The sequence below is a fragment of the Necator americanus genome, chromosome I (assembly GCF_031761385.1).
Source record: "Necator americanus strain Aroian chromosome I, whole genome shotgun sequence".
Classification (NCBI taxonomy): Eukaryota; Metazoa; Nematoda; class Chromadorea; order Rhabditida; family Ancylostomatidae; genus Necator; species Necator americanus.
Genome location: NC_087371.1, coordinates 13,441,163 through 13,548,517, shown reverse-complemented (window position 1 = coordinate 13,548,517; position 107,355 = coordinate 13,441,163). Strand labels below are relative to the sequence as shown.

Below are 107,355 nucleotides of genomic sequence, written 5' to 3'. Positions count from 1 at the left end.
GTGCTATGTCTGCGGTGTGTATGGTGTACGTGTGTGGTATGCGCGTCGTCTGAGTGGTGTTTGTTCTGTGTGCGGTGTACAAACAAATCTGTCAATGAGAACCTGTGAAACACAAGTAGATCCGTGAGATATGGTTTTTTCCATTGGAATATGATCTAGTTCGAAAAAAGAAGAAAAACCTAATGGTTTTTACAGCAAGGTTCTAGACAGATGTATAAAGTATATCACTGAGACCATGCAGGTGTCCAACCACCGAAGGCTTGTGAAAGCTGCTGAGCGGCAGCGATGAGTAGGCGGTCGGAGTTGCGCGCACCAACTATCTGAAGTGGATGGAATTAGGGAGAAGCTTCCAAACATATAACTTCAGACTGCGAACTAAAATGAGAAAGTTCAGGAATGCGTGCTTAGTGTAGTACAATGGTGGGAGCGCTAAGGACGAATAAAAGCTGGTTAAGTTTGTTATTTGTTCGATAAGCAATTATCCTGTTCTCATTTACAGTTGGCTTCTAATTTGAGCTTCATGTAATTTACACCTACAGAATCTATTCTACATCCAAACAAAACCACGCACGAGAATCAGTTGGAAATTACTGTTGATGTGGCTTGAGTTTAAATGAGAAAATCACGTTAAATCCGCCCGCCCCTCTCAAGCACAAGGAGGAGCACTTTTACAGAGATTTAAGATTTCTCCATGCTAACAATAAGTAGAATCGGAAACCTATGTTCTTTTTTTCAACAGATAATTTGATCAAACTTTTGTGCAGCTAAAGTGAAATCTACCTGAAGGCCCAGTGGTAGTCCGTTCCTATCCAATCCCATTGGGCACGTGATTACGGGCAGGGTTAGCGCATTGAAAAGGCCAGTGTATGCAGTATTAAACGGAGTGAAAAAAGTCTGATGGTGATAGGGGGCGGTCGTAGGCCACCTTAAACTAGATTATTAAATTGTAAATTAAAACTAGATTAAACTCAAACTAGATCTGTGAAAAGCGTCGCAGAGAGAAACCAATATTGAAACATTTGAAGAAGAAAAAAACCAACGATGGGAAAAGGAGTATACCATCATCACCAAGGGTCTCAGTAACTTGGCGAGCTAGTCGATCGCGTAATCTTCGGAACTGCAAAAATTCGCTTGAGTTGTAAGCGAAATTGGGTAGCTGCGCATAATCAGGGTAGGTATTTATGCTGATTTTGCTAGTTTTAAGAACTTTTTGAGGTTGAATCATTTCATAGAAGAAATAGCATTCTTAGCAGTAAACCTCAAAAATGAAATGAGCGGGACGACGAAAAAAAAGAGTTCCAATTCTTAATGGTCGTAGGTAATTAATGCAACTAAGCTTCCACACACCCCTTACAATCCATTTTAATGATGAAGGATAAGCGAAATACCATATAAATTTATGGTTTATGCTTCGCAACCACGTCCTCAAACATTATAAAAGAGGGACAGAAACCCCGTCATCCCAACCAACTTCAGCTGAAACTCGCGCAGAATCAAAATCAGACTAAATGGGTGCACGAAAACAGAAGGATGAGATAGGGATTGAGACTGAAGAAATGAACCAATCATGGAAACCGCATTATTGTTCCGTCGCTCGGCTAGCGCTTATCTCAAGTGATAAAATGCTATACTTTCTAATTCTAAAATGTAGCCTATTGTTGGGTCACTGAGTATACTTAACTCATTTGATTTAAACGGCTGGCGGATGTTGTGCCCTTACGTGGCTCATTCACATTTTCGCCGAGGTGAGTTATCCTTGAACATATTTGAGCCCATCCTGTTTGATCTTCCACTAGAGCTCGCACAGAATCTATTTATCTGTCGCTGTTCCACATTCTGCTACTTTACATCTCGCTTGAAGTGCCTGTCGATCCCAAGTTTCTTAAGGTATTCCTTCAACTCCTTCCCAGAAAAATTTCTTTCATGTGGGGGCCTTCTCTTGTTTGGGTTTGCGAGCATCCTCAAGGCAACTTGGATAAGGCGATCCGATCGTCTCCTTATAAAGTGCCCAAGAAAGCGAAGGCGGTTTTCTGCTCTAGAGGGCGGGGCAAGATCTTGAAGTTTTCCTCGCGTCATCCGTCGGTATCCACTTCTAAGCAAAGTTTTTCGTTATGGCACATAATTGGCCAAAATTAGTGAAGCATCTGTCTAAGCAACTTCCTTTATACGCTGTAAATCTTCTCCATTACCGTTGATGGTGCTGCCCAAATCCCGATCCGTACATCGTGATAGCGAGAATTATGGAGTGGTGAACTCGCAGCTTGACTTCGTTGGCAGTGAGAGTCGACCTCAGGTCATTCGTTAGGGGTTGAATGCAGAACTGGCCTTAGCCGTCTTTGCTGAATATCTCTCTCGTACACGCTGTCGTTTTTCAGCAACTCAATTAACAGATCTCGCCTATAAGTTAAATTGGTTGTCCGTTCACTCTGATTCCTGCTGAGGATCTTGCAGCGACCCACATTTGCTTAAATTTGTTAGGGCAAAGTCGCAAACAGTAGGCTGTAGCTAATTTCAATGCAGTGTCAACGACATGTTGCAACTTCGCGCTTCTTGAAGCTACATCGTCGGTACTCGAGGTTGATCAAGAGATTTCCCTATGGTGCTAAAACGACATCGGGGGGAAATTGCTCAACTGTTCTCCGCTCAATAAAAATTGAACGAGAAGGATCCCGCGACAGTCCCTTACAGTGAAAAGACTGGAAAGCGGCTTCGAATTCTAGGAAGGCTACCTACATAAGGTTCCAGTGTCGCATTTTCAACAACATTTCAATCACTCTCCTAACAATGAACATCTGGTCAATCGTACATCGACCAGGGAAGCCTGCTTGTTCATCGCTGGTGGCTTCTTCGCAGTGCTTGATCAGCGAGATCCAGGATGATCAAACTTTGTACATGACACGCAGCAAATATATTCCTCGATAGTTCTTGGGCTCCGTGACGGATAACGTTCTGTAGAGGGAAATTATGACAGTGTTTATTTAAGAATCCGGTATCATTTCGTCAAACCATGTTGAACAGATGATATTCGTCATCCCATCCCATTGAAACAGACCAAAACGTCCGTCTCGGTCGTTGGACATGCTCGAATTCAGGAACTGATGGCGCTTTTGGTCCACAAAATGTTGAGATGTTTCCTTCAGAAAGGTGGGTTCCCCGAGAACGACTCCATTGACAGTGTTGAGAAGAGGTGAACGTCTCTCCATTTTGCCGCTATACTGTCTTAGCAGAGCAGAGGACTTCTTCGGGTTCATGTCTTCAAACGCCCTTTCAAACTTCTTCGCTCTTGACGTCCATTCCTTTTGGCGATCACGCTTCGGCTGAGGACACCACTTTCTCCTCAGACGCTTTTTCTGGTTCAGATCGCTAGTAATGCGGGCAACACATACAGAATTGTATGTGGATCTAGGACAATCTAGTCTCTGCAGATGCAAAGAACTTCTTCCTTGGGATCAAAACTGGGAGCGTCTTCTTCGCAGCATCCTGAATACAACGGGTGAGAGAATCGGCGACCTTAAGCTTCTTCTCGCTTCGAACTCCAATATTTATTGACTCGACTTCTCTCCTCGACTTCTTTTCTGGAACTCTAACTTCAATCCGAGAAGAACTGGGCGGTGATCAGAATAGGATCCGACGTCCCAAACAGCTTTAGATTTTTCAATATCGGACAAAGGTATGTTTTTTCGTCAGAGTCAAAGTAGTCGACTGTCGTTTAAGAGTTATCATTTTACGCTAGCGCTGTTTTTCTGAGGTTAAGGTGGTTGTCCCCTGTTATGTAAGGTGATGGTGTCGATGATTCTCTCTGATACGTGGATGTAAAGGTGAGATTCGTCTACTCACAAAGATCTGCCGGACGACCTTGAAATGTTGTTTGAGACCCATGTTTAGGCTAGCATCAATTCTGACGATAATCGCCTGCTGGCTAGGTATCTTGAATGTCAGTTTGTTGAGTTCATCATAAAAAGCATTCTTGCGATAGCAGTCGGCGGTCTACTTAGGTGCGTGAGCACTCATGATTTTGAGTTTGTGTTCTCTGTGATCCCGCAGTCGTAGAAAGGCGCTTCAAGACGACGCTGAGCCAAAATCCTCCACCAGGGTATTGTAGTCGTTCCTCACAGCTACCGCGCAGCCTTCTAATTTCTTCTTATCAGCATCGCCGCAGTATATGGTGTAGTTTTCGATGGTGATAATGGGACGTCCTCTGATGCGCGTTTCCCGCAATGCAGAAAACGGCGCATTCAGATATCGTAGCAGTCTGGACAGAGCGGCTTGTTGGAGTTCCCTCTACAGCTATCGGTAGTTCAGCGCTACAAAACGAATCTTTGTAGCAAAAGTTTCCATGTTCCCTCCTTCCATTTGACCTACGAGGGTATGGGTTCTGAGTTAATTAGTTAGTTAGTGTGTTGGACGACAGCACTTTTCGCTATGTTTGAGAAACTTGCGTCATATAACAGAGCAAGTTATAGAGCTCGTGCGCTCTCAAGGGGTATACTCAGATGTCTGATTGCGGCTAATGAAAGCGAGGCCACCACGTGCAGGCAACAAACAGACTTGTACATGCGGTCCTATACACGCACATTGAATATAAGAACAATTTAAATGTTTTCTGTAGTATGTTGAGGCGTTTGGAAAGATGAATCGTTTGGGAAGACTTATGGTTTTGACTTCCCAGACTTTGACGAAGTCAAGAACGCTGAAGCGTTTGCTGTTAATAAAAATCGATGCCAATCTTGGCTACAGCTCAAGGAAAATCAGTGAAAGCTGCGAAGTGAAGCATTCTAGAAAATAAAACATAGAGTAACTATTAGAGCAATAGTACAAACCTTGGCTTTCTCCTTTTCGCTGGTTCTGTCCATACTTTCAAAGAACGACAAGAATAACGCGGCAGCGGTATGCACCGATTTTCCAGCAAGTAATTTCGGTAGTTCGGTCATCCAGTTCAAACTTCCTCTGTCGCCCTTGAATTTGCAATTTTGAAAACGTAATTCTATCAACACACTTGAAAATTTTCAAATATTTATCCATGTTTGGGTTACAAACTTTCAAACTTTTGAACGACTCAGAAATTGTCGGAGTGTTCTTAGCTTGAATGCAAGAGAAGAGCATTTCGATTGCGTTTGAGGCTAGAGGCAGGTCTAGACGAATTCCCTCCACATCGAATTTCTGTTCGAAATACGAGACAGCCTGGAAATATTCAATCTTAAAGCGGCATTCGCAGAAAAAAAGCTTTTTTTAATCTCTTGTCTTTTTTGCAGTACCAAAGACCCACATCACCCAGAGCGTATGTCGAATTACACGTTGGGTTACGAGTAACCTGGTTGCAAAATCTTTTTCATTTTCTTTACCGTGTGCAGCAACGCTCACAGCTCTCTGTTCGCTCGCGCAAGTGCGGCGTGACCATTGCCGTGCATATCAGCTGATAACGAGTCGATATAGATTTGCCAACCGAGCTGATCTGCATTTCGTTAGTCTCCAATCGTATTTATCTCGGACGAAGAGCCATATGTGAAGAAAAGGAAATGGATTTTATGTAATAAATTTGGGGTTCTCGATCTGTTTTTTTTTTTGTAGTCGATAACTAATGGATGATGATTGGGAGAAAGATGATAAGAGAAAACAGATTATGGATTTTATCGCGTGGTGATTACAAGTGAAATTAGAAATTAAGGAGAAAAAACAAAGAATTTAGAATGTGAATAAGAAATTGCTGTGAAGTACAATCCTGAGAAGAATATATCCTATTCTAACGTTTCGATTGAACTGAACTACCGTTTCGCATATCAGTACGCATATTTTTGAAAAAAAAAGTATAAATGACAATACAAGAATATAATAACAAAAATAGAAAAATATGTTGGGGAAATCCAAAAAATTCAAAACAATATTTTATTAATAACATGTTTAGGATACACATTGTTGACGAAATTTATCCCATTTGAAAAGTACAATACCCTCACTTTCAACAACGCGCATCTCATCTCAGAGCTGAGCGATTGTGGCTTTGGTGTATGTTGAATGCCTTCCATATAGAAAAAGCGGACCTTCTTGAAATCCACCATTCCCTTTAGATGTAGATCAACTGCTAGTTCGCCTCCCATTACCTAAAAGAAGCAAAGTAGCAAACTGAGTTTTGAAATCGCCATCAAAACAACTAAATTCTTTTTATAGAAAAAGCGTGTGATGGAAAAATTCTTATTATACGGTACTTAGTTATACGTGAAAGATTAAGATTTGTTCTCATTCTAACGTGGCCAGCTACGGATTTTTGCTTATTTGCTAATTTCATTTGTATGTATTAATTTTAACTTATTCGTCGATTTTTGTACATTTTTGTAACCACAGTAATTTTTGTAATCATACCTCCATCAGTAAAGGAACATCTTCCACGTAACGACACATCGGCCCAATTCGAAGCATTTGAATCTGGAACTCTTTTGGCATCGGCACGTGCCCGTCAAGAGGAATGACACCTAAACTTCCTAGCGTATCTGCGGACTTCGAGATTTCAAGCACGTAGCCGTGGCATGTAGGCGCAGCTATTTATGTTGAGAAGTACGACTGTGATTCGCAGAGGAGAGAGGAGAAAGGGTTGCGTGAAATGCACCAGGCGCGTTGCCGCTCCAACAAACGTTAGTCGACTAGTGGAATTTCGTCTTTGTATAAAAAAAAAACATTCACCATGTTATACAAAAACGCGCTTATTCTGTCACGTGTGTGTCAGTCACGAAGATCCAGCAGAATGCAGCGAGACGGGACGTCTTGCTGCTTACCCTGGATCGTGGATTGACGCTTCAGCACCCTGGGGCTACAGAAGGGGGTGAGACGCTTTTTGCGACGTCGATTTGGTGCGCTGGCGCTATGAAATGGGCTAAAACGGGTGTCGCGGTGTCGGGTTGGGGCGGGACGGGTGCCACGACCTCGGATTGTGCGTCGGCACTATATAGCTACAAAATGGTGTGGAATGAGTCTCACGGACTGGGATTGGTGCGCCGGCGCCGGAAAGCGGTACATTGGGTTGGGATGGGTCCGGTTACGTGTAAGTGGTGTGCCGTGGTGCAGTAGTATCGTGCAATTACTTCGTGTAGATTTGGCAAAAAGTAAATGAGACGTTGTGAACCATTTCATAGCCATGGTCACCGCGCGTGCTGCGTTTCACCTCTATGACTCCTCCGCGTATCTATTTCCTTGCATGTTCGCTTCAGTTTGGTAACATCTTTTCTTCACATACTGGAAGTAGGCAAACGACTGCTTAAATAGTACCAAACAGTTTACATGATCTGATGTAGGACGTTATCTTCATTCCATCTTAAAACTTCATTGTGTCACCACTGTTGGAGGTGTCACCGCTTTCAAATTATGATGATTATCGAAGGAGTGTAGGTGAAAAATCAACTTTGAATATTCTCGAAATTTAGATGTTCGTATTCGCTTAGGAAGAAAACAATGAAATCATTTGTCTACGCCTAACTTTCTTTTTAAAAAATTGAGAGAGGGACTTTAGAAAGAACATAGTTCGAATTTTACAAAAAATGCACTATTAATAACTTTTGTTGATTAGTGAAGGCGAGCGGAGGGAACACCACAGGAAGTCTGAAGTCCACCTCTAGCCAAACGTTCAGACTGGTGCAATAATAAACGAGTAAGAAATTGGAAAATCAACCAATCGCACCTGGTGTAGGTTTCATCCCGAATATACCGTTCATAAATGATGGAATGCGGATACTGCCGCCAATGTCGCTGCCAATACCAATCTAAGGAAGAACAGTAATCATCATTATTAAGTTCTTTCTTTGCATTTATTCTAATTTTTCTAACGTTGTAACACAGAGAGCACATTTAGTGTATGTTAGGCAGAGAAAGTGCGTGAATGTTATGTATGCGCCGTGGCCGTCCGGGCGAATATAAGTGCAAAAGGTTATAATAATGAGTGTAGCGAAAAAAGAGGTCACTCCAAACTTCCCTAACAAGATGGAACCTAGAGAAATTCTGGAAATCGAAATAGAGTTGTTATTTAATCTTTATTTAAAAAAAAAACGAGAAGTCACTCTTGTTCCCAGGAGATTTCTTTTCTGGCACATTTCTTGAGGCTTTCGTGTCCTCTGGAAATTTCTTATTTTTCTCTAGTTCCGAACAGAAAATCAGACAAACGTCCGAAGTTAACTTACCAAACTACCTGCCGCACTGATTAACGCTCCTTCACCGCCACTGCTTCCACCCACAGATAACCTGGTGTCATATGGATTCTTCGACAGGCCATAAATCCCATTCGTAGACTCAACCCAGCTGCACGCTTCCGGTACATTGGTAATAGCTATGAGAATCGCACCAGCTGCTTCCATTCTGGATGAATTTTTCTTTGCGATTCTTGAATATTATATAGAATAAAAATAAACTTTTTCAATCAACAACTTCCTACTACTGAAAGTGGTCTGCATTTTTCTTTCGATCTGTAAACCTATCAGCTGAAACTAGTGGTAGTATTTATACAGATAGCGGGGAAGCTTGGTGCAAAAATATTGCGCGATTTCAAACATTCACTACGAAACGCTTCGTGGACTCCAGAAGCTCGGACTTTTGGAGTCCACCAACATCCGAAAGTCGTTTTTGGCATCACCTTGGTTTTGGAACGTCTTACCTCTAAGGCAGTTGTCCAGATGTTTGAACAAGTCATAAAAAAATTTGAAATGTGTGGTCGGGAATTGTCGTGTGGGACCGTTAACTAACGTTGGTCGAGGAAGTAGGAGTTATTGGTGCACTTCGTCCAGTTCTTTGCACTACTTCTCCGCGATGATGGTTTTGCCAGGTTTCATAAAACCGTAGTGGATTACACCTGTAGCACACCACTCATTGTGATTGGTACAATCACATTGGTCTTCTTTGGGTGCATTTTCGGCTTTGGGAATTGTTTGGGAGCTTCATAATTGTCCATTCATTGAGCACGACTGTTGTCAGAAAGGATCCAGTTCTCACGGCACGTAACAATACGGTCGAGAAATGAATCCTTCTTGTTGCGTAACAGAAATGTTGAGCAGATCTCAATCTTCCACTCCGTTTCTTACGACGACAAGGGAGATTGAAGATGAGCGGAACCACCCCTGATCCTGCAATCTACAAACTCTAGATCTTCCCGCGGACACTCAGCGATAGTACAACAAATTCCTGTCCTTTGCCTCTTACGGAGACAGTCATCTATCCAGCTGCACAAGTATTGTGGATCTCACATAGATCTCGGAACAGCGCAACAGAGATTTTGAAACTGATGCGTTTTTTTAGAAACGCTGAAAAATGTAGTATACTGATGTTGCAAACACTCGGAACTTGTTGCCTGCAGTGGGATTAGAGTGCGGCGGTTTGTACATCATACGCGAAAGAGGTTTGAAAGACAAGTATACTTGCCCAGCGATCTCGTTCTTTTTCCTTCGCTCTTCTTCTTTTGCTCTCAGTCGCAACCTATCATGAACCTACTAGAGGCCACTCAGGATCTTACGTGATACCTCGGACTCATTGGTTGAGAGGAGCGAAGCTCGGGCAGAGAACTGATATTTAAAGCGCATTAGCTTAGACGAGTACATTGATAATCACAGAAACACGATAGTTCCAGTTGCACCACGACTTTGCACAACTCCAAACTGCGTGGTTGCCCATATGGAAGAGGATGACTACATGATACCAGAAGTAACATATCGTATCACGTTCAGGTCTAACGATTGACGATTATATAGGGGAAGCGAGACGCCCACAGTGTGCTCGAGTGAAGGAGCTTCTAGATAATCTTGCAATATCTAAACTCTCGGAGCACACCGTAGAATACGTCATCAAAACTCCGAAAAAGGTAAAAATGTATACTATCCCTCGAGAACGAGATCACAGCGCGTAGAAAACTTGAGGTTTTTTATACAACCGCTAAAAATCCAAAAATGAACAGATAGGATGAGTGCATTGCGATCACAAACGAACTAGCCCTATGTCAATTTATTTCTTTCTTTTCTCTTCTCTCATTCTCTCTTCTCTTTTTTCTCTGTGGGATTTGATTTTTGGGCGCCTATAAAAATCCTTGTGATTCATAGTTGTGGTACGTGATGATCTGCTACGTCACCAGATTCAGCAGCTGAGGTAAGCACTAGTCTATGTGTTGTTCCTTGAGTTTGCCTATCGTTTGAGTGCTTTCTACAGCGTGATGAGGCGCCTGAGGGGTCCCTAACGGCTTTGATCTTCCAGGCTCTCGGCGACAACACCGGAACGCTAGCTTTTAATAGAGGAAGTTTGATACCAGTCTTGGCTACAGCGAATCAATAAAAATAAACAACGTATTCATGGGTGCGGGACAAGATACGGATGTTTTCAATCGCTACCGCCCCCCGCGTAATTACAGACATTCTCCACGACCGCCTTAGATCATCTACACCCCGCCTCCCTATTGCTCTCTAATCAACGCCGCGCGCGACGTTCGCGCCGCGACGAAGCGGTGGATAGTGCTGATTTTGAAGGGGGGAGTGAAGAACGAATTGCCGAGGCGAATTCTGGTGTACAAAAAAAAAAAAAAATATTATAAAAAAAATAAAAATTATTTCAAAAATCTCCAGGAAAAAGAATAACACGCATATATTTTCAAACATCTCATAATTTAACACATTTATCCCTAAGTTTTCTATATAAACTAGCAGTGCATAAGTATGTATTTGTCACGATGTCATTCAACGAATTCGTGTTCAACTTTCAACTGCGGCAGTTATAATAACAGCAACTTTATGCGCTTATTACTTTGTATACATTCTTTAAACTTCTTTCTACATTTTATCTTTTCAAAATTTTACATAGATATAATGTTTAGGTAGAACAAGTATTGAAATATGCCAATATTTGACATATTTCAATACTCGCTTGTACGTCTTATACAGTTTTATATAATGGAACTTTGTATGGCTATTCAAACTTCTTTCGTTTTGTCGCTCCATTTCTACCTATTCTCTGCATAAAATCAATATGACAGGTTAGCTGTATTAATGGCGAACAGAGACCTTTGTATCTTCGAGATATACCTTTAGGTACAGTGTATGTCTGCGAGGCATTATTCGCGCCCTGTTAATCGTTGGATGCCAGTTTTACCCAGCTAGATAAACAAAAAGAAATCATTGGAGAAAAAAAAAGTAAGAAAAAAAATAGCAAAACACCGATCAGTTTGAAACATATCTCGCATTCCCAGAAATGGATGAGTGTTTTCCACCTAACAAGTCGAGACAGGATAATTTCATTTTCACTCGCATTTCTAAATGGCATATCACTTATACGAACCAATTTCATTCTTCCTCTCTTTTATATTAATTCACAAGCACACTTTATGTAGAACTTCAAACAACATCTAATACCAGGTACTTTCCTTTCCGTTCGACTTTAAAAGGCATCATAAGAGCTGTAAGCGCGGCGGAAAAAAATCGTCGTAAGATTGGCAGACGCGGCGAAATGGGTGGGGAGGGTGGCGTGGGCGGGGCGTCTTGAAGACGTAGCACAAGAGGAGCAACCAGGCTACTGTAGCGATCATGACGGTATCAGGAGACGCGCGGTGCAATTAACGACGCTCATTAGCCTCCTGGATACGCGGCGGCACATCATACGGGTACCTCTTGACCGTTCCCCACGTATTCATACATCGGATGTTTTCAATCGCTACCGAAGGTCTGTAGATCTAGAATCATTTGGTGAACCTTCACCAAATGCAGTAAAAACGGCTTTAGGATAACTATGACTTAAGGAAACTTTCATCAATGCCTACACCTCTCAAAAAATAAAAAAAGCGTTGTTAGAGGAAATATAAATTTAATTTTACATAAAGTGTCACTATTTCTAACTTTTATTCAGTAAAGCCAGCATCACGTTTGTAGTTGGGTCAAAACAATATGAAGCACGGACAGTCGCGTAAGCGACTGCGCTCGCGACGCGGTGGAGCGTAGCGGTTGGGCCCGTGTACGGATCCTCGCTACCGCCAGCTATCTCTGCAGTTCGCCATGGTCTCACCTCAATTCCAACCGCTGTCCTAAACGTACCGCTTCGAGCGCGGCCGCAAAGATGCGATAAGAACGGATAAAGCACTTATCCGGACATTTGTTGGGCAACAACAAACGAATGCTAGAAAAATAAGTAGTAATTATTCACCTTTTAATCACTTCAGCACTCTGCGTGCATTTATTGTCTCTGTGATTATAAATGCCGCAAGTGATGATTTGTCCATCAACTTCCAAAGCATCTTTTACAGTGAACGGTACACCAAGCAACGGTTTGGATCGTACGCGCTGAAAAATATGAGAAATACACGTGTCGGGGCTTGCCTGCGTGTCGGCCGTGGGACCGCTATGCGACTACTGTTTCGACTTGGACAGAGTTTCAGAAAGCGCATGCCGGCCATGTGGTGCAGCTTAATTCTAAGCATATGTAAGAATCAGTTCAGAGGTGTCATCGGGAACTTCAGAGATTGTTTCTTCTTAGTTGTTAGAAAATTTTAAAAAATTAAGTGATAAGAAGATATGGAAAAGTGCTTCTTATGATGTAATCATAGGGTGTGTTTAAACAAATAAAGGGTAAAGTAAACTTGGTGGGGGACTCGACCGTGCTCTTAATGAACTGTACTCGACGTGTACTTATTTAGCGCAGAAAAAAGTCCATGGAGAGGAAAGACCGTTCTTATCAGTCAGATGCGGACTGCCGGGAAGCCATATCAAATTTTCAGTTTCGTTGAAAGTACTACATCATGTATCCAAACCACCCCCTAGAGCTGTTTCGAGAGTTGGGTGAAGTTAAGGCATTAGAAATTCGAGCTCTTTCTTTTTTTCCCCTAAATAGCTTTATTCTACATGTCATGGATCCTCTAAGACTGATGCTTAGGTTTTAGGACCCTAAGCAGCGATGAGCTGTCTATTGATGAACTATCGCTTCCTCAAATTCCGAAATGGTCAATTGAGAAAGACATTTGGCAGTGGGGAATGGTCTTTGCGCTCCATGGAATTTTTTTGCGCTCCAAGTGCAGCTCGAGTACAGGTCAATAGGCTGAGGGCCCTTCAATGACGGTTTGAACATAAATAAACAAATAGTAAATAAGATATTGATGGAAGTCTAGCCCACCTGTTCCAATCGTTCATTGCCCATCTCTGCGATCTCTCTATCGATCTCGGCTGCTTTTTTGGTCGCTTCGTCGAATAACCGGACCACAACAGTGTTTATCACATCGTTTACCTTGAGCACATAATTACTGCCCCTACTTTTGAGATGCTTTCGAGCACCTGAAGAACTCCGTCACTACGATAAATATGCGACATATGATGTATAATAGGTTCTTCCCGAATTTCTAGCAATTGCAAATCTATGGTGAACAGAATAATGGAAGGAATGGAGAATCTATTAAAACAGCAGAAAAATAAAAAACCTTGAAAGTGGGAAATAAGCAGGAAAAGAACTCGCAAAAGAAAACATGAAATGCTTCGCGGGTTTTCAAGGGAGAGATAGTAGAATTCTAACAAGTGAACAGTAATGAAATACGGAACGTACCTGCTCAATACGATGAATGTAAGCTCGTATAAGTGCTTCTGAGGTAATCTAAACGGATTTACTTGGTGTCTTTTTCAAAAGATTTTTGTTGTCAGTCGAATTGTATCTCTAAGTTTTCCATTAGTAGGTGATAACATTGAGTGTTGGTCGACATGCACTAGTAGTCATAGTTGATTTTCTTGGAAGTGTTGCAAACAGGAGAAAGAGTGTAGAGTCCGAAAAGTCAGCATACAGTTAACTATTGGACAAACTAATAAGAAGACTCCAGCGAAAATAATGATGAAATTGGTGAGTTGAAAAAAAACTTCTGGCCCATTCTAAAGCCAGTATGCAGAAAATATCGCAATTTGACCTACCTTTCTCTTGACGATTCTTTTCACCGCCTCGGTAGCGCTAATCAACAGAAGATCATCGGAAATAGGTGGGACGACTTGTTTCGTTTTGAAAATGTTCACAACATAGAAAACGACCGTGACAACGAAAAAGTAGAGTCTTGATATGAGGTAAATTATAGAGGAGCACGTATCCATTACTTGACAACCATCCATCTCGTTTGCGAAGAGATTTAAGATCTGCAAGAGGTCAAAATCAGGTTCGAATTAGATTTTGCAATCTAGGCGAAATGTAGGACATAAAAGATCTATAATTAATGAGAGAGCTGTCAGGGAGGTGTGGCGCAATCGGTAAAAGGTTCCATCCTCGGATCGGAGGTTCGAATCCGCCCCAGTGCTAACCAAACCTTCCATCCCTCCGGGGTCGATAAATTGGTACCAGACTTGTCTGGAAAGATAAAACCACTGGCTTCACACATCGGCTAGCCCCTGCATGTCACTATATAGGCCAGTTACACGTTCGTAAACCTCAAACGATTCTGAATCGAACTGAACGTGAGACCGCATCCCAAGTAGATTGATTAACACCAGACACTTCATCCTTATTTTTATGAGAGTTGTTAGTGTTAGTGAAGTGAGCGAAACAAAGGCGCACTTATCGTAGAGGTGTTTTTCATGTAATGGGTCCGAAATTAAAAGTAGTTAAGAACATCTATGGTGATGATTTATTTGAAACAAAGGTAAGCGAATGTTATAGCCTAACTCAAGTTATCCGCATCTTTGCCGAGATGTCGTCCTTGAACATACTTGAGAAGTCCTGTCCGATCTCCCGGCAGAGCTCGCACAGAAACAGTCTATCTACCGCCTGTTCTATGTTCTGCTAAACGTTGCGTCTCTCCTATACTGCCTGTCGATGCCAAGTTTCTTTAGATTTTTTTTTAAAAGAAGCAATAACGGTTTTCCGTGACTACCTCAGAAGGCCGGGCAAGTTGTTTATGTTTCTACATGTCAGGTACGCCAAGTTTTTCATTATGGCACGCTACTGACCAAAATAAACCAGTTATCCGTCTAAGTAGCTTCCTTTCTATGCAGTTAAGCTTCCCCAACACCGTTTACGGCTCCGCCCACGTCCCCAATCTGCACGTCATGATGGGAAAATTGCAGATAGATTGTCGTCTCGGGTATCGCGTAGCCTCCTACTTTCTTCTCATCAGCATCGTCGCAGTGTATGGTGTAGTTTTCAATGCTGACGACGCAGTGCAGTAAACGACGCATCCTGATACTGTAACAGGGTGGACAGAGCGGCCTGTTGGAGTTCACTCGAGAGCGATCGACAGTTCAGCGTTACGAAACGGTTGTTTGTAGCCAAACATTCAATGTTCTCTCAAGGGATTTGACCCAGAGTGAGAGTTTTGGCTCTGCTAGACAACAACACCTTTTTGCAATGTATGGGACGTGTTTATCATATAACAGTACGGGTTATATAGTTGGGTCAAAACCACATGAAACACATACGCAATAGCGTACGCGGCTTCTCTCGAAGGGTTTCGGTGGAGCGTAGCGGCTAGGAGCTTGAAACCCTTGTGGCACTATACAGTTTGCGACGGTTCCGCCTCGGTTCCAACTGCTGCTTCCACCGCGCCGTTTCGCAAATACACCGCAACCACGCTCGTCAATCATGCCGTTTTGACCCGACTATATAGCTGGCTCCCAAAGTTTATATTAAGATGCCTGATTGCGATTAGTTGGAGGCAGAGCCACCATATATATATATATATATATATATATATATATATATATATATATATATATATATATATATATATATATTCGGAAATGTCGGATAGTTCCAAGAATTCGGAATGTCGGATGTGTCGATATATATATATATATATATATATATATATATATATATATATATATATATATATATATATATATCGACACATCCGACATTCCGAATTCTCGGAACTGGAAGCCTAGGTTAGAGTAAACCAGTGCTAAGATTCGCCACCGTCTAGCAAAATGTCGCAAGGTGGCTCGCTGATCCATATAGGTTGATGACCTGTGGTGAAAGTTAAGTTCGCCGTGGCCGGACTGCTTAGTTTCGGTAAAAGTCTTTTTGTTGCTCCAGCATATCCACGGACTCAGTACCTTGCACACTGGGCCTTGCCGTCTCAGACGTCGGTATTGGAGGTGTTCAAATCCCAGGTTGCTCAGGAAGTCTTTGATTCTGGACCAAGGCCACACACGCACGACTGGCCATGAAGACTGTTTCAGACTGTGTACTTACAACGCCAGAACAGTGTCCATAGACGCTGACTTGCATGCCCTTCTCGGAGCTGCAGAGCGTATCAAATTTCAAGTGATTGCTTTGAAAGAAACCAAGTGCAGAACTGCGACTTGCGACAGATTAATGAAGGTACACTCGTCCGTGGAGAGAAGGTTCCGTCGCGAAATGCAGGCGGTGTTGGTGCACTGTCGTCCATCTTGTCAATTCTCACGAGATCCTGTCACCTCGTCTGGCCGTTCCTCGCCTCCGCCCTCTGCGCCAAAAACCCACCAGCGTCATCAACTGCTACTCACCAACATCAGCAGCTGATGTGTCCGAATTGGACGCGTTTTGCGAGAAACAGGAGGAAGTGATCCCCAACGAGAAGTCCTTCTGCAAATTCGTCGTCGGGGACTTCAACGCAAAATTAGGGAACGTTTTCACATTTCTCTTTTGTTCACTACCTCTCCTATATTCATTGCGTTTTTCAGCATATTGCGTGGCCACTCCTCTCCTCCTCTCAACCTGCAAAGCCTATGTCTCAGAAGCTCATTCACCAACAGGAATACTAATATCTTTCGGTTTTATCTTTTTATTTTGTAGATTTGCTCCGTCGTTTTACCTCCTCTCTCACTATTTCTGATTAACCTCCTCTTATTGACTTCCGTCATCTTCTAGCTGGTTTAGCCTTGTCTAGACAGTGGTGGTTACTAGTTTGAGGATCACGATAGTTAGTGAATCCTCTAGTTTGAGGTCCCCCGTCAGATTCGCCCAGTGCCCCTTCCGTATTGGGCTAATTGGTCGTCTATACCCTGATATGTAGGTAAATAGGTCGATGTTAAGCATTCTGGATTGGAAGTAGAAATCATAAGAGTATTCTTCATCTTCTGGAGTAGAGCAACGACAAGTTTGACGTTATTGTCAGATTGCGTTATCCGCAGCGTAAAAGACCGCCCCGTATTCCACTGACAATAAACTTACTGATTTTCTCTTTTTTCAAATATTCTGACTCGGACAAATGTGTTTTGCTTTTTCTTTCTTGGTGGATCACTGGTGTATGTGAACCAATGAATAGCCGGATAGCTCTTTGCAGTGATAACATGATCAAGTAACTAATTGTTCTACATCGTACACTTTAGCACAATCTAATCAAGATGGATAGTAGTCCTATGTTGTATGTTGCTTGTATGTTCATTCCATTGTTGTATTCAACATCTTTCCAATTCTGGGCGAAGTTATCAGCATCTTCTTACCTATACACTGTTACAAATCTTGTTCACTTTGAGCTCAGATGTGAATTTTAATTAATGCAGCATACCACGATTCTGACGTAGAGGGGATGACCGCTGGATAAGGTGGAAATGGGGTTATAGATTGCGAGATCAGGGGTGGTTTCGCTCATCTCTCCATAATCGTTGTAAAAAACGGCATCGAAGAGTCCGTTTTCCACCATAGTTTCAGCTGCAACGCGCCACCCTTATGTATGCGCCGCATCGAGGTGCGCAGCGGTCGAAAACCAGTGAGTTCTCCTCGATTTCCAATTCAAGTGAAAACAATGAATAAGTTGCTGAGGGGATCAGAACGTACACAAGGAAGAGCGTCCTAATGTTCTTCGTTTGAAATAAAGCGGTTCCCACGCTGTTTTTTAGGACAATGAGGGAGGAATGGGGGGAACCTTCCCTGATACCGCGATCTATAATCCCATCTCTAGCTTCCCCCACGGATTCCCTCACCACGTCAAATTCGTGGTATGCTGCCTCGAGGCGAATAGCCCTTTGTGAACTTCACAATTTAGTTCATAATGTAATAATACAGTACATAATACTGATCTACTCATTCGAAGCATTGAATCCTGGATACCGAGAAAGAGCTTTCAATTATTAGTAGCAATTATCCCAAAAAGGGAAGTATAAAAGATGAAGGGTCCGGTGTTAATCATTCCGCTTGGGACGCGCCCCCACGTTCGCTTCAATTCAGGATCGTTTAAAGGCATCACACCACGAATCTGAGGTTGTGCAGATTTCAGGTGGAGATTCGTATACGGGATGGGAGACTATGGAGAGGGGGGTGATTCCGTCCATTTCTTCCTAATTACCGTAAAAAACGGCCCGGAAGATGCGGCGCCGCACAAGGCTGGCGCGCTCCAGTCGAACTCCCTGTGCAAAATAGAGCACCAAAACGCCTGAAAGTGTATCTTCCGGGCGGTTTTTACGGCAATTAGGAAGAAATGGATGGAATCACCACTCTCTCCGTAGTCTTCCATCCCGTATACGAATACTCCACCTGAAACCATACTCCGTACCACCTCCGACTCGTGGGGTGATGCCTTTAAGGCAAATCCAAACAGCTGTGTCGGCAGCGATCATGGGTACCGATTTACCTGCCCGTAAGAATCATTCAAAGAGAGAGAAAAACATGAGAAAATTTCTGCCGGAAGAAATCTAATGATAAAAAAGAAATGAAAATTGAAAATAAAGAATGAAAAGTGGACTCTCTGATAAGTGCATGATTATGTAGAAATGCGAGAATAAATAACCAGGAAGAAAAGAAAGGTCCAAAATCTAGCTAACATATCATGACGAGAAAGTAACCGGCAACATGGGGACTGGAAGCAAATGACTTGATCACATAGCTCTAGGTTGGTCCCTGTGAATGTATACGGGTGACGGCTGGTGCAAAATCGGAGAATAGTGATTCGACGTGACAGTTTAGGTTGAAGCTGATGCCGAGGTTTGAGGCTGGAAACTGGTTTCGAATGGGATTTCGTGAACTTTGCCTTACTGTGAGATTAGTGCTCTCTGCGGCAATGTAATTATGGTAAACAGAACTACGTTGAACTTTGTATTTTGTGGACCCGCTAGACTTACACTTTTTTTCGCTCCACTCATATCGTCAGAAATCTAAGTTGGAGAAAACAGTGTTTTCTAGTGAAGTTGCAAAAAGTTATCTCTGGAATATGAGGAGATAAAAATGTGAATAACAGTTTCGATTCCCTCAGCAGACGATTCATTGGTTCTACCCGAGTAGCCTGCTGAGGGAATGTCATTGATTTTCGACCGCTCGTTCGTCGACGTGGCGCGCGCACGGAGGTTGCGTGTTCCAACGTACCTCGTAACACTTAGGGCTATTTCGTATGCCGTATTTGGGATGACTAGGAAGAATTCAGCTTGGCCACACCTATACTGTAATCTACAAGCCGAATAGGCCGATGTTGTATTTCCCAGTTTGTCCCACGGACACTCCAACACCCAACATCGTAAATTTTTTCTGAAATTTTGCCTTTAACGATGAATAAGAATCCTTTTTTCCTTTCCAGAAACAACTGAATCACGAGAAACATAGTTTTGCCGTATTGCCCCAATAAGAATCTCTTAGCAAGACTCCTATGTCGTCAATGGGTTCATAGCATTAGCAAGTACCAATAACGAGCATCTACTTAGTTGTGCCCAGTTTCTGGCCTTCTTCCTGGACCAACCATTCCTTCTCTCTATAATCTACGATCCCGAATACGAATACATACATGTACGAATACTCCACCTGAAATCCGTACCACCTCAGATTCGTGGGGTGATGCCTTTACCCATTGTTTCTGTTCCATCTGTAGCCGCACTGCGACCATCGCGCCCTGACTACTCTCATGTCTAGAAAACGCAGGCGGTCCGGTTAAGTATTTGCGATCTCTGTACTACGCTCCATTGTGCTCCAGGTGCATAGTTGGTTCAAAACGATGTGAAGCTTGATGCAGTTGCGTAAGCGTGTGCGCTCGAAGCGGCGCAGTGGAGCATGGCAATTACGGTCGAGGAGGGACCCCTGCCAGCACCATTCACCGCTGCAGTTCGCGATGGTCCCACCTCGATCCCAGCCGCTAGCCTCAAAGTGCCGCTTCAGCAGCAGCCACTTACGCGACTGCACCGAACTTCATGTCGCTTACTCATCTTCCAGCATAAACCGAGCTGCTTTAACCGGACCACCTACAGTAATTCCTACTGCGGATCCTTATTTGCCTGAAGAACAACTTTAAGCGCTTCCCTTATGCAGAAGTGGCCACAAAAGAGTCCTTTGAGCGAGGAAAGCCCATGGTGTCCCCGGTCCTCGCATCCGCCACATCCAAGCGTTTTTGATCTACGCCTGCGTTCATATTCAGGTCAATCAATTCTTCCCATCCCTGTCCCGCGTCAGCGCGCGTGCACCAAAGTCTGGCAGGAATCACTTTCTCGGCTGGTAGGTTTTCGCTTGTTTTGTACTAAACGGTTTTATGTGTGCAGTAGTTTCCATTGAGGATTTATGTAACTATCTGAAATCATCTTTACAGATTCAGTAAATGCTGCAAAGATTTTAATTGTCCTTCCCATTGATCACTTTTCATAAGATATAGAATCCTCAAATGAATAATTATCGTATGAATTGTACTTTTTTTTATAGAAGAGGAACAATAAAGTATTTAATTATTTCGTGTTTTTGTTTCATTCGCGGGAACACTTGGTTTCCTTTTCCACATTGCTCAAATGCAACCTGCAACCAAATACAGCAATGTTTACATCTAGAATCAGGATTTTCCAAGCGAAATGAAATTTCGTGGTTTCAAAGTGTGTCTTTCTCTGTTGTTGTGGTACTTTACGGTCGTACTTTATATGTACTTTATGGTTTGAGCACTTTTTCGTCGCAATAAGTAAAACTGCCTCATGTAAAAATCTTTGAGTAGCTGCTCGAATACCTTTGTGCTGTATCACGTATTTTCCGAATAAGTCACCATTTGTTGGTTCTTCTATTATTTTTTTTTGTCTTAGTTATGTATCAATTACTGCTTCAGATCGAGAGTTCCTCTTCTATTGTTTTTCCTTCTTTTTTTTTGCAGTGCTGTTCACAATGACAGGGAAACGACATAGATCTTCGGCAGGGAAGGATAAAGAGAGTGTGAACATGTGGTCTGGAAAGAAAAAGAAAATTACCGCTCTCAGAGCGCAGTCAAAGTAATTAATAGTACTCACAGTTCTGTGTGTATATAACATAGTCCTCAATATCTTCTGTTTCAGATCTCCATTCTCATCGCAAAATGGAAACCTTCGTCAAAATGTCAGACGACACAAGTAATCCGTCTTTTGTTCCTTAGTTCTAAGTCCATTACTGTGTATTGTCATTTTGAATGTACTGCTGTAGCTATTAAACAGTAACAGTGTTCAAGAAATAACAACAAAGCATACTATTTCTAGGTGTGTAACATTTTTTCGTGCTTTTTCAGACTTTTTGAAATTCAGATCATTCTCTCCAACTCCAGAATTGTGTACGATGCTGCATGCAGTTGGAATAAGGTCGACAGCGAAGAGAAATTTGTTAGTTGAACCTTTCTTTTTTGGACTTTCTTCTTACTATAATAAGTTGATCGACACTTGCTACGGCATGTTTAGTGTACTCTTTAAAACTGCCGCTCAAAATTTTAGAACAAGCGAACTGTCGCCATCTAAAACTACCTCTTCTCGGAACTGCAAGAAGTCATTAAAAAATGCTGAAAAATCTAGCAAAGTAAAAGTAGAACTTCCTATGATTCCTTGGAGGTAAATTTTTATTATTCCTCTTTTTGTGATTCATTACATAAGTTTCGTGGACCTATGTTTCATTTAAACTAATATACTTTCTTCTACATTGACTGATCTAACCAAAGAATATAAAAATTGCTACAAAAATTGCTTAGGCCATTTTAAAGTTGTGGACTTGTTGTTCTAAATCACTATCAGTTCCCGATACATCTATAGGAGAGTCAAAACGACATGAAGCACGGCGCACTTGCGTAAGCAGTTGCGCTCGAAGCAGTGCGGTGGAGCGCAGCGGTTACGATCGAGTGGGGACCCTACCACCGTTTACTGCTGAAGTTCGCGATGATCCCACCTCGATTTTAATTGGTATACCTACCTCTTCTCGGAGCTAACAGTATCACTACTACATTAGTACATCATGGAACTGATCAACACCTACAAGACCAGCCAATTATGACAGTATGGAATTAGGTGCTGTCAGTACATCCCACTCTGCTATTCTTTGCCTTATTTTACCTCTATTTCTATGCGCTTTTGATTAGTTTTTCTTTCGGCTGTTGTCGCACTCTATGGACATAGTAGAAAACCGATTGCAACCTCAGTACTTTTCTTTTGAGCTCTGCTTAACTTTCTTCCTCTGTTTTTATCAGGGTAGTCTTAGGAGGGATTTTATTACTATAGTGCATAGAAACATTTTTTATGTTGCTGTTAGAACTTCCGAATATTTGGATTTAGTGAGGAGCAGCCAACTGGTGCACCGAAGGTGAAAGACAACGATGATGAGATTGTATATAACAGCCAAGAGATGGTTACTTCGGGTCGTGACAAGGTTTGGAGCTGCTTTATCAAGTGGATAGCAATTGTTTATGAATTAACACATTTTTTAGAATTTGAACTCCTCACTTCGGTTGAGTGGTTATCTTTCTGATGATCTTTATTTAAGGAAGAAAAGAACGAAGAGCTAGTAATGAAAGCTAAAGATATTTTCCTCCTTTACGAGAGTTTGAGCGGCGAAAGATATAAGCACCCGGAGAAGACAGAGGATGCACTGAGAAATGGTACTTCTTACTCTTCTAATATATTGTAGTAGAGGGCGGCTGTACCGCAATCGGTAAAAGGCTCCAGTCTGCACGATTGAGCGGAGGTTCGAATCCGCCCTAGTGCTCACTAAGTCTTTCATCCATCCGCGGTCGATAAATTGGTACCAGACTTGTCTGAGAGGATAAAAATACTGACTTGATACATCGGTTAACCCCAGCAAGTCGTTGCATAGGCCAGTTACACGTTCGTGAGCCTCAAACGATTCTGAACTGAAGTGAACGTGGTGGTGCATTCCAAGCGGATTGATTAACGCCAGACACTTTATTCTTTATCTTATTATAGTGTGCCAGTGAGTTATAACAAACTTACGATCCGGTCAAAAATGATCTGAGTTGCGCAGCGTCATTTCGAGAACAGGTGCTTACGCAATTGTACCACAAGTACGCCTGAAAGAATAACGAGGGCCAATAGATCACTGCAACTGGGCTTATCTGGTGCAGAAACTGTGACATAAGCTACGTTTCCACTAGCTGCCGCTTAGGACGTTGTTCAACCATACACCGAAAATGACACTAATCACCAATACTTCCCATATAATTTTTCATTACCATCCATATTGTATTCAATAAAAGGATAAAGTCACTGGCGCATCATGAGGGATGCGCCAACGCGTTTCGCTGCAATTCTTAATAGTTGAGGTTTTGGAACGCGTGTTGGCCTATACAGTGGGCCCACACTTGCTGGTCCGCAACCGATATAACGAGGCAGTGTTTTCGTCATTCCGATCACGTTGGGCACCAATTTATCGACCCTGGAGGGATGAAAAGGTTGGTTGGGACTAGATAGGTATCAAACCAACGAACGTGTGGCTTCAACGAACCCCCCAAGCGACTGTGGAGTAGCCTGTTGGCTGTTTATTGGTGTTCTGGCCAAATTTCTTGTGCAGCGAGTGATCCCAAAAAATTGCTGCGACATCCAGTATGTAACAGTAGATCGCAAAATCTGATGAAGGCTTCATGATTCGGTTTCTCATTTATAGGTGCTGGTGCATAACCAACCGGCAATCATGCTTAGCCTAGAAGGTATATTCTGTTCCCAAGGATGATGGGAACAGAATATACCTAAGCATGATTGCCGGCTGGTTTAGAAAATTTAGAAGTAGATAATTGTTTAACGGTTCTTCGGTGGTTGCGAACGCAGCGAAGAATTTTTCTTTTACTTAAGCTGATTATTTTCTTGCTTCTTAGCTGTTTCTATTCTCTAGAGTATCGAGAACTGTTCTGCATTGCAACAATGTGCGAGAAGTTGAGTGAACTAATGTCTTCAAGGTTAGAAGCAGGTTCGTCCCCTGTTGTTGTTCTTGTTATTTCCACGAGGATCTGCATACCTTTTAAGCACGACAACTTCGGGACCAGCGTATAGAGTCCATGAGCCAACTAAAAGCGTTGTCTTTGCGTCTTGAAGATTTCATAATGGCAAATCTACCTACTGAAAAGTAGTAGGTCTTATTCATTTATTTATTTGTCCAGCCTTGCAGTGGTGATGCATGAAAAGCCTGTTTTTTGTATTTGTTAAAAAATATATCTATGTTAGTTTCTTTAGTATATGATAACACACGACAGTTGCAACAGATGTGTATTTAGAAGACTTATGAGATCTCTTGCCAGAGGACGCATCTTTTGGGCGAACATCACCTTTTTGAAGCCACACTTTGCAAATTCAAATAACACGTTCCTGATCCCTACTCATTTCTAGTTAAATGAGTTTGTAACAAAATTGCCCCTCTCCAAGAAAAACTCACGATGAAAGACAGGGAGGATAAAATTGTCCTCCCTGTCTTCCTCTTGACTCTTTCTTGGAGTAGATGTAATATGAATATCCTTAGTTAGTACTAATTATTGTTTTGTGCCAACATACCTTTAAAAACAACAAAAGTGCAACCGTGTTGCTATTTTGTAAATTACCTCTAGTTCCGTGAAATCTTTGTCGACCTCTAAGACAAATATTCTTGGGTTTTGGATCAGCGTCGGAACTGAAAAAAAAAAATAGGAGAAAGCACCTGGTTCATATGGAAAATTTTGAAGGGGTTTACCTGCCATATCGGATGCAAATGCAACATTTTTGCATTTAATTACTTGGTAAACAGATGTAGAAAAGAGCAAGTGTGTGAACAGTTTTGCTTTTTCTCCTCTGTTTACTAAGTAAATAGATGTTGGAAATTGGTGCTGAAAACTACTCTAGGTAAAAAGAAAGCTGGTGTTATGTTATACTGTTTAAAGACTGCGCAAAATAGAATTTTGGTTTTGTTAAACTATGAGGCTCTTGAGTTACCCTGGCATGTAGCTAAAATTTAGAAGCTAGCTACGAAGATATAGTTGTAGAAAATGACTTCAGATGAAGACGCTGGCTGGAAACGTTACTTCACAAGACTAATAAAATGCTGTAATATATTGAGTAGTATGTAAATATAGATAATATATCAACATTTTGCTAAAATGGTTGCGATAAAAATGAGAATGACTGATGTAACATCGCGCGAATCGCATGTACGTTGTGTGTGTTGTCTACTGGTAGATCTTTAACTGAATTAGGATTAAGCATGTTTAATAACCTCCCATTTGATAAAGCATCATTATTGAGAATTTCACGCAATGTATCGCACATCCCGTTCTAGTCCACTTTCTTCGCGCACTTTTAATAGCATGTTCTCTTATGGTGTACAGTACACCAAATTTTGATTTCACTTACGGGAGAAGAATACTTCTTGAACTACTTTTGATGTGATGTTTTTGTTTAAAATTCACAGCACACAGCTAAACTGTTTGCATTGACTTCTCTTCTGAGTGATTTTTTTTTAGTCTCTCTTTCGACGATACAGCGCAACGCGACGCCCTGGAAATCATGAATATACGTTATGAGGAGCTTTCTGACGATATTTTTACTGTAAGTTTCTGAGGTCTCCACCAATGTTGTAGAATTCGTGAGTCTATCATGGTAACTAAACAGTTTGTGACCATAAAAGAATCAATGATCACGAATTGTTCCCTTAAGAATTTATAAAACACCATATGTTCTTATCATTTTATGAAAATTGTCATTTTTGCTACTATTGCTTGAAAGTGATAGTTTTTAATGGCCTAGCTTCTTTGATGAAGAGTTTCACAACGAAGCAGTTTTAGGCAGATGACGAGTTTTCGTCAATATTTGGGAATGACGATGACGGCACGAAAGAGAAAGAACAAACGCTCAGCTTGCCTGAAAATTCTTCACTTAATTATGACTCTGTGGCTAATTATGCTGATCTTTGCTTACAGAGCAAACTAACGGTGAACAATTCAAGCAGTTTTCTAAAGCATCGTAGTTAGAATGGTTTTGAACACTAACGAATTCAGGAAGTGGGCTTAATTTATGTAAATGCAATTTATTTAATGATCAAGCATTCAAATGCGGAAATTGCGAAGTGCCGTGGTTCAAGTGAGTTTTCTTTTGTTTCGATCTCGAAATATCGGTGAAGTCGGCGCCAGATGTGTTCAAGCAAATTGACTCAACGCGTTTCCTAACACATTGTTTTCTTCGGCTTAACACTCCAATCTTATTCCCAATCACGATCGAAGGTGCATCAGCTGCTTGAACACATTCAGTGTCTACTGTTTCTTCAAGTTGCGATGTAACCGTTGATTGGTTTCTGAGCAAGCACAATCACCGAAATTATTACTATTTCCCATTAAAATCAAGAGCGTGCTTATTTTGACGCGCCTCCATAAAAATAAGTGTGAAAGTATCTCCAAGTTCGAGCTATGGGAAATTTTCTCTTCAGTGTTATGATTTTGTGCTACTTTATTCATTCGATATATAACTTGTAATTCAACAAACCACAGTGGTTACATCATTTCACAATATGGAAGAGTTCGCTGATCGCTCGCTAGTTCGCTAGCAAGAGTGGAAAAGATATAGAGTGGCGTTTTCTTCTGTCAATGTAGTACATTTTAGTTGGTGAGCTTAACAGGCAGATAGCTGTTTATAGTTCGGAGGTCAACAGTGTCCGGGAAGAACTCGGCGATTTAGCCTCTATTATTGACAGAGTTATAGGTGTGACCCATGTAGAATGTTCAAAAACTTCTATGTTCAAATCCAGATCCACTTGATTTAAGCTCATGTGGAAGTAAAAGATTTTTTCTTGTAAATGTGAGATTTGTTGATGTTGTTGAGTGTTATTAATTTCATGTTGTTGATTGTTAAATACAAATTCTATTTTGTTCAACTTTGCAAATTCTCCAAATTTCTATTTGTTTGGATCGTATAGCGTAAGTGTCTCTTCGGACCCGTTGTGATGCACGTCTACTGCATATTAAATTTTTCTTTGTAAAATAACTTGAGTTTCGTCATTTTTTTTGCCAACTGCTACAAAGTAATATTCAGAACTCCATATTTTTTCCCTGCAGTTTGTCGAATTCAGCGATATCGACAAGTCCTGTTTTATTTATGCCTAATAATTCTTAGATTTTGTTCCTTGTACTATTTCAATTTGTTTCCAGACATGTATGTTGATGAACATAAATATTCATTGGTACGTAATACTACTGAAGAATAATACGTCCAGTGCACTTTTTGTTTTATATCTGTTTCTGTGGAGCCCCGTATACGAGTCTGATCGCTACCTGCACGTCGTGGCCCTGCTTTAACTAAACACAATCAGGCGTTCGAGTGTACGCATTGGGAACATACGAGCTATATAACCTGGACTGTTATATTGCGAAGATTCCTATACATTGCAAAAAGGTGCTGTCGTCCAGCACACCGCCAAAGCTCATAACCTGAAGTATCAACTGCCTGGAGGGAGCATGGAATCTTTGGCAACAACCATTCGTTTCATCACACTGTACTGCCGAACACTATCGAGTGAACTCCAACAAGCCGCTCTATCCAGACTTCTGCGATATCTCTGTGTGCCTTTTGCTGCACTGCAGGAAACACGCATCAGAGATCGGCCCGTCATCAGCATCGAAAATTACACCAAATACTGCGGCGATGCTGATGAGAACAAAGTAGGTGGCTGCGCGATAGCTGTGAGGAACGATTACAAGAACCTGGTGGAGGAATTTGGCTCAACGTCGTCTAGATGCGCCTTTCTACGACTGCGGGATCGCAGAGGACGTAAACTCTGGATCGTAAGTGCTCACGCACCTACGGAAACCGCTGAGGAGAACAGTAAGGACGCCTTCTATGATGAACTCATTGCGTTGATGTCTAAAATACCAAGCCAGCAGGTGGTCATTGTCGGAATCGACGCAAATGCGAAGATGGGACTCGAACAGCAATCTGATGTGCTAGGAAAATGGTGCTATGCGGCGGAGCGCACGTCGGACAACGGTGACCATCTGGTCGACTTGTGCGAACAGACGGACCTCATCATCGCTTCCACGTTTAAGAGGAATCATCGACGCCATCAGCTCACGTGGCAGGGGTCAACCCTTTCAACGCCTGAAGAGCAGCGCAAGCGGAAGATGAGGACTCTTAAACTTCAGCTCGACTACGTTCTGGCGAGGAACATTCCTCAGTCAGATATCCGAAAATCTAGAGCTCTTTGGGACGTCGCGTTTGACTCTGACCACCGTCCAGTTCTTCTCAGCTTCAAGATACGGTTCCACAAGAGAAACCGAGGAGTTCCTCTTCAACCGAAAATTGACATGGCAGGTTTGAAAGACGATGAATGCAGAAGAAAATTCCGCCAACGTGTGTCTATTCATGTTGGAGTACGGACCAGGAAGAAGCTTAGTGGTGCGGATTCCTACACAAAGTGCATCCAGGACGCTGCAAGGGAAACGCTCCCGGTTCTATTGCCGCGGAAGAAGTTTGCCTTTGCATCTGCGGAAACAAAATCCACATACAATTCTGTATGTGTCGCGCGCAGCGCTGGTGACTTCAACCAGGAAAAGCGTCTTAGAAGGAAGCTGCGTCGTCAACTGCAACAAGACCGCGATAACGAGTGGACGTCAAGAGCGATGGAGTTCGAGAAGGCGTGGGAGGACAGGAACCCGCGGAAAGCCTATGCTCTACTAAAACAGTATAGCGGCAAAATGAGAAGATGTTCCCTGTCCTGAACACTGCTAATGGGGTAGCTGTCGGTGGAGCAACCCTTCCAATTTGGAAGGAACACTTCAAGACCTTGCTGAACCGGCTAGCACCGTCAGCTTCTGAACTCGAACACGTTCATAGACCGACATATGCGGTTAACGAGGAGCCACCGACCGAGTCGGAGGTTCTAGTCCTGTATTCAAAAAATGAAGAATGGAAAATCTGGTGGAAACGATGGGATTAGCGCAGAAATGCTAAAATATCTTCCTCTGTCTGGGATTCGTGAGATGACAAAGATCATCCGTTCAATATGGATAAACGAAGGGATACCTGATTCGTGGAGACACGCTATCATAATTCCCCTCCACAAGAAGTTATCCGTCACGGACCCAAGGAATTATCGGGGAATCTCTTTGCTGCGTGTTATGTACAAGGTATTGGAGCGCATTATCCTGGACCGACTCATTAAACATCGCGAAGAAACAACGCGCGACGAGCAAGCTGGCTTTCGTCCTGGCGTCTACGATTGACCAAACATTCATCGTCAGGAGAGTGATCGAAATCTGGCAGCGGTATTCGAAGCGTTTCTTTGCAACTAGCGTTTCTGGATTTTGAAGCCGCGTTCAACTTTCCTCACCGAGGCCGTCTTCTCAATGCGCTCCGCTCCGATGAAGTACCGGGAAAGTTCGTTCGCTTGCTTGATTACATGAATCAACGAACAACTGCTGCAGTTCGAACACCAGCCGGATGTACAACACCGTTCGAAGTTTTAACTGGAGTAAGACAAGGGGCAGTGGCAGGACCCTTCCTGTTCAATTCCGCCATCGATGATGAGTACGCCGCCGATGTTGTTATATTCGTGGAAAGCAGTACGAAACTTCAACATGTTGTAAACCTTGTATCGAATCTTGCAGCCTATGGACTACGTCTACGCCCTGTTAAATGCGAGCAGATGTGGATCTCTCCGAGACCTCGAAGGGGAATCAGGGTGGACGGACAACCGATAGAACTCGTCGATGAGTTCTGTTACCTGGGCTTTACGCTGAAGAACAACGGCAGCTACGAGAGAGATGTTCAGCAAAGATGCGCTATGGCCACTTCTGCATTTAACTCGAAATGCCTGTGGTCGACCCCCCTCACCCACGAAATCAAGCTGTGAGTCTACCTATCCGCAATTCGCCCCATCATGATGTACTGATCGGAGACTTGTGCAGCACCATCAACGGTTATGGAGGGGCTTGACAGCACGAAAGAAAGCTGCTTAGACAGCTACTTGGCTACTTTTGGCCTAGTGTATGCCACAATGAAGATCTTTACGCAGAAATTGATGTGGTATACCGGCGGATGACAAGTGGAGGATACCAGCATCTTGCACCGCCATCGAAAGTGGCTAAAGTAAATCGTCTTCGCTTCTTTGGTCGTATATTAAGGAGACCGGCAGATCGCCTTGTTAAACGAGTTCTGAGGAGTTTGTCGGGTTCGAGCTGGAAGAAGCCACCTGGACGAAAACGAAAGTTTTGGACTGAGATGGTGAAAAAGGAGCTGAGGACACTTGCCGTGGCTAGGCAGTTCAGGCGAGACGTAAGGTTTCGCAGTATATAGTATAGCAACGAATGGATTGATTCTGTGCAAGGTCGAGAAGGTTGGGCAGGGCTGTGTTCAAGGACGGCAAACCTCAGCGAAAATGCGGGTAATTGCGCCAGGCGATGACATCAGCCCGCCGATTAAGTCAAGTAAGTCACCTGTTTCTGTAATTCCTTTGCATTATGTATGGATTTTTTTCAAATGATTGTTTTCGTCATGTCCAGAGATAGACTTGCAGGAAGTGATGTGGCGGCAATTGAGAGGACGCCGATCGTCTGATATCCAACGTGTCAGCCAAAGGGAATACGTACATATTGTCATTCGCAGGCACATGGCATGTTGGATGACGCTTTTTGTCTTAAAATAAGCTGTCGGAATTCAAAATTCTTTACAAATATGATCGAGTTCTGTTTTTTCTTCTCGAAGAGCCGTATTTTTAAATTCTTCATTGAAGAGGTGTTACGAGAGTATGATGACACTCTTCTAACAAACTTTCTGACATAAAATATGACTACAGGTGAGGTAATTGTGTATGAATACATCACATTTATTTATGAAAGTAAATTTGAATGCACTATATGCGGGGTATCATGGCTGACGACTCACAAAATTCTCGAGTTACGAAATCTTTAGGAAACGAACTCGTTCGTAAATATATGAGTGTCTGCATAGGAGATCTTAGAAACGTAGACGATAGAAGCGTTGCACTTCATGTAATTAGTCTGCAGGATCGTTGTAAGTACGACGGGCTGAAAACTTCGACGATGGGTGACTCTGACTCAGATGCTAAACTTAGTTGGGTTTTGTCGTGAAAATATCCATAATGGTATAAGATTGTACACTTTGCGTGTATTTAGCGTAAGTACAATTTGACCACCACTTATTACATCTTGTTCAGATTTCGCACTTCTTGAACAGTCTGTTGAACGGCGATGAGCAGCCTATCAAGCAGTTTCTAGTTCCCAATCCAACCTAACGCTAGGTGTGATACTGCTTCGCTCGAGTTCCAATCCTTCGCAGGAAAACACAAGTGCATATGCACACCAACGTCGTATTCTTTGAAAAATGAAGTCAGCTTTGTAAAGGCATCACTCCACGAATCTGACGTATAGACTTCCGGCGGACGAACCCTATGGAGGTCGTAGATTGCGAGATCGAGTGTTCCCCCCATCCCACCGTAGTAAAAAAAACGGCATGAAAGACGGATTCAATTTTCTTTTCGCCGCTCCACACCTGTACACGCGACGCACCCGCTGCACAGCAGTCAAAATTTAGTGAGTTCTCCTCGACTGTCTATTCAAGTGAAACAAATGAATAGGTTTCTGAGGACCAGAACGTATATATAGAGGAGTGTTCCGCGTAGGAACTAAAGCAGTTCCGACCTTGTTTTTAGGTCAACTAGGGAGAGGTGAGGGGAACCTCTCCTGATCCCGCAATCTACAGCTCTATCTCTAGCTATTGCCGTGCATTCCCTCACCACGTAAGAACTCGCAGAGACCAATCACAAAGTCCTAATCCTGCGAAGGTTCGCGAATTTTACCTTGGCGTGAACACAAGTGTTATTTTGATCCAATAGAGTTGTCTTTAGAAATTCGAAGCCATTGTACTGAATTTGCTTCTGCACATTAGGATCACCGAGATCAGGTTCTTGTTTCGGTCGCGGTGCGAAAGTACATTTCTCCAAATTTTATGCATTCCACAACGTAGAATCGCTTTATAAAACATGGACTACAAAGCAAACTAGTGGATACGCCGGATTACTAATGGTTAACATTAGAAAATGGCCGCTGCTTCGGTTTCAAAACTGATTTGCTGATGGTCAGATGAAATACATGCGGCTTTTGAATTTGTCGGTTACGGAGACACACTCCTGTAGTGCAGCGTCCGAGTTCGATTGATTCGCGTTGATATCACCTGAAGGCTAGTATGTTCTGTAAGGTGTATTGCGTTTTAGTTCTACTCTTACCGGCTTCAAATTCACGACGCCTCCGTGGACGACCAACGGACATTAAGGACGATAACGACGAGATCACAGAGCCGGTTTCGGACAGTCCATCGGATTCGTGAACACCACTAAAAAGGAAATGAGGAAGTTTGCACAACGTAGAATTTCGGTAATTCAGCGACCTCATATTGTGGGCAGGAGATTCAGTGAAATAGGAATGAAGTGATAGAACGTGGTTAACCGAGAACGAGCTAAGTGGGGGTTTAAATGTACGTTGTGTTCGAGAGGACCGCCGAATGAACGAGTATCGAGTAAAGTAAGCATTACCTATTATGTCGTTATAATCATCTCCAAATCAGTCCGGTTATCACAATCATATGTCGATGGAGTGAACCGCTAATCATGCACTTCTCTTTATTGTATTTTAGCGGTTGGTTCACAAGGCAAAACTAACTATTAGACTTTTGCTAGACTTTACTATCATGATATATAATAACGAGTTTAGTCCGTATGTGTGTGTGTGTGTGTGTGTGTTTTTCTGTGGTTCACGAAATTCGAAAAAGGGGGTGCGACGGGTCCACCCGGCGTCGGATTAGTGCGCTATGGTCATATAGCTATAAAATGGGTTGCGACGGGTCCTGCGGTGTCGGATTGATGCGCCAGATACCCATAGAAGGGGTGCGACGGGTCCAGTCCACAGGGGCTACACTGGCGCGCCGGCGCCAGATAGCCATAATATGGGATGCGACGGGTCCACCGGTGCCAGATAGCCATAATATGGGGTGCGACGGGTCCACCGGCGCCAGATAGCCATAATATGGGGTGCGACGGGTCCACCGGCGGCAGATACCCATAGAAGGGGTGCGACGGGTCCACCGGCGCCAGATAATCATAATATGGGGTGCGACGGGTCCACCGGCGCCAGATACCTGTAGAAGGCGTGCGACGGGTCCACCGGCGCCAGATTCCTGTAGAAGGGGTGCGACGGGTCCAGTCCACAGGGGTTACACTGGCGCGCCGGCGCCAGATACCTGTAGAAGGCGTGCGACGTGTCCACCGGCGCCAGATACCTGTAGAAGGAGTGCGACGGGTCCAGTCCACAGGGGTTACACTGGCGCACTGGCGCCAGATACCTGTGGAAGGAGGTGCGACAGGTCTACCGGCGTCGAAATAGTGCGCAATAACTTCGTGTGCATGACGCAAAAGATAGATGGTTGCAGCTGTTTCAAAGCCGTGGCCACGAGTGCTTTGCTTTACACCCTATATGACTCCTCCGTGTGTTCATTTCCTTCTTCGTTCGCCTCAAGTTGGTAGCATGCCGCTCTCAGAAAGTGGAAACACGCATGCAAACGAGTGCTTAAATAGTAGCAAGATGTTTATGTGGTCTGACGTGGAACGTTATCTTTATCAGTAAGATGATGTCCTTCACGTTATTTTATGCCGAAACATCATTCTTTGATAACTGTTTATAGAAAACAGGAGAAAAACCCATATTTCGCGTGATACTTTTAAATTTTGTCTATAATATATTGATGAGGAGTGTTTGAAGCTGAAGTTCGAATGTACTCCAAATGTAGAACTGACGCGTTTAGAAAGAAGACTATGAAATATTTCGCTTATAGTTATAATATAAAAAGGAAGAAAGATTGTTCGAGTCCAATTTCATAGAACTAATAACACTAATATTAATTTTCGTTGATTAGTGAAGGCGAGCGAAGCAAACAACACAGAAAGTCTGAAGTCCGGCTTTAGCCGGACGCTCAGACTGGTTAGATCATAAATCTGATTGGATTTGAACAGATTGCTGAAAACCTCTTCCAGAGCAATTAGATATGACAACCTACAGAACAGCTGTTTAGGAATAAGCTGCAATGAAAAGAATCCTCGAATATTAGGAGAATTGTACACTTTTCTAATGAATTCTCGGGAAAAGTTATAGTCTTCTCTCTATTTCTCTTTTTATCTCTCATGGCTTTATGGTTCTCTTTCTATGTGATGTACGAGGTTAACTTCATGTCTGAAAGTATGGTTTGCTAGAAGGAGATCGTGAAAGACAAAAGGAAATTGAAGCCAAAAGTTGTCGAAGTGCATTCTCATTAAGGGTTTTTTTTAGATAGTAGTAAGGATAGTAGATGGTGAAGATGAGAGAATTTTTGTCACTATCTGGACCCATTCGTATTCTTACATCTTGTGATCGAAAACTTACAGTTTCCTTTTAATGTGACATCGAGCTCTGGTTGCTACCAGATCCGCGTAATATACAGGAGCCGGAATTGAAACTGAGCGTGCACAACGCCCGTAAGTGTGGCACATCCTGAAACGTTCTGTGTAGAATCTTGAATTAGATTAATTACTACTATAACGGACCCATAAGTGATCGCTTGCATCTCATCAGCACTGAAATTGTTGTCGTCCCATAACACGTGGTATCGAGCTGGGCGGGAAGTCCCTTGTACACCGTAGTGAGAGCATAGATAGAAGTCGAATCCTTCTGGTGAGACGATCCCTGTATCTACTGTAGTTCCCGGTGGTATATTTCGAGCTTTGCCGACCATATCGGTGCTGTATTTGCAGAACATTCGTGCGTGATGACGTTTTTGGACAACAACATAGGTAATTGGTGGACGATAGTCGGGCGATAGGATCATACATGCGGAGCGAATTCCCTGGAATTATAAGTTGCATATATTTCTGTATGTGAGTTACTGTAAAAGCTACCTGTATTTCTTCTCTCAGAACCTCTGCAAATTGTCCTTCGGACACTCCATCTCGATAGACAATGATACGAGTGGGTTTTTGATTTGTATTCCTGAAAAGGTTAGGCAGCGCTCAACAAAAAGCAGTGTGTGTAGGCGGACTGAGGTTAAAGGCAGCATACCACGAATCTGACGAGGCGAAGGAATCAGCGAGAACAGCTAGAGATGGATGGGGTTGTAGATTGCGGAATCCGGGGTGGTTCCGCTCACCTGATCGCGGTAAGAAACGGCGTAGGAACCACTTCGGTTCCTACAAAGTACGTTCGAACGCACCTCTGTGTATGCGTTCCGATCCCCTCAGCGTTGGTTTCACCTAAATATGCTGCTGAGAGTGGCCATCAATCTTTGACCGCTATCACGTGATTGCGACTCATGCACAAGGGTGGCACGTTGCAACTGGAATCATCGTTAAAAGTACTTTTTTTACGACGATTAGGAAGAGATGAGCAGAACTACTCCGGATCTTAATCTGGTCTTAATAACAATCTAAAACCCCATTTCTAGGTTTTCCCGTGGACTACCCTATCAGATTCGTGGTATCCTGGCTTTAACGTGATATATCGATTGTAAAGGAGTTCGAGAAATGTGCAGGTGGAAGCACCGTTTCTGACCCGCTCTCTTCGAGAAAAGGAACCTATGTATGGTACCTATGTGGAGAGGGGTATATTAGTGGGACCCTGTAACTGGTCGAGAAGTTCATTTGAACCAAACCCGCTGTACTGACCTGTAAAAGGATACCAGTCGTTCTCTGATTGCATCGAGCAGATACACTACAGATTCTCGACATTTTCTTTGCACCTTGACGTTGGCACCATATGACTGTGGAAGCAGATCGATATTGGCAACAATCTTAAATTAAGTCTGTGTTAATGAAGTTGCATCGAAAATTAAAGCGATTAGTTACCGTACCGCTGCCACCGATGGAATATTCATGCGTTCTTCTGCCTGAGTTGGATGTGTGACGTCAATTCCAACTACTAATGTTGGTTGGTCGATGATATACTTGTGTGTGATATTGTCAGCAACAATACGGCTATTGATACCGCCAAGTTTCATGTTGACCTGCAAAGATCGTGTCTGAGAGCAAAATATATGAAAGGAAGGACAAATCCCCGCACTTTAAGGATAATATTCGAGCAAGTTGCCGGTGATGGACGCTGAACGTTTTTCATCAGCACACATTGCGACATAATCCCGTGAATCATGTCTGAGCTCTCCTTGACCGTCACTGAAATGAATGAATTCTCACAGATTGTTAATATCTGCGAATGATTAATAAGTTTTCCTATTTTCTTCATCTCTCATTATTTGTTTAACCAACATTAATTACACAACTAACTGTAGATATCCGAGTTCTTTCCAGGCAGAACTACGATCACTAGATCACAGCTTGTGCTGGTTTGCTTGTACTCGTTAGCGATCTCGTTGAACAACATCACTACATCATCACGACCACGCCCATATTTGACGAGATCAGGCCATTTCGGGAAGTCCATGCCCATCTGGGTGGCCTAAAACGAAGGCGTTCTGGCATCTGCGGAGAGGGCATCGCATCGCAACAGTAATACTTTACTTTGGCGTAGAGCGCTTGACAAAAACCTTGGAGGAGATTCTGATCTCTTGGATTCACTAAGGCGATCATAGAGTAACTGCCACATGTGGCTGGAAGGTAGAGGGTTTGGTTATCCATAGACCACGCACCATCTTTAGGATGTACTATAGGATCCTGTAAGGAATACATGATTTAGTTACTATTTGGTACATTGAATTTGGTAGCTCCCACTGATCTACTAACCACCATCTTTGAATTATCTCCAAACATAATCTGCGGTGGTTGAATGACCCTAGCCATTGTTTCGAACATCCTGGGGGAGACAGAAAGTCCGAACTCTTTCAGGAATGGGTCACGGTCGAAACCAGCTTGCTGGCAGAGTTGAGCGATGCGCTCTTCCCGTTGTGAGGCGTCAACTGCAGCTGCCTAAAACGGTTACATACTACGTAAGGGGTTACATACTACGTACGTCAACTTTTGCAATTGTAAGGATTCCACTTACTCTTATGATGGAACTTGTTTGCTTTTCACTGAGTTTCTTGTTGTATTTTTGTGGGGTATCCATTTCGCATACTTCAAGTGGGAAAAAGATGTTCCGAGTGGGCGGACCAACATGTAGACACGGTAGTTTGGGAAAGCGCAGTTCCTGGAAATTTTGTTTTGTGGCCTTTCTCATGTCATAAGTCATAGCAGTTTTCTGTTTCCAGCTTCGAGCATATCGAATTTCTCGAGCAAATGCGCTTGAAACGATAATCTAACGAAAACGGTGATACGTTACAAGTGGAATAATGAGTTTCATCGTACTGCCCGTTATAGTCGGGTCAAAACGGCATGAAGCACGGACATTTGCGCAAGCGGTTGCGCTCAAAGCGGAGCGGTGGAGCGTAGCGGTTGGGATCGTGTAAGGATCCACGCTACCGCCACACACCTCTGCAGTTCGCCATGGTCCCACCTCGATTCCAACCGCTGTCTCCACCGCGCCGCTTCCGAGCGCGGCCGCTTGCGCAACGGTCCGTGCTTCATGTCGTTTTGACCCAACTATACTTCTTGGTACACCAACCATGCCTACGCGGTTGCGTCGAGTGCGACGAGGGCAGGGTTGGATTAAAATCATCTGTTCGGGGACACGTAAGAAGTGGGAACGTTTTCGCTACACTTCGTCGCCGCTGACGAAAGATTGTGACAGCCAACAACTTTTACTTAACCCCCATTTAGACTTATATACTCTGAACTTTTATACTTTATTGAATCATAGTAATGACCTAATTTTAAAAGCAGGCGGGGTGGGACAGAATGTGCTTTGTTTTCGTTCTGTCTCCACAATTTGGACATCAGTGCAGAAACACTCATGGGACCTTCCATCATCAACAAACCGCTTGCAACAACCGCTTAAGGACGAGTCCTAATTACAGGAATGCAAAGATGATAGCATATCTGTTTTCGAGAAGCACTACGATTTCCTGTAAGCATTTTCGTTTGACTATATCCAAAGTGAAATATTGAAAGCGGAAGATCCGGTTAAGCTCCAAAATTGTAGAGGTAAGGACAGTTTTGTATTTTTGACAGCGTATTTTTCACTTACAGCGTACTTTTCTGCAAAATATTGAGCTACTGATTTTATCGTTTCACGTCCATCTTCCGTCACGCCTTTGAATCTAGAACTTTCTTTTCGTGTGAAATGCTTTCTTTTTGTCTGAGGGTGACCTACGTCAGCTGATCAGCTGGCATTTGAAGACTATTGACACGATACACTCGTACAGCCCCTTTTCTGTGTGAAATCCGTATTTTGATTCCTTTTACAGCTTCTGCTAATATCTTCATCTCATGATTTGACAGCGAGAACTCCTTGTAAAGTGTGCTTGGCTAAAATTGATAAAGTTTACTGCGTGGATAGAATTAACGTGAGAGAATCACCTACCGACAACATCCCGGACGATTCTTCATGTCGTTGTGGCGCGGAGTGTGTGGTTCTTGTCGGATAAGTATGATATCCTCCTCGACCAGTGCTCGCTGCGGCGCCACCCCTTGTGGCCCCGTAAGTTCTACCGGGCTGGCTTGTGTTACCGTAACTGTTGCGCGTTGTAGATGACTGGTTACGGTATGCACCAGCGCGTTCGTTTAAAACGTCGCACATAAATTGAACCATAGAAATTTTTGCTTTGTAGAAGGCAGTGTGTGCAACTGAAATTCCATTTCATTTGAGATTAGTAAAAATGCATTTGAGATATTGAATTCACCGTCAATATTGAGTAACGGCTTCCATCCACTCGCAACATGTGCGGAGGAGAAAAAGCCAGTCCACATTTCCTTACCACCTTCTAAATCGAGGGCCAGTGCTCCATTAATAGGGATACGATAGCAAGACGACTTCCACGAATAGAAGTTTGCGGAATTGCTAAGCATAGGAAGATTAGGATCTCCTATTCAGATGAGACTATTGCCAAGGTTTCACAAACTCGATAAATGGACAAGTGAGACTTTGACGACAGACGATGTCCAGAATTTGAATAGGGGTCAGTACCCTTTCGTCTAAATTATTTGTGCGCGTTCGACGCATTTCGATGAGAACTGGTCCAACACACTGAAAATTAAAACAATATCTAATTAAACCAACAGAAAATTGGACACATTCAAACCTGAAATGATACTGCGCATGGAGTGCGCTCTCGAGAATCTTTTGCTAGCGGTACATCTGCTTCTAACCTCATCTGAAAACGATAGCGGAAAAATAGTTGTCTCGCTAACAGAGACTTGAGGAACTACATGAAAACTCACAGAATTTCGTTTCTCAGGAAACTCTAGGCGATATGGAGTGTAGAGTTGATGCGCGCCGTCAAAAGCAACGGCAAATTTGTTGGAGAAGATCACTGGGTGATCAGCGACGACTTTCCAGAATATGGCTCGATTTTCGTCACTGAAAGCTCACATCACTCTAGCGCTTTCCAGATGATTTGCTCTTTTCGCAGGACTAAGACAAAAAGAATTGGATTGTAGTTTGCCTTCGTACGAAAGAGGATGATAAAGACACCAGCGATTAAACAATTCTTCCAGAAAAGGTTTTCACAGCTCCTTTTTTGCGCAATAAAGTCACTGTGAGAGCCAACACTTTGTCAGACTGACAAATTTGCGTGTCAGAAGTATAGAGACTGTAATGATTTCCCCAGCCGGGATCCACTCATGAACCAAATCTGTGCTAATCCAGAAACCCAACTGCACTACCACTGCTTCGATCTACCTCCTAACTTCTCTCCAATCAGCCTACACCTTTGGTCAACGAACACTATCGATGGCTTCATTTTCGATAGGTATCGATTGTGTGTTGGTCGCAATACCTTCAACCGGCCCATCCATGATCCGTGTCTATCGAAAATGAATTCATCAACGTCTATGGATATCGTTATCTCCAGCGATGTTAAAGGACAGCGCCGGCGTTCCCAAGCTGACACAATGCAGGATTTTCTATCTTGGATTAGTACAATCAGATCAAAATGACTTGAAGCATGGAGCAGTTACGTAACCGGCTGCGCTCGAAGTGGCGCGGTGGAGTGCGGTTGTGAAAGGGTCCCACCACTGTCGCAGGTGTTAGCTCCAGCTCGTCACGACTGCACCAAGCACCAGGTTGTTTTGACTCGGGTGTAGCACCGCCTGTGTGCAAGCTCTGTTGTTATTGTCAATGATGATCGACTTATCTGCACCCCTACGACCATCGAAAATTAAGTCGCCAGGGCAAGTTTCCGATTTCGAGCTCAGACAAATCTACTGATCAGTTAGGGCGGCAACGACAAACCCGATCAGTTTATGCTACTGAGATGAAGTTCTGCTTGCTTTTGCAACAACAACTTTTCGTCGTCCTCGACGACTATTTCAATTCCTGATTGAATGCGACATCTCCATCGCCAGTAACGGTGAAGTTCAACAAAAACGTTTGAGGACAAATTTAGCTACCGATAGCTGGCTGAAACTATCTTGCAATGGATTCTGAGGTGACAGATATTTATTTGATGATTGTTTTTATACATTCTAAGTACATACACTAACGTAAGCGGTCGATCGAAATCCTGCGCTTACCGGTCAAGTTTGCGACTGCCAGGATGATGCACCTCTACGTGATATTGCACAACCATCATATTTGAACTAGACAGATCGATTTCGAAGAAATTTGAGCGTATCGCGATAGGTCGCCCAATTTGACCGATTCCCGGTCGGGCAGCCACTTCTCTTACGTTCATGCATGCTAGCTCCTGGAATTGACATGAATAAAAGGTAGAGTGGCCGAGAGCGAGTAGGAGCGAGTGACGGACTTGTAACAGAAGAGGCGACAAATCTCTTGGCGATCCAGTAATCCGTGACGAATTTGACGGAGAGCTCTTTCTTGGCGACGACGAAAGGTTATCCGGAGAATGGATGCCTGGAACTATAAACTTTAGAAGTATATATACCGCAGCCTGCGGACTGTTCCCCGTACGCTCGACTACGTCGCATACACTGACCAGAATCTCCGGAGTCCTTGTCGCTGTGGACCATCTCCGTGTAGGCAGATGCTTGGATTTGAGGCTTATGCCTTGATGGATTCGGAGTACACGGAATGATTAGCGTTCGGCAGCTGCGGCTTCTTGAGAACCGCTTTCAGGCAGAGCGAACTAAGCAACTGAATTGGAGACCATACTCGTTTACGGGATGGTGTAAAGCAGTGCTTGATAAGTGACGTATCGAGTGATTAGTTGTTATTCGATGTGGAAGCAAATTTTTCAATTATTTGAAAATTGTAATATTTCATGTTTCGGTATATATTTCGTACTCTGTCGTCGGCGGTAATAGCACTCCGCTAAACAGTAGTAAGCTCTTGTCAGCATTCTTCTACGGATCTGATACTTAATCTGTGGTTACGGTCAAGAATAAAGGAGGTATTAATGAAGACAAGGGCAAAGCAATGCAAACCGCACCAGCTCATGTGGAAATCGCCTCCGCAGGGATTGAGTGACACGGTCAGAGAGCAAAAAGCTATTCTTTTCACATCTCGACACGCATGATATCCACAGAAATGGAGGTAACCATCGCCTTCTATAAGAAAAAAAGGTAAAATGGGTTCCCTAGAAATATGAGCAGCATTGAAATTACATCTATAGATGTGTGCCCAAATCTGGGTAAAATAATATACGAAACGATACGACCTGGATATGAGTGATGAACTGTAAATGGTCATTTCTATAGAAGGGTAGGGTTGGGAATTGCCTGGGAACAGGCTCCATCTGGTTCACTTCTTAGTCGGAATACCCTCTTATTTACAGTAAAAGGATGCTAAGATCTGTATTTGGAAGATTAATGTATGCTACGACAGTTCCTGTCTCAAACATTTACGGCGTTGGTACTCATCAGATGTAACGCTATAAGCACATTCCTGGAAGAACCATCAAATCTTTTTAACTTTGCAGACAGAAGCTATACCTAACTTTAAGTGACGTTTTTGATAGTTCAAGTCGCTAAATATCGTCAGCATTGAGTGTTTATTATAATAAAAATAAAATGAAGCGGTGAAAAAAATGAAATGATAAAATATTAGTGATCCTTCACCAAAAGCGAAAATTTAGTTCAGAAATCCTTAATCAGTCAAAGTCTCAATGAAAATTGACCAATTGAAAATTGTTGTTTGGGGATTTTCTTGGTTCTAGGCACATAGTATGGGACCTGTGTCAATTAAGATTCGCATGTTTCTGGAATGATTAATGCGGGCACTACATGCGGACCTTCGTGGTAATTTTCAAAATGCGAAGTGCACTATCAGTCCTTGACAAAGAGGGAAATCTTTTGTCTGCACCTATCCATGCAAATTTTCATTTCTCAAGATACTTATTCAGATATTCAAAATCTGTGACACCACAGCAGGAGTGTGGAATAAAATCCACAAGAAGAAAACAGATTTCTTCATAATATACTAGACATTGTAAGTTGCTATTTTTCAAGAATGAAGTATCGCTGCTCGTTCTGCTTTTTTTTTATTAAAAGCGGGTGCTTAAAGCTTAAAGGTGCTTTTATTCTTACTAAAGGAAAGGGAACTGAGCTCTTGCGTGCTCGTTATTCCACATGTAACTTTCAGTAATTGATGATTGATGATGATTTAATTTACACAAATGATGTTCTTACTACTCAACTACTTTTTTCTCTTCCACTTTTACTTTGGAAAAAAGATGTTGTACCGCAATTTCAAAAGAAACACGTAAATCAATCAAATCTGCAGTTTTTCTCTTTCTTTATCTCCTGTACTAATACTTGGAAATTTGAAAGTGTCGTTTGAAAATATGCTAGATACGTAAATAGTTCTATCTTTTTCCTGCTTCCGAACCATGCTTATTTTTCTAGCCTGCTCTCGCTCCTAGCTTTAACGTTTTCTCGTTAACCCGGACTATTTCGTATCCTAGTCGTCTGTGGATTTTCTCGAACGCCTCAGTTTTTTGCAAGTTGAGCACACAGATAGAACCATACAGAAGCAGACTTTCATGTTCTTCATCAATCCATTTGTTAACCTATCTATTTAATCTATAACTGAAGTATTATCTTTAAATTTGTTGTTTTCTAACAGTGAATGATATGAATCTCTTCAATCTCTAATTTATACATTATACATATAAGTAATTAGAAATATTATATTTTCCAGTTTTTCGTAGGTAGTTATAATACCAAGTTATTATACAGGACAAGAGCGAGTTCATAAATCCCAACAATTCCGAAATTTTCCAAATTTTTGTCTGCAGTTCTGAACCGCCTCTGGCTCATAAAAAAGTCAAAAAAATAAAATGAAAATAAATGAAATGTAAATAAAAATCTATGGAGCATCCCAAGCAGATTGACACGTCAGAGACTTCTATCATGACCACATTAATTTATCCCAGCGCTACTGCTGTCCTTCTGGCAAAAAAAAATTCTGGCAAACCTAACTTCGCCCGGGTGCATCTTTTTTCGTGGCATCTTCGCGTTGCACTTGCGCTGCACTTGACACGAAAAAGAGTTTCCAGTCTGTTCTAAAAGTATGCTCGAGCGATGCGTGGTGCCCATGGTAAATGCTAACGATGGGACAACCGTAGATAGATTGGAACGAACCAACAACGTCCTCTACTCCGCTACCATACATTCTCTTCTAGTGGAAACTGAAACTACTGTTGCTATTGTACATTTTGATTTGTTTGAACTTCTTTTACTGATTGCTATATTTTTCCTAACTTTGTCTAAAGTCCATGCAAATGAGCAGCTGTAGGAAGCTTGAATATGTAGATCAGAGAAGATAAAATACTCAAAGTTATTTCAATGAACCAGAAAACATATCAAAATAATCAGTTACCGCGACCAAAGTTTCAAAAGTTGTCTTCTAAAATTTTCTTCCTTCCTGCTGTAAGAAATTGTAAGAGCAACCACGTGGAACTGCGTCGACTTTTTTGAATATTATTTATGCAGTTAAATCTTCCATGTTTGCTATCTTCTATATTCTACTGGGATATATTTAATATGATAATATAAAGCCCAGGGTAGCAATGTATGATATAATATGTACATCGATTTCTCTGAATTATTGGCAGTCCTCACTGTCCACCCTCCTACTCGGAACGGAGAATAAGGAAAATGTTTTGTTGGTCCTAGAGAGACCAATGAAACGGGTCACTACTATTATTTATGCTATTGCTCATGGCTGAGAAGAATTATCACTGTCGATGCAACCGACGTTTGCAAAGAATTGTTTGAGAAAAGCGGGAAGCCTTGATGTCTGGGAAGAAGTTCGAGAAGAAAACGAGGAGGGATGTTAAGGTGGACTTCCCCGCAACATCCGCTCGTCGATTTCGCAACGCATACCTGGCAGCTGTGTTTGTTGTGTACGAAACGTCTTTGTTGAGAAAACGCGACTTCGCGCTAGGCGTCAAACCAGCCTTCGACCCCGTCGAGCTCAAGTGCTTGACTGGCGAAGCAACGCTACCGGAACAGCTAGTGTTCTCGTAAAGGAACTAACACTTTCATTGGAATTTCTCCCTCGAGTTCGATGTGCAGTGGATTCCGAGGATTTCAACGCGTATAGAACAACCAACAATGTCTTCGTTTTCATACGTTTCTTACGTGAAAATACAAAATAGAGAAGGGGGAGGGTGTTTCCTCGTCGCTCCTCGTTCCTCTATTGCTGTATTTGGAAACAAACAGATCATAGATCAATAGTGTGCGATGTCTGGCTTTGTGATCTAGCTAGTATTTGCACACGTGTGCATGCAAACTATACAACATTGCTCCTTATGAGTTCACCGAAAACCCATCTCACAAAATATATTCCTGTATACCATGAATTTAAACGTTTATTCACAACCAAAGCGGTGTCATTGGAAAAAAAGGAATTGTGAAGAACCTGAGCTGCTACCCCAGTGCGGCCTTACTTTTGCTCAAAATAAACTATATCCAGAAATACGTCTTGTACATTCAACTAATACATCGAAACAGCTTCTCTGAGGAACCTCTCTTATCATCACAAATTTCCATCGCGGAAGATAGGGAACTGGTGTCCTTTTTGAGAATTTTTCCATCATTTCTTGAGTTTTGTGCGCGATTCTGTCCTGCACAGAGTCATATGTGGACGAGATTTTTGTAAACGACGGGGAGTCGTGGAGTCGCGTAGGCGATTTCGCACTTTCTCGAGCGGGAACGTAGGCGGTGGAAAAACGCTCGGACTCGTACCGCACCTCAGCTGAAGGGGAGGTGGAAGGGTCTAACCTTGTGAGAAAAAGATTATTTCAAATGCAAAAAACTCTAGAAATAAAAAGAGGAGGCCCTCATGACAAGGATCTTTTTCTTCTTTTTTTTTCCTCGTAACGGTAATCGACGGTTAGGAAAACACATGAGATCAGTATTGCGGGTTCTAGAAAACTCTAACAAACATCTTTTGATATAACTCTTGCTTTCTTTCATCTAGCTTGTTTCACTTATAGATTGGTAACATTCTAAGATGATGCGATATTTTTGTCTTAATGCCTTGTTTGTTTGGTTTTTTTTTTTTCGAAATTTTGGCGCAGAGACTGATCACATCAACGATCATCACAGCTTTAAAGGGACTCTTATACTTGAAAGCGCAAAGTCGCTGGCATTGTCGATGTTCACTATCTATGAGTTGAACTAAATTGCAGCAACTCTACTGTACACGAGCGATGGAAACTTATTGGTGCGCATGGAAACCTTTATTGGTATCAGTTGTGCTGGTATCAATCAGCACAGCTATGCGATGTGCTGATTGATACCAGCACAACTGATAATAATTTGAAATTTTCTCCTCGTCAGCTAACCTTTTCCACATTACGTTCAGCGAAGAGTGAGGGCCTATTTTTTTACATGAAATCGTGCAATTATGCAAAAACAATAACTGTTTGATCAACTCATTTTTGTTAGCGGCGAGTGCGAGTAAGCAGTTTGAGGTACGAGCGATTGCGGAGGTGGATGAGGAGATCTCGAGATATTGCGCGAGCGCCCCATCACACACTTTGTATTGACGGGAAACCGATTAGTGAACGGCTGCGACAACGAATCACATGGCATCGAAAATTTGCAGCCGAAACATTTTCTACGCTTATGAACTATCCTGAAAAAAATGAAAAGAAAAACCCAGAAATGTTGCATCCGAGATGGTAAGACAGCGCTTTGGCAACAATTTATGAGATGAAATCGGACCTACTGAGAAGATCGTTCTTTACTTCAGTCTGTCGGCTCAAATTGAAGTAGGGATTTTCGTGGACATTGCCATTGTGGACGAGCAAACAGTCGTATCAAAATCGCTTTCCTTTTTTTCGTTATTATTTTTATTTTTCCAAATGATTTTTGGAAGTATACCGACGAAAAAGAAAAAGAGTTCTTTTAGTTCTCTCTTTCATGCGTAGAGTTTTTAGTAGCACTTTATAGTTTTTTGAGATCCGCTTCTTTTGAAGCATCGTGGAGAAATGAATCAGCAGAAATTTGTTCGAGGAAATTCCTGGAGCGCAGTAAATTTTTTGTTTAATGCCATTAACATTAACACTTGCCATTTTCTTAAGAAAAAAGAAAAACAAAACATGCCAAATGCTGTCTAGTGTTGCTTAGAGCTTCTAATAACAAATCATTTCGTATTGCGGTTTCAGATAGGCATATTTTAAACAAATAGATAAGGAGACGCCGCTTTCCAATCTCATTTCAGAATGCTAAGATCTTCTTCTGGAGAAAAAATTACGTGTAAATGACTTCTTTTCTATTCTTTCGGTCATTTTTTTAAAATCTGTTCATGATTAATCTAGTTTACACTTTCATTTCATTTCATTCTTAATTTGCTCATTGGTTTTTCGGAGGGTACTTCAATTTCCCGCAAATCACGTCGTTTTACAGATCCTCCCGCTTCCTCTCCGAAGAACATTTCTGCGATCGATGTTACATAGATAGGTGGGGTAGATCCGGCGAAAATTATAGAGAATGATATAAGATAGAGAGATGAAGACGAATGTGATTGGAAATAAAGTCAACGAAGAAAGAAGAAAGCTTTGATCTGGAAAATAGTTTAGAAACAACTTTCTTTTGCTTTTCGGGGAGCACTTTTGCAAACTTGTAATTTTTTTCGTGAGAATGAGAGCCCGAGACGCAGAATTGAAGAGAATCTTAGCGTATTTTTGGCCCTTCCTTCACCTAAATCCATGGCAAAAACGCTTCGTCCGAATTTGAGTAGAAATGGGTGGGTAAGATGAGCAAATAACGAGCGATCTGATACGTGTATAATGTATATGTGTGTAATATATGCATGTATGTGTAATATATATGTAATATATATGTATGTAATATTTAATATACAATTACAAACAATAGAAATTGTGGAAGTTTGTAGTATTGGCTTTTCTAACAGGTTGCCTACTGCATCATTTTGGAACAAAATAATTGGCTAGTAACAGTCTGTTTGTCTTAGCTATGGGTCCATCAGGTTCTGTGTCACAAAACTCCAGTAAGCGTGAAAATTAGTTGTGATCCCGAAATTTTCTTCGATATTCTGTTATTGTGAAGATCTCTACTTGCTGCGGAAAGGCTCAAAAATCACTTTAAGACTATGTTTCTCTCAGCTGATGGTAGCTCAGAAACTACAGCAGCTGTTTTTTTGTAAACTACCCGGATGAAAACAACGAGAAACGCGAAGGAAATACCCTTCATACGTCATTCTGGAAGAAGCGCCAGATGTTAGAACGTGATTCATCGCTCTCAAGTGGTGTAGGGGCGAGAACGAGGAAGTACAGCACGAGCAGAGACATCGGACAAGAAAAGGCGGAGAACTCACTTCATAATGAAGCTCAGCGAAGAGATCCAAGCGCTCGGATTAGGCTGAGAACTATGATCAACAGCGGAGATCACAGACTAGCGAATGGTGTTTGTGATAGGCGAGGTGGAGAGGTCAGGAGGGAAGAAAAGCGCTGTGCTGTGGTAGGCAAACCTCAGTTCGAATCATGGCTGCTCCACAGACTGCCGTCGCTCACGGTAAGCTTTCTACTATTTACGTTTTCTCAGTCTTAATTTCTTACCAGAATTACTGCAATAGTATTTAATTAGCTAGCTTTGTGCTTTCAATAACCATTAATGTTTTTGTAAAATTTTCAAAACCTGCTTTTTCTCCCTAAAAAACCAGAATATTGAATATTTTCCGTCCAATTTGCGACAACTTTTGATCATTTGCTCCAGAAAATTCCCTCAATAACCCTTTATAAAGTTTTTTTTCTTCTAGAAGCTGGACTAAAAGTCGCTGCTGTCGAAGTGCCGAGCACGGATCAGAATGAGAGAAGAACTAGAGATGGTAAGCGGTCCGAACGTCTCTCAATTCCCCAATTTCATATGGTGTTTTTTCTGTTGAACTCGATAAACTTTTTCATTTTATTCCAAGTTTATATTTCGCACTCTTATCCTTTTAGGAAAATGGACACTTCGTCAACTGAGACAAACCGATGCTATTGTACCACTTCAGAGCGGTACCAATCAATTCGATTCGCAGAGGGTTCGTCTTTTTTTCTCTGTTTAATTCTATTGTTAAGTCGAAATATGTTCTGAACACTCTCCAATCTCAACTATTCTTTCCATTTTTCGTTGCGAGACCTCGTACAGAACCAGTTCAAATGCGCGCAACGCTTGCACTCAGTTCAAATATAAACTCAGTAGATTTGTTTGTGTGCTACGCTTTGATGAGTGAACAATATTAAATCTTTGTTTGAAGAGCTTCTGAAGAATTTGCAATTTTGCGGCGTACTTCAGATTAGTTTTCGTAGATCTCGTTCTTTCATTCATTCTTCCTTCATCTAGTAGAACTTCTTTCTCAACCTAATGAGCTGGCTAATCCGTTTATGTTAGTGATGAGAGATTTTTTTCCTTCGACGAAACTTCTGAAGTGCGAAAAGTGCGATTTATGTTTGCGAGTGCACCGACTCCACCTCATTGACATCTGTGCAGTCCTGTCAAAAATTCGCGATCGACACGCTACGTCCCATTGTTACGCTCCCGAACACCTTACCGTAAGCCTTTGCATGGCCTACCTTAGCCCTCGAGGTGAAACCTAGCCGCTAGCACGTCGACATGAAAAAATGTCGCATTCGTCTGCGTGTAGTCATCAACCGCGTCGATTTGAACGTAATCGCTCACGCGATATTGCACCATAAAAGAAAAAAAAAAGAATTTGACCGGACTGTTTCTGTCCTAGTCAGTGTTAGATGTACACTGTTGCTTTGTGTTTGTCCTTTGTCCAATATGTCCATTTGCCGTCTCTGTACAGGGTAAAACTGGCTTTGGAATGCCGAGAAACACTCAAACCGCGGTCGAATTCGCTGATGACGGCAAGCGTTGGACCATCGAGCAGATGCGATCTAGTGATGTTACTGTTCGCCTTCAATCCGGCACCAATCAGTTCGAAAGTCAAAAGGTTGTTCGACTAACCTTGTTCGAACGTTTTCTTCACCTCACTGCCAAAGAATAACGCTGTGTCCGTCTTCCTAACAAATTAACTGTAAGCCTGGTGAACACTAAATCCCAAAACATTCGCTCCTTCACTTCTAATGAAATGCGTTCGACGCCAGTATTTCAGTCGGGTGGCCACGGCGCAGCTGTCGCGACGCACGCTCCGCCCCGTCGTCGCGCCGCGGTCACTCGGTTGTACACATTCGACTCCTTCCGTAATAATTATCACTGCAAACGCGCACATGAAGGACACGCCAAAATCAGATCGTTGACATAGATCCTGAACTGTTTTCTCTGTTAAAAAAAACAATTGTAAAGCAGAAATTTCAGTTCCCTTTATGAAATGATTATCCACTAATTTGGCCTTTTTGAAAGAAAAAAGATTAGTTTTAGTGGTTCGCAAGCAGTACTCATCACCTCATTTTTCAAAACAGTAAATGAAAGTTTCTCTTCTTTTCTGTTTTCCGCGCACACGACATACACCATTTCCTATTAAATGTTTCTATTTGAGAAAAGAATCATCATATGAATTTTCACTTAAAAATTTATCACTCATTTGTCAGATTGATTTGACAGACATGTAGTTATCTATGTTGCCAGATAAAGGTAAAACCGTAACACTGTGGTTTTGAGGCAGAAATCAGTTTCAACTTATGAGGAAAAATACGTAATAAATCTTTAAAGCGCCTTGTTTCCTTTTAGGAATCGAATCAAATGCTCTCCATTGTTAATTTCCAACTATGCGACCGTCACTAACTTCTTTCATCACCTCCTATTCCTTCCTTATAATTTTCTATCTCCACATTCTTGTTACTGCAAACACTATTTTTCCAAACTCTATCCTTATGTTTATGGGAAGAAATGAAGGCATGAATCAGCTTAAAATCGCTGAACGATAAACTTGATTTCTTGCCATAATTGAAGTTCGTGCTCCTAAGAATCTCTCTGTGAAATGCTGCTGATGTGCTCTATCATACAAGTGAAATGTTCCCTTTCGTTTCTTTTCACCTTTCTTTTCTGGCCCTCTTCTGACAGTGTTTACAGAGAACGGTGCACGTATCCCTTCGCGCACGCACGGATGAACAAGATATCCTCACGTTATCGTAAAATGTGCTTTATCAACACACACAGTGCTCATCTTTCGCTAAAAGATTTCATGGTTAATTGGTGCCTGTGGCAGATATTGAGACATTCTAATAGTAAGTTGCATGTTTTAGGGCATGACTGGTTTTGGAACGCCACGTGACGTGAAGGGAAAGCACCTGAAACGAATCTGGGAACTCGAATTCCCGGAAGAGGCGATCGAAGAACAGAAATTGACCAACAACCAATGAGCAACCCGCGTCCACACACAGTCTTCGATTGGTCGCTTTCACATATCGTCTAGTGTTCTGCGGAACGTATTATTTTTTTTTTTACAGAATCAACAGTTTCACGTTCTGCTCAAAAGAAAAAAAAACAGTCACAAATCTGGCGCTATGCCCTGCCAAGCCATTTCCTGATCATTATTTACGTATTATTCACATCTATTTGCTAGAAATTATCCCGGTCACTTGGTCCTTCACCAAAAGTATAACACTTGTAGTTTCACAGACGTTCACTTACATATTAGTGCACTCATCACTTCAGTCTTATATCTTGTGAATTCAGTGTAGTTGAGAATTGCAAACATTTGTCTGTGCAAGTTGTTGTTACGAGTAACGAATAAATTGTTTTATTGCGATTCCGCCGTGGTTTGAGTGTCAGCACACATGGAATTCTCCAACTATTCGCTTTTTTGTTGTATCGTCGTGAAACGAACAGTGTTTACACAATCGGTTAGTGTCGCGGCTGCTCTACATTCCTTAGTTTTCTTTCTTTTTATTTGAAAATCGAAGAATTGTATAGGGACGAGATATTGCGCCAGGATTAAGCGTAACAAATGTCTGGAAGAATTTTTAATTTGGTTGCTCCAGTTAGGACACAGTTACGACGAAATGTAGCTCATATGACTATTTTGTTCTCCCCATGAACTATTTTCATCAGGTTATTAATTTATCGGCTCGTGCATAGTCCATTGCATGCATTTTGTCCCGTGAGGAGACCCTTGCGTGTGGCTGCGGTGCGCTAACCCCTCGTTGTCTGCACAACTACATGTCGTGTTGGTTGCATCGATCGGAAAACCTGCGCTGCAACATGGTGTTGGTGCACTAGTCCGCGGAGCCGTAGAACTGGTAAGAGCCAGAGATCTATATTCTACTTGGACATGCCAACTTGCACACTTCTAATCAATTCAATCTAAGAAGACATTCAGACACAATACATATTAGCTCTGTCTACTATCATTTCCCTTCATGTTTGTTGTTTGCAAAACTCCCATAGATATGCTTCCATCAATTTTCAAATGTAAATTGCGGTTTTATTTGTTGAAGTATTGATATCATTCGCAGCGCCATCCGCTGAAAACCACTTCGAACCTGAACGTGAGGTTAGATCATAGTATTTGTACTATTCTGGTTCCAGCGACGAGCGTATCTGGTTTCTAGTCGACAGCGACTTCACCACGAATATATTTTTAGATTTCCACACTCGCGTAAGAAGGAAAAAACTGGGACTTGGGTACGTCAGATGCAGCTAGGTTTAGGGTTTTTAGGGGGTGGTAGTATTTAGTTCCAATCTAATTTGTGTGCAGGGACTCTTGGGATCTTGGCCCGTATCGAGCCAATGAGTAAGTGGTTGCGTTGGAGGTTTATTGCCGCAGGAGACGAGCATACAGTAGCAGCGAAGACGATGATATGCTCTATTCGTATCAAGCAAGAGTTACAACTAAAAGGCCACATCCATAAAGTGCTTGAGTTGCAGCGAGGTCACGATCACTGATCACCATTGTTGGAAGGCACCAGACCTGGCTCCAAATACACTTCCTATCAGTTCATGTGATATATAGTCGGGTCAAAACGACATGAATCACGAGTGTAGTTGCGGTGCATTTGCATACGCGCTCGAAACGGCGCGGCGGAGGCAGCAGTCGGGAGCGAGGTGGGACCGCCGCAAACTGCAGCGATGGCTGGTACCAGCAGAGATTTGACCATGCTCCTAGCCGCTATGCTCCACCGAAGCGTCTCGAGAGAAGTCGCGTACGCAATTGCGTACGTGCTTTATGTTTTGGCCCAACTCTGTGCAGAGCGCTCAAACGAGAATACGTACGGGACTGAAGCGCACACACCACACTATGGTTGACGCATAGAGGGTCAGAAATGAGGATCTGTTTTTGGGGTATTGTCCTTGTTGTACTGATTGGTTGTTACCGCTGAGGAACTGTGACTTAAAGCTGATGGTCATAGAGTTCGCGGAGTTTGTATTTTGTGGGTATGCTGTTTTTTTAACCTTGTGGAACTTTTGAAGGCTTTTGGACGCATTGTTGACGTATCTATCTGTCGGATAATGATAAGTGTTTTTTCCTCATCCAACATTGTCGTTCCTATATCGGGTACTTTCGTCAATGCATTTTTGCTCCCAGGCATCATTCCTTGCGAAATCTCATATAGGATAAGTGATATAACGGTATTAAAATAGGTCTAGGTCTTAAAAAAATAGTAATAAACCTCGTCTCAAATTGAGATGCTGTGACAATTTCCTACTTTAATATTGTAAAAAAGAGGAAGTTTCGTTTCTTTCCTTGAGTGTTTTCAGTCGATTGCCGTGTACGTAATCCCTCGATTCGTACGTAGATTGTTTTATTGGTACTTACATACATCTGCTTTTCTATTTCACACTTGGATCTATCGTACTAATGCTTTTACAGCTCTAAGTTTTTACTTTTTTCCTGAATCGCGAAGAGGTTATGGTGAAGAAACCCTGCTCAAACGGAACCGCCGTTAATGCTAAGGGCAAAAAACCGAAGAAGAAGTCAAATAAACCAGTACATCTAGAAGTACGTGCTTCTGCATCGATCGAGTCTGATAATTTAAAGTGTACGTCCAAGCTAGGACATTTTTCAACGCTTTCCAAGAGTAATTAATTCTGCATTTTATAGTTTTGCGGTACTCCATCAGCGATCGCTACTGTGTTCCTAGGCAGTTGTTTCTGAAGGTAGACAAGTCAAACGAGTATTCTTTGATCGTTGGGAATGTTCCTGCTTACTTACCGAAGGTATGGTGGCTTTATTTTCATTTTGTTCGGAGCAGTTCTACACTTACATGTCTGAAGTCCCCGTTAGTTCCATTCCCGGGAGTAACTGCGTCGTATTTGCCGAAAATAAGCCTTTCCTTTGCATGAAACACACCTTCAATGGCCTTGTCTGTTCTGCCACAGTCTTACGTGCATCGCGATTGTCCGCGCAAATATTAGTGACGGTGTCTATATTTCATTTTTCTAAAGTGTTTTGTTTTTCTTAATATATTGCCAGAAGAGGAATCGAAATCTTTAGGATGCTGTGGTAGGTTTCATCAAGCAGTTTGTCCCAATACCAATTAGTGAAGTAGTAACACAGAGGAGCAACGCTTCGGACGGCTCTACAAGCTGTGTAAGTTAATTCGAATGTTTTGTAGAGATCTGCACATTCTTACTGCCTCTTCAGGGGCAGCTTACATTCTCAGTTAGATTTGAGGACCCGAAAGGGGTTGGTATAGCTCTTTCGAAATGTCAGGACGTGGGGCCATATAAAGCCTGCGACTTTGCTGATCCCGAAATCCCCTCAGTTCTTCAGAGTGCGTTTTTTTTTTGCAAGATTCTGCGTACTAAAAAAGAATCTGCTTCAGCGGTTAATTCCAGCATCCGTAGCCCTATACCGCCGGTTATTCCCATCAGCTGAAGATATTCAAAGGTCTGCGACAGCCTTCATTGAAAAACAGGACGAAGAAGTTCAGGAGGTACTTAGAAAAAGCCTTTTCTTGTTTCCTTTTAGCTAGACCTTTTAGTGTACCTATGTGCATGTTTCTTTTCACTCAATTCACAGCTCAGTTCACCTCATACTTCATGAAGTGTTCTTGCTGGATTCATACAAGCAGTGACACTTATATAATAAAAAGATTCAAGTAAACCATTACGCTTTTATTTTCCTGTCATTACCTCGTTGTGTTTTCGCTATTTCGTTTGTACTGCAGCCGGAAGTCTTGTACGTCCTCAATGAGTCCTATCCAGTACACTTTTTGTGCAGAACCAATCTGCTGCATCCTTCTCATCCTCTGAGTTTTTGTTTATCTTTTCTTTTTCAGCCCAATTTTCATATATTCAGGAATACATTTGGTCCATCTGTTTTTCTGAGAAAACTGGTTCAGTCTCAGTCGTTAAAGATATTGTCAGGATTTACCGTAGTCAAATTTTAAATCCACGAAGGAAATCTCTTAATGACATCTTCACTCGTTCTGCAATGATGTTATCCTGCTGGACCTTACGCTTAGTACTGTAGTTCGTACGATACTCATTTTGAGACTTTATCAACTTCTTGTTTCTTGTTATTCTGACCCATTCAAGAAAAAGAAGGATTCAGATGTCTAATGACAGAACATTTTCCCACGTTACAGTTGCAAATCTTGGTCATTGTTTATTCCTCAATGATATGATTTTGGAGTAAGAATTCTGTGAACCTTCGAGTCTCCCTTTTTCCCACAGTCGTTGATTAGTTTCAATTCTCAAGTTGTTATTTAGGCGAAACGTACAGCCAAGCGGAAATTCACAGAACCTGATGAGGAGGGCTGGATAACAGTAACAAAAGCTGCGAAACGGGTTTGTTATAAGCCGTTCTTCATTCTTAATGCATCTGGATACTATCATATGTATGATGTTATGGAGTAATCTAGGTTGGCAAAGTCATGAAAGTGAAGAAGGAAGATGTGCCCCTTATGGGCTCCTTGAATAAGAAGAAAAACCATGTGGGTTTGAGAAGATTCATTTATTTTTCCCATTATCAGCGTTGCGATACTGTCATGCACCTATTATCTTGTTTGAGATTCCTAACTTCCATGATTTCTTTCTTTTCAGGTTGACTTAGCTTTCTATTCCTTTGACAAGAAGAACACAAAGACGAAAAGTATGTTTTTTTGCTATAGTTCTATAAAATTTAGTAATTCTCATTCAGTTCATCCATGCTGATGAAGACTTCTTTTCAGAACTTAACGAATTACGTGAAAAATTCATGCAAGACAAAAAAAGAATCGCCCTTCTAAAAAATGCTCGAAAATTTAATCCCGATTAACATTGAGAACTTGGTACATAATTCTTGTCTTTTAGATAAATATCTTTTTTTTTTCTTGGTGTTGTTTACTAGAGAATATATTGGCTTGTCGATCAGCAATTGTTTATTAGTTTCACTAGTTTGTTTATCCATGTTTGTTGTTCTTGCTTATTGTTTTGTTTTGTTCTGTAATGAAAGTATTTGGACAGAAAACTCTTCCTAGTTCTCCTTTCATGTTATGTTCATCATTTATTTCTTACCAATATTTCTTCCGTGCATTAGCTTTATATGTAGCATTATCAACTCGTAGAACTTAACTAGAAGTCAGCTCTGCTGTTAGAATCGCACGACTTCTGTGCATGAATTATTTTTTCGGATTCTGTATGCATGATGCTTGTGTCGTCTAATTAATCCACCTCAGCAGTCGCATATTTGCATTATGATGAGGAAGAGAGTTCACAGCAGTTCTGAGAGAGAGGGATTAGCAAGTGAAAGAAACGGAGAAGGGGGCGGGGCTGACGTGTCCTCATTGGCTGGTTTGTCATTATCGTAGGTCTGTGTCGACGTACTTTTGCATGCTACTAGACTTTAATATGATGAATTCATTCGATTTCAATCCGCGTGGCGAAGCGGAACAACAAATTTGTTCTTGATGACATACAAAAACCTTCCAAACTATCCATTCGTATTCTCTCCTTTTTCGTATTTTATCCGTGTACTACACGGCGATGTACCGCTTACTGCTACATAAGTCACCACACGAATGTAACCATTCCCATTTCTCATAACTTTTTTTTTTGTAGTACGCGTTTATTTTGTATTAGAAAGTTGTTGAAGGAGATTGGCTCTGTTCTGATTTTCGATGTGGTTTTAACACAGAAAAAGTAAACATGGAGGTTTATCGCTTGCTTGCTGGCACTGCTCTTTCAACCTTGCCAAGTTTCTTAGAAATTAGTTAATTATTGGTAATTACCGAAGGTGCCTTGCTCTAGATCCTTCAAATTCCACATTCTACCAGTAGTACTGTGAAAAAGTGGCCTATAAAATGCAGTGGAATCTTGCGACAGGTACACGCGTGGTGTCTAAGTTCATCGCGTATCTCAATTGCTGTTTTTCATTGTTTTCAGAACCACTTCACACTACCATCAACTTCGTACTCTAGAAATGACCTTGTTCCTGTTCATTTTATTGTCCTTTTTCATGTCTCTGCAATGTGCACGATTTAATCGACCATTCACTAACACGTCACACTTCCACGTCTTGTCTGCACGTAGCTATACTCATCATTTGCTCATGTACGGTCGCGCCGAGAAGTGATGCACGCCTAATGGCTGCTGGTTTAATGGCAGAACATCAAGAAATTGACGATGTTGTGGTCTCTGTAAATGTAGAGTTCGGGTTGTAGATTTAGAGTATGAGCGTAGCTCCGCTCAATTCCCCCAAATCGTGCTGAGAAATGGCGTGGGAACCGCCTCATTTTCTACGAGGTACTTTGGAATGTGCCACCCTTGTACACGTTTCGGTCCCCTTAGGTCCCCTATTTTTTTGTTTTAATTGAACAGGCTGCCTGAAGAGAAGTCATTGATTCTCGTGAAGGCGAGGCGTGCACAAGGGTGGCGCCTTTTCATGCACAAAGTAGGAACAAATATTGTTTCCCATGCCGTCTTTCAGGACGACGACAATGATAATTGAACATGTCCACATTTAGATTCGTATATACCACGAACTCATTATTAAGCCACTGATACCCCAACATCGCCAGTTTCGTGATACGCACTCTTTAATAACCATCAAATAGCCTTTAATAAAGTGCGAGGTGTAGTCACTCTGACGACTACAAGCACTGGACTTAGAATAAGCATATTATTTTTGCATTTATTTCTAGCGGCTTTTACAAATAGCTTAAATCTTCCAAGATTTTCGAGTTCTCTGATTTCTCCACAAAGTTACTTTGGTGGCTACATCTGGACCGTGTTGATCACATGTTTCCAAATCAAAGATTACAAAGTTGCGATCAGTTGAGACATGGAGAACAACAAAGAACCGAGTTTTTCTTTAGATTCAGCAAGCGTGTGTGATTATTAAATCGATTTGAAAGTGCTTTCAATTGTTTTGTTCCCTTCCAGCGCTAAACCTTCGTCTTGTTCGCGCCGCCGCTTGAAAGCTTCGGCGCCCTATGGCCAATTTTCTGCTCATATTGCGACGAGATTTCTCGAATTATTTGAACACTCATCTCAATGAAGTGGGGTCACTGCGGTGTTCCTGTTGAGGACGGCCAACACATGGCGAGAAATATCAATAATTCCTTGTTTCTGGTTCAGTAATGAGGACTTGTTTCGGTGTTTTTGTCTTGTTTTTTTTTTTTTTTTTTTTTTTTTTTGCGATACTCTTAGCGTGGAGACTTTATGAAGACCTTTGCTAGCAGCTGATCTGTGTGGACTAATCAGCTAGGAAGCAGAGCGTGATTCTAGCACTTTCTGCCTTCTTTTCCACTCAGAGTCGTATCAGGTCTTCATTTCTCTTGAAGGATTTTGTTGTTTCCTCTACCTTCCTTTTACTTTCATCTGCATTTCTCTTCAAGACGTTTCTCCCCTTCTGCTTTTTATTGCTACAGATCCATCCACACAATTGGCTTCTTATTGCATCACGCAATTTCTGCGGTGACTATCTTCAACCACCTATCATTTTATCATTTTTATATGAAGATTGTTTTGTTGCTTGGTGCTGGTTGGAGTTGTGTCTCTTAATTTCGACTAACTAGTCATGCAGTAGATGTTATTGTTAGTCCATTATTTTCGCTGCAGTTTTGTACTAACATTATTTTCTACTTATCAATATTCTTCGCGGTTTTCGCACGATCTTCACTCTTACTGTGTTTTTTTAGGTTTGATTTCCTCTGGAAGTTGTGATCTTTGTAGAATAATATGATAACAAGTTTGACTTTTAATAAATTTCCTGATTAAACTGCAAAATTCGAATAGATTCGCTTGTGCTGGAACATTGGCGTCATTTTCCACATTTTTTGGTTATCATATGTTTCTTGAATTTTCTTCGTCGCTCTCCTTTGCTTTTTTGAGAAGAATGTTCTTGAATTTTATGTTGTTCATTATTTAGCGAAAAGAGAATTCTCGTTATATATTACTTGTTTTTTTGCGTCGCAATGTTTCTTGCCGTTCTAGTGGATTCAGTATTCTTCGAGCAAAGTGCTTCGTAACCTTGTTTGCGGCTCGGTTGCTATCCGGAGCAGCAATGTCACCAACCTTGGCTGAGGGCTATGAACAGATCCAGTCCGGTGGCACAAGAGCATGGGAGGAAGCGTTTATGGTTGGTAAATTTATCCTCGTCGATCTTCTGTCGTCAGTAATAGGAACCAGTTCAGAAGATGCATTTGAACTCACACAAGGAGGTTGAAGATAGACGTCTTACGACGAAAGTGGCGAAAAATTTGTTAAATATGGACCGAAATCGCTACATAGACGTTCTTCCTTGTAAGTTTTCACTTCTTTTGCTTTCTTATAGGTTGGTAAGCCATATCCGCAAAGGATACCAATGAACATATGCTTCCACTTCATCATCCTTCGTGATTCTAGCAGACAGAGTCTGAGACGTGAACATTCTCTGATTGTTCATCGAATTTAAGATTTGTTCAAAAAAAACCTAAAATTTGGTTCTAGGATCTTAAACTGTGAGTGCGTGATGAAGCTAAGCGAAGGAACGTGGTCGACAAGGCAGCTTTACATTTTGGCACCCTAAACCTTCCCGGGGGTTTCCTTCTTAGCAACGTAATGAATTGCAGCGAAATTCTGGAGTGAGGATAAGGTGTGTTATCAGCGTAGCAATTGGGATCTAGGAGTTTGGAATCCTCACCAGCACCACAGAGTTGCAGTCAAAGCGAAGTTAGTAATGGTCCCGCCTAAATCTCAACTGCTAGCTCAACCTTGCAACTACGAGCGCAGCTGTTTTCGGAACTGCATCTATGTTCAGGTCGCTTTGACCTGGCTGTACAAAGCGAAAATGAGTTCAGCTTTCCGCGTTTAGCATCGCCACAAACATTGAAAGTGATTGAGGTGGTGAATCAATATGAATCAAAATTTCGTCCTTTTTCCTTCTTCACTGTGAATATTGACTCATACAAGTTTTTTTTTCTTTGCAGTCGATCAATCACGAGTAGTTCTCGGTTCGAACGCCGACGATGATGATTCGTATATAAATGCATCCTACGTCTCTATCAAAAGAGCTCATAGAAACTACATTCTAGCACAGGTTTACTTTCTTTTTTTTTGAGTTCTACTATTTTCGTGCGTAAAGAAAGTCTCGTTTTTTCTTTCTTGTCAGGGGCCTTTGGAGAATACCTGCAATGACTTTTGGCAGATGGTTTGGGAGCAGAACGTTCCAGCTGTGATTATGCTTAACAAACTTCTGGAAAGTGGTCGGCATAAGTGAGTTTTCGGAGAAAACATAATTCATATTCAGAAGAGACATTTTCTGTGATTATACGAATCAAAAAGTGTTGGCAAACTGCTATCAGATTTGCTTTCTCTTGCTTTTATATTTACTAACATATATTCATTCAGATGCGCTACGTACTTTCCTTCGAAAAGCGTGCGATCTGTAGAGTTCGATGACTATACTGTAGAATTGGAATGTGAAGAACAACACCACAACTTTGTTGTTCGAAAAATTCGCTTGAAAAAGCATGGCGATGGAGACGGTCAGTTTTCCAATTATTCTTCTTTCTGTTACCTATCCGTTTGTAAGCGTCTCCCACTGTGGTTAATTTAACGTGGCAGGGAAATTCTGATTCCATACTTGAAGTAGTCAGTGGAACTCAGGGTGTTTGTCTCGTCAACGAAAAACAATTCCGGTGTTTGGTCACTTCAAGATTTTTCAACTCTCTAGTATGGAGTCCCGAACTGGCATTATTTCTCTTGATGTTACGCTTAACAGTAAAACCTCGGTGTATTTTAGAATTTTGCAATAATTCAAGTTGTCCGAAAATTATTTTTTGCCATTTTTGTAAATTGAACTGGAACTATTTCCATGTATGGGAGGTCAGATATGGTTACTGATTTCCTTCAGTTCTCTTTATCTTGTCTTTTTCTGATCTCGTTCCTTTATTTCAGTTATAACAATATCTCGTTTCTAGCATCAATCTATTTGAATTTCGGTTCAAAAACATTTTTCTCAAATCTTCTGTGTTTGCCATCTTTTTTTGATTAGAGATTTAACAATGTTGTAAAACGAAGACATACTTGAAACTTCACATTCACATTTGCACCAAATAGGCTCACAGCAACGAAAGAACTGTGCTGTTGAGCAGTGTTAACTTTTTATGTGACCTTTCACGGGTGTAGATTTCTTCGACGTCCGTGATTGAGGGTTGTGCTAACTTTAAACAGTGTTAAAAACCAGGTATCGACCAGAGCAAAGTTTGTTAGCGTGAAGCGAAAAATGAGCTGAAATCCGGTAGAGATCAAATTAGAGGCGGCGACATGTCTTGTTGACACAATTGATGAATGTGAAAGGCACAAATTGTTTGAAAAATTTACATTCAGTCAGTCAACCAGGACCTTCAATAGCAAGCGCCAGCTTTCTATGAGGCGATTTTATCTAAACATACTTTTCCTTGTTCCTCGTTTGATTATTAATCATCGAATAAATCTGGTGAAAGCAAATAGGAACTGGAACAATTGACTTGGAGATGAAGATTCGTTCTCTCGAGATGAGGTTTGTTCTCTCGTCAAAGCAATTTTATTGTTGACATAGAATTTTCTCGATTATACACCTAGTGTAATGATATCCTTTTGTGGCTAAGTTTTCATTTTCCGTTTTCCAGACAGTTTTACAGAGGTGAAACTTCGAAAAGAATCTGAACACATTGTTGTTGTGAACGATCGCAAGACTGCTGGAAAATGTTTTCGCACACACTTCATAACACTTTATTCATACACTTAGCAGTAAGTGCATTTAAAAGGTTTCAGGCGAAATCATTCGGCGTAACCTCTGATCTCGGATTCTCTCCATTAGTAGATAAGCTTAGAGAATAGGTGGTAATTACTACAGCAGAGATGTGGGATGCTTACTCTAAATCCAGAAATCGGACGTCTCAGTTTGTCCGACAAGGCAACTTTTTGCACTGAGAATGGTGGCATCAATTGAAGTAGGGTTTGGTTTGCCGATAAAATTCCCCGTCGAAGCAACTCCTGGTGGAATCCGCTTCACAAACTTTCACTTCATCATACAAATTTGGAATTGGGGTGTTCCGCATTTTCACTGCGACACTTCGGAACTATGTCTCGAATCCTATTTAGTACTGGGTGGATCTAACATCTTGGAAAGGTAACTTTAAAATGTGTCTAGACTTCAAATGAAACGATAAAGTGGAACTCTGTCTTAAAAAAATGGCGTTTACGTCCTGCAGAACGGTAATGACGTGGAAGAACTTAGTGAAAATATTCTTTAAGAGAATGGTTTTGTTTTTAGCTCATGTTCTATAATGAATGTCAATAGAGTTCTGTTGCAATCGCTCCCAAATCCTAGACATACTTAGTTCTTCGTTTCGGATTATTGTACTAATCACTTACTTCTTACATCCCTACACATGCATTTATTGTGTATTGAAACGTTTATTTATTGCAGAGGCAGAACGCAATGTTCTTCATGTACAGTACACAGAGTGGCCTGATTTTGGTGTGCCTGCATCCACAAAATGTTTTCTCAACATGCTCAGATATATTCAAAGTAAGTAAAAGTTACTTCTTATCCGTTCATCTTCTGTTTTTGTGAAAATTCCCGTTCTCTGTTCAGGTCATAACGTGCTCAGCGTGAAGGATGATGATCCTCCTTGTATAGTTCACTGTTCGGCTGGAATAGGTCGTTCTGGGACTTTTATTCTCGTTGATGGTGTACTGAGAATGGTAAATTGATACTCATATTGGATATTGGTTCTTTTCTTTTCTGCTTGATTCGTTGTTTCCGAAATTACTATTGTAGCGTCATTGATTACGGCTATATTGCGGCGCCATTAGTCTCATTTTCGTTGATTTTTGTTGTTGTTTGGTTTTCTTTATTTTTTTTAGTGTTCTACCTTTTCTTTTTCAGATAGAGCTCGGTGCGCCCGAATCCGAAATTTCCCTAAATGACCTTTGCGTTGATTTAAGATGGTGCGTTCTTCGTCTTTGATCCTTTTGACTCAATTTCACAAAATACTTGAAATGAACCATAAAACACCAAAACAATGACATGAAACTCATGTCGTTGTTATTAGAGGAAAAATCCTTCAACATTACACTCTGCAAGTTTTACAAATTTACAAGTAAACTCTGCGCTTTTCTGAATTATGTGGGGTACAAATATTAAATTTTGTGCAGTGCGCTAAAAATTGTTTTCACACAAATTACATACAACATTATTTCTACAGATAATGAAAACTGAAGTCAAAGAAAAAGTTTGCTGGAAAAGTAAAGAGATGTGATTTTGCGTATAAGCTGTCTATGGGCACTAATTAACGCATTTATGTTTTATTAGAGGGAAGATCGTATACAAATTATGGAGAATCTTTCTTCAGAATGAAAGGTTCTTGAGATCGAACAGTCCTAGTCTCTCGACAGATTCACTATATCGATTATTTACCATAAAATCCACCCGAGCTCGTTTTGTGGAAGCTCAAAAAAGCAAAAGTGAGCTGTAATCTAAGAATTTCCGACCAATCTAACTGTAGTGGAAAGCTTTTGGTGCCTTACACAATTATTTGCTCTATATTGCTTGTCATAAGGCCTTTGTCCAGTTTTTAATTAGTTGTACACAAGTTTGTTATTAACTAATTTCACTGGCTAACGTCTCGGCTTATCGTCTTCTTCAGAACCTGAAATAGACGATTCAATTCACAATCGAAGCGAACAAATCTCTCTATAACTAAACAGATAAACTCCAAGCCTACTTTTCCAACCACTTACATAACGGCTGTACTGAATGCTCACCTTGGACTGTAGAAGCCCAGCAATGATGGCTGACTGATCGAGCGAACGATTCGAATGTTTCATTCGGATCAGAAGAGCCATCTCAGATACCGCGTGAGTTTCCGCGTTATCGATAGACAAGAGACATTTGCCTTTGCGGTTTATTGTAGGGTTTTTGGCTTGGATCCAAAACGCCTTCAGCGATTTTCGAGCCAACGTTTTAGATTTGTGCGCTAAAGTTTGGACCTTGGTTTCAAAATTGGCTTCGTCGTGTTTTTGTGTTCTATGGACGCTTAAAGGTGTCTATTCGCTCAACCTAATCCTTCCATTCTCATGCTCTTTCATGCGAGCATATAGCTTTCGCTCCGTTTCATCAACATATTCGTCGCCACAGCTCGCGCAAGAAATCAGGTAGACTATACTTGACCTCAAGCAGTCTCTTGGTCTACCTGTCGACGAATAATACAGTTCGGTGTTGATCTGACGGAGCCAATTTTGAAATTGGAGCCCAAATCCTAGGCTGTCCGCAGGTCCAGAGCCGCGTGAGGGCGCGGTTTGGCGGGTCTGTGGTTCTGGTGGTTATTGAGCGCACTGTTGTTAATAGTCAATAACCATCAAAAGCGCAGAGCCGCCGAGCGCGCGACTCTGAACTCTGCTGGCAGTGTTAGCGTACGAATCTAAAACGTTAGCTTAAAAATCGCTGAAGGGATTCATGGATCTGGATTTTGGATCCATGCCAAAAACCCTAAAACGAACCACAAGGGTGAATGCCTGTCGATAAAGCGAAAATTTGTGCTATATTTCGAATGGCCCTTCTGATCCGAATAAGACATTCAAACCATTCGCTCTTGTGATCGATAAGTCAGTGGTCTCTGCTAGGTTTTTCCGATCCAAGGTGAGCATTCAGTGTAGTCGCAAGTTTTTGGTTAAACAATTAGGCATAGAGTTTATCTGTTTAGTTGTAGATGGGTTTGATCGCTTAGATTGCGAATCGTTCATTTCAAGTTCTGAAGAAGACGATAAGCCGAGAAACCAATGAAATTAATAAATAATAGCAGCCTCGTGTACAGCTCATTAAAAATCAATTGGGCATCCTACTCTGCCGAAGTTCATTGAAAGTCGATCATTTCAACGTTAATACTAATTGTGTGTCTTGTCCTTCAGAAATCACAAGGCTGTCGTTGTCTCCTTGTCATTTATACTCGGCAATGCCTTTTTTGTCCCTTTCGGGCACGTTCGTATATTTTTGGTTTTCTCTGCAGCTCATTCTATGGAGGTCTTTAAAAACAAGCATCCAAAACAAAGCAAATATGTCAAAATGACAAGACTTGTAGAAGCGGTGCAACTCTTACAACAGGGCGGAGCTGAGCGAGGGCCCTACCGCATCAATTCGAGTGCAACTGTTTACACAACCGCACAATAACTCATATCTTTTTGGCACGATTATATTTCACGTTTTAACCACATTTATTGATGCTCTCATATGTGCTGATGCTTTCTTTCAAAAGTAGATTTACACGCTGATTATCACTGCCGTCAGCGCTGTGAGTCATCATAGTTTCAAACCTCACGATCTGTTACATTAGATGAAGGACTTTCTGTTACTTCTTTCTGCATCAATTTGTTACGTTGGCGCACACTCGTAATTGATATCGGCATTGGCAGAGAAAAGCGTTTTATCTTGCTCAGCACATCAGTTCGGTAGTGGACAGAAGTGTCGATAATCGCGATCAGCCCATGAAGCATTCCTTTTGTGTTGTATGAAGTTTGAAATTTTAAGGACAAAAGTTTTTCACCTCCACCAACTATTTAGTGGAATTGATTATCAGTATAAGTGCGATATGAAGCTGTTGTCTCCGCTATTGTTCAACTTTTTTATTCGGAGTTGGCGCGAAACTTTCGCCTGGAATTTTTTAAGTTAAACGAGTAAAGTTATGGGATATTGCTAAGAATGTTGTACTAGTAAATTTCCGTTCATCATCCAAGAAGACGTGTGGCGATGAGAGACAATGGACTTACAACCTGTTTTCAGTCAACGTTTTGGGCTCATTCAAACACCTCAGCAGCTCATGTTTAGTTGGCATGCTATTGTTGATGCTCTTCAACAACAAAACGATGCTAAGGTAGTGAGATCAAAGTTGTTCGTTCGTTTTAGAGTCTTTGAAGATGCTCCTACTGAAAACGTTACGGAAGCAAGTGTTGGCAGTTTTGAAATTGAAAATTGAAATTGAAGATACTTTTGAATTTTTGTCAAATTTATCTTCGCTATTTTTTCTTCAAAACTAAAGCGTTTAAATTCAGTTCATATTTCGTTTTGGCTTTTCCACGGTCGAAGTTGTCGATTTAAGTATCACATCTATCGTTCTCCTTTGTTTTGAATGCGAAACGTTGATTAACTCTCTCATTATTTATATTCTCCATGTTGATATCTTTTAATGTTGTTTACTATATGCAACATAGGAATCTTTTTCTGAAAACGGAACGGATTCCGATGTAAACGTCAACGAAGATCGTCCACTGACGACGGACAAAAAAGCGAAACGAAGAACAGTGGACAGAGAGGAGGATTCGACAGAAGATCGAGTTGCAAAAAGGTGAGATATTGAGTTTGGGTGTATTGATTGCAGTATATGTATTGAGCAAGGCCGTGTACGTGGTAAAATTATCAGTGTTTCCGGTGTTTTCAGAAAACCATGTACAAATCAGTGATTGTGTCTAGGTCAAGGTATAGTCTTTGTTGTGTATTTCTCACAGTTTCTGTTGAGAGCATGTTTATCTTATGGTTAGAATGACCATTGTAATGTGTTTCCGAGCTTAAATATCTTGAAGAGATATATTAATGGCACTGCTCTTTTTTGTTGGCGAATATGAATCTAATTCAATCAATGCTTACTAAAGTCTCAGTTCGGCTAAAGTTCGAGTTCCAAAATTTTGAACTTGAATTTTTTTTGAAAGAAAACGCCCGGAGGTTTTTCACCACTTTTTTACGTTGAGAGAGTAAAGACTAGGTTGTTCCATAAGTTTCTTCCCTGATTCTATGACATTTCTATTTTTTTATTCAGCAACAGAAGTGTTCCAATCATTAATAGTTGTATTCAGCAGAATAGCCGATAGTCTTCATCCTCCAATATTGATTGTTGTTTCTTTTGGCCTATTACTCAGGTTGCTGTGAACCGAAATGTTGACGACTTGTTGAAGGAATCAGTTTTTTCATAAGCAGAGCTTCATAGCTAGCTTTTGTTTTTGGAGAATATTTCGACAGACAAGCTGCCATTTAGTGGATTAGTGTGACTTTTGTGTGCACTTTCACCTGAGCATGCGTGGAAAACTCAGTAACTGTAAATGTATCTTATCTACGTATTGGCGATGTTTTAAGGCGGTGTGCGCGGAAAGATGGGCATGAGTCTCGCATATGAAGTGATGTGTCGTTCAGACGTGAAATGGTTGCACGTATGGTAGCGCGTAGTCGTGAAGCAGAGGCTGTTCGTCGAAGTTACGTTGGCAGTTTGGCCAACCAACTGGGTGTTAATCCGACGACTGTGTTCGCTGCCGGTGGTGCGTTGATTTTTGCCGTTGTCGTTGGCTACTATACTTATAAACGATGATCTATTTACTTTGTGTGTCATAGAGAGACCTATTATGAAACCGAAAGCCCCTGTAAGTCACTTTTGATTATTGACATGAAGACTGTTGACGATGGTTGACCGACGGTTCCCCATCTCCACACTTAACGGTCACCATATCCGTTCGTTATTTTTTCTTTCACGTTGAGCCCTACAATGTCACCGCCATTCTTTCAGTTACTGGCAGCACCGTTTTTGTTTTGTTTCTTTTTTCGCTTACCATTCCTTTCCTTTCTAACAGTCTAGGTTATGGAATATTAGTCATGCCCGATTGTGAACATTTATATTTGCTCAAATAGTCCTCGTTATATCTATCTCGGTAATGTCATCAAAAACACGGTGACCCAAACATAATGGCCTTATGCTCTTCGATTCGTGATCACTCATCAAAAATGTCTCCTGACCGTAATTATCTAAGTATTATGTAGTAGTTGTTGGAACGACCATGCGATATATGATCATCTTAATAAATATTTGTTATGCACAAGATTGATCTTCGTTGTTCGTTTCGCGAATTGCTATTTTCAAGGTTTATCTTTTGTGTGATGTCATAGAAAGATGGGAGTACTTGATTGCTTTGCGCTTACAAGTGGTTTATGAGCTGAACTTTTTTCTTATTCGTTGCGAAGTCCTGCGGCAGTTTACCGTGATTTTTCTCTCAGTAATATTCCATGTAGTTGTAATTTTTTTTCTTTCCTTAATATGTGGATGTACGATATTTGCACAGTTGTTTCAGGTCAATGTCCAGCTTGAATTCTTGACTCAGCTTCGTTTAGATAAGGTCCTGTTGATTTGTACTCTCAAAGACCAATTCTCATGTATTAATAGAATATTCACTGCATTCAAATAATATAGGATAACTGATACAACGTCTCGCCGTTGACGCAACAGTTACTAGCAATCCTTGAAGTATAAGATCTTTCGATTCTTTTAGTATCGATTGCTCTAGTGTGAAAAAGGGTAGTCGGAAGTTCGAAGCGGTTAGCTACATAAATTTATGACTCAAGCGACTTTGGAAATTACCATATGCAAGAAGCAGTTGTCCGGCGAAAATTCGGAGTCTAGAATTTAACGCTGTCGTTTAGACACAATAGCAGTTCTCATTCTTTCTGCTCTTGTCTTTTACTACTTCCTTTTAAAATTCTCTACAACCTATTCTATTTCTTCTGTTCCTTTTTCGGCATGATCACCTTCAATTTTCAATTTGTCTACAGAATCTATTATTAGTCCTTTGGTGCTAAAGAAACGTGTTTTCTTTTCTAGCTATAAGTACTGACATTTTGATTCCCTTTCATTTCATCTGTGTTCTTCAATTAATGTTTCTCCATTCGCTCATCCGATGTACTTTTTGGATACAACATTGCCATAGAAACAGCTTGCACTCTCTTTGCGTGCACTTGGCTTACTTCAAAGTGAATTATTTACGTAATCTGTGCTTCCACATCACATTCTTCTCAATTTTAAGAAATCTGCATGTTTTTCTTCGCTGAGAAAATTGCCATCGCTCCTTCTCTATTTGGACTACTTTAAAAAAAATCCTTTTTCTGAAAGGTCAAATTGGGATGTTTGTGGAGAGGGGTGCGGAGCTTCTCATCAAAATTGTTCATTTCCAGCAGTGTCGAGGTAGTAGTTTTGCGGCAAAGAATCCAAAGATGATTTTTTTTATTATGTACTGTACACGGAGTTAATTGATTTTATTAGCTAACGTTTCGGCCAATAGCCTTTTTCAGAGCCTGAAGTGGCCCATTCAATTCTCAATCTGATTGTTAGAATTATCCGTAGAAACGTCGATTTAACTTAAATTATTAATAGCGTTTAGCTTTTAATTCTCTGCAGCTACGTGTTAGATAAATGTATACGAAAAGATTTGGTAGCTATAATTGGATCGCGACGATTTGAAGTCTAATACAGCTCCGTAAGTAACTGCGCTCCAAGCGGCATGATGGAGCCAGATGTTGCGATTTATTTGAGGTTGTCATCTCCAATCAGCTACACATTGATAAAGCTATGTTTTTAGATGTTTGGTTCTAGCTCCTCGTTTGGAGCTAAACCATCGTTATTTGGCAGTACTACTACCACTACCGCATCAAATCCAAATTCTGAGGATATCGCAGTTAGTTTGATAATGACATTTGATTCGATGTTTCTGTACATATTACAAGATTTCCAGGTAGAAGGCTCTCCAGATGATACAGTTCAAGTGTTGCGGTTCAGCCCAAATGTTAACGAGAAGCCATTGTTAGCAGCGGGCAGTTGGGACGGTGTATGGAAGTTTTCTTGGTCTGTGCCCGAATTCAGAGCCACTCAGACAATTTCAGGTCGTTCGTGTGTGGATGGTGAATGATAATGGTCAATGTGAAGGTAAAGCACAACAGAATATTCCTGCACCTATACTTGACCTATCGTGGACAGACGTGAGTATTTCCCAAAAAATCTGCCAATTCCCTTGATGGAGCGTATTTCTACAGCATTGTTTTGTCATTGTTGTTGGTGTATATCGCTAGCCTCTTTTCTCCGCTTGATATTTTCTCATATTCCTGTAGTGCAACACAAAAATAGCAACTTCCACTATTTGAGGATTTTCCCAACAGTATATTTGATGAAATAGCGCATTTGGTTGTCGCTTATTCTTATACATCCATTCAAAATGCAAAAAGGAAGATTTCAGTTAAAATTTCTGTTGAAAGTAGTTACTGATCAATGTTACAATGAGAAGAACTTTTTTTTAAATTAAGGTTTCCCAAAACATCACTAAACTCATACGCGTACATTTCTATGTCAACCGGATCTACATGTCAACATGTGAACTGTGAAATAATCAGTACTGCTTGGGGATATTTGCTCTGCTGAGTCTAATATATTTACAAATTTCTAACAAAATGTGTCATGGCCCAAAAATAACCTCCTATAGACCTATAGTCTCCTGATATTTAGATTCTATTTATGTGGCGTTTATTTTACTTCTTTTTTGTGTATTTATCTTTATTTTATGTATTTATCTTGTTATATTCCTATTTTCAGGCTTTATTCAGTTTTGGGACTTCTTTCAAATCTAAAAATAAGCCATTCTGCTAACACTGTTTAGAAAAGAAAATGTAGCATGCGTAAAATTCGACTGAACATTATGCTAATCTAGTTTGCATAACTAGACGATTTTTTGTTGATTTAGGAGCAGGGTCAAGCCTGATGATGGGACATGACCCTCACGAATACGACCACTTCTCTTCTCTCCCCTCCTTTCCTACCTCCCTCTTTTTTTCTTCTTCTCTATCTCCTCATCCTCCAACGTTCTTGCAGCTGTTCTCGGTTGCTGCCAATTCAAGACATTCAAATGTGAAATTTGGTGGCTGACAGAAGTGAAAAAACACCAAGTAGTAGAACAGGCAAATTTACTGAAATGTTGTCGAAATATTGGTATTGAAATATTTTCATTTTTATTCTATTCTATTTTTGTTCCAAATTATATGAAATATCTTTAAATGCTGATTAAAACACTTGATACGAGAAAAGAGGAGACTAAGGTGCATAAGTCGAATTAGAGAAGAACGACGAAGAAAAACCGAAAAAAGTTAACATTTTGTTCCTACATTATGACAATAGGACGACGCAGGTTCGACACCCCGCTGATCCAAGTTTTTGCTGGAGAGTTAGAAATCTGAAACCACTTCTAAAAAATGAAAGATTCAATTTTGTGTAGTTTACAGCATTTTAAAAGTAGATCTAATAGATTTAGTGACCAAAAAAACTCAGATTTTGTGCACATTGTTAAGTCCAGGAGATCGCGAATAGCTTCGTCATAAGAGGACCAAAAGAGGAATTTCAGGTAGTTTTTCAGAGAAGAAGGTTTGCCCCCAAAAAATCATATCGCTGTTTTTACCAACCTCCTAGCTTTTTTGGGATTTACATGGGATAAAATTTTAAATTTTCACACTTTTTTTGGGTTTGTCCCATTTAAAGTTTTAGAGAACCAGACGGTCCAGAGAGGAGAAATCTTGCACGTAGGGGTTTCCTTAGTCCGCCCATCCGGATTTATGTGTGATTTTTTGAAACGCCGTCCCATTTTCTGGATTGGAAAAACTTGTCAAAATCCCAGTTTTCGCTCGCGCGGGAAAATGTGTGATCATGAATAAAATCCGATAATTCAAAGTAACTTAGCGCATGTTTTAGTCGTGTAGCCGAAGATTTTTTCTATCAGATGCTAAATCACTCGATTTCTCGCCGTTTTTCCAAATTTTTGATGATTTTGATCCAATCCTTGGAATGAAAAAAGCAGTTTTTCTTATCTTTGTTCCATCAAAATTACAGAAATATTAGGAGATGGGAAAAACAGCGATATGACTGTTTTTGGGGGCAACCTGAAACCTACTTAAAATTTCTTTTGGTCCTCTTATGACAACATTACTCACGATCTCCCAGATCTAACAATGCGCACAGAATCTGAGCTTTTTTGGTAATTAACTTTTAATCAATCCTCTTGTGAACTGCTGAAAACTACATGGAAATAAACTCTTTTAGAAGTGGTTTCAATTTTGTAACTCTTTTGCAAAAATTTGCCTAAGTGGGACATCAAACCTGGGTGGACCCATTGTTACATTGTCAACACGTTGTACGTTTTCAAAACAAAATGTTGAGGCTTCCATACTCTCTCACGCCGGAATCTAAATATAATATTTTATAATTTATCTAATACTTTAATATTATTTATTGTAGCATCTTATAATGTATGTAATTATCTAGTACCACGTAATATTTTGTCCTGGTTATCATGTTGTCCTTCATTCAGTGCTGTGCACCGTGCCACCCCCTTCCTTGCAACCCGCTCCTTTTACGACCCCCGATGAGAAAATCCCATCACACGCTTGACCCTGTTTCGGAGATTTGTGGATACCATTTTATTTTTTTTTAGTAATAACGTTTTGCACATCATGCTTTTCCTGAACCGAAGATCTATATTTTTGCAGATTCATCTTTTTCTTTGGTACGACACTAGGTATCTTGGTGTATTTCAGGATGGAACTAAAATTTTCATAGCAGCAGGTGACAAAGAAGTACGGTTATGGGATTTGGCGTCGAACCAAGTTGCAGTTGTTGGTACTCATGACGGACCTGTGAAGACGTGCCACTGGATAAAAGGTAACGATACCCAAAAATTGTTCCTTTAAGAGAATTTACCAACCTTTTTACTTTGATCTACATTAATTGTTTACCTTTGCAAATCTCATTAATTTTTAGGAAATAACTATTCATGCTTGATGACGGGATCGTGGGACAAAACGCTACGGTTTTGGGATATGCGACAGTTGCCGACACAGTCCTCATTAGCTAATATTACGGTTCGTTTGAGAATAAATTCTAGCATCGTCTCATGACTACACACGGTTAATTAGTAGCTGTTTATTTGTATTACCAGCCTGAACGTCCGGCTAAAGCCGGACTTCAGGCTATTTTGGTGTTCGCTCCGCTCGTTTTCACCGACCAATAAGAAATAGCAGTAGCAACATTTTTTGGGAAATTTGAATTGCTTTTTTATCAAAGCTTTACCCATTTTTTTACCCGAAAACTTACGTATAGATGAATGATTTTATGGTTTTTCCTTGAACTCTCAGTTCTATATTTGGAGAGCAATCCAGCTTGATTTCACGTCTATGCTTCCTTCAAACCTCCACAATTTGAAACATTATTCGAAGTATGAGTCTGCTCCGTTCTCAGCTATTAACAAGAATGATGTGCTATCATGGAATGACGTGAATATCACTATTGTAGTGATAAAAAATAACGTTCTACGTCGGATCGCGTAAACTGTTGGTTACTATGTATTGCATTTAGGCAGTCGTTTGCACGTGTGTTACCTCTTTTGGAAAAAGGATGAAAAAAGCGTTAGGGAGACATGCTGGGAAATAGATATGCGAAGGAACCATGGAAACACATTCTACTGCGTTGGGGCTCCCGCGCACTCCGACGCAATGGAACCCGTCCCTCCCCCTCTACCTTTCTGGCAGTGGCGCACCATTTCAACCCCGTGGGACCCGCCCCACCCCATTTTACAGCTATCTGGCTCCGGGGCACGAATTCGACGTCGTAGTACACGTCTCACCCAATTTTACCGCGTTGAGGTTCCAGCGCACCAAACCGACGCCATAGTATTTGTCTCCCTCTGTGGAATTTCTTGACTGAGACACACGCATACACAGACGCAAACACGTGGCAGAATAAGCCCGTTGTTGTACAGCATGATAGTTTGCAGTTTTGAGAGTATACATTCACATAAAAGTTTATTTATTCTCACTAACATATGAGAGAAACTAACTTGCCTTATGCCTTAGCCAACATACATGTCCAAAGAACTTTGGACAATGGTGAAAAGGTAGAGCGCTCACATATTAGGTGCATGGCAATGGTTCGGCACCCCACCGGTTCAGAGTTTTACATCATTATGAAGTATTTTCGTGACACACACACACACACACACACACACACACACACACACACACACACACACACACACACACACACACACACACACACACACACACACACACACACACACACACACACACACACACACACACACACACACACACACACACGCACGCACGCACGCACGCACAGACTAAGCGCGTTATTATATAGCATGATACGACAAATTTAGTGACAGATGTGACTGCATGGTTTTTGAAAATTGGGAGAAAAATAGAGGTGCCGCACTTGAATTCCAAATCTCCTTTTTGCAAGTGCTCTTATGCTGAGAAAAATCTGTAGCTGGCGTGATCAAATACATCAATTCCAAGATGCATGGACGAGTTTACAACAGAACTATTCACTTCATGATCAGTTTTGTGGGACTTTTAGGTAGTAATTGAAAACTCGTCCAAATGCACAATGATCCTTTCCATGTGGACGACTACGTCGCGATTGCAGCCTTCAAACTTTCTTTTTGTGGGAAAAAATCGCATTGAGGTCTGAGCGGTTTTTCCTATTCTGCCACGGTATTACTTTCGGGTCGAGATGACCTGATGCGTGAGCGAATGTGCTGGAAGCGACGGAACTAGCAGTTGACTCCGAGGTAGGAGCAAAGCTGGATTCACTCGGACTCCACGGATGAGTGACACCAGGAAGGGTCCCATTTCGATTCTAACTGCCACGATCCACGGCGCTGCTTCGATCGCAGTAACTACATATAGTTTCGTCCCAATCATATAATAATTGTAATCACAGTACCAAAGCAGCCTAGATGAGAGGGAGACTTACCTAACCTCTCTACATTCAGCAGATTGTCAGTAAAAATAAAAGGATAAAGTGTCTGGCGTCAATGAGTCCACTTGGGATGCGCCCCCACGTTCACTTCAATTCAGAATCGTTTGAAGTTTACGAACGTGTATCTGGCCTATATAATGACTCGCGGTGGCTCGCCAATGTGTCAAGTCAGTGCTTTTATCCTCCCAGACAAGTCTGGCACCAATTTATCGACCCCGGTGGGATGAAAGGCTTGGTGAGCTCTAGGGCGGATTCGAACCTCCGATCGACCGTGCAGGAAGCGGAACCTCTAACCGCTACACTACACCCACCCCGGAGATTATCAATAGATTGATAAAATCACTATAAACTGTTCAAAGTTGCTTTTATGGGTTTATGAGCAGACATTATTTGCTCACGAAATACTTTTTAGTTACCTGAACGGGTCTATTGTGCGGACGTATTGTATCCTATGGCAGCGGTAGGCCTCGCTAACCGTCATATCAAGGTGTACAATCTCGAAAACGGACCGCAGGAGGTGAAAAATATCGAAAGTCAGCTGAAGTTTCAAGTAAGTGGATGGTTTCCAAGTAAATAAATAAATATTGGGTGGCTCGCTGATGCTGGATCTGAACGAAGAGAACGTTGTACCTTTGGCCAAGCCTATATCGTCGAAGTGGAGGAATTGTGACAGATTTCTGTCAATGTCTGGAAGAGAATACTTGGAGGCGTAGAACGTAACATAACATTATGGTTTAAAGACCTATTCTAGCGCAACCATCATGTTTATCCAACAAAATGTTTGGAGGATTATGGCCATTAGCTTGACTTGTTATCCTTAGGTGCAACAAGGATTTTGGGAGGAAAAAAGCTTTACATTTCCTTTTCGAGATATATGTTCTGTATACAAAGTCGCAAGCAGATCATTTTATCGAAGACGCGCGAAAATTGCAATTTAATCAAGTATAAATCTAGCCAACGTTACCAGTGGATCCGTTTTAATTTGGGAAAAAACTTGAAATTTGGTCTTATAAGATAGGTATTTTCTGCTTTAGTACTGTTCACGTAAGAACGGTGGGAAGCCAATAGAGATACAGATTTTTTCTGCCATGATTCAAAAGAATTTTCTGGACGGCGAAACCGGAGATGCAGTGTTTGCAACTGCTAATATACACTTCAAACGTTTCGTGCTTCTGTTTATTATATTAACTTTGCTGTTTGCCACCTTAAACTAATTCGCTTTGGAAAGCGAAAGAAAATAGAAAATAGAAGACGGGCTAAATAAAGAGTAATAAATAGCATTAAATAGGGAATGAATAAGGAAAACAAACTAGTGAATAGATGGCTTAGTTGTTATGATTTTTTTTAAAGAGTCTCTTGCTGAACATAACAATCATTTAATACATTAAGAACATCTATATTTTTAATGGGAGTTTTCACAGCATCAGGGAACAACGAGTATGTTGGGAAACGTTCACGGCTTCTGGCTCACTTCCAGGAAAGAAATGATAACCAATGAAATCAATAAGACTAAGGCGATATATGGGCATTATAGCCCTGCCTTTTTGCCTGTTTAATCCCATGCTGACTGCCTGGAAAATTTGTCCAAATCGGCTGAGACGCTCAGATTTTATAGTCGTAGTTTTTCTTGAGAAAGTGGTCACACACACGCGAAAATCTTTTGTTGTTCAGTTTCAAGATCATTCACTTACTTTGTATTTTTTTCTGTTGGAATTGTTTTTGTTTTTTTTTCGCACAAAATAGACTGACCGCGTGTTATGTATACTGTCGCTTCTCGAAAGGCAATATCAGCTCTTCTTTCTCAAAAGTGAATATTGTGATGGGTAATTAAATTTTCGGAGCGTGCCTTGCATGATGAGGTTGCATTGATCTTCTCTGTCGTGGAAACATTTCATATTTGTGGCAGCGAAAGTAAAACTGAAGGTGATCGCCGAAATCTTCTATTATACGTTTTCAGCACAGATGTGTGTCGATATTCAAAGACAAAACGAATTCGATGCCATGCGGCTTTGCTGTGGGATCTATAGAAGGTGAGTACGTCCCTATCCTTCGTTCTTTCCCCACTACTTCGTCATCGTTTCTGGAACGGCCCTGTGATCTAAGAATAACTTCCTCAAAGTCGAACTCCGGATGATTCCGCGGGGGTTTTGTGTTTTTAGCGATTGTTTACTTGAATGTCTTAGATTGAATGACGATTCTCCGAGGCTATGGAAGGGCAGATGTTTTAGGTGCTCTTTGCTCTCTAGAATTGTAGCGCCTTTTCAAAAGGAGGAGATTGTTCATTTTGTGTGAAGAGCTGGAGAAATCCCAAAAAGGGTACATGTGTGACTGGTTTTTCCGTATAACGAATGAATAGCGGTGTTTACTTCTTGGTGGATCTGGCTTCTGCCTTTTCTAGGATAGGGCTTCGGGTTTAGTTTGCTTTACCAGTTTCCATAATTTCTATAGACGACGTTCTTTTCATAAAGTGTAATCGTACGGAAGAGAAGTAGATAATTATACTAGATAATTATATTATAATTATATCCATACGTCTTTTGACATTTCTCCATTTCATTAAATGAAGCTTTGAAGAGAAGAAAAAAATTAAATCAATGTTTGAATGTAAATGGAAGTAGGAACAAGCGAGAAAGTTCGGCACCACGACGTTTGAATAGCCGAATATCCGAGAAAATCAGTTATACAAACATTTTGCTTGAATCGACACTCGAATAGTTTGTTGGAAGCCTGGTGTCACCTGCTAGTGTAGAAATGCAGATATACTAAGTTTCGAGTAGAGTCGAATATTTTAGTTTTGGTTTTAGTTAGATATTTACCGCTACTTGCTGATGTTTACTGCTGCTTATGATCGTACAACTGATTGAGAATTAAGTGAAGCGGGCTCAGGAACAAATAGCAAACTTAGTGATAAAGTCTAAATTTTCACTTTTGAAAATTTTAGATGGTTTGTGCTTGTGTGAAAAATTTGAGGTCAGAAACATATACACCGTATTTTAGACCAGATATGTACATCTGTTTGTTCATGTCGTTTGTTTACCCTCTTAAAATATTTTGCACCTGTCTCCAAGTTGAATTTGAGGTGATCAAAAATATAATTAATTAGGTATTACATTTCTTGAACTCTTTTCATAGTTTTAGGAATACCGAAAAAGCTACGCATAAAATTCTTCGGCTTTCAGTTACTAAAATTCCATAAATTCACCAAATTTGTCTATGTCTAGAATGGATGTTCAATGTTTAATTGGAATATTGGAAATATTATAATTTTATTTGTGGTGGAAGGTTGTTGCCTTGCAACTTCTCTTTCTTAGTTTTCGAATTTTTTCTGTTAATCCCTCGGAAGTCATACTTTAAGGCGCTTCTACATTTTCCGGCGCCACTTCTCCGATCCTCATATTCTCTGCGGCATACTCATGTATCAGCGACTCATCTCACGTGCTGAAATGACATTCTCGGCAAAATGATAGCTGTCGTCGCAAAGAAGTGGGAAGCTCACGTTCACTGGAACACTGGGAACTTGAATTATGCCGACCAAACTTTTCTTGATTGATGACAGTCTTAATCCAGGTGGAAAACGGAAGATCAAACGTAGGAGCGTAGACCAGCGAACGGGTTGTTGGCAACAGCTCCCTTGGGTATCTGCGGACTCCAACTTCGATAAACGTTTGCCCGATACTGAATCTTAGTCGGATTGCTTAGTAAGAAGAAAAAGAATAAGTGAGTAAAGTATAATAAGTGAGTATAGGTAGGGTCAGGTATAACATAATAATAAGTAAACGAATAAACAGATGTTTTTTCGAAGGCGTGCATTTTCCTCTTTAATGAGAATCGAGGGATGGCGTGTAATACGAGAGTTAGAGGTTGTATGCGTGAAGCCTTCCGATTCTACCTCTGTGATTAAATAAAAGTCGTATGACTTTTGAAATAAAAGAAAATGGTATACTATTCTTCAAAATAAATTTCATCTCCTTCAAAGTGCTTCCCTTCGACTGCAATACACTTATAACGCTTAACGCTTCCAATTTTCGGAACATCATCAGACTATATAAGCACTCAATTCGCATGTATATGTTATATATATATATATATATATATATTTATATATATGTAGTGTTAGTCTTTGTGTACACAAAAGGATATACGAAAGCACACCACGAAATTGATGATGTTGGGATCTCCTATGGACAATAGTGTTTGGGGTGTCCACGAAAAATCCCAACTTCGTCAATTTCGTGGTATGCTGCTTTAAAGCCACTCTAAGCTCCAGTACCAGAGGTTCAAGGCGGGTAAATTAGGGGACGGAACCAAGTCTAATACTAATGAACTAGATGTTGACTAAAGCCGATGAATTCATCTCATTTGTTGGATTGAAGTATGGAAGATCATACTTCAATCCAACAAATGAGAATATTGGTGTAGATAAACAGCATCATTCCTAGCGTAAAATAAAATTTTCGAAAATTGATGACGCAGCGATCAGGGACAACATTGAGTCATCTTTTTCTTCTTTATTTCATCAGTTTTCAAGATTTTTTGTTACTGTTATCAGCATTATTATTATTGGATCATTATTGGAAAAATGCCAAACTATAAGAAATGGTCTTTTCCAAAAGAAAATATGGACTAGGAGCTGTGCACATTCTCTACAACACACTTTTTCCGACTAATTTATTGTATGTACGGATGTAATACTATATGGCTCCGAAACTAATTCTATCAACTTATTTTTGGGTTATGGGAAATACCAGTTTTCTTCAATGTATTAACATTTACTTCACTGCTTCACTGAAGTTACGTTAGTTAGTTATCACTGTTTACGTTTAGTTGGTCTAAATGCGACGGTTAGAATTCTGTTTATTAGGTGTGAAAACAGTTTCGAGGCTCAATTTAATTTAAAAAAAATATTTCGTTCAGATAGTTTTCGACTGAGCACCCAGCAAATTGTTTGTAGAAGAATCAGAAGAAGAGAGATTTTTTTTCAGGTCGAGTTGCTATCCATTATGTAGAAACCACAAATCCGAAGGATAATTTCACATTTAAGTGTCATCGATCAGCAGAAGTAGTTAATGGATATCAGGAGATTTTTGGGGTAGGTTTTTCCTCTTTTTGTTCGTTTTTTTGTCTTGTTATAGATTTCATCTCAACTTTTATGCGTTTACTCATTCCACCCATGACCTCAAAAGTGATGCTCTCCGTGAACTTCTCATGCGACATACAGACTACTCATAAATCAATGTATTAACTTATTTTGAAGGGCGGGTGTGGTGTAGCGGTTAGAGGTTCCGCTTCCTGCACGATCGATCGGAGGTTCGAATTCGCCTTAGTGCTCACCAAGCCTTTCATCCCTCCGGCGTCGATAAATTGGTATCAGACTCTGGGAGGATAAAAACACTGCTCTCAGGTCATGTTGCTCCAAAATTTCCGTTCTATATTACCAGATAACTTGGAACACCTTCCTTCTCCTGCTCCACTGCTTCTAATTCCAGTGCAGTTTTTGATTAAGATTTGAGATTCGATTGATTTGGGATTTTTCTAATCCATCTCAGTGACTTTCCTTCACTCCACATCGCCGTCTTCACTGATCCTTCACGGCTGTCAACACGGCCAGAATTCAAAAGAAGAGCGGCAACTTTCGTAGCTTTCCGATCATTCTGATTACCATCTCATAACTTGCGAGAGGATGAGCAAGATGGTGTCTAGTGTTCAGAAGTCTTTCGTGGATGATAGTACATATTTGGCTCCCTGAAGGATTTTTGAAGCTTTTTTTCTTTTTTGAGCTTGGTAGGTTGTAAAGAGTAGCTAGCTGATTTAGGTTTTTTGAGACGTTCATATTCCTTTCTACGTACTTGTTTGATATACACGAAAACTGCTGCATCAGCACTCTTTTTATCCACGAATAGATGCGAACTCTTCGTTCTAATCGGAAGATGCTAAAAACTTGTGAATATGAATGTTTTGCCTAACTGACATCGACTACATGTGGAAAAATTAGGAGAAGGGGTGCCAGGCAATGCATAAGGTCCTTGATTCTAATACGATTTTTGAGTGTGAATCTATAATCATCTGTCAGAAATTTTCTGCGCTGCGACACCAGAAAATAGCCGTACATATGAAAACAACTACAAAACCGTCGAATTTGAAGGCAGATGAATATATTCAGGAGATAAATGTTTTGGAAATTTTAAGGAGGATATAAGATAAAGATTAGGTAAAAAAAAAGACGAAAAAGCTCGACTTACTTTATTGACGCTGTGAAATATCTTCCTCCGAGATAGCCATAACCTTTCGTGAAGTTTTGAGTCTTGTTCGAGCGCATCCAGAGATTTTTTTTCGTAAACAAGTTTTTTTTCCTATTTTTGGCAAGGTTTTTTCTATTATCATACTGTGCACATAGAGAATCTAACTGATTCACATCTATAAAAAAAAAACTCCAACAGAAAATCACTTAAAACGTGTGGTATCCCTAACCGTTTTTTTTTTCTAAAACATCACTAAGGTAAAAAAAATGGAAGTAGAGAAAGTAAAAAATAAGTAAAGAAAGTAGTAATTGCAGCGAAGAAACAGATGAAGATCATCCGTTAATTTTTGATCACAAGAAAATTTCAACCTCCAACGAACCTTCCCTGAAAACATTATCTTTAATTTTTTTTATAATTGTCATTGAAAGCTCGTGTTCGGTAGTGGGGGATTATATCCAGGTGAAGTTAATGTACTTTACATGAATTCTTCAATTTCTATTTCTTTGATCCTTCCTCTTTCTAAAAATGCAGTGATCCTACCGAAAAAGACTGCCGAAGATGATTTAGGAAACATTTTTCGATCTATTCTCGGAAATTGAAAACCCCGAAAAGTTGTCGCTCACTCCTTTCAGCCGTGACGCATCCTTGTCTTGTTCGCTTGCTCGCTCGTCTCTTCTACTTTTCGCCCCCGTTCTTTCGTCAGTCTATTCATGCGACTCAATACGCTCATCAGAAGTAGCGTTAGAACGCGTGGCGCCGCGCGCATACACTCTCTAGTCAAGCGAATAGCATGAGACAATCCACTTTCCGGGTAATGTCCTCGTTCTGTTCGAGAGAAAATTCGGATAGAATCAGTACTCTCTGCTCTTTGTCCCCTTAGGAAGTGTTTTCGACTCGGTGTGTGGGAGGGGGTAACTTTTCACGTCCATGAAGTCCATAAAGGCCGCTTTGCGACAAGATTTAAGTCGCCGTCGTAACTTCATTGAAGAAACAAACGTTGAGATTACACAAAGGGATTTCTACTGTTTGTTGTGACCATAATCGCTGCTAAGGGCAACTTTATGAGCATAACATATCAAACATACTTCCAATTTTTTCTGGGTTGCTACCATAGAAAATACAATAAATACTTGACGAACACAGAACATTAATGGCAGCGAAAGTGACGGTGTTGGGATCTCCCCACGATTAGATGGGGGTGTACATAGTTCACAAATTTTATCGTCATTACACTCATTTCCTGCTATAGTAATCCAGGAAAAAAGCGTATGATACCCTTTGTGACAATGCAACTTACTACGGATAGTAGAACGATGACAATAGCCAACACATCTGCGACATTTGTTGACAACGAGTTGCCCGCGTTCTATCCCGTAATAAGTCGCATCGTTTGGATATGGGATCGCACAAAGCCGTATCACACCTTTTTTCTGGATCATTAGAGGAAATTGAGTGTGTTCACGAATAAATTAGTGAACATCACCCCTACTCAATCTATTCGTGGAGAGATCCTAACATCGTTCCATTCCGTTGTTTTTGAGATAGAACAGAGACATTAACAATGAACTATCTTCAGTTTCATATGTAAATATGAGATTGTATTTTTATTTCTTCCGAATTTCTTCGATAGTCACCGATGCGTATTTCGTATGTGCGGCCTTCACAGCTTCTAGTTCAGACGGCAAAAAAAAAGTGGAAAGAGGCTCCAATTGTCGAATGTCATTTTTTGTCTGTAAGATAACTGGAATGTGCCACTATGATGATGCTAAGGTGCTAGAACCTCCAGAATTTAATAACTCTGGAGGTTCTTACACCTGTTGGGCTTTTTTCCCTTTTATTCTATCTGTGTGTATGCTCAAACTTCTTTGTTAACAAAGCATTAACGGGTTGCCACCCCGATTCGTAGACGGTCTGAATACATTTCCTGTTTTTTCGGTCATGTGGTGACCAATACGACGTGTCCCAGATGGAAATATGATACAGGCAGTGGTTTTTTTTTTCTCCAGCTTTTCTATAGCGGAACACATGTAAGCATAGCATTTCAGGTGAACGATATCGTATTTCATCCGCAACACAACACACTGGTGACGATCGGCTCCGATGGCCGATATTCGATGTGGGATAAGGACGCGCGCACTAAACTGAAGACTTCGGACGCGGCACCACTGCCGCTAACGTGCGCCTCCATACACGCTTCCGGACAAGTGATGGCGTATGCGATAGGATACGATTGGAGCAGGGTTTGTACTTGAAGCGTGTGTTGAGAGGCAGAACCTGGGTTGTCTGAGAAGAGAGTCTGTTGCGTCGCGCGTCTAAGAACGTGAGTTGGACGAGTTTCCGCAAATGGCCGAGTTATGCTACTTTTAAGGATATTAAATTTCACATTCATCTAATTTTAGTAGTGAATTAATGTCGTAAACAAAACCGTTTACATTTTTTGTTTCAATCGAATGGCACTGACTTATCACAAAAGGAACGAGCGAGAGAGAAGGAAGAGGGAGAAAAAAAAAGTATGTTTAGTGGAAAAGTTGGGATTGGTTGGGTTAGTAGTAAGAATTCATGGTATAGCACTTTCAGCAGAACTAAGTTTTACAATTAACGTATTTTACGCTAAAGCAACATTTTATGCTTAGCACTGACCATCCAGTTAAAATTTTTTTAGAAAAAAAAAGAATTGGGTCACAGCTCTCGGCTATTTTTTTTAACTTGAAACGATTCGTGGAGTAGTCGAAATTTGGGGAATATTCATCAGATTTTATGCATTACATCCATGAATCAGGGATACGCTTGCCCTGAATCTCAGACGAGGTAGAGATTCAGAGGAGCACTGTGTAATATAAATGGTCAATTTGATAGAAGTCATCAGTTAGGATTTGCGGGGGCGAGCCAGTGCATCAAGTCAGTGTTTCCATCCCGCCAGACAAATTTGATACCAATTTCTCGACGCCGCGGTGGATGAAAGGAGTTGTTGGTAGTAGAGCGGTTTCGAACCATCGAATTCGCTCTTGCAGTCGAACCTCTTACCAAATGCGCAAAACTCGCCCTAGTTTTCGAGTACTTTATGGGAATGTGTTGCTTTCAAAGAAGCCTTTTTTCCATATCCCTTTGTCTTTCACAAAACTTGTAAGCTGATTTTCATATTTACGTATGCATGACCGTGAAGCCACATTGTTGATCGAGTCCTCTCTATGTCGCTGGCTTCCGTAGAATAACAAATAACTATTGTGAGAAAGAATTCCTTCTTTGTGTTTGTTTTCTTCTCTTTTTGAGAGGGAAAAGTATTCATTACAGATTTTGAGTCTTTCTGGTCACTTAGACTTGGAGTTCTCCTTCGTTCGCTATTTTGCACTTAGACTAACATTTTTTAATCATCGACATGTTTTGCACTTAGACTAACGTTTTTTAATCATCGACATGTTTAGCCTTTCACGGGAGTCAAGTTTATTTTACCGTATGTGTCGGTGTCAGTTTTAAAGGCAGCATACCACGAATTTGGGGTGGTACTGATTTTAGGTGGAGTATCCGTGTACGGGATCGTAGATTATGGAGACCGGGATGGTTCCCCTCATCTCTCCCTGAATCACTGCAAGTAGGCGGCCCCTGAATGCTGTTTTGTACGATGCCTTCTACTGCAGCGCGCCACCCTTGCACGCGTAGCTCCCTTACCGCCTATCACGGGAAGTCCGAATTTGTTTTTGACGAATCGCAGGGCGGAGGCGGCGCAGGGGGTGGAGCGTTGCAATAGATGGCGTCGTAGAAAACAACATTCTGGAGGCGGCTGTTTGCAGTGATGTAGAGAGAGATGAGCGGAACTACCCCCGTCTCCATAATTTACGACACCGTATACGGATACTCCATCTGAAATCCGCAGCACCTCAGATTCGTGGTATGCTGCCTTTAATTATTCTGGAAGGACTTTCTCAGTTAGTAAAAAAGAGCCGTGAATAATTTCTAGAGATTTAAACACACAACCAACCACTTCTAAGGACATCTCCCTAAATTGAGTTGAGTTGAAACCACCACTGGTATACTTGTATTGATTTTTTTGTTTCTGAGTAGTATCAGTATGGAAAAAAGAAATAATTTCACACATATCCATGTTTAAAAGTAATGGACGCAGAATTTTTGACTGTGTTCAAGTTTTCCGTTCTCAGATTTTTTTTATGAACAACTAAACAAAACAACGCGAAAAAATCGAAACAAATAAAAAAAAACTTGCCTGGTCAAAAAAATGTATGTAAAAGTGTAATGGTAGAAGCAAATAATACATAAATACTAGTAATAATTTCCGCATTCGCGAAATAGAACGTTTCTAGTTAATCCGGAAAGAAATAAGAAGATTTTCTGGCGGGTTTCCCGTTCTTTGATTGGATCTTACCTTGAGAATTATTATTGATGACCCGATATGATTATGAGTGATTTGAGGGACTTAAATTTCATCACATCAGATTTTAGATTTTAGCCCAACTGATTTTTACTTACGTGGTTTATTGATAATCTTCCATCTTTGACGTAGAAGGGAACTCTCAGGAAAGGATAGTTGACCGTAGTTATTCTAGGTATGAACTGCTCTGCAAATTCTACATCATTAATCTGTATTTTTTTGTGCATGCATTTTTGCTTTTTGTTCGGAAACTTTTTTGTGTTTCAAACCAATTTTGTTGAAAAGTGCTTAACGGCAGCATACCACGAATCTGAGCTGGTGCGGATTTCAGGTGGAGTATTTGTACACGGGATGGGAGACTATGGAGAGGTGGGTGATTCCGTCCATTTCTTGCTAATTGGCGTAAAAAACGGTCCGAAAGATGCGGCGTGTGCACACGGCTGGCGCGCTCCAATCGAACTCGTTATAGAAAATAGCGCGGCAGAGCGCTCGAAGCCGTATCTTCTGGGCCGTTTTTTTTTGCGGCAATTAGGAAGAAATGGACGGAATCACCCTCCTATCCTTAATCTACGATCCCGTATACGGATACTCCAACTGAAATCCGCACCACCTCAGATTCGTGATATGCTGCCTTTAATTTTTATTTGTTTTAATAGCCTCAAGCTCTTAGTTTTTCACAGTCTGCATGCAAATTATCTTTACTTCCGAGTTTTTTGTGCATAGAAGCACGATGACTTTAGGTACAGTGTTCTAGTACACTTCTCTACTATTTTCGGAAGGTTTGGTAAGCACAGCTGATTTTAGGATCAACTTGAGTTGTTGGCATAAAAATATTGAGGACCTCACAGGTCAACAATCAACAAAATTTGGTTTTTCTAACTAACTTATTAGCGGCAAATTTGTTACGAAGGCGCTTACAGACAACGGTAGAGATATAATCACTCATATTATCGTGGATTTTGGAGGAGTTATGATGTAGGATGATGTTTACTAAACAAATCTGCCTTTTTTCCTAGAAAACTCCTCCAATTTACTTCAAATGCATTAAGAAATAGACGTCCGTCAACTTAGCATTAGAGTTTGCAGTGCTGTCACTTCATGTGCGTATTCATCTGATATATTTACGTGTATTCGAGTAGACGTAGTCCAAATGATTAACAATGGCGGTGCAAACTCGTCCACTTCGCTCAAAATTGATACATTTGATTTCTGAATGCCATTCATCATTCCCTGTGGCTGTCATTATTTGCGAACGATGTGCATTTGCCACATTTTTTTCCAATTCGAAAGAGATTCTCATCCATCACTTTTTCCTGTATCCTTCATCACTTCCTTCTTCTCAAGGATTCGTTGGCTTTTTAATTAATACAAAGAAAAAAGTCCTTGTTCAAAAAAAGAACTCAGCATTAGATATATGATTGTGTAGGTATTGAAATATGTATTGCTTGATAAAAGGAAATTCTGTGAGTGAGCGTAGAACGATTCAAAAAATATGCAGTAATCGAATAAATTCGTGGATGCATTATCTGGTGCCCCAGAGTAAGTGTGTAAATTTTGTTGATAATAGTAATTAATTTACTAATACTTTTTTTTTACTAATGCAGTAATCTTTTCGATCATAATGAACGTGTGATTCGAGCTTACCCAACCCTCCACCCCCTCTCTCTGATAGAATAGAAAAAAAATGAGAATAGAAAAGTAGAGAATAAAGATGATAGATAAGAATAGAAAAAAATCACATGGAAAGCTTTTGAAAGTATTACTATATATGTGTAATTTGCTTCTACGCAAAATTTACTTGTCCTATTTCGTTTATTGTTATTTCTTGTAGTCCCATTCTTTCATATTTTGTTTATTGATTTTCCGGCGGTGACAGGCTTTCCTGGTTTGAGAAGAAAAAAAGAAGCTATATGAATTTAAGGTTTTGACATGTCCAACTTCACTTTACCTCAAATTGCCCAGATGCCTCAATTTGTCAGAATGTACGCGAATCGAAAGTACACAAAAAAAAAACGAAGAAAAAGATGATGGGAACTAGCTTACACGAAATTTTCAAAGTTAATTCATAACTGATAGAAGATTCATCGAGTAATATGTCTTGTTTTTCAAGCTGTTCCCCGTATTGCATACTTGCTGCAGCAAACTTGAAAGATATAGGATTAGCCGCCTAGTGCTTCAGCTGAGATGCCGAAAACGCTTATCGCCCGTTTTCATCTTTTCGAGGATTCCAGTCACGTACAAAGCACTCAGTATTTTTCTCGGATATCATCGAGTCACTTTTCGGGCACGATATTTTTTTTGAAGCGGTCATTGACTGCACTGATACCGTGGTCGGGCGAGTACGACTTGTGTTTTGATGACCATATTTCTCATTGAGTTTACCTTAAGTAATTCGTGGTAATGTCCACTGACTTACCGATTCCCGGGAATCAGTGCAGCTCAAAATGCACGGTGATTTCTGAGACTCAGAATGAGTGAATCAGTTAACGATACCAAAATCACCAACGTGAAATTCATCCCCGGATGAATCCCAGCGACTGGGTGGGCGTTCATGAACACCCTTTCTGGTATGGCAAAGCTTGCAGATGTTTGAAAACCAACTTTAACATTCTAAGCCTTTCGCAACTGAATACTCGTCAATTTTGACGTTTGACGAGAAGGCGTCCTATTTCGTCACGAAAGACGATTAGGCCTAGCATACCTTCGCTTCATTTTTCGTTTTGACGGATAATTTGACAAAGAAAAACGCTAACACTAAGTGTTATGCATAAAGGAAAAGAATAAACACAACCATATGAGTTTGGAAATGATTCTGAACGCGTGGCGCTTACATATAGTGGTTTTCCTGTGGTTGAGCTGTTTTCACTCCGTTTAACTCCATGCAACTCTACCAAGTATAGCAGCCCCTTAGAAACTTCCTGACATTATAATATCGCTAGTCATTCCAGGGACACGAAGGGAACACGCAACCGGGATCAAAAATCATGCTACACAATTGCTCCGAGGACATGAAGCCAAGGGCGAAGAAATAAGAGTGCACATGAGTGTTCTTTTGTTTCGTGATTGACTTTCCAGGCAACTGTCCACATTGTTCCATGTTGAAACTGCCCCAATGTTCATTCCCTGTGCTTTTTGCTCGCCGATACTCCTCGTACTTGTTATAAATATTTTTTCCGCTCGGATAAGTTTTCGTTTTTGATAACGCGATTACGGTAATCGACTCGATCTATCGAACTGGACGAGTTTATCGGTGTTAATTTAAAAGAATTTAAGCACGTTTGCTTCTGGCCTTTCAGCTGTTGTAAATGCTCTGATTGTGACAAGTTTACTATAAACAAAGTATGTAAAAATATCCTCAATTTGGATTCCGAGTGGCCATTTCCAAATCCTATCCTAGTGTCCTAGTTTAATGCGAGTTAGTCGGTTTTTGGTGGTTAATTTCTTTTTTTCTACCTTTCCCGCATCAATTTTCGACAAAGTGGTGGGAATGAATTGAATGGATTTCGTAACCATTCGAGGATTTACGTCGCCCACCGATTATATCCAATTAAATTTTGCTGAGAGGATTTTTAAAACCACCCCTCCCCCAATCATTTTAGTTCCGTGCCCTCTGATGCCATAATTTCTGAATTTCTATTTCATGCAACTTCTAATACAATATAATGGCAATAAAGAACTTCCATAAGTTTATAGGACTAGTTTGAAAAAGGAGAAACTATCATTGCGTGCATTATCTTACAGAAGAATTCGGAATTTGCGTAATTATATGAAGAGTGCACGATAAGTGCCGTTCAATGTTGCTGCATATGATCGCGACTTGTGGCTTTCTCTTTTTTGCTGCGAGAAAATTGAGTGAAAAGTTGTGTAGTCCCTTACTCATAAATCTGTTGCGTAGCGAATCACCTTTGAAAGATTTTTAGAGAGTGAACGGACTGTACTCCACTAGGAGCGGTTTCATTATCAGTTCGAAGCGAGGGGAACGCGAAGCTCGCGAGCGACCACTATCCTAAAGCAGCTTATTAGGTAAAGGAGAAAGAGAGAGGATTGTGTAAAGCTCACTAGAAGTTGGCGTTTTAATTTTTGGACCCAGGTGGATCTCTTTTTTTTGTACAGCCCTAATCGGATCCTGCGGATTCTGGCGAAAAGTCATGTCGTCCAGAAGTAGCGGTGAAATCTAATGACTTAGAAGGGGATTGGTATGCTGTTCGGCTAGACCCATGAGCTTTCCTGGTGAGAAACCAATGGATGAACCCAAGCGACCGCCTTTTTGTTCCTCTTGGTACCAGCATCTATTTCCCGTCATTATCATTACAATAAATTTATTGGAACACGACTGCACCCAACTCCGCTAAACCTTACCTGTAGACCCCTACATAGATCTGATCGCTACTGTTTGATGCCGTAGTTGGACTAATAAAGGTAATAGTTTTTAAATAACTTGATGCATAACTAAACCCACTTCACCTTCTTTAAAACGTCCTGGCAAAGGCCACATGATTGTTGCGTTTAGTCGATCTAGACTCTCTTTCTCTTATCTGTTCAGCAGTTCGGTGATCCTAGTTCTGCTGCCGTACTGCACCTCGTTAGTGAAATTTTGTTCTAAAATGATTTTTTGAAGCGTTCGATCGTTTTTCTAATTCAGTGATTATCGAAGCGGTGCTTTTTGATAGGTTTTTGGAGTTTTGAAGCGGAATCGTTCGTTTTTGTCACTTCACTTGCAAGAAGTGGTTACAAGCGGATTTTTGGTTGATTCCCCCGAACCTTTCAACTAGAGATTGTAAAGATCATCAGAAGAGTTTTAAAAGCACCAGCCCAAATCGAGGAGTGGAACGCAGAAGAGCGTGGCTGAGTCGAAAAGACATCACCATTCCACGGCAACTGCGCCCTCGCAATGTTTGTTCCATTTATGATGACTCTGTTGTTTTGGTGAGCAACCCAATGATTACGGCTCTTTTCTCTCGTTCCCCTGATGTTGTCGGTTAGACGCTACATTTCCAACGTCATCAACGAGTCAGGGGTTTCGCGATTTTCTAAAATTACTTTCACCAACCGAAATATCGTGTTTTATACACACATCACATCACATCACGCAAGCTGGTGGTGGCATGCGCATGTGCTGCGATTACGCCATCATGCGTGAACAGCCCACTTCCTCTCACAGCGGAGGACTGCGATAGAACATGGAATTCTGTGGGTCTCACGGAATATACATGATATCGAAGCTGTTTAGGCAGTGGTTTGTGACCGCGTCGTTCGACATTTATTTCGAAACTTCGTAGCAAATCGACCAAACTCGTCCCGAGGGAGGGAGTTCTTATTCGAGGAATCGGCGACGAGTGGTGTATAGCAGTGAGTTTCACCTTCATCTTTTAGATTTTATGTTAATTACTAAGTCATTTATCCTTATTAATATACAATATATTAATCATAAGTACGCAAGTGCGCACAGAACGCAATGTTAACAGAGAGAAAGGAAGATTCCGTGCTCGACAACATCAAGATCTATCGAGTCACAAAAATGGCATTAGTTGCACAAAAAATGAGTTTTCAAGGGAATTAATTCATAATGTCAATATCAAACCACAAACAAACGAACGGGCATATGGAAGTTAATGCAGCGACAACGTGTAAACGAAGGGGCATGGCTAGATGAGACGATAGATGGACTGTTCTAAGAGCGTGCTTACAAAAATCACCGAAATCCAATAAAAATATATGTATAAAAACATATAAAGAGCCACTTTATCTAGAATCAAACAAAACCTCCTGACCTAGGAAAAAAGACGTAACCAATGTTTGCTGGAGCGGATAAATGTGGTGTGCACATAGTAAATATAGTTAATAAGTAGTGAATAAGGATCAATTTGAATGTTTCTGTTGATGGAGCGGCGGGAAGAAGGGCAAAGTATGGTAGAGGAATGATTCGGATCACAGTAGTGCCGGCGACTGGTTGAACGGGGCCCTCGACAAGGGCGCGCCACGGGGGATGAACGCGTCGTGATGTGACGCAAAATTACACAATCCACACAAAAAACGAGTGTTTCTTCACTCCTTCAAGGAAGGAAGGATTTATGAGAATATTTCTAATCTAAGCTCATCTATGACACTACTATTGTCACACATACATACACACATACACATACACACTTACACATACACATATACGTGCCGTAACGAATGCCGTGAGTAGAACGATGCTGCTTCGGCTGCTGCTTGCTGCTGCACACACACGGGCATCACCGTGTCGCGCACCCCGTTCACCTATGCGCCTTACTTTTTGACCTCATTGGTCAAGATTTGGAACAGCTCTTTATCCGCGAGACAACCGTCAACGAATTCCTTGAGCGTCAGTTCCTTGTCGTTATTCACATCCATCTTCTCAAAGATCATCTTAGCTCGCTTTCGTGGTGAATCGTCCGCCGATTTTGTGACTTCCGGACCCAACATCTCATAGATAGCCTGAAAAATCAGGGATTTGCCACGCAACTCTTTGCATCGCTAGCGATTTCTTTTCACTGCGCATCAGTTAATTCGTAATGGCCGAAAAATGGGAAAAATCAAGCTTCTGGTAAGGTTAATGATTATATCGGAGCCACTTGTCATAGAAATAAATGAACCAAATGTGTCTAACTAATATAATTGTCTGGATTGTTAGCAGACTCTCTCTTGGACCAACATAACCTCCAAAACATCTAACTAGTTCACATATACTGAAGCGAAAAACTATAAAATCACTATGTCTGGAAAAAGAAATGTGAAAAAAAAACTGTAAAAAAAACCATACACATCCATTTGGAACAGCTCAGAAATTTCTTACGGTGGATGTGACTGAACAAATGGGTCATTCCATATTCATATATAAGTTGATACAATAGGTTTGAACTTTTTTTAGTACAACGTCCCGTAATTACATTGTTGCTGGACCTTTTGCTCCTGTGGTCCATCCCCAATACAGCTATGGAGCCCAATTTTGATTTTAAAAGAGAAATTCACTATCTGTGTTCAAATACGACTGGAATCACCTGAGGATTTAGTCACGCCGCCGAGAATTTCTAAGATGGTGAATTGGTGATCAGGAACGACATAGATTCACCCCGTCCCGCTGACGAAATTCTCCCAACGCGCCAATTTTCAAATTGCCCCCTTATACCCGCTCTCGCAAAGCAATAAACGAGCAGCAAAAGTCTCACTGGACATACGCTTCAGCTGCTCCCAAAAAATATATCCAGAGTTCAGTTTTGCGTCACAAGTTACACATGTATGACAAGAGAGTGACTGCGGTCCCGTAACGAATGAATGCTTGAATGAATCGAAAATGACGATGCTGAGAAGGCGCTGCATACTATCACATTGGAACAACTAAAAACCGAACATTTTGCACCTTATCTCCAGAATGAAGAATGATGTATAAAGAACATTTTTGAAGTCGGAGGTCTACTAAAGAGCATTCACAATTTTTTTTTCTCGAGTAGAAAATCAAAAGAACCTGTCTAGTGGAACTGTTTTTGTTTGTTTCCTCCCATTTGAATGATTTTTTTTTTGTTCTTCACACGAAAAAAATAGATAGAATGATAAAATCATAAGTGTGAGTCTCCAGAGAAAAGAAAAAAGAAGAATTCAACGAAAAAAGAGGAGAAACTGGCCTCAATAATCTTAATCATCTCTTTCTCATCGATTGTACCGTTCCCATCAATATCGTACATTCGGAATGCCCATTCGAGTTTTTGCTCCGGTGTACCGGAGCTGGTCACATTGATAGCTAGCAAGAATTCTTTGAAATCAATGAAACCGCTATTATCCGTGTCGAACGTTCGGAACACATGTTCACAAAATCCTTCAGCTGATCCGGATGGGAAGAAATCCTTGTACACTTTGATAAATTGTTCCTTCGTTAGATGTCCTTTTGGGCAGTCTTGCTGTAAATAAAAAGTATATTTATTGCCTATGAGCAGAAAATTTTGCTTTCACTGACTTATGCAATAAATATAATTAAGCTATCAACACTTTCTCTTATTTTAATCAGTGAAATGTCCTTTTAAATGGAAACACAGGTGTAAAAAGAGAAAATTTCGCACTTTACAGCTAATCCTAATCGCATCAAAGGCCGAATTAGTCAGATCATTCAAATAGGATAGACCAAAAAGAGTCCTATTCCCTCGCTTTTTCCTGATCTAATCAGTTTTTTCCTCTTTTTTATGGATGCAGTTTTGTAGAAACAGGATAAATTTGTTTTCGAAATCTACATGGAACACTTTGTTGCTTGCAGCTACTTTTCCAACGGAAAAAACGGTGTAATAAGTCGAGAGATACGGAAGACCTACCACGAAACCCTTGTACCACTCCTTGATTTGTTCTTCAGTGAAGTTAGTGTTCTTCTTGAGGAACTCCAAGTCCTCCTTGGAAAGTTTAGGTTTGGAGCCCTTGAGTCCCATTTAGCGTTGCCGCGTCGTCGCGTCACGGCGAAGTCGGCACGACACTGCTTCAAACAGAAGTAAGTAGCTAGCGATGCGAGGCTAGCGCGAGGTAGAAATAAAGAGAAGAAACGCGATGGGCAGGCGAATCAACGAGAATCGAATGGCTGCGGTGACCGCTGAGACGCGTGGTAGCGGTTCAACAGCAACGAATGAATTGTTCGAGTATAGTGGGTGATAACGGACACCACCACCACCTCACGTAGAACATGTACTAGAGCTAGTGGCGAATCGATAGTGGTGCCGTGGCGGCTAGCGTTGCCGGCCGTCAACGTCGCCGCCCCTAGCCGTTTCTGCGATCGATAGCACTCACTACGGTAGCAGCAGCAGCAGTGAGAGGGAAGACCGCTCTGGATTTGGATTTGGCGATACGCCACTTCGGGATGGCACACGGGCGCCGATTACCGGCGCCGGCGGCAGCTGAGCGGCAGATGCTGCGGCCGACGCGGTTAACGGCGTGCAACAGCTGCCGGCTGCTGAGAAAGCCGCTTTTTTCTCGTCGCCACGAAAGAAATGATGATGGCAATTATAGCTCTCGAACTAGTTCCATGTAATGGACTGTGACGTGGTCAACTGAACTAATGGACCGGACGATACTTTGAACGGAGGAGTTAATTAAGATGAAGTGCCACCGTGAAAAACTGCGGACAAAGAGATAAGGGAGCAAGGTGCTGGACAAGAAAAGCATCTAGAGAACGCCCTGGCAAGAGGAGACTGCCAAATGAAGTTTGATGGGACTACAGTAATCTGTTTGATTTGGAATAAAAGCTGGTAATTGATTGCAGTAATGAATAAACACATCCATCTTTTCGACAGACAAATTCAATATTTTCGGAAATTCGTCTTCACTTGCGATATATAGTGGATAGTCTTGGGAACGAAATTAAAATGTACAATTCATGAAAAACCGAAAATGAAAGTGCAATTATGGTGGTCCAACCAAGGATGAAGAAAAAAAATGAAAAGAAGGACAAGGACATCTAAAAGTAATACCTCAAAAAGTTGCAAAAAAAACTTGATGATTACATTACTGAGTTCTATACTGTTGATGATGGACTGACTGGAACTTCTAGTTTTTGGTAGTGATAGAGCTATCCACGATGAATGAAAAAGCAGAAATTAGCAGAGGACCACCAAAGTGTTGCTGTGATGGATGAGATTGAGCTTGAATTAAAGATGAACATCAACTTTGCGTGATGGAAAGGAAACGAGGAGTATAAAGTGCGAAGTTCTCATCAATGTCAGCTAGCTCTCGCATTCACTTGCTCATATGTTAGTGAAAGAAAAGGATCGATAGCGCATTTTCCTGCAATTCCACGCTTTTTCACCAGATTTCCCAACCACATAGAATTTGTTGTTGAACAAATAAAAAGAAATGGATGATGAAGATGTTTTGGATACGCGGAATGAAGGACATTGGAAAAGGACGATGTGAACCATCATCTCATCACTAGCGGGAAATTGTCCTTGTTTTCGTCTCTTTCTTCTTACTTTCCTTGAAAAAGATGAAGTTAAGAACCAACCGCAAGGAAGGTGCGTGAAATACATAACAACGCTTACAACAAATAGCACTTCTTGGTAGATTTCGCTGGGGATTTCTTCCTAGGGGGCATGTGTCAAGATTTGAGACATTTGTCCGTTTCAGCTGTGGTTAATAGAAGAAGTGAAAATGAACGTCAAGTGTTTTTCCGAGGAGTAAGTTCTTAATTTTAAGGGATATTTTAACAAGTGAAAGAATAGATGTGAAGCCATACAATAAATACAATCACCAAAAACAAAAAAGACCTCCAAATGAGAGTGAAGTGCTCGAATAGAGCGAATAAAGTGCCGTTTGTAAGTAATGACTATTTGGCGACGATGAAAACAGGAAATAAGACGTCATATTGTTCTATTGAACGAATTGAATTGACGTTCTATTGAACATTAAACCAGAAGAGCTTCTGCAGCACAACATTATTGCTTTAAAAGTAAGTAATAATGAAACTGCATGGGGAGAGCAGCGAACGCAGAAAAGACCAAGCCATCTGAGCACAGATGTTGATGCGGAGGTGTTCACGTGAGCGATTTCACGGTATTCCGAACACCAAATGGGATGTGAGTTTAGTTTAATCTGGCGTACGTATATTTACTTCATCGCAATAGATGATCTGATGTCGTCACGGTGACGACCACAGCAGTCAGGTCACCTATGACTAATCGAAGGGCTCTTCGCAACGCTTACGAAAGAGACGACCTCCCAGCGTTGACTAATGTGTGTGTCTTTGAAAAAAGGGTGAACCTCGTCCGGAAAATTAAGGACTTTTTTTACGTAGACTGGAAAATGAACGGGAAATTTTAGTGATGTGAAAAGGGCTACGAAATTTAAAATAACCTCCTTTTATTTAATTTTGGCTGACGATGTGTATTCAAGAATCCAGAAATTACCAAGCTCTAAATGTTTGAGCTCGAACACAAACATGACAGCCTCGAAAAGTTGTGCAGTCGAGAACGAACTAGAATTCAATTCCTGCCCGCACTAAGGAGAGTAACTGAGAAAAAAACACAGGATCGCGTGGAAGGAATTGGTGACAAAGAAAAAGAAGACAGGTCGTGTTGATGACTCTGAACACATTCGTACGTTTCGTAACCAGCAGCTAGCTGTTAATGAGCGTAAAGAAATCAGTGTGAATTTAAAAAAAAGGAATTCCCACCGAATGATGGAATAGGTCCACAAATCCTTATAAATGAAGGATCACACCACTCCTGCATAGATTATTTCGTTAAGAATGAAAAGCGGGAAATTTCTCATTGTTGATGGATATTTCTGTGGTTAGGACATACGTCCCTTGTCCGTTCCGACATGTGTTATCGTATTAAAAGAGGGGCATGCTAGAAAGACTGATCTAACTACTGGAAATGTTTGGCGTTGACCTCGGTTCTCGTCTACGATTTCTGATTTCGATTTCTTTCGTTGCTGAATACGTAGGGATTTGAGGCAAAGCTCAAGTTCTTTTCCAGAAACTTAGGAATTTCCTTGTAGCCGCATGAATCCCTCTTTGAGTAATAATTTACCTATTTGAGTATCCAATTTCCCAATAAAGACATAGGTAGCATAGGATTTGATGAAACTATGGAATATCCACCTGTTACATTTTCTATTCTGAAATTCTATTTCTATTGAATTTTTGTTTTGAGCAAAAAAAATCGTTGGTGAGAGATTTCTCATTCTTAATTTTTCATAAATATCTGAATGACATCGTATCTGAATGACACCATCACAATAGCTAGAAATTCCTTCGAAGAATTCTCTGGATTCATAGTTGGAATTTTTAATGATACTCTGTTTGAAAAGTTTTTTGGAAGAAAAACGTGCAAGAGCTGGCGCTCATTTCTTAAAGTAACGAGTACTGTTGGCTACAATTTTTCGGTGTTAGACGTACATAGTTGCTGACATTTTACCGAGATTTTCGCTGCATTCAACTACATCGTTTCTGTTCTAACTCTAAAGTTTGCGAATAAGAAGAAGAAAAAGAAGCAACCTCTTTCAATTTGCGAAATTGACCAGATCATCGTTTCAAGTGTAATCCAACAGAAAAGCTCAACTGATCAATTTTCGCGTGTTTTCAACTAAAAGTATGATGAGAATTGTCTCCTAAGAAAAATCTCTTTTTTGTGCATGGAACAGCCTGTGTAACAACGCCGTTCAAACGCTCTCAGTTTCGAAGCGGAACTCGAATCTCCAGTTCGCGAAAATATGCTGTTTACAAGTAACTTACGTATAAGTGTCGTTATAAGAGGCGGAGTTAATTTATACCTCATTTTTTTTGCGAACTGTGTCCATTCTATAAATGTAGTGTTTTTTAAAACTTAGAATATTCGAAACAAATGTTTTCGTTCCCTTTGTGGGGGCTGTTCATGTTACCCCTTCAACCACTCAGCTCTTTGACAGCCTTCAAAATCGAAGGACCATAACTTATTTAAGAAGCTGTTAAAAAAGTTCTCGAATATTTCTTTCAAACGCGGGAGGAACGTCGCTGTAGAGGAAAGAGGGGAGGGGAAAGTGGGTGGTAATGTTTTCTTAAAGAGCGTATCATCATACATTAAAGCAGAATTTTAATTATCCGCTCTTTTCGCATCATTTACTTCGAATAGGGGAAAACATGCATAGTCAAAGGATCTGGCCAAGGAGAAGATTCCATCAAGAGAGAAAGACAAAGGGACAAGGTCCATGATTCATCCAAAACATGTTCTAAATACCTACACTCAAAAGTTTATGGTGTGATTACCTCTAGATGCTGGGTGTAGAGGTAATATTGAGCCACATTCCCCTGCTTGTTCTGGTTAGTTCGACCTCATTGAAAAAGACGTGCAAATTTGCGCATAGTATGGTTGCGTCCCGAACTGGATGCTGTTCCCGTAATGGCTATGGGATTCAGAAGAAAAAAAAAGCAAATGATTTCATTTATATTGTATTCAATATTGTAGTGTATATAAAAGATATTGTTATAAGTGTACATTTTCATTGGAATCGTATTTATTCTTATGTTACCGCAGCGTATCACGACTTTTACGTAGGTGCAGAACCCACAGCAAGAGCGCAGAGTTAGGGTAGTAAATTGCTGGACCTAGCGTCGTTCTGCTCCCTAATTGTCGTTAAAAAAAACGGCGTTCAAGAAGGCGATCTTTCAGTTGCATCGCCCCACCCTTGCGCACGCACCGCGTGCAGGTGCGAGCGGTCGAAGATCAATGATGTCTTCTCATCTGCGTATGTATCTGTATTCAAGTGAAACCAATGAACAGGCTGCTGGGGAGAGGGGGTCAGAACGTGTTCAAGGGTGTGCGTTATAACGCACCTCGTAGAAACTAAGGTGGTTTTTTGGGACGATTGGGGAAAGATGACCGCTGGCTTACGCAATGTACTACCCGAACTCTACGCTTTCGCCATAGGTTCTATATTACGTCAAAATCTTGACACGCTCCCTTCAGGATCGCTGTATAGTCTAGGCTGAGGTTCCATGAAACGGCTGCTAGTAGAATTACTGTAGTAGGATTACTACTAGAGAGAATATCGAAGAAAAACGATTTTTTCAGTGCTCTGAAGGCATAAAACAGTCAAAAATTGGTTTATTTTCCCATGCATGTAGTTATCCTCAGTATGGATTATTGTTTCAAATCCTACGTATATTTATTCTTATTGCTTGGGATAAAAACTCTCTTCACTCTAGAATTTTAAACGAAAAAAATGACGTAAAATAAATAAAAGATTGTTGAAGTTGAAAAAATAGATGAAGGGAATGAAGGGAGGAAGAAAGTAACAAAAACAAAACACAAAATACTTGGCATAGCTAATATTTTCATCGCAGAATTTCGAGTACCGTATCTTACGGAGAAATGAGTGAGTACCGTATATTGCGGAAAAATTGACATCTTAGGCGTAAAGAGTGCTGGGGAAGAAATGCTGGAAAATGTTAGAAGGTAAATGAATACCATTTTGAATGTGAAATTTGAATAAAGGCGATATGTGGCATGGGATGACTGATGTGCATGCACGTGCGTCAATTTCAACGTATCCACAGAAGTTTCGTGGACGAGTCGAAATGTGAAGTCGTGTTCGGAAATGTCACATAGTGCTTGAGAATCCGGAGACGGGCCATAAATAGTAGCTCTTTTGCTTCTTTCTACCTCTTACCAAATGTAGATTTTCTAGGATTTTCCATAGTTAGATACCTCTTAGAGAATTCTGTTCTCGAAATTGTCCTTGATTCCCCACGCACACAACGAGCCAACCCCCACAGGAAAGCATTTCTTTAGGAAAGCTAAAAGCCTTTACTGAACTGGGTAACGATGTGAGGCTAACGAATTGCACCCGATTGCAGTACACTTTTCCGGGATCGATTTTCCCCCGAAAAGAATAAGAAGCTTTGCACCGAAGAGGAAATGCTTCACTACCACCTCCGTGCACTATTGAGTGTCCTAGAATTTGTCCGTAGAGTGCTTCTCTGGAAAGGGGTTCTGTGGTCCCCAATTTTTAAACGTTTTAGAGTTTTTCAGAGATTCAGAAGTGGAGGAATAAGCGAGTTTCCCTACCCATAAATTTAAAAAAAAATGTCCTCAAAAAAAGGATAATTTCGCTGTTCTCGTGGTGACAAGAGATTCGAAGAGTAGATTTCTTCTGAGGGTAGGATCTGCCTGCGTTGTTGACCCGTGGGAATTTTTCGAATGTCCCTCTAAAGAAAGCATTCAATCTAAGACACCTTCCAAAATCTCTGGGTAATACATATCAGGGGTTGATCTCTGCCTAGACTGGTGTTGTTCATCACCAGCATGGAGATGCAAAGCAGTTTATAGTCGAGAATCTTGTCCGGATACAAGAAAAACTCGCTATAACAGTAGCAACGAGGTATAAAAAAGGAAAGAGCAAGAATAGGTAATGCGAGATTAAGAATTCGAATATGTTCCATTTGATCAACTGAAAGTAATCATTTGGACGAGGTCAGTAATTCGATCTGCGTTTTATGGAATGTTCACGTATAATACATAAACGACTTGGTTTCCTTGGTATTTTCAGTTATTTTTTCAACTTTAACTACATCAGAAGCAAAATGCAGGTTGGCAGAATGAACATACTGTTAACTGGCTTAGACCATACATCACTCTTATCTAAATCAGCTACCGCTTCAGATAGTAGTAGTCAAAAAGACGGAGACAAGTGCCACTGCGGAACCTAAACCGAGAAACAGTCGCTCACTGCCGCTCCGACACCTTATAGCTATATATTCGTGTAGATCTGATACTTGTTGATGTTCTAGATTGTAGGAATCTCATCACCAAAATTAAAGGACGTCAAAATTCTGGAATTGTAAGAGTGTTCTTCATTAAAAGTCAGAGTGTACCATAAATCACTAAAATTGAATGTATCGACTCAAAATTTCACTCGCAATTCTTAAGCAAATCAAGAGGTCCTTTCATTGTGGAGTAACTTCATAGTAACCTGTGGTCTGGAAGAACCTAACGTTATAGCACAGAACTCGACCGAGAGAAATTTTGACCAATTCTTCCGAAGCATTTCCTCTTTTTCTGTTCTCCTGTGTAGCCAAAAAAGAGGTTGGTGCTACTTTCAGTACGCTTGAAACGATGCAGAAAGTCCAAGAAAAGGAAAACTGAACGAAAAGTGCCCAAATAGTCTGGTCTAGATGGATTTGCTGTATTTAGTGGAGTTGCGGACGGAAAACTAGACTTTATTTAGCATGAAAATGTAAAGAGCTATGCAAGATTCTACATATGTACAGAATCATGCAGCAAAGAGACCCGCCCGTTATAAATTAGATACGAATTATATGACTTACGGGCAAAAAACACTAACGATCACATCGTTGAAGTTCGGTGACGGAACTGAGAGATTCATTTTAAAAATAGAATGCTTTCTGTGCGCCCGTCGTTATTCATTGTTATCGGCGACGAAATCGCGAAAATATACATAGTTGAGATGAGTGTGTGGGTGCTAAAAGCAGCAGTATAAAATTGACGTGTGGAGAAAGAAAAACACAATCGCATCGCTTAGTGTGTAAACAAAGAGGACTACTACCTAAAAACAGGCGCATTCCCCGCTAACCGTAGGCTAACGGTACGTAGTGGCCAAGTCGCTCGTATTTCGCTCCGTACTAGCGCTGGCGTCCGAGCGCCGATAGTTTATCTTTATGTGGCTATTCGATGTGCTGGCGTAAACGACTTTTATCGGAGCCGATCGTTTCACAACGTTGCAGTTCTTTCTTCTTCGGGCACGAATACGGCAGCAAAAACCGAAGGAAAGTGCAGCAAATATGTGCAAATATACGGACAAAAAAAATAAATCCAGATCCATTCGGATGTGGGAATACGGTCATTGTAGCGCAACAAATTTGGGATTATTGAGCGAAAAATTGAAGGAGGCACACTGAAAGCGAGAAATGAGATAACAGAAGTAATGTCTTTATACTATGCTTAACGACTTGATCGTTATGATAGGCACGATCGTACTTGGAGTCGTGGAGCTTATCTGGAATAGGATAGGAGCGCGAATTCCTGAAGGTGAACGTTACTGTTTCCAGCACCGAAAAGCACGGAATCGAATGGGATTTACTCCCTGAATCGTGAACATCGTCCTGGTTTCTAGGCTTTTTTGGCGTGTCACCAGTGCTGAAGCATGGATTAACGCATTGACGAAGATGAACGACACAGCCTGCTGGTTCACATGGGAGCTAATATGTGCGTGTGAGGATTGATGAGAGCGGGAATGGGTTCAGTTGGATGAGTTTTGACGCGGTACGATGGGTTGGACGGAAAACGATTAACGCTTGACGATGGGGAAAAACGCACGGAAGTGGGCTCAATAGCGTTTAGGAACGTCTCGGGAGTTGTTGTTTTTCGGAGAGGTGTCCTTGGTATTCGCCGTTCTTCCAAGAAAAGTTCTGGACGACAGACACACTAGAAGATAATGTTTCGTAAAATAGATCCCGAGCAGTGCTCTTATAGAAGAACGACGAAATCAGCGACAAATTGAAGTAAATGAAGTGAAGCTGAGTGAATTTTCGGTACTTTGCAGACAGTAGTCAACCAAATTCTATAGAAAAAGGAGGGTGGACGAGATATCTTGGGTTTGATTTTGATTCTGATGAGAAAAAAGTCCGCGTGAAATGTCTCAAATGTGGCGTTGAAAGTTAAAAATTTAAGAGGAGAAGCTTCAACTTGACCGATACGTTTTTCTAGATTTACCCAAGCTTATATCACAAGGAAATATGATTGGTTTTTTTTGAAGCTGAATATTTAAACCTAAAAAGTCGGGAATAAGATAGCATAATAAAATGATGACAGCTGCAAATATTAGTGGCGGATAACAGAACTCCTCTTTTTTCGGAGAAAAAAATTCGTCCCATGTTTTCGAACTATTTCCCAGTACTTTGTTTTTCTTCACATGACCTTCCTATATATATATATATATATATATATATATATATATATATATATATATATATATATATATATATATATATATATATATATATATATATATATATATATTATCAAATCAAGTTGGATTACAGAAAATTATTAGTAGGATTTTTTGAGGGCATTCTTTTCTTCGGAAAATTTAAAGAATTCATGCGTCAGTTTATGAATACGTTGCTGCTAATCCTGGCGCTGCAGCGTTGATGCTGACGGAGTGATGATGCCAAGGTCCTAATGCAGCCGCCGAGGCTCGGAGCCTCGACGGCTCACGTCTCATCAACGCTCGGAACCTTGACGTCGAAGGCTCGAAGCTAAACGCCGCACTCGACAGATGTCAATATGTAGGGTTTTGTCCATCATAACCATGTCATAGAGGGATTCGGAGCGAAATCTCCGGAGAGGACTTCGAGCGTTGCTATTAATAATAAATAAAGGCTTTGCACAACACACGGGAGATTCAAACAAAAGAGGAGACCAACAAAAGTCATTTAGAGGAAAGAAGTGTGCGTGTGCTGCTTCTCCTCATCATTTCATATAATAATTATTTCGGTTCAAAGGAAAGTTTTGAATAGTTCCAGTACACGAATTCGAAAAATGGTGAGATCGTATCCAGCATTTTTGGGATTGGAAGGATAAGTACGATGGAGATGAAACCATCAACACCTTCTTCTTTCGAAACCACGCTATCCAATATAATCTGGTTGATTTCCTGTCGCAAACTCTGCACAATGGTGGTTCGTTACGGGACCTAACCTTTATTGGATAGACATTTCCAATGCTAGAACAAGTGGATGTAGATATATATCTACATCCACTTGATATATATATATATATATATATATTTCCGCTAGCTCATGCATTTATCCGCGGAGAAATTGTTTTTGGAGAGCAATATATCCAGCAGAGGGCCATTTATCCACCGGAATGCGTTTGCAAGAATAGCGCTGGATACGGACACTGACTCCTATTTATTTCTGGGAATCTTTCCATGTTACTAAGGAATCACAACTTACAAGGAAATAAAAATAGGAAATACAAAAATAGGCTTGTAACAATTGATACAACAATTATAATACAACTAATTACTACCACGATCATTTGTAGTCAAAATATAATATTTCACCTGCAAATTTAATAAATATGGATATGCTTTGGTTACATAAGATAAATCGAGGACTATTCCAATGTAATCTGGAACGCCTGAATGCGACGTGCACAATTTTCATCTGATTCAACAAATTATTATCATCATTCCTCTATTCTCTACATACACTGCAGAAATATATTACTGTGCTTCAAAGCCAATAAAATATGTATATGCGTCCACGAACATGATGGAATTAATTATGAGGTTTGCAATTTTTCTTCAAAAGTGCACATATTCTCGAAAAGCAGTAGGAACGAAAAAAATAAGTTGCTTTGGTTTGTTGAAATTTTCTATTTGTCTTTAATAGAAGAAATATCCGTGAACGGGGTGAGAACTGTTCGTTCTTTTTTATTGATTCCGTTGTTCTCTCTTCGAAGAACAACGGGATTTTAAAAACAAATTACATTACCCTGATCTCTTCGTGGACATGACATCCTGTAACTTTTTTGCTTTGGGCTGATTCTTACCGAATATAAAAGATATTACTACAAATAAAAAGGATACAGTCACTGGGTATCACTTGGGATGCGCCAACACGTTTTACTGGAATTCGTAATCGTTGGTGTTTTGGAACGTGTGTTGACCTACACAGTGACTTGCGGTGGCTAGCCGATGTGTCAAGTCAGTGTTTTAAACCCCCCTCCCCCAGACAAGTCTGGTACCAATTTATGGGTCCCGTTGGGATGAAGGGCTTGGTTGGCACTAGGGCGGTTTCGAACCATGGAGATGCACCAAAAGAGGACCTCTAACCAACTGCACCACTCCGGTCCCAAACATGACAAATAAAAGTTACAAATTAAAATCAGAACACAAATTTTCGGATTATAACAGATATCATGAATATGGAATCTGCTCGCCAATACTAAGTCACGAGTTCCGAGACTCAGTATCGGGAGATCAGTTGGTCTTAGCACCTTTTCTCGGGAAGAACTCAAAAATGAGTGCGGTCCTTCGGCGCTGACGCTCCTAAGCGGAGCACCAGTCCCCAAAAAGTTGTTTGAACTTGTTTTGTACAGTAACGGTGTGGAGTACAGTGCGTTTTTTCTAAGTGAGAGACCAGTAATCGATCGATCTGGACCAATAGTGATAGATTACAGCATTTCTGTTTCAAACTCCTTTTTTTGCATAGTAGATCTAATTTTTCTAACTATATCTCTGAAACTTTGATATAGAAGAAGAACAATTCCTAACAAAATGATCAGAGAACAAATTGCTCCATGAGGGAAGAGGTATTTTATGCAAGTGAGTTTTGTCCAGCTTAGGTGATCTACTTTTAACAAAAATGCAATGAATATCACTATGAGGAACTAAGTCATGAATTTAAACGAGATGGAAGAGAAAAATACCGCTATTTATTAGATAGGAGATAAAAAAGTAGTTGTTACTATCCGTATTTCTTCGACTCCAATAATGCAGTGCTCTCGGGCGCGGCTTACAAGCATTCGTTGCCCTTTGCAGCCCATTGACGCTAATGAACAAGACTTTGAAAGCGATCCACTCGAATAGAAGAGAGTTTTGATTCGATTTCTTCTGCAGTTTTCTTTTTTTGTTACAGTATTGGAGTTTAGAACTAGCGAGAAAAATTATCACTAGTGCTACCTTTCGACGCTGAGCTAGTTAGAGAAAAGTTTACAAACCAATTTTAGAAACTTTGAGTCTTTCCAGACTAAGTAGTCAATAATTAGTTACGTCATCCCTCTGATCATACTCTTGATTAGGAAATCGCTTGTATTTTATTTTATTTACGCTAAGGCTTTTAGTTGATTCACTATTTGAGGGATTTACAGTAGGTTTATTTGTCAAGTCCCAACGCATTTCGCCTGCCCACTGAATTAGGTTGTCACACTAGTTTCTTAGCATGGTTGTCAACTTCAATTCACATCACGCAGGCAACGGCGAGCCCTCGGCGAAAAAATCAATAATCAATCAGACCGATAGATGTGGATTATTGAGTATTCTGCTCACCTTAATGTTGATTGGAATGTCTTTGCTGTTGAATAAAATACAAGATTATCACAAAAGTAGGAAAGGAACTTGTGGCGCAACCTAATGTAAACAGAACATATAGGTGAAATAAAAAGTAAGAAAAGTCCACGATTTGAAGTTGCTGCAAAAATGTTTCCATTAGGAAGTGCAGCGCCAAGTATAAATCCACTGCTGCTGCTGGTCCAGATCCTTTGAAGATCTGAGAATTGGGTGGACGTAAGCAATTCCAGCTCTATTCCGACATCTAAGCTGAAATGATTTGTCGAATGTCCCAGTTTTTCAACATTCTATGAGAACTCGGTGTTTGACATGCTTCGCGTAATCTTGATGTATTTGTGTGTTCGTGGATGGTCTAATCTGTCAATTTCATCTTAAATGCGCCATTTATTTCGCAAAAGAAGAGAAGAAGAAAGGAAAAAGTAAGTAAAAGGAAAATCTCATCTCTTTTCCGATTACATATGCTCACTCTTTTCCTTCTTTTTTTGCACGACATTGAGCGTATTAAATAAACAAATAAATAAATAATTAAATAAATAAATGGAATAAATGGAACTCTTCTTTCCTAGTCCATTAAATTATTGAATGACTAGTTCAAACTATCCTATCATCCTCTCGGTATTTTCGGAATGCTTTGTGCTCGGATATTAATGTTTAAATTGTGTTTTTCTCAGAAATGTTCTGAGATTAACGCTAAGCCAAAACCACATCTTCCGTAGTCAGTTTCATTCCATTCACAGAATTCAGAAAAATTCGATTTTTTTCAGCATTCAAAAAATTAGTACTTGAGTTAGTTCCGCGAAATAATTGTAAAAAAATACCAGTAGATACTGAATGGTGCTAGGTATTAAGTAGTAAACTTATTGAATGTTGCCAAAACGATGAACAAATAAAAAGTTGCCACAAATGTAAACAAAACGAACTCTGCGAAAAGATGGCATGCGCTATTCATGACTTGACAAGCACCACGAGCCAGCGATGCGTCTTGGTCGTACGATGACTCTTGATCAATTCCTTAAGTGTTAGTTGTCGTCCTCAAGGTGGATTTATAGTCGACAGGACGGAAAGCAGTCATCACATGTGATAGACAGAGTGATGAATGGATGGGTCGAAGTGATAAATAGTGACAACGATCGGTCAACAACATTGGTTTGAAGACAGTGCTTGACGAGATGAGTTTGTGTGATTTATAACGGTTATAGTGCTAGGGCAGGAGGGTCCCAGTTGAGTCCCAGTACTAATTATATTTTTGTACTGCGTCTCCATCACCTACGTAGGTACGTATACGGTCTGTATATCCTCTGCGGCTTAACGTATCTGCGAAAGTGTAAGACTATTAGAAAAAAATAGTGTGAAGGGAGAAACAATAGGTTCTCTGGGGACTTTTGGCAAGCGACGTCGTTCAACTGGCCTCAGTTCTGTTCTGAAGACAAATACATACATATAATTAATAACATGGGCTAAAAATAAAAGTCAAGGCTTTAACCAGGATTTTTTTGGAAGCTTCGCGACATTTTTTGGAACAGGAAAATTGTGATGAAAATAATTGTTTTTCTCTTCCTTGGAAGCAAGATTTTGAGTGATTTTCGGAATTCTT

The 107,355-nt window shown here is 40.9% G+C and overlaps 11 protein-coding genes across 22 annotated transcripts; 8 read left to right on the top strand and 3 right to left on the bottom strand.

The window, feature by feature from the left end:
- Window positions 1-224: 224 nt before the first annotated feature.
- On the bottom strand, window positions 225-15,140 carry RB195_005419 (uncharacterized protein; the record flags this gene model as incomplete). 3 transcript variants are annotated; one of them, XM_064177904.1, is made up of 15 exons in its annotated part: window positions 225-320; window positions 781-925; window positions 1,041-1,117; window positions 4,821-4,955; window positions 5,038-5,181; window positions 6,039-6,098; window positions 6,358-6,467; window positions 7,667-7,748; window positions 8,043-8,096; window positions 8,163-8,337; window positions 12,148-12,284; window positions 13,111-13,221; window positions 13,534-13,581; window positions 13,890-14,105; window positions 14,994-15,140. In XM_064177904.1, the coding sequence occupies 15 exons, from the start codon at window positions 15,138-15,140 to the stop codon at window positions 225-227; spliced, it is 1,737 nt and encodes a 578-aa protein (XP_064035003.1). The 3 variants fall into 3 exon arrangements, with proteins under 3 accessions (XP_064035003.1, XP_064035004.1, XP_064035005.1); XM_064177905.1 differs by lacking the exons at window positions 225-320; window positions 781-925; window positions 1,041-1,117; window positions 13,534-13,581; window positions 14,994-15,140 and adding an exon at window positions 2,979-3,419 and having other exon boundaries at window positions 5,949-6,098; window positions 13,890-14,063; XM_064177906.1 differs by lacking the exons at window positions 225-320; window positions 781-925; window positions 1,041-1,117; ... (1 more) ...; window positions 13,534-13,581; window positions 14,994-15,140 and adding an exon at window positions 2,979-3,419 and having other exon boundaries at window positions 5,949-6,098; window positions 13,890-14,063.
- On the top strand, window positions 14,861-26,854 carry RB195_005418 (uncharacterized protein; the record flags this gene model as incomplete). 2 transcript variants are annotated; one of them, XM_064177903.1, is made up of 14 exons in its annotated part: window positions 14,861-14,877; window positions 20,282-20,358; window positions 20,993-21,107; window positions 21,171-21,224; window positions 21,393-21,467; window positions 21,576-21,689; window positions 22,404-22,497; window positions 22,612-22,726; window positions 23,974-24,048; window positions 24,105-24,207; window positions 25,568-25,652; window positions 25,889-26,035; window positions 26,102-26,183; window positions 26,700-26,854. In XM_064177903.1, the coding sequence occupies 14 exons, from the start codon at window positions 14,861-14,863 to the stop codon at window positions 26,852-26,854; spliced, it is 1,308 nt and encodes a 435-aa protein (XP_064035001.1). The 2 variants fall into 2 exon arrangements, with proteins under 2 accessions (XP_064035001.1, XP_064035002.1); XM_064177902.1 differs by lacking the exon at window positions 14,861-14,877 and adding an exon at window positions 20,170-20,225.
- Window positions 26,855-27,550: 696 nt separating this feature from the next.
- On the top strand, window positions 27,551-28,810 carry RB195_005417 (uncharacterized protein; the record flags this gene model as incomplete). Its single annotated transcript, XM_064177901.1, has 1 exon — window positions 27,551-28,810. One exon carries the CDS (start codon window positions 27,551-27,553, stop codon window positions 28,808-28,810), a length of 1,260 nt encoding a protein of 419 aa, XP_064035000.1.
- A 180-nt stretch (window positions 28,811-28,990) lies between these two features.
- Window positions 28,991-29,314, top strand: RB195_005416 (uncharacterized protein; the record flags this gene model as incomplete). Its single annotated transcript, XM_064177900.1, has 1 exon — window positions 28,991-29,314. One exon carries the CDS (start codon window positions 28,991-28,993, stop codon window positions 29,312-29,314), a length of 324 nt encoding a protein of 107 aa, XP_064034999.1.
- A 176-nt stretch (window positions 29,315-29,490) lies between these two features.
- On the top strand, window positions 29,491-30,735 carry RB195_005415 (uncharacterized protein; the record flags this gene model as incomplete). 3 transcript variants are annotated; one of them, XM_064177897.1, is made up of 4 exons in its annotated part: window positions 29,491-29,939; window positions 30,215-30,365; window positions 30,418-30,517; window positions 30,593-30,735. In XM_064177897.1, the coding sequence occupies 4 exons, from the start codon at window positions 29,491-29,493 to the stop codon at window positions 30,733-30,735; spliced, it is 843 nt and encodes a 280-aa protein (XP_064034996.1). The 3 variants fall into 3 exon arrangements, with proteins under 3 accessions (XP_064034996.1, XP_064034998.1, XP_064034997.1); XM_064177898.1 differs by lacking the exon at window positions 29,491-29,939 and having other exon boundaries at window positions 30,129-30,365; window positions 30,607-30,647; XM_064177899.1 differs by lacking the exons at window positions 30,215-30,365; window positions 30,418-30,517; window positions 30,593-30,735 and having other exon boundaries at window positions 29,491-29,943.
- A 1,452-nt stretch (window positions 30,736-32,187) lies between these two features.
- On the bottom strand, window positions 32,188-41,145 carry RB195_005414 (uncharacterized protein; the record flags this gene model as incomplete). 2 transcript variants are annotated; one of them, XM_064177896.1, is made up of 23 exons in its annotated part: window positions 32,188-32,282; window positions 32,335-32,441; window positions 32,496-32,564; window positions 34,520-34,627; window positions 34,681-34,979; window positions 35,032-35,122; window positions 35,794-35,918; window positions 35,979-36,131; window positions 36,188-36,297; window positions 36,409-36,580; window positions 36,643-36,795; window positions 36,865-37,047; window positions 37,124-37,267; window positions 38,204-38,276; window positions 38,330-38,484; window positions 38,540-38,802; window positions 38,859-39,016; window positions 39,078-39,202; window positions 39,258-39,329; window positions 39,397-39,535; window positions 40,690-40,862; window positions 40,923-41,029; window positions 41,112-41,145. In XM_064177896.1, the coding sequence occupies 23 exons, from the start codon at window positions 41,143-41,145 to the stop codon at window positions 32,188-32,190; spliced, it is 3,108 nt and encodes a 1,035-aa protein (XP_064034994.1). The 2 variants fall into 2 exon arrangements, with proteins under 2 accessions (XP_064034994.1, XP_064034995.1); XM_064177895.1 differs by lacking the exon at window positions 32,496-32,564.
- Window positions 41,146-44,370: 3,225 nt separating this feature from the next.
- On the top strand, window positions 44,371-44,604 carry RB195_005413 (uncharacterized protein; the record flags this gene model as incomplete). Its single annotated transcript, XM_064177893.1, has 1 exon — window positions 44,371-44,604. The coding sequence occupies one exon, from the start codon at window positions 44,371-44,373 to the stop codon at window positions 44,602-44,604; it is 234 nt and encodes a 77-aa protein (XP_064034993.1).
- A 3,485-nt stretch (window positions 44,605-48,089) lies between these two features.
- On the top strand, window positions 48,090-51,118 carry RB195_005412 (uncharacterized protein; the record flags this gene model as incomplete). Of its 3 annotated transcripts, XM_064177891.1 has the most annotated exons (7): window positions 48,090-48,120; window positions 48,365-48,433; window positions 48,549-48,631; window positions 49,400-49,546; window positions 50,799-50,828; window positions 50,937-50,946; window positions 51,003-51,118. In XM_064177891.1, 7 exons carry the CDS (start codon window positions 48,090-48,092, stop codon window positions 51,116-51,118), a joined length of 486 nt encoding a protein of 161 aa, XP_064034992.1. The 3 variants fall into 3 exon arrangements, with proteins under 3 accessions (XP_064034992.1, XP_064034991.1, XP_013292274.1); XM_064177892.1 differs by lacking the exon at window positions 49,400-49,546; XM_013436820.2 differs by lacking the exons at window positions 50,937-50,946; window positions 51,003-51,118 and having other exon boundaries at window positions 50,799-50,915.
- A 2,286-nt stretch (window positions 51,119-53,404) lies between these two features.
- Window positions 53,405-55,756, top strand: RB195_005411 (uncharacterized protein; the record flags this gene model as incomplete). Its single annotated transcript, XM_013436819.2, has 9 exons — window positions 53,405-53,534; window positions 53,597-53,712; window positions 53,990-54,085; window positions 54,140-54,269; window positions 54,334-54,431; window positions 55,210-55,287; window positions 55,362-55,433; window positions 55,543-55,591; window positions 55,671-55,756. 9 exons carry the CDS (start codon window positions 53,405-53,407, stop codon window positions 55,754-55,756), a joined length of 855 nt encoding a protein of 284 aa, XP_013292273.2.
- Window positions 55,757-58,984: 3,228 nt separating this feature from the next.
- RB195_005410 (uncharacterized protein) lies at window positions 58,985-88,225 on the top strand (the record flags this gene model as incomplete). Of its 4 annotated transcripts, XM_064177890.1 has the most annotated exons (24): window positions 58,985-59,059; window positions 59,115-59,223; window positions 59,889-59,998; window positions 60,071-60,174; window positions 60,310-60,446; window positions 62,375-62,476; window positions 62,543-62,652; window positions 62,837-62,898; window positions 65,726-65,816; window positions 66,154-66,287; window positions 67,070-67,072; window positions 67,127-67,248; window positions 67,322-67,350; window positions 68,053-68,097; window positions 69,334-69,429; window positions 69,487-69,579; window positions 69,635-69,730; window positions 72,326-72,449; window positions 72,549-72,649; window positions 74,983-75,120; window positions 76,528-76,600; window positions 79,553-79,659; window positions 82,855-83,049; window positions 88,142-88,225. In XM_064177890.1, the coding sequence occupies 24 exons, from the start codon at window positions 58,985-58,987 to the stop codon at window positions 88,223-88,225; spliced, it is 2,340 nt and encodes a 779-aa protein (XP_064034988.1). The 4 variants fall into 4 exon arrangements, with proteins under 4 accessions (XP_064034988.1, XP_064034987.1, XP_064034990.1 ...); XM_064177889.1 differs by lacking the exon at window positions 67,070-67,072; XM_064177888.1 differs by lacking the exons at window positions 67,070-67,072; window positions 67,322-67,350; window positions 68,053-68,097; ... (8 more) ...; window positions 82,855-83,049; window positions 88,142-88,225 and having other exon boundaries at window positions 67,127-67,298.
- Window positions 88,226-91,463: 3,238 nt separating this feature from the next.
- On the bottom strand, window positions 91,464-93,625 carry RB195_005409 (uncharacterized protein; the record flags this gene model as incomplete). Its single annotated transcript, XM_064177886.1, has 3 exons — window positions 91,464-91,652; window positions 92,837-93,109; window positions 93,515-93,625. The coding sequence occupies 3 exons, from the start codon at window positions 93,623-93,625 to the stop codon at window positions 91,464-91,466; spliced, it is 573 nt and encodes a 190-aa protein (XP_064034986.1).
- Between the last annotated feature and the right edge of the window lie 13,730 nt (window positions 93,626-107,355).